Source organism: Prionailurus viverrinus, chromosome D2 (assembly GCF_022837055.1).
Source record: "Prionailurus viverrinus isolate Anna chromosome D2, UM_Priviv_1.0, whole genome shotgun sequence".
Taxonomy (NCBI): Eukaryota; Metazoa; Chordata; class Mammalia; order Carnivora; family Felidae; genus Prionailurus; species Prionailurus viverrinus.
The window spans coordinates 43,255,387-43,373,054 of NC_062571.1; the positions used below are offsets into that span (position 1 = coordinate 43,255,387).

Here is a 117,668-nt window from a genome sequence, read left to right on the forward strand (position 1 = left end):
ACATTAGTAATACCCTGGCATAGTTAATTCATTAAAATTATTCCCAGTCAAGTCACAGTATGGTTTGTCTAATTGGACCCAGAGTGTTATTTCAGTGACTTTCCTTTAATTCCTAGCTCAAAATGTTAGAAACACGCCCCCATGCATCCCGAACTTCTGAATAGCCACCCTCACCTGAGACACCTGAATAGGTTTCCAAAAGCTGGAAAACAAGAACTCTTTCCCTAACAATTCCACTTTTCAGAATCCAGGATCCTCTGAAGATTGAGCAAAACTTTAAGCAATGTTTGTTGCAGTATTTCTAGCTCAACCACCCTCCCTTTTACAAACTTATAATTTGTATTACTATGGTCTATTCTTTTGCCTTTTGAATTTCTAATCCCAAATGGGATATAAACTGAAGAACAGTACCATTTCAATCCTGTTCATCGCTGATCTCCCCACAACCCTCGCCACCATGAGACTGGATGAAATGACCTAGGGATCCAGGCTAGATCTAAATGGGAAGAGGAAAAAAAAAAAAAAAAAACCAGGAATGGAGAGAAAACACAAGGGAGGGTGAAAAGGAGCCTCTGCATCCACCTCCCATCCATTAGCAGAGACTGGCGTTGTGAGACTAGAAGGGGCTTCACTGAGCGACAACCCCCACAAGTGCATCTAGTACCAACAACGTAGAAGAGACAGAACAGCCAAGCCCAGACCCCCTGGGGTCCAACAGATTTCATTGGCTTAGAAGAGCTCCATAATGCTCTAAGGATCCTGGAAAAGCAAAGAACCTGTACTTATTCTGCATGTGAATACCCGTGGCACGGGGTGGGGGGCGTGGAGTACACGCAGGGGGAAGGGAAACCGTGCACACAGTCTATGCTGCCTAGTTGCACCTCCTACCTGCATCGCAGGCCAGACCGAGTGAAGTCACCCACTGGAGTGGTGTAGAGAAGGCCCTGGCAGGGAAATATTGGAGGTCCAGAAGAAACTTGCTCACTCATAGTCAAACACCAAAGGGGCCTCCTGGGAGTCGGGGGGGGGGGGGGGGCGGCAGATGGCTAGCAGGGGGAGAGCCACAGCTGAGTACCACAGGGGGATGAAGAATCTTGAATCTACCTGGGAAAAGCCCCTGGATCATGTTTACTGTTTGTGAAAGACCAAGGACCAAATTCTCCCCTATTCATGGAAATGAAAAACTCCTTCAGTTATGAACTGTGGGCTCTGCTGTTGTGCTCAGGTTTTGAGGACAGTTTTAATAGTTCAGTTTATACCCATTACATGTGGCCTTGATAAAGGGTGGGCCCCCGAACTGCACTTGTATAACGCTGGGGAATCACTGTTCCAGTTTTTGACAAATCTGGTTACTTACATTAACATTTCTCTTCAAATCACCTTGCTTTTATATTTAGGTCCATTAAGTAATGTTAGTTTTTTCATGCTCATGTTATTGCATATATTAAATACCTATTTATACCTATTAAAATAAAAAGGTCTGAGCTTTCTACTACTTAAAAATCATCTCCTATACCATTGACAAGTATAACACATCTGGGAAATCGTATTACTACAAAAGGTGTAAGGTCCTTCATTATTTCCAAATCACGGTGAAGGACTTGGAAGTTCTCTGGGAAACGTCAGAAAGGCTAAGAAGGATTCTGTGAGCTGTTGGCATTTTCCTAATGAAGAGAAAGATCCGCCCTGTTAAGCTTCTCTCTTAAAAAAAAAAAAAAAAAAAAAAAAAAAAAAAAAAACGATCACTGGAGACATTCAGAAATCTCAAGAACAGACTGCTAAAGGCTTCCACTTCCCTTGTAGGATATCCACATCCCAAGGGAGGTCAGCTTGTACAGAAGACCCATCATCTTTGGGGCTATCTAAAGAGAAAGGAAGAGATTAAGGCAACTACAGTATGTAAACAACTTATAGAATCTGAGCACATTGCTGTGTTTAGTGGAAAGGACACCAAAATAGAGAACCAGGAGCACCTGGGTCCCTGTCTCATCCCTGCCACTTACAGGTGGAGCTGAGGTCCTGCAGGTAAATGGCTCCCCACACTGGACAGTGTGGTCTCTAAGGCATATTCAGAAGCCGACATTCCTTCCATTGTTGGGAGTCCACCTTCCATATAGAGATGCCCCTCTGAAGCCATCTGAAGAGTTCCCAGGGAAGAGAGGAAGAACCAGGAGCAAAGCCTTGAGCTCACCCAAGACAGAAGTGATAAGGCCCTTCCCCCTGCCCTAGGAGGGGAAATCTGCCCTTTAGTGTAAGGGCACTAAAGGCTCCCCTCAGACACGGTCCCACACCCTTGCTCCCATTCTCACGTGTCCCCTGAATCCTGGGGCTGGCTTCCTCTAGGGACACACAGATTCAGCCCAGAGGCACGGTGGAGGTCAATGCCTCCAGTCAAGCATGGTCTGACCCAGTGAGCTGCAGCCCTTATGTTCCAGGGCACTGGTTTTCTCAGAAGTAATCTTCCTTTTAGGTTTTCTGCTCTGAAAAACTTGTTCAGAACAGCAATGTAAGGCTTTGTATGGACTAAGGCAATGCATTCAAAATGCAGAGAAATGGCTCAAAGATTTATAGTTGCCTGAATTTTCACTTCCTACTCCTTTAGCCACGGTCTTGGTCTTTTAAGCTTGACAACTGTATCTCCCTTTGCATGCGTTTGTACCCTGTAATCCTCTGTTGTGTGAACTGCCTTAGAATGGAAGCTTCCCAGCACAGGAAGGAATCCTTGGTCGCCTTTATATGTCCCACCTGCAATCTACAGGAGCTGCTCACTCCACCTGCAATCTACAGGAGCTGCTCACTGATGGTCACATGTCATTTCATTGTACAACAGGCTAGTGCAGCTACAGTCACATCGGGGCCACACCAAGACCTCTTCTAGGCTGGCCTTGAGGAACTACAGGAGGAGGACCCAGTTCCCCCAGCAGCAGCTAGAAGGGGAGTGAAGTTAGCCCCTGGCCCCTTGAAATAATTTCGAGCTCAGAAAGGAAGACTCTTATCCAGGGCAAGCCCAGGTGTGCCAGCATGCAGGGCTCTTGCTGTAGACTCCTGGCCTCACTCTCAAGGCTGCACATAAAGCATCCCAGCACCCCTCCCCAACTCAACCCCCCCCCCCACACACACACACCCTGGCACGGCAGTGGTAGTTAGCACTCCATAACACCACTACAAGCTCTTTATACCTAGTAACTTATTTCACACAACCCTGTAAGAACAGGGCAGCTACCACCATTTTACAGGTGGGGAAATGGTAACTTGCCAGAGATCAGATTTCTACACACTGAAGCCAATATCCAAACCCAGGGATATGGCCAGCTCCTTCACACAGCGTGGAAAGCATTCACACATGGAGTGCTGGACCCTGCTCCTGCAGATTTTAGCACAAATCCACAAGCAAGATCCAAATGCAAAGGACTGGAACTCTGTTCTGGTTTAAAGCCTTCCTTGGCTGGTGAGCAGCAGGCCAAAACACCACCAGAAAGGTATCTATGGAAGACCAGGAGAAGCGTGTCAGAGGCCTGCTCAGAGAGCCAGGGAGCAGTTGTCCCTAGGGGCACCTCCCCCTAGGCTGTGGGTCCATTGTGTCTGCCCAGTCCTTGGGACTGGGGCCAGCTAGGGCAGTGCCCTTGCACTAGATCTCGTGACAGTACTTATTTCCCCAGGTAGTTTTTGTCACTAAGTTTTGAAACTTCTGCTTCTAGCCTTTGCTAATAAACTCTGAAAGGCCTGGTTTTCAGTCAATCTAATTGCAGGACAATGTTTTTTTACACTTGCTTACATACACATACATACACACACAAACCGATTAAGCTGGGCAACTTCTAGTGCCTGCCTGTACTTTGAGTTTCCATGTGAAATGCCCTTGAACTAGTATTAAAACTCCGGCTCAGATACCACATACACCAGAAAGGCTTCCTAGATCTCTCCAAGCAAGATTCTTTCCCCTCTCTAAACACTGAGGGCTTTTTAGATTTCATCTCCTTTCTGATACCTTCATCTTATAAAAGTGTTGTTCTAATCTCCCCTGATCCCTTGGAGGGCCAAGTACCTTACTATGCACTCCACCTCTGTGATGAGTAGATCAATAGATACTTGTTGAGTTTTACAAACTCTGATCCCCAGTGATGGCAAAGGTTAGAAGTTAGATTGTAGAGAACACCTGGGTGGAGTTAGAGGCCCTCATCAGGCTCCACACTAACAATGCGGAGCCTACATGGGATCCTCACTCTCCCGAGCTCTTTCTCTGCCCCTCCCTTGCTTGCTCACATGCTCTCAAATTTAAAAAAAATATGATTGTGATCACTCGATCTCTGGTGAGGAGGATTAAGAACAGTGAGACCATAGGAGGCACAAATAAAGGTAAACATTTGGTTTATGACAAGTTATGCATCCTATTTCTCGAAGACTAAGATTTGCATTAAGGATCCTACCAGATCAAGCCAAGAGCCTACATCTTACTACCAGAAACAACCTTAATTCTCCTGGCATAAGAACATTCACTGACCAAGTTTATCAACAGGGAAATTTTAACATTCTTTCCAACCTTGCCACCCTCCAGTAATATTGGCCAATGCCTTAAAATATGTAAAGATGTTCAATGCTTCGATTATCCTCTGGGAATTTTAACTGTTGTTTTCATGTACATTAATAATTTCTTGGTGTAATTTTTCCCAAGAGAACGTATCAAAAGAAAGTTGCATAGATTTACATATGTTACTGCTAATAAACCTCCCAAGAAGAAAATAGCCTTCCATCCAGGTGGAAACCATATCGCTTTAAATCAAAGCTTAATGACAATCAAGGTGTTTTTATAGAGTTATAGAAGAATGCTAGGCTGGAAGTCAAAGGCAATTGGGAAATTTAGATTGCAATTTTGACAAGTGGCTACTCATCTGATGGCCGTGTGAGCATGTTCTGATCTCTAGTATGCTTTATCTACCATTTTGTCTGCCCAGAATGTATACACCCTTCTTGTTAAAAAGTAATTACAGGACAGTTGGGGCCTGGGGGAAGTGGGTGTGGGGAATGGCTTAATTTTCTATCATGGATACTAAGAAGATGAACATTCCCTCCCCAGCTAGGAGGCTGCAAGGGTGTAGGCATAGGATGATGAAACTTAAATAGAAAAGACTTACCAGGGAGCAGAATCCTACACAAGTTTATAGGAAAGACAGCATCTCAAGTTAGGGTAGTATCGTAAGTTTTTTTTTTTTTTTTTTTTTTTAAAGTCATCTGGTAGAAAAAAAGATAGGAAGTATTTGTGACTTATTGTGAGGTCTAAAATTGCTTCAAAGTACTCCAAAAAAAAGTTAAATGGAAGACAGATTAAATAAAGTTAGCAGAACTATATTAGGGAATGTGGGAATTGATTCATGGAGATTTGTCATGCTTTATTGTGTAGGCTTGAAATTTTTAACAAGTTAAACTTTCCACAAGTCTGAGAGTGTTGCAGAGAAAGTCCCGAAGCAGTTGGGGGGTCCGTACAACAACCAGTGACACCAGGGATCCCCTGCCTAGGGCCATGCCCAGCTTATCTTGGTTACTGCTCATTTTCTGAGCTGGGTTCTCCAGTCTTCCTAGAGACTCGGTCAACTACCTGATATCCTACAATATTTTCGTTTTCTGCTTAATTCCCTTGGTTTGCAACCAAGAACCTGAACAGTGAGATCTGATAAATTTAGAACTCCACAAGACTTTGTGGAGTCCTCTCAGCTGAGGAGTACGACTAGTTAACATGAAGTTGGCTCAAGGATGGCAAAGAGGTTTTACAGCCACAACTGTTCTCCCCTCCTAAACCCACGACTAGTTTGATAGGGTCACACTAATTACCTTCCCGTTACACCTGCTTATGACCTCAGACTCCTCATCACAGACCTCCCAGCAGCCCCTGCATAACATAGGTGAAGCGTTCGTTATTTGACATTACCAACCCAAGCAGAACAGTAAACTGTTCCTCTTCCCGAAAGAGATTTTAGATTACAAATGAGCATCAGATTATGGACTCTGCCTTCCCTTCTCCACCTTCCCTTTCGAGGCTGAAGTATAGATGACAGACATTTAGTATAAACATCAAATTCAAAAGGAAACCATAAGGCAAGATCCCTACACCTGAAGGGCTCCATAATCCTTTTTGTTCAATCTCCTCTCCGCACCTGTTGATTCATAGGTAACTCCGGGACTTCCTCAGGTGAAATTTGAAACTGGTTCCAAACACAGAAAGCAAAGAGGCCAAAGAAAGCAACTTTGCCACAAACTGCTCCAGACCTTAACCCAGAAGGCCTGCACCCTCCTAGTTCTGTAGGAACTTATGCTAAGCTTTCCAACTCACCCTGCTCTCCTACCTAGTCTGCCAGTCTTGATGCCAGCCACATAATGAACACCTACCCGTCCTTTTTTAAGCCTCTACTCTTCTTCCAACTTTCTAACTCAAGCTTCAACCCCTAGTTGGGCATCGGCGGCTAAGCTACCCACAGGAGACGCTAGCCCTCCGTGCACCACGTGCTTCCTTTCTCCACCAGGTACTTTACGCAGCTCAACAGAGCGTCCTTCTGTTCACACAACGGTCCGCAAGCACCGGGGGTACAGGCCACCCCTCCCCCCAGAGAGACGCGGCACCCACCTGGGATTCTCTCCATGGCTGCCTCTCTGCCAATGCCGGTTTTTTTTAGTCTCCAGGTAGCTCACCAATTGCCAGGTCACAGCTCTGGGAGCTCCCCTAGTGAAACCTGAAACTGGCGCGAGGACACAGAAAGCGAGGAGAGATCCGAAAAAAAAAAAAAAGCCACTCCACGTAGGTAAGTGACAGGTTTAACAGCAAGGATAACTTACCAACCAGACTCGCAGAAACCTGAAACTGGCCCAGGGACGCGGAAAACGAGGAAAGATCCAAGAGAGACCACTCCAGATGAGTAAGTGGCAGGTTTAACGGCAAGATAAACTTACCGACCAAGCTCTTCCCTGCGCCCATGAGCGAAACAGACCTCCACATCTACCGGCCCCAACCTTACGGTCTTTATGGGAGTCTCGCGAGGGTTCAGTCACGTGTCCCATCCAGGTGGTCTCAAGGCTGTGCACTTGAAACAGGTTGCAGCTGGGGAAGGCGAGGGGAAAGCACGTGCCAAGCACAGGGGAGGGGGTGGGAAGCCCCAGAGGGGGTCTGATTGCCCCAGGCAGCTGGCAGGTAAACCCAGGGTCATGTCCTCTCCGTGACCTCCTCCTGCAACAGTATTTTCTAGTTATTTGCCACAACCACAAACCCTTACACACACACACACACACACACACCTCATGCCCATTTCAAAGTAGGGCTTTTTAAGCCCTCTAAAGAACAGAAGGGCACAAGATCTGGCATTTCCCAGCACCAGGGGATATGCTAAATTGAATACTACTAATTCTGGCTTCTGGAATTTTCCTCCAGTAGAGACAGAAACGGGTAAACAGGATCAAGGCTAACCCACCCAGGCCATGAAATTCAAGGAAGCCCCCGTGAACAGAAAATTTCTCATTTCTTTTTCTATTTGAGCTAAAAGTCTAATTTGTTTAAATAAAAAAAAAAATCACTTTTCCTCAAAAGTTCAAGAAGGAACCCCAGCTTCCCGACCCCCTCATTCACCCCTAGAAGCTCCACACCCCGTGTTGGGTTGGGCGATCTATCCATCAACTAACTCCCGCCCCAGTGGTTATTGGTTATTGGGGGGACACTAACTCCCACTTCCAGGCCTGAGCCTGTGTACTGAGCAAGCTCCTTGCACTTTGGAGAAGCACCTAAAACAGAAAGCCGAAAATCTTGGGTGCTGGAGGTGGGAGGTGGTCACCCGAGAGCTCCCAACACACGGCAGCTGAACGCAGAGGTAAGCTGAGGGCATGGCGCATGAAACACCGACAGCATCTGCTTCAAGCCTCCTAAATAATCAAGTGTTAACAGGTGTTAACTATTTATGATGTTCCATGAATGCCTCAGGAGACAACCATGATATCTAATCACAGAACAATTTTATAATTTAAAAGGGATTTGAGTCTCTTCTCTGTCTAGACAGAAAATAAGCTGGGAGAATGACTCAGACCCTGTATATTTAAACAGAACACTTCATGTGCACCTTAAGTTAAGATATGTTAGTCTCTAGTGTGGAAAGTCAGATTAATACACATTACTTTGCAGGGAAACTAATTAAATTTTTCTATCTTCCTTCTTGGCCTCTATCAATTAACTGTAATTTAAACTTTACCTGGGTCTTTCCGTGGAGGAAATAAAGCACACAACCAAAGTCCTAGAAAGCAAATACAGTGTTCTTAGGGGGAAACTCGTAAAGTGTGAGATAAAAGCTGAGAAACGTGGGTAGTTTGCAGCTCAACCAATTTCAGACTCTATTATTCAAAGAGGATAAGGCCTAAATGGTACAAAGAATTTCACAAATATGCTGGCCCACATCATCCATTGCAAGGAGATATTAATGAAATTTATATTTCCCAAAATAAAGAAAATCCCGCACAGGGCAAAGGAACTATCGCACATAATATTGCTCCCTAGGCTTTTTCTTACAGGAGTTCTGGATGTTTCTGCAGGCAAGGAACCATCGTTTCTTGAAGGAACGATCTGAATGAGAGAAAACAGAAAACTGTTCTTGAGAGTTAGTGCGACTTTAGCCAGCCCTGCACAGCCTGTGGGAGCCAATGGGGTGACATCAGCAGAAATAACTCATTTTTCTGTGGGCCATGCCCCTACAGGGTGCTTTAAGTATTTCTTCGAGTTCCCAGGTATATCTCAGGTGTATTTATGGACATGTCCACCCCGTGTGAGTGCTGCTGCTGTCCCTCTGTCTCCTGCCAGATGTCCCCTTTCCCATTACAGCTGAACTCCTGGAACCCCAGGAATTCAATGCTGCACAGTGGTCCCTCTCCCTTTATTATATGCTCTGTTGCAGGAGTGTCAAAGCTGTGTAGCTCATGCCCTAAATCTTAGAGAAACAAGCCTTGTCACTCCTGAAATCAGCGTTGCACTATATGCTAACTAATGTGGATGTAAATTTTAAAAAATTAAAAATAAAAATTAAAAAAAAAGCAAGCCTTGTCAGGTTTTATGTAAGGCACAGCTGTTTTCCAAGGGGCTCCCCTCTTCTGTGAAACCTAAAGGAGTAAGGACAAGGACAAGAACTGAAATAGCAAATGCTTCTAAGTCCACATCCAACCACATCCCCATGGCTCTGGATGGTTCAGGACATCTTCGTGGTCGCTTCTTCCTTTAGGTATCTTTCTTTCCAGGAGGCACCATATTCCCACCAGATATAACCAGGTAGTCCTAAATCTCAGTCTAGGACCCCCTTGATAAAAATACAAAAATGGTGGTTTTTATTTTCTTTACTCAATTTGTAATACATGTTTTCCTTAATAAGAACTTTCTCTATGCAATTGCTCAATGAATTTTCACTTAACATTCTCAGGGGATGGTGTTAAATTTCAGATTCAGGGCACCTCAGGTCATGATCTCACGATTCAGGGTCCGAGCCCCATGTCGGGCTCTGTGCTGAAATCTCAGAGCCTAGAGCCTGCTTCGGGTTGTGTCTCCCTCTCTCTCTGCACCGCCCCCACCACCACTCTCTCTCAAAAAACAAGTAAACATTAAAAAAAATGTTTGTTTGTTTGTTTGTTTGCTTTTAAATACAGATTCAGTAGATCTAGGATAGGGCTCAAGAGTCTACCTTGTTAGCAAGCTTCCAGGTGATGCTTATGCATCTGGTCTTGGACCAACCCTTCAGGAGCAAGGCATAAAGTATTTACAGATAAATGTGACACACCCTGGCCTTCAGGAAGTTACAGCTTGGCTAGAAAAATAAATTTATCCCTATACAGTCATCAGTACAAGAAAGCATATGTCTGAGAATGAGTACCTGTTCTTGATGATGCCCAGATAGTGATCCATGACCAAACTCATATAAACAGGTGCCACAGCAGAGGTTCTCAAACTTGAATGGACATCAAAAAACCCTGGAGGGCTTGTTGAACACAGATTACTGGGCCCCACCCCCAGAGCTCTGTTTCAGCAGATCTGGGTTGGAGCTCAAGACTCTGCATCTCTAACAGGTTCCTAGGTGATGGTGATGCTGCTGGCTCAGGTCCCACACCTTGAGAGCATCTACCCTAGAAACCCCAGGACCAAAAAGCCTCCTGCTGAAGGGAAAAGATGCCTTTCAATCATCAGTGTGAGGATAAATTCGCCTGTATCCCTGCCCACCCCCAACCCTGAAAAAACTTTTAAATACAGTCCAGACCTCCCTACACATGCTTCCCTGCAAACATATTCACAAGAGCCTTTCAATATTAATCTCCATCCTTTTATCTTTTTTAAATTTTTTTAAATATTTATTCATTTTTGAGAGACAGACAGAGAGAGACAGAGCACGAACAGGGGAGGGGCAGAGAGAGAGGGAGACACAGAATCTGAAGCAGGCTCCAGGCTCTGAGCTGTCAGCACAAAGCCTGAACTGTGAAATCATGACATGAGCTGAAGTCGACGCTTAACCAACTGAGCCACCAAGGCACTCCTCCAATCTTTTAAGTGGAGCTTTGTGTTTACAGATTTTTGTGTGTGTGGATCACTTATAGACAACATACTGTTAGATCTTTTGTTTTCTAATACACTCCACTCCAACAACCTCTGTCTTTTGATTGGTGTACTGAGACCAACTAAATTTATTTTTTTATTATTATTATGAAATTTATTGTCAAGTTGGTTTCCATACAACACCCAGTGCTCATCCCAAAAGGTGCCCTCCTCAATACCCATCGCCCACCCTCCCCTCCCTCCCAGCCCCCATCAACCCTCAGCTTGTTCTCAGTTTTTAGAAGTCTCTAACGTTTTGGCTCCCTCCCTCTCTAACCATTTTTTTTTCCTTCCCTTCCCCCATGGTCTTCTGTTAAGTTTCTCAGGATCCACATAGGAGTGAAAACATATGGAATCTGTCCTTCTCTGTATGACTTATTTCACTTAGCATAACACTCTCCAGTTCCATCCACATTGCTACAAAGGGCCATATTTCATTCTTTCTCATTGCCAGGTAGTATTCCATTGTGTATATAAACCACAATTTCTTTATCCATTTGTCAGTTGATGGACATTTAGGCTCTTTCCATAATTTGGCTATTGTTGAGAGTGCTGCTATAAACATTGGGGTACAAGTGCCCCTACGCATCAGTACTCCTGTATCCCTTGGGTAAATTCCTAGCAGTGCTATTGCTGGGTTATACGGTAGGTCTATTTTTAATTTTTTGAGGAACCTCCACACTGTTTTCCAGAGTGGCTGCACCAGTTTGCATTCCCAACAGTGCAAGAGGGTTCTTGTTTCTCCACATCCTCTCCAGCATCTATAGTCTCCTGATTTGTTCATTTTAGCCACTCTGACTGGCGTGAGGTGATATCTGAGTGTGGTTTTGATTTGTATTTCCCTGATGAGGAGCGACAGTGAGCATCTTTTCATGTGCCTGTTGGCCATCTGAATGTCTTCTTTAGAGAAGTGTCTATTCATGTTTTCTGCCCATTTCTTCACTGGATTATTTGTTTTTCGGTTGTGGAGTTTGGTGAGCTCTTTATAGATTTTGGATACTAGCCCTTTATCTGATATGTCATTTGCAAATATCTTTTCATTCCATTGGCTGCCTTTTAGTTTTGTTGATTGTTTCCTTTGCTGTGCAGAAGCTTTTTATCTTCATGAGGTGAGACGAACTAATTTTCAAGTGACCATTGGTATATTTGGATTAATTTCCACCATGTTTGTAACTGTTATCTATTGTTGCATTTATTCTTTGTTTCTTTTTAGGTCCCTCTTTTCCTTCCTTCTCTGGTTCTAATTGGTGTTTCAGGTTACTCAATTTTATCTTCTCAGTGTATCAGTTATATGCTTTAAGAAAAGCATTTAGTGATTGCCCAAGAATACACAATACATATATTTAACTAATCTAAATCTATGCTGAAACAACACCATACCTCTTCATGCGTAGCACAGGCACCTGATAACACAGTGTTCCCAGTTTTTCTCTTCTGTCCCTTGAGACATTGCTGTCGTTCATTTCAATTATCCATATGCAAATAATCACTTGATCATTATTATTGCCTCAGATATCTTTTAGATCGATCAAGAATAAGAAAAAAAATTATTTTCTTTCATATTTTTTATTCTTTTGCCAATGCTCTTCCTTTCTTTATGTAGCTCCAAGATTTTGAACTATATCATTTTTCTTCTGCCTAATGAACACATTTTAACATTTCTTGAAGGACAGGCATGGTAGTGATGAGTTTCCTCAACTTTTGCTATCCTGAAAAAGGATTTCTTCTTCACTTATGAAGTAACATTTTACTGGATATAGAATTCTTAGTGGGAGGGTGTTTTGATCAACACTTTAAGTATTTCATTCCATCCTTTTCTTACTTGAATAGTTTCTGATTAGGAATGTAGCAAAATTCTTATCCTTATCTCTCTGGAGGTTTATGATTTCCCACAATCACTGCCCACTCACTAGTTTCTTTCAAGATTTTCTTATTGTCTTTTTTTTTTTTGTCTAGAACTTAAGATATGCCTAGATGAAAGTTGTTTTGTTTTTTGTTGTTGTTGTTGTTGTTGTTTGGGGAAGGTTTTTGTTTGTTTGTTTGAGGTCAGGAGGAAGTTGCTCATTTACCTGCTTGATGTTCTCTGTTCCTGGATCTGTGGTTTGGAGTCTTTTATTTTGGAACATTAAATGGAATGTTATCAGCCATTAGTACCTCAAATATTTATTCTGTTCCATTCTCTTTCTTTCCTTCTGATATTCCAATTTTGTCTGCATTCAACCTTTTGAAATTGTCCCTTAGTTCTTCAGTGTTCCGTTCTGTTTGGGTTTTTTGTTTTGTTGTGTTTTGTTTTCATATTTTTTCTCTGCATTTCAGTTGGGGAAGTTGCTATTGACCCATGTTTAAGCCCATTGATTCTTCCTTTGGCTATTTCTAGCCTGCCAATGAGCCTGTCAGAGGCATTCCTCCTCTCTATTACAGTGCTTTTGGTTTTCTAGCATTTCCTTTTTATTCTTTCTTAGAGTTTCCAACCCTCTGCTTACATTACTTCCCTGTTCTTGAATGTTGTCCACTTTTTATATTGGAGCGCTTAGCATAGTAATCATAACTACTTTAAATTCCATGTCTTGGGGCGCCTGGGTGGCTCAGTCAGTTAAGCATCCGACTTTGGCGCAGGTCATGATCTCGTGGTCTGTGAGTTCGAGCCCCGCATCGGGCTCTGTGCTGACAGCTCAGAGCCTGGAGCCTGTTTCAGATTCTGTGTCTCCCTCTCTCTGACCCTCCCCCGTTCATGCTCTGCTTCTCTCTGTCTCAAAAATAAATAAACGTTAAAAAAAAATTTTTTTTTTAAATTCCATGTCTGTAACTCCAAAATTTGTATCATATTTGAGTCTGGTTCTGAGAATGGCATTTTCTCTTCAGTGTATGTGTTTTGTTTTGACTTTCAGTAAGCCTTGTAATTTTCTGTTGAAAGCTAGACTTGCTGTATCAGATCCTAAGAACAGAGGTAAGTAGGCTGTTAGTGTGAAGATTTATGGTCACTGCGTAGGAGTCAGGTTATGTTTAATGGTTGCTGTAGCTATAGGTGCCAGAGGCCTCAAATTCCTCTCACATCCTTATTGTTGTCTCCCTTCTTGACTTTAGCCCAATGTGGCCAGCACACTGCAATAATAAGTCATCGCCGTGTTCCCTTTAATTTGTAAGGAAGGAATATCTACAATAAATAATAGCCACATCTAAAGAGATTTAGTGCTAGACAAACATTCTTAAATTTAAAAATTGAGGGGCACCTGGGTGGCTCAGTCAGTTAAGCATCTGACTTTGGCTCACATCATGATCTCACAGGTCATGAGTTCGAGCCCTGTGTCGGGCTCTGTGCTGACATCCAAGAGCCTGGAGCCTGCTTCAGATTCTGTGTCTCCTTCTCTGTCTGCCCACCCTACCCCACCCCCCGCCCCCAACTCACACTCTGTCTCTCTCTTTCTCATAAATAAATAAATAAATAAATAAATAGGTGAACATTAAAAACAATTTTAATTGGGGGCGCCTGGGTGGCTCAGTCGGTTGAGTGGCCGACTTTGGCTCAGGTCATGATCTCGCGGTCCGTGGGTTTGAGCCCCACGTCGGGCTCTGTGCTGACAGCTCAGAGCCTGGAGCCTGTTTCGGATTCTGTCTCTCCCTCTCTCTCTGACCCTCCCCTGTTCATGCTCTGTCTCTCTCTGTCTCAAAAATAAATAAATGTTAAAAAATTTTTTTTAATTGAATGCCTTCACTTAGTTTTGTGCTGACTCAGTACTAATATGGAATATGCTCACCTCCTTGTCTGTGGGCACATTTTTCAAATCTGTAAATGATCCTGTTGTCCACTTCCCTGTTCTTATATTGTCTTAATCAAATACTAAACATGATTAGAAACTAGAAGCGGAAATTAAATAAAGAGTATGGCATATTTGTGCTCACACTGTGTTCACAAAATTAGAAGCCAGTGGAGTGGAGAGCATGGCAAGGCAGAGCCCAGGCATCTGGTCACCTGACACAGCTGCCACTGTGTCATCTTAGGAAAGTCCCTCATCTTCTCTTCTCAAAGTTTTAGCATCCTTGCCTGAAATTGGGAGCAATAATATAGTACCTGTTAATGCAGATTCACCTGTTGTAATGGAGACTGAATCAAGGAGTCCGTGAAAAATGTAAGAGAGTATCCAACAGACAGTGAAAACTAAATCAGTTTTCATTATTGCCAAGTCCCGTGTCATTGTGCATGTCTGACACACTCCTAATGCGTCAGTTCTGCACACATACAGCCTCTAATACAGGCTCCAAACCTAAGTTCTCAAATTGCCTTGTACTTTATGCCCCTTTTGGCTTTTCCCACCCCACAACTTCTTCAGTCCTTGAACTGTCTACCAGATTTTGACCCTTTTTTTTTTTAATTCCTGTTTTGTTTCTCCTACTTAGAATTCCACCTCCTGGGGCACCTGGGTGGCTCAGTTGGTTGGGCCTCTGACTTTGGCGCAGGTCATGATCTCACAGTTCATGAATTCGAGCCCCACATCAGGCTCTGTGCTGACAGTGTGGAGCCTGAAGCCTACTTCCAGTTCTGTGTCTCCCTCTCTGCCCCTCCCCTACTCATGTGCCCTCTCTCTCTCTCTCTCTCTCTCTCTCTCTCTCTCTCTGTCTCTACCAAAAGCAGATATTAGAATTCCACCTCCAGTTGGAACTTGACAAAAGAATGTCATCTTCCCTAACGTTTATTATCAGCAGATCTCTAGACAGAATGTGTGTTGGCCTTCCACATCTTTCCCAATGGGAAACCCAGTCCACCTGACCTGGCTCTGGCCTTTGGATCTCCCACCCACGTGGCAAACCTCAGTTGGTGACATGTAATCTGTAAGTTCTTTTAAAAAACAATATGAAAGTACATATGGAGAGCTTAAATATTCATCCCTCAGGCTTAGTAATCTTGGTTTAGAAAATCTATCCCAAGAAAATAATACAAAACATAGGGATAAAACCATGGCGCACAACATTTTTCAATACAGCCTTATGTATTAAAGTGATAAATTAGAAACAAAATATCCTGCAGAAGAGGAATGCTTAATTAACTTATGGCACAAACACTCCGTGGAATATTATATGGTCATTAAAAAAGAATAATTAGAAAGAGTAAAAAGCGACTCAGAGTAACGCTATGAGTCAAGTGAAAAAGCCAGGCATAAAACTATATATTCTGTGTGATTGCAATTATGTAAAAACTTTGGGTGCATATAGAAAGAAATGAGGAAATACTCAAAAAGCAGGGTAACTATGTTAATGAGATTAGTAATGGTTCTCTTTTCTGTTTTTTCCCCTTCTGTAATATTATTACATTGTTTTTAGAATGAAAAGAAGTTCCTTATAAAATATAAATAAATAGTTACAAGGCCAAACTCAGCTTCCAGAATATCTTGTACTTTTAGCTCAAATGACTCATATTCCAGGCTTAATTTCTCATGCTCAAAGGATATTCTAGGGGCAAATATTATTCTTTCCAGACAGAATAAAGGAAGTAATTTGGTTTACTGAGGAAAATTTGACCTCTATGTTGAATTAATGTTACACAAAGATAACGCTGTTGCTCCTCTGTGAGTAGGGCATGTGTTTTCAATTGTTTTTCCCTCATGGGGATAGATTTGAGCTGAACCATTCTGTCTCCTTTCACCTTGCTTTCCATTCAGCTGGTGATGAAGCATTTGTAAGGCTGGGGACTGGGGACACTCGGGAACCTGGCCAAGCAAAGCAAATTGACATGTCCACTGAGCACACTGAGACCTTGGCCAGATACTCAATCCAAATGAGCTGAACTGAGATATAATAATGAAATGTTTTTAGGTGATTCTGTTCTAGCCAGGTGAAGCACATTCTTTGACAATGGATTGATGCATTGTCTTGGATACCACCAGATAACATTTTCTGTGTGTGTGTGTATGTGTGTGTGTGTGTGTGTATGTGTGTGTGTGTGTGTTTTAATATAAAGCACTAGAGAAATAAGGGGAATTGCTCATGATAATGTACAAAGAATAAATATTACACTTAAAACCATAGTCTATGATTATGAGAAGGGGAGCATATCTAATAATAATCTAAATTAGTTCTCCCTCTCCTCCTACCATCCTGTCTCTTTCCCAGCTCCTTCAAACCCACGGATAGGATAGTCTATACACACAGTCTCTCCTTCTCCACTTCCCATAGGAATCTGGAGGGCCTGCTCTCATCACTATGGGGAAATTGCTCTGATTAAGGTTACAAATTAACTTGTAGCTGTCATACTGTTTCAGCCTTTTCCTTACTTAACTTTTCTATAACCTGCAAGCCAGTGAACATTCCCTCCTCCATGAGACCTTTACTCACTTTACCTAAGTTTTCCCACTGTGTGGATTTTCCTCCTACTGTTCCAGGTACACATTTTCATTCTCTATGTACGAGTTCCTTTTCCCCTTCCTGCCTTTATGTTGGTGTTCCTTAGCTCACCATGACTTCTGTGTCTTCACTTACTTCTCCTAGGCAGCTTCAGGCTGCAACGTCCAGGAATGCAACTTTGACCTACTTACTGAGGACTTAGAGATCTATGCTTCTATGGCAGACCTCTCTTCTAAGCTCCTGGCTTTTGTATGACTAACTTTTTAGACAATGCTCCATGGATGTTCCCTGGGGATACCTCAACTCTGCATGTCCATCCCTGAATTTGTCTTGGCTCTCTTCTTCCAAAACCATTTATCCCTCCAATATTCCTGATCTCCAAGACAGACGCCTGGTACAATGCTTGATGCCTTCCTTGCTGGTTCACATCTAAGAACTCACCATGCTCTCTCCATTCTGCCTCTTAAATATCCCTCATATCAATTGCTTATCTGCTTTGTCCTTGCCTAAGTTCAGGCCCTGGTCATTGCTCCTAAATTATTTCAACAGTCACCTAGTTTCTAGTCTCCCTTCCTCGAGTCTTGCTTTCCTCCCATCTCTTATCCATATATTAATACCATGGTAATCCTGTCATTCCTGAAAATAATTCAGTGACTCTTCCTTACAAAAGAACTCAAATTAATAAGAGTAGAAGAAGTGATGGAAATAAAAAAAATCACCATTTGAACACCACAGTAGTAATGGATCCAGGCAAATCCATGGGTATATGCTAAAATTAGTGGGCAGAAAATTAAGGAGAAGAAGACATTTGTATAGTGTCAAAGAATGTCCCTCCAAAATACTTAATAATCACAAAGGGAAAATAATAACTTCCCAGTGGATAAGCCTGGCATATCCCCCCTTAGCCACATGAAAGAGGTTAACATCACCAATAATAAGCATGTCAGCACCAAGTACCACCTGATATAATACACTGAGAAGGTCAAATCACTTCTGTAGTGTTCTTGCCAAAACACCATAACCTCAATCTGATCGTGAGGAAACTTCAGACAAACCCAAATCGAGAGATATTCTACAAAATAACTGACCCGTACTTTTGAAACATGTGAAGGTCAGGAAAGACAAAGGCTGAAACTATCACAGATTATAAAATACTGGAGACATGACAGTTAGGTGCATGCAGTGTAGATAGAATCTTTGGGATCTTGGAAGAGATTTTTTTTTTCATTTAGTGGGAAAACTGGTAAAAATCTGAATGAAGTCTATAATTATTGGGATTGTACCGATGTAAATTTCTTAGTTTTGATAAATATACAAATTGTTGACATTAGAGGAAGCTTGGTAAATAGCATGTTGGACTTTACACTATTTTTGCAGCTCTTATATAAGTCTTAAATGAATTATAATTAGAAAGTTAGAAGAGTGTTTCCCAAGTACTCTTATAATAAACTTTAATTTCTTTAGCATGACATTTAATGTCCCTCATGGTCTGACCTACTTGTCACCTCTATTTCCCACCACTGTTCATAACACACCCAAGGTTTCAGCTCTACTACACTTCTTACCTTGTACCATTTTTAATAAGCACACACACATACACACATACTCATATATACTCTCTCAGCACACATGAAGCCCACAGGCAATTGTCCAATTTTGTCATTAATGGACATAGGGCTAAAATTCAGGTTCCCTGATTCCTAAACTGCTAGTCTTTATTAAATCAATATAATTCTAGTCCGCTCACTGGGACACCCAAGTTATGACATAGGACATGTCATAGCTCAGTCAAGATAGTCAACTTAATTTTTCTATCAGTTTAATTGAACCCTTTGATGGGGAGTAATTCCATGTATGTCATGCATGGAATTAAGGACTTTGAACTCATTCATCTCAAATGCAAACACTGCAATCAATTCCATGCAGACAAAAATGGGCACAATTACACACATTTACAAAGTGCGTAGTTCTGCTTTTATCAATCCCATCACAGTCCTGTCTAAACCCTAAAGTAAAAATGAACGTCGCAGTGAAAAAATTACCGGTGCATATAAAACAGTCTGATCTAACTTTTTAATATATTCATAAACAGGGATTTCGTTCTTTTATTAGTAGTTAGGAAAGGTTGCATTAATATTCAGTAGTTAAAATGTGCCATTCTAAATTTTTCATAATTTCCCATGGGGGAATGAATTTTTTTGAAAATATTCCCCGTAGGTGAATGACTTTAATAACACAGTGTCTATAAAGATGGCAAATAAAATGGCTCGTAGATCTATGCTTAGGCAAACAGTTGAAATAGCTCTTCCTTTATAGACAATTGTTAGCCCTGCTCATCTAAGGTTGATTGAGATTGGTTAGGTTGGTACATAAGTGTGTATTAACTTTTTGGGTCCCCAAATCCTTTCCTGAAATCTTTCAAAGCTGATGCTTTAATAGAAAGAGCAGAAAGTACAGGCAGATGGGCTTGAGGAAACTGAAGGATTCTGAAATTAAAAAAATGAAGACGCTAAATAAAACTCTGGGTTGCCAATCTCTCTCTTTTTTTCCTTTCTCTCTTGGTTATGGAGATAAAGACTGACCAACATCTTTTTTTTTTTTTTTAAGAATAGCAACTTGATGTAGCAGAAGTGGAAATTTCTTACTCAAGTGAGGAAAAAAGCTACTAGAAGCCACAGGAATAGACAGGCAATCATAGCAGGACAAAAAAGGACCACAGTCATGTCAAAAGCTTTTCTTCATGGGGTGCTGGAGAGAGGCATGGAGCGCTCTGCAATTCACAGGCAAAACCAGATGCAGCATTGCCTGGCCAGAAAGAATCACAGCAACTACACACAAGGCTTGTGATGGACTCTTTTCTAGAATTTGCTCACAATCAGGTAAAGAGCCTTTTCCTTGAGAGTCCCACGTCTGAGGATTCCAGCCTTTTGAAGTAGAGCTACTTTTCTGTCTCCCCAAGGTCTGAAGTCGATGTGTAGATCTGGATGCAAGGGGCTGGCAGTTCCCAGGTAGGCTCACATTCATGGACAAAAACATCAGAGATAGTGGAGTTGGTGTGAGGGGAAGATTTAAGGAAGTCCCACCCCCAACAAATCCCCTCTCTGATGGAGAGGACAGCAAGAGTACATGAAAACAGCAACTGTCCTAAAAGTAGTAAAGTGAGATTATGGACACACACATATTGGGGGAACATGAAGATAAATCAATGAAAGAGATAGATGTGGGCAGCTGGTGGCTCAGTTGATTAAGTGTCCAACTCTTGATTTGGGGCTCAAGTCATGATCTCACAATTTGTGAGATCGAGCCCCTCATCTGGGCTCTGCACTGACAGAGAGGAGCCTGCTTAGGATTCTCTCTTTCTCTCCCTCTCTCTCTGGCCCCTCCCCTGCTCTCTATGTGTGCTCTCTTTCTCTCTCTCTCTTTCTCAAAAATAAATAAATAAAACCTAAGGGGAAAAAAGGCGACAGATGGAAAGACCAACTAATCTCATTCATAGGAAGGTTCTAGACTTCTATGACTATTGTATTAACAGTGCTCATCTCTGACCACTGGAATTACGGATTGCTTTGTTTTAATTATTTTTTATTCTGTCAAGCATTTTTTACATGTCTCTCAGATAACATTGGCCAGTCATTGGAAACTCTTGGAAGCATCTTTTCTAGGAAAAAGATGATACCACATGATGAAATGTTTCTCCTGCATCTAGGACTTTGTTACAGAGAACTAAAGAGGGAACAAAGAAAATCAAACAGGGATCTGGGTACCTTGCGAAGTACTTTTATTGAAAAGAAGAATAAGCTTTGAGCATGTATTTCTATAGAAATACTAATTTTATTTGACAATTACCTTCCAAATATTTACATATGGACTTCCTTTATTATTTTAATCCCTCTTTTAAATGAGACTATAAAAATTACAAATGAATTGCTTTATTGTAAGAAGAGTGTTATACCTTATATTAACGGAACTCTAAATAAGGAATAAGATATTAACCCTAGTTTTATTTTAGAGATATTTGTGAACTTACATCTGAAATAAAGTGAAACCAACTGTTGTTACAAAAAACGTATAATTAAATACCATGATCTCTTGTAGAAAAGGTAAGATAAAGAATTGCTTTATGGTCAATTTATTCAGAGATCCGATTCCTCACAAACAGTGTGTGTCATTCCTCACAAATAGTACGTGTCACTTGAGATTCTGAACAAAAAGCCCATTTCTACCACCCACAGGCAAAGGCTCATGAGTACCCATAACCTGGCAATGGGAAATGAAGGCTACATTCCCACGATCTTAAGAATTCAAATTTTGTGGCAAATGTGCTAACGGTTTGGCTGCCATCTGCTAGAAGGAACTTATATATAAGGAACTGATATATGTGATGACTTATTTCCTTGAAATTAGCCTCAAAGGAGGTTACATATTTCAAGTGGATGCTAACAAACTGATAGCTTTGAAGAAATCCCTTCCTGTTTCTGGAACGGTCACATAACAGAATATTAAAGGTCTCTTGAGCTCGGGGACCCCAACATTAGAGTCTTTGCCCAGTGTAAACCTGCAAGTGACAAATTCCTATTCACTTCTAAAGCAAAAAACAAAAATAAAATAGTAAATAGCGATAAATGTATGAATGAATGACAAACATAAGTGCTTCTATGTAAGAAGGGTTTGTATCTAAATATCCTCTGGTTTCTCCTGAGAACAAGGCTCAGGAACCCCAGCATGCTAAATATCCAAGAGTATTCCCAGGAACTGTGCTCCCAAGTCCATGGTGATATGGATTCTGTCTCCATATGTCCCTGTTAAGAATTTATTGTAAAGACTGAAACAGAGAACTTTCTCTTCTTAAATAGATACAATAATGTAAACACAAATAGGTGTACTAGGTAAGCCCCCAAACCCTATAAACTGTACCAGGACAGTTATCTGGAATACACAGCAGGAGGCAAAGCCATGGCATGCTCAGGTTTTTATCCCAGATCTAAGTTTTAAAACTTCCAGTGCAAATTCACTCCAGGGAGAAATTGTATTAAGCACAGACTCTTATTTTCTGCTGATGAGCCAGCCATGTGAACAGCTGATAAAGCCATCTCTCCCTGCAAAAGGGTGCCCGCAATATAGTTATGAGTTTCAGCTCCAAAGTTGAAAACCACCCTGTTTGCTAATCCAATTGTAGGTCTGTTGCCATTGCACTAGGCTAAATATATAAGTGTCTTAGTTCTATCTTTTTTTGTCTTACTTAGCACGAATGGCAAGAAAACGTGCTCCGCCTACCAGAAAAAAAATGTTTCATAGGTCCATTCGGGAACCAAATGCAATGTGAGGTGATATGAGAATTTCTGGAGAAGTATCAAAAATCCTTAACAAACTCAACAAAAATCGTTAACAGTTCTCACCATGAGGATGCTGAGTGTGTGTTTTGAAATCTGGGTGAGTGAACACTGGCAGGCACCTACTGAGGCTCTACACAGAAGGCTCTTCCGTGGCCTGTTGGCAATGACCCTGGGCTGGGACCATTTTCAGGGATTTCTTATTGATTCTCCATTTCATTCAATCTCAAAGCTTTCAAGATAGTCATATAGGGTATGGCATTTATTAGCAAATTTCTGTATGTTAGCCCTGCAATGGGTTTTAAACATATTAAGCCTACAGGCAGGACGGCATACATGATTGGCCAGGTCCAATGCAAAATGAAATTCTAAATAACTTTTGAACATTTTTTATTTTTAAACTTTTTTTAAATGTTTATTTATTTTTGAGAGAGAGAGAGACAGAGAGACAGAAACAGAGCATGAGCAGGGGAGGGGCAGAGAGAGAGGGAGACACAGAATCCTTAGCCAGCTCCAGGATCTGAGCTGTCAGCACAGAGCCTGAGGCCAGGCTCGAACCCACAAGCTGCAAGATCATGACCTGAGCTGAAGTCAGAGGCTTAACTGACTGAGCCACCCAGGGGCCCCTCTTTTGAACATTTTTTTTACAGCAAAAGCAGAGCATTAAACCAAGCACTGGATTCTTCTAAGCAGAGGGCCTTATGTGACAGCTTACATCACACGCTCATGAAAATATCTCTGCCTTCTCCTGCAATCAGTGCCAGTTACTGGCTATACTTCTGTCCAAGAATCCATTGTGATTTCTCTGATTTTACTCCCCTCTCAACTTCTCCTACATACAGACAAATGTGTTCACACATGTGTGTATATGTTTGTGTGTGTGTCAAGAACCCCAGGAAAAGCGTTTTGAAAAAAGAAGCAGAAAACACTGACTCTCACTTACTCAGTCTCGTTGAGCTCACTGCTAGATTTCTTTAGGCCTTGGACTCCTAAGCCAAAGTACAAGATGCTCACCTTTAAGTCCTTGTGGTAAATTATTTTTCAAACGTAAAATATGGCCTTAAGCATAATAATATCAAATATTCACACTGATAATACAAAAACAATATTGAAAGGAGAAATGTCAGCATTTTTACTGAGAGGTATAATAAAAATACAGGGAGGTTAGGCATGAAATATTATAAAATATGAAATGCTACGAATACTTTAATATTAATAATTAGCATTCTGCATTTAACCAGGTGTTATTAGTAATAGCATTTTTTAATTAATGCTTCAGCATAATAGATTCATAATCACTATAAATAATGTAAGTTTTTTTATTATTGATATTTTCTTTAAAACCTAAATTATTCAAAGATGTTGACAATGATCCCATGTTTACTGGACCTGGTTTTAATGAGGAGTATCTCCATAATATTGCTTAGGGAAATTCTCTAAGAGTAAATAAAATACAAAGAAGCAAAATGCCTGAGAGAAAGAATGAAAAGCAAATGGACATTCAATTATGTTTGAGCAAGGTTAATTTGTAGCCCAATTTGTGGCTTTAACACGCACAGCTAGCGCCACCTATAGAAACAACAATGAAAATCCGTGCCAACAGCAACTAGCCTGTTTCTGCAACAATTGAACTGGATCAAACATCAGCAAGGAATGAGTCAGCATTTTAGTGAAAAACTGTGGTCTTTGTTCCGTAAACAAAGAGCACTTCTCTAATGAGCCTCAGCACTGAGCTACTAAAGATTTATTGGAGATGTAAAACGTGGTGTATTACCAAGACTGCCTCTAAGTCTTACTGCCTCTAAGCCTGTTATAGGAGAAAAACAAAAGTGAAAAGAGCATAACAATTCTACTGGAGAGGGAAAGCATATTGAGCCTTTTATTGCAATTAAGATACCACATGGCTTGTCCTTTTCTTTTCGGACTCATTAATGTACACTAAAAAGTACTGGGGAACATCTACTTTCTGCCAAGCTCTTGAAAATAAAATACTCTGTCCTCAAGGTGCTTCCAACACCTAAATAGAAAAATATATGCATATGTACATCGATAATGGAATACAGGATAGGAAGTTTTAAGTGTCATAAGATAGCTCATATAAAAGTTGTAGTGCATGGCAGAACTACTTTCAACTGGAAGATCAGAGAAAGCAGCCTGGGAAGTGGTGCCTGAGCTGGACTTCGAAGGAGTTTGATTGGGACAGAAGGGAAAGGTGGGAAGACACAATTTGTGTATGAAAGAAAGCGGGAGAGACACATTTTGAAGGGTACCATGGAGCCAGATCATAAAGAATCTTGAGTAGCAAAGTAATAAAATCGTAAGCACTTGCATAGTATCTACAATGTGCTGGGTACCAGTCCAGAAGCTCTCTACAGATTAACTCATGTCATCCTCAGAACAGTCATAAACAGATCAGTACCATATTTCATATCTCAGTTTTACAGATAAGAAACTGAAATACAGCGACGCTACCTAACTTGACAGAGATCACATAGCTAGCGAGTAAGGTTTGACCCACGTTCGTAACCCACTACTATCTCTTGCTAATAAGGACTTTGGACTCAATTCTGTGCAAGATGAAGAAAAAGGAAACAGTGTTCTTGTTCTTGTTTTTTTTTTAAGTAAATAAATGCTTTCATGAAAAAAGGAAATAAATGTCCACTATAGAGAACTCAAAAGGCAAAGAAAAAAGAAGGGGGGGCGGGGATACAGTTTTACTTCCCAGAGACAAGCACTGTTAACATTTTATTCTATTTTATTCCCATGTGTTTTAAAACCTCCTGATAACAAATTTAAAAAATAAGAGAGTTTAGGCTGAAAAGAAACAGACTACCCCACCATCCCTCTCCCCAGCCCCCACGCCCTTAGACAGCCTTTTTCTAGATATAACAATTGAAAGCAATATCTATGGAATTCAGATATGCTACTCCTCTTCTCCTAATGTTTGAAAATTACAATATTGCTTTTACATCTACTATTAGTTATCTTAATCATTTCATTTTTAATAATATAGTAGTCCTCTGCTTATTCTATCAGCTTGAGTTGGTTCATTCTTTGCAAAATGAGAATATTAATGCCTCATTCATCCCTTCAACTTGCCTCCCTTGACCTTCGGCAACTGCACTTTCCAGTACAAGGCTGTTAACATTTATATTCTCTGCAGCAACCACAGTCAAGTCTTTTATTCTTTGTATTTAAGTTGGCTTTAAGAGCTAAAAAAAAAAAAAAAAACAATAAACAGCATTTACATTAATATGACTCTAAATATTTTTTACTGCAAGGCCAAGTGTAATGCTAGGATTGTGTTTTCTTTTTTACAAGCCCAATGTCACAACACCTGGGGCCATGGAGAGGAGAAAGATCCTTGCATCAAGGTGAAATGGGTTCTCTTACACTCTATCAATTGTGTTTAAAATCAATCCTTGCATATTGTATTTAAATTAGGACCACCACAGCTTGTGACCTTATTGTGATTTGGGTTTTTTTGGGGGGAGGCGGGAGGAGGGTCTTAAACTGCCTTTTTTTGGAGCATTTCATAGCCTGTTTTCAGCTGAAATGTTTATCTCCAGGCCTGAGGCATAGCTCTTATCCTGGATTTGCCTTCACTCCCTTCTTGGATTGGAACCACTGCTCCCTCTTGCCCTATCGAGGTAGATCCAGCCTTTCTCTTGAGTTCCTCCCTTGTTTTTCTAAACTGTATTATGGTGAAACTTCCTAAGAAATGAGATAGGAAAACTGAAGGATACCATAAAAATATGCTTTTTTGCTTCTTTTACTGATTCTATTTTTGCTAGAACAAGCACCTCCACTTTATATATACAAATAATGTATGTCCTCCTTGTAAGGGACAGAGACTTAATGATTTCTTTGGAGTCTTCTAGCACAATAGATAACAACTAAGAAATGCCCAGGCAAAAATGACAGGTGAAGCAATCCCATGAGTATTCCAAACTGCCAACACTAGACATCTCAACGCCAAGACCCCCTGGCTTTAAGGAATAAGTGACTTATGGATGACACCTAGACCCTTGCCCTTGTTCTGACCAATTCCTGGATGCCTGAGAGCATACATACACATACATCAGACCATAATTCTCATTAAAAACCCAAACCCCAAGCAAAGACAAGACTCATTCTACTTTCCTTTCCAAGCCTCCCAGATGATCTATCTGTACCTGCACTCTTTTTATACTTTCAATAAACTCTGCTCTCACTTCCTCCCAGCTCAAGTTTGATTTCTATCCTATGGAAGCCAAGGACCCTCTTGACTAGTCCTTCAGGATCCTCCTCTGGGTCCTGGGACCCGGCCTGCCTACATCAGAAGGAAGGTGATAAGCTTTCTGATTCCATGAACTCCAAAAATGTCTTTATCTTATTATATATATTACTCAGATTCCTAACAGGAAAAATGAAACTACTATAAGCACTTAAATAGAGGGAAGTTAATGGAGAAAATTGGTTACATAAATAAGGGAAGAACTGAGAAACCAAACAAGGGAAAAGGCAACCCAGATATTACAGATAGTAGACATTCACAACCATCCTTAGGCTGGAGGGACAAAGCAAGAAGTGGTGTTAGCAGATCTCAGACCTCAGCCTGGTCACCCAGAAGAAACAGAAGCCACAGAGAAGACACAGCAAAGGTCAGATTTCACTAGAGGCATAAGGGCAGTAGGAATTATACACTGGTTTCTTGATTCTTTCTGTGCTCTCACTACTTGAACCCACCAGCAGCCAATGAAATAGGAGCTTGAGAAATCCAGCCCACAGAGCCAGTGCCTTGCAGTATAGAGCAGAGCAGAGCAAAGGCCAGGAATCCATCCCAAAACAAACTCCCTCACTCACACTTGATTTGTTTTCTTCCTTGGTATAAAATTCTAGGTCCTCAGTCCTATTCCTTCAGAGTTTTGAAAACATTACTCCACTGCCATCCAGCATCTGGTGTTGTGCATAAGAAGTCTGATTCTTCCATTCTGTGTGGTTTGTCTTCTCTCCTTCCCATCAAGCCACCAGAGAAAGAAGTCTCAAGCTTCCTATTCAAAGTAAGATACTCCCATCAACATTTTTTCCTTCTCATCTCCCCTCAACCTTCCAGCATGCCATACTACTTTGCCTCCAGAACAAAGAAAGAGAGCTTTGGGAACAACTCAAATTCCTGGCATTAGTCCCTGGGATTCCCCAGGAGGATGCATTCACTTGCCCCTACTCCACTAAACCACTTGTGACCATGTCAGAGCTTCCTTATAGGTGTTCAATAAATAAATTAAACTCTCTGGAAATAAGAGACCCTCAGGAATCTCACTTCTCTTCCTTGTTTATCCAAGTGCCACCAGAAACTGAAACTCCCCAGGTTCTCCATCAACATATCCCTGTAATCACCTGGGCCCACCCAAAAATGATCCTATTTCCTACCATTCCCAAACCTTCTACTATGACCACTGGAATTCATGACGCATAGCCTGTAGAATTCCTTCCTCCTTCTGAAACCCCAGCAACATTTGAATGTGGGCATCAGGCATTGCCTCCTTGGTTCTCTCATTTACCACCCTACCTCTTACCCACTACCACCACTCTCCTTAATTTGTTAATGACTCTAATATTTAGAGTTTTTTTAGTGTTTTAGTGTCTTATTGCTATTATAACAAGTTACCACAAATCCATTGGCTTAAAACATCAGAAATTTCTTATCTTACAGTTCTGGAGTCTAAAATAATTTCAGCAGGACTATGCTCCTTCTAGAGGTACTGCCTTCTAGAGGGGAAAATTTGTTTCCATGCCTTTTTCTAGCTTCTAGAAGCTACCCACATCCTTGGCCCATGACCTCACATCACTTGAAACCCTGCCTCCATCATCACATCTCCTGATCCTATTGCCTGACTCTTATAAGGACGCTTGTGATTAAATTGTCCCTCACTCTGTAATCCAAGATCCCCATCTGAAGATCTTTCACTTACTCATATATGCAAAGTCTCTTTTGGCACATATTGTGGCCCATGTGCTCACAATTCCAGAGATTAGAGCATCGGTGTTTCAGGGAGCCATTATTGTGCTTACCACACCACCTTCCCTTCCACCCCTAGTCCTATCACCATTCTTGGGGCATCTTCATCCATTGGAAGATCCATCCAACATCTGGACCTCTCAGCTCCTTATCACTTTAATCATCTTTTTTTCTACCACACCTCAGTTACCTGTCCCATGTTCATACTCATGAACTTGCCATTACCAATAACCCACTTTCCTCCAGAATCTGAGTTTCTAATCTTTTTTACTACAATCTCATTTCAGTGAAATTGCCAACTCTAACCATTATTCAAATTCAAAAACTTCCAAGCCATTAACCATACCAGTTTCTTAGTGTCTCTCATTTTTCTCTCATATCTGTTCTGACCCAGCCTAGATCCCGTGGTCCATGATTACAATCTCTCACTTGAAAACTCTTAATTTGTTTGCCATTTTCACCCTCCTACACACTCATCTGAAAAACTTCATCCCCTGGTTAAATCGAATCAAATGATTTAAATTCTTCTAGAGGTAGGATAACAGGGGAAAGGGCAGGGGCAAGCCTCTGATAGCATCTTACAAGAGTACACAATAAAATAAATATATAAAAGGACCAGCAACTAGTAATGTCTGCCCACAGGCATTCAATAAGAACAGAATTCAATAAGCCATAGCTGTTATTAAACTATTCTTGGGGCGCCTGGGTGCCTCATCAGTTAATCATCCGACTTCAGCTCAGGTCATGATCTCAGAGTCTGTGAGTTCAAGCCCCACGTTGGGTTCTGTGCTGACAGCTCAGAGGCTGGAGCCTGCTTCAGATTCTGTGTCTCCTTCTCTCTCTGCCCCTCCCCTGCTCATGCTCTGTCTCAAAAATAAATAAAAACATTAAAAAATTTTTTAAACTATTCTTTTGGCCTACTTTCTGTATTATTGTTAAAGGAGTATAATCTTGGGGCACCTGGGTGACTCAGTCAGTTAAGGGTCCAACTCTTGATTTTGGCTCAGGTCATGATCTCACAAATGTGAGATTGAGCCCCGTGTAGGGTGGGATTCTCTCTCTCCCTGTCTCTCTGCCCCTCCCTCACTCCTCCACGCACTTGCTGTCTCTCAAAATAAATACATAAGCATTTAAAAAACTTTAATATATATATATGTATTATACATATATAATACATATATAATACATATATAATACATATATATGTATTATACATATATAATACATATATACATACATATATACATATACACATATATGTATACATATATGTATACATATACATATATATATATATATATATATATATATATATATATATATATATAAAATCTTAAGCTAACAAACTATCTCACCATAGTTATCCCTTTGTAAAAGATCTATGTGGGCATCACACATGTGGGTTTCTGATCATATAGCCCAGTACTGAAATATTTGGATTATAGTGCTTTATAACAAGTATTCCACCATTTCAGTAAACCTAAATAAGTCCTAAAATAGGATTTTTTTTTACCTGAAAGTCTTTTCATTGTTTTTTCAAAACTATCAGTGTGTTTGATGCTTGAAACTGACATATAAAATGAGTGCTTTCTGCCCACAAGCATTTATGCACTAAAAAGACAAGCAAGGCAAAATGTAAAATACAGAAGGTAAAAATTAAAATATTGTTGGGTCTGCTATTTGACAAGAACAGTTTCAGACATGGCAGGTGAGCTTCATCAGGGACTAATACAAAGTAATTCACACAGAAAAAAATATATATATAATCTATATTTATAATGAGCTCAGAACCATCTGTTATAAACCAGTAAAAAAGACATTATAAACTACTAAAATGAGACACTAATCCAACATGCTACAGAGGTGGGAGGAAGAGAGCAATACATTTCAAAAAGCAGATTGTAATTACAATGTAAAAAGGTATCCTAAACCACATAGTAATGTATGAAGACCTATTTGGTTCACCTCAAGAAAGATAACTTAAGCTCAATAAAAACCATAAAGAGTGGTATCTAAAAATCGTAAAGTGAGACTCTCAGTGTTTAACTCTTAATACTGATAATAAAAATAATAAAGAGCCATTATGCATCCATTCAGCTCAGAAACTTCATGTTACATCACTCAGTCCTCACAGGAACCGCATGAGACACATGTTACAATCTGCATCTTGTAGGTGATGTGTTTGGCTGATCGGGCTACAATTACAAACTACCACAGAGTGGAGGACATAAACAACAGACATTGACTTTCTTACAGTTCTGGAGGCTGGAAGTCCAAGATAAGGAGCCAGTAGGGCTGGTGTTAGGTGAGACCTCTCTTCCTGGCTTATAGACAGCTGCCTTCCCACCTTGTCTTCAGATGAGAATGAATAAAAGTGTCTATTCCTCTTCTTTGAAGGACATTAGTGCTATCAGGTTAAGGCCACACACTTATGACCTCATTTAACTTAACCTCCATAAAGGCTCTATCTCTAAATACAGTCACATTCAGGGGTTAGAGCTTCAACATATGATTTTGGGGAGACACAAGTCAGCCTATAACAAATGAGAAAGTCAAGACCCATTCTCCACACTTTTCCACCCCACCATGAGACCTGGAAGGCTAACATCTGGGACTGCATTGTCCCAGCTCCCTCTGGCTTAGAGCTGGGTTCAGCCATTGGGAGGCACCAGCAGGTGATCAGAGGGTGGGAGGTTGGAGAATTTATCCCCCTGGCTCCTGCCCCACCACGCTATGGGTTTAATGGTAGTCACACCTCCTGTTTGGTGATCCCTCTCCTATACCAGCAATTCTTGCCCCATCCACTATGGCCATTTCCTCCCCCTTATCCCTCCAGACCCAAGGTGATAACAGCTTCCCATGCTGCTAATTCCAGCGTGCTTTACTATCCCCATGTGTATGTTATCCCAGTACACACATTTGCAAATAGTGACTTTATTAGACTCTCTTCAATTGTCTCTTTAATGTGCCATCTGTTTCCTACTGGATGCTAACACAATAAGTGGTACCCAGGAGACAGACTCTCAAAACATGATTCTGAAATGCCTCACATATTTGATGAAAGCACAGATAACCTCCTTTTCAGTCATAAGGTGACATCACAATTGTTCAAATTATCACTGGTAGTGGCAAGGGATGGAGTATGAGTCCAGGGACAGGAGTTGAGAGATAGTTATGGCATTTAGTTGTTAAGACAAAAATTTGGCATTTATTTGTTAAGTGAGGTCATTATAAATATTGTGGGGGCAGCTGGTTATTTCTGACCATCCTACACAGAAAAGGGGACACTGAAACTTTGAAATCCAAACTCAAGTAATAGATGTAAAATCAAAATACCCCTATGAAAGGAATCTCCAATCTCCTATAACCACAGAGCAGATGTAGTTGAGGATCAAACCCAGGGACTGATTGGAAGGATTATGAAGTAGCAGCATGTATTAGTTGAAAAAATCTTCCAAGTAAGGGCATTGGTGCAGAGAGAATGGTGTGGCAACATTGGGCCAGATACTGATGAGACTGAGAATTTTGAACCCCACGCGCCCCTTAATCTTTTTCACTGGTAGCAGTAGCCACCCCCCCCCACACACACACACACACAAATACCTGGATCTCATCTAAAACCAGCCTTTGCACCAGTTAAAAAAAAATGAGATTCAACAACTATACCGAAAGCACTTGACTCACTAGAGATACAGAACCTCATCAACCATGCCATCCCTCGTTGGCTCTGGTCCTAAGAGTTAGAGTTAGTCCAGACAGAGCAGTATAAATCCTGCTCCTAGAGAGACATATTACATACCAAAGGAATGATGGGATCTCACCAATAGTATCATCAGGAGTCCAGTTAGCATGCATGGAAGTAGTTATCACAGGTATTACACTATCGAAAATAAAATACATTATTTGATTTTCAATATGGATGCACTTACCTGGAATTTGGGGTTTAAATGTGTTAGTGTAAGCTTATGAAAGTGGCTGTATAGGCTTCTAGTTGGTTGACTGAAGCTTAGACTCAACAACATAGTCTATAAGTATGAGATGCCAAAATTTCTCTGGCGTACTGTAGAACAGTGATTTTTAAATTTTAACATACATCAATATCCCATGGATATCTGGTTAAACAGTTTCCTAAACCTGAGACCTGAAAATTCTGATACAGTAGGTTGAGAGTGGCCTTGAATTTGCATTTTTAATGAACTCATGGTTGATGCCACTGCTACCAGCCCTGGGACCTGAGACTACACTTTAAGAAACACTACTATAAAGACTACTATAAACACTACTCTGAAGACTCAGGGGAAAAAGAACACTGGAGTATATCCATTATGTGCAACTGCTGGACCACCCTTTAGCTATACTCACTGAGCATGTATTGGTAACAGGATAACCAACATCCTTACAGTTTCCATGGTGGCTGACCTCTGCAGGTTGAAGATGACAATTTCAAGATGCCAACATGGAATTGCGCTCCCTGGTCTCAATGGGAATAATGAGATCCCAGTGCACTAGAGGGCAGATTTTGATCCTTAACAATAAATGAATAGGTAAAGATGGGAATGATTACTATAATAAATCCCGAAGACAGAGTAGTACTCAGAGTATTTTGCCCCATGGGCAAATATGACTAACTAAATGGACCACCCAGTCCTTGGAAATGAGATAAATAAGTAGCCTAATGAAGTGCTTTTCCATAATATATAAATAGAAAATTTCTTGGTCTGATAAGCAGACACCAGATTTAAGTTGCCATAGTGAAAATTCATGGCTTCTTATGTAGTTTCCAAACTAAAACCAGTAAACAGATTCAAAATCTTTGTTTGAGATGGAGGCTGGGTCCCTCTAAAGAAGCATCTTGGGCATGACTGCTGAGGAGTTGCGGCAAGATGGCGGCTTAGGAGGACGCTGGGCTCACCGCACGTCCTGCTGATCACTTAGATTCCATCTACACCTGCCTAAATAACCCAGAAAACCGCCAGAGGATTAGCAGAACAGAGTCGCCGGAGCCAAACGCAGACGAGAGGCCCACGGAAGAGGGTAGGAAGGGCGGCGAGGCGGTGCGCGCTCCACGGACTGGCGGGAGGGAGCTGGGGCGGAGGGGCGGCTCGCCGGCCAAGCAGAGTCCCCGAGTCTGGCTTGCAAAAGCGGAGGGGCCGGGCGGACTGTGTTCCGACAGCAAGCGCGACTTAGCGTCTGGGAGGTCATAAGTTAACAGCTCTGCTCGGAAAGCGGGAAGGCTGGAGGACAAAGGGAGGGAGAGCTGCTGAGCCCCCTGACAACAGAGCTCAGTTTGGTGGGGAACAAAAGCGCTCGCCAGCGCCATCTCCCCCGCCCATCCCCCAGCCGAAATCCCAAAGGGAACCGGTTCCTGCCAGGGAACTTGCTCGCTCCGCGCAAACACCCAACTCTGCGCTTCGGCGGAGCCAAACCTCCGGCAGCGGATCTGACTCCCTCCCGCTGCCACAGGGCCCCTCCTGAAGTGGATCACCTAAGGAGAAGCGAGCTAAGCCTGCCCCTCCTGCCCCCGAGCACCTTGCCTACCCACCCCAGCTAATATGCCAGATCCCCAGCATCACAAGCCTGGCAGGGTGCAAGTAGCCCAGACGAGCCACACCACCCCACAGTGAATCCCGCCCCTAGGAGAGGGGAAGAGAAGGCACACACCAGTCTGACTGTGGCCCCAGCGGTGGGCTGGGGGCAGACATCAGGTCTGACTGCGGCCCCGCCCACCAACTCCAGTTATACAGCACAGCACAGGGGAAGCGCCCTGCAGGTCCTCACCACGCCAGGGACTATCCAAAATGACCAAGCGGAAGAATTCCCCTCAGAAGAATCTCCAGGAAATAACAACAGCTAATGAGCTGATCAAAAAGGATTTAAATAATATAACAGAAAGTGAATTTAGAATAATAGTCATAAAATTAATCGCTGGGCTTGAAAACAGTATACAGGACAGCAGAGAATCTCTTGCTACAGAGATCAAGGGACTAAGGAACAGTCACGAGGAGCTGAAAAACGCTTTAAACGAAATGCATAACAAAATGGAAACCACCACAGCTCGGCTTGAAGAGGCAGAGGAGAGAATAGGTGAACTAGAAGATAAAGTTATGGAAAAAGAGGAAGCTGAGAAAAAGAGAGATAAAAAAATCCAGGAGTATGAGGGGAAAATTAGAGAACTAAGTGATACACTAAAAAGAAATAATATACGCATAATTGGTATCCCAGAGGAGGAAGAGAGAGGGAAAGGTGCTGAAGGGGTACTTGAAGAAATAATAGCTGAGAACTTCCCTGAACTGGGGAAGGAAAAAGGCATTGAAATCCAAGAGGCACAGAGAACTCCCTTCAGACGTAACTTGAATTGATCTTCTGCACGACATATCATAGTGAAACTGGCAAAATACAAGGATAAAGAGAAAATTCTGAAAGCAGCAAGGGGTAAACGTGCCCTCACATATAAAGGGAGACCTATAAGACTCGTGACTGATCTCTCTTTTGAAACTTGGCAGGCCAGAAAGAATTGGCACGAGATTTTCAGGGTGCTAGACAGAAAAAATATGCAGCCGAGAATCCTTTATCCAGCAAGTCTGTCATTTAGAATAGAAGGAGAGATAAAGGTCTTCCCAAACAAACAAAAACTGAAGGAATTTGTCACCACTAAACCAGCCCTACAAGAGATCCTAAGGGGGACCCTGTGAGACAAAGTCCCAGAGACATCACTATAAGCATAAAACATACAGACATCACAATGACTCTAAACCCGTATCTTTCTATAATCACACTGAATGTAAATGGATTAAATGCGCCAACCAAAAGACATAGGGTATCAGAATGGATAAAAAAACAAGACCCATCTATTTGCTGTCTACAAGAGACTCATTTTAGACCTGAGGACACCTTTATATTGAGAGTGAGGGGATGGAGAACTATTTATCATGTGACTGGAAGCCAAAAGAAAGCTGGAGTAGCCATACTTATATCAGACAAACTAGACTTTAAATTAAAGGCTGTAACAAGAGATGAAGAAGGACATTATATAATAGTTACAGGGTCTATCCATCAGGAAGAGCTAACAATTATAAATGTCTATGCGCCGAATACCGGATCCCCCAAATATATAAAACAATTACTCATAAACATAAGCAACCTTATTGATAAGAATGTGGTAATTGCAGGGGACTTTAATACACCACTTACAGAAATGGATAGATCATCTAGACACACGGTCAATAAAGAAACAAGGGCCCTGAATGAGACATTGGATCAGATGGACTTGACAGATATATTTAGAACTCTGCATCCCAAAGCAACAGAATATACTTTCTTCTCGAGTGCACATGGAACATTCTCCAAGATAGATCATATACTGGGTCACAAAACAGCCCTTCATAAGTTTACAAGAATTGAAATTATACCATGCTTACTTTCAGACCACAATGCTATGAAGCTTGAAATCAACCACAGGAAAAAGTCTGGAAAACCTCCAAAAGCATGGAGGTTAAAGAACACCCTACTAACGAATGAGTGGGTCAACCAAGCAATTAGAGAAGAAATTAAAAAATATATGGAAACAAACGAAAATGAAAATACAACAATCCAAACGCTTTGGGACGCAGCAAAGGCAGTCCTGAGAGGAAAATACATTGCAATCCAGGCCTATCTCAAGAAACAAGAAAAATCCCAAATACAAAATCTAACAGCACACCTAAAGGAACTAGAAGCAGAACAGCAAAGGCAGCCTAAGCCCAGCAGAAGAAGAGAAATAATAAAGATCAGAGCAGAAATAAACAATATAGAAACTAAAAAAACTGTAGAGCAGATCAACGAAACCAAGAGTTGGTTTTTTGAAAAAATAAACAAAATTGACAAACCTCTAGCCAGGCTTCTCAAAAATAAAAGGGAGAGGACCCAAATAGATAAAATCATGAATGAAAATGGAATGATTACAACCAATCCCTCAGAGATACAAACAATTATCAGGGAATACTATGAAAACTTATATGCCAACAAATTGGACAACCTGGAAGAAATGGGCAAATTCCTGAACACCCACACTCTTCCAAAACTCAATCAGGAGGAAATAGAAAGCTTGAACAGACCCATAACCAGCGAAGAAATTGAATCGGTTATCAAAAATCTCCCAACAAATAAGAGTCCAGGACCAGATGGCTTCCCAGGGGAGTTCTACCAGACGTTTAAAGCAGAGATAATACCTATCCTTCTCAAGCTATTCCAAGAAATAGAAAGGGAAGGAAAACTCCCAGACTCATTCTATGAAGCCAGTATTACTTTGATTCCTAAACCAGACAGAGACCCAGTAAAAAAAGAGAACTACAGGCCAATATCCCTGATGAATATGGATGCAAAAATTCTCAATAAGATACTAGCAAATCGAATTCAACGGCATATAAAAAGAATTATTCACCATGATCAAGTGGGATTCATTCCTGGGATGCAGGGCTGGTTCAACATTCGCAAATGAATCAACGTGATACATCACATTAACAAAAAAAGAGAGAAGAACCATATGATCCTGTCAATCGATGCGGAAAAGGCCTTCGACAAAATCCAGCACCCTTTCTTAATAAAAACCCTTGAGAAAGTCGGGATAGAAGGAACATACTTAAAGATCATAAAAGCCATTTATGAAAAGCCCACAGCTAACATCATCCTCAACGGGGAAAAACTGAAAGCTTTTTCCCTGAGATCAGGAACACGACAAGGATGCCCACTCTCACCGCTGCTGTTTAACATAGTGCTGGAAGTTCTAGCATCAGCAATCAGACAACAAAAGGAAATCAAAGGCATCCAAATTGGCAAAGATGAAGTCAAGCTTTCGCTTTTTGCAGATGACATGATATTATACATGGAAAATCCGATAGACTCCACCAAAAGTCTGCTAGAACTGATACAGGAATTCAGCAAAGTTGCAGGATACAAAGTCAATGTACAGAAATCAGTTGCATTCTTATACACTAACAATGAAGCAACAGAAAGACAAATAAAGAAACTGATCCCATTCACAATTGCACCAAGAAGCATAAAATACCTAGGAATAAATCTAACCAAAGATGTAAAGGATCTGTATGCTGAAAACTATAGAAAGCTTATGAAGGAAATTGAAGAAGATTTAAAGAAATGGAAAGACATTCCCTGCTCATGGATTGGAAAAATAAATATTGTCAAAATGTCAATACTACCCAAAGCTATCTACACATTCAATGCAATCCCAATCAAAATTGCACCAGCATTCTTCTCGAAACTAGAACAAGCCATCCTAAAATTCATAGGGAACCACAAAAGGCCCCGAATAGCCAAAGGAATTTTGAAGAAGAAGACCAAAGCAGGAGGCATCACAATCCCAGACTTTAGCCTCTACTACAAAGCTGTCATCATCAAGACAGCATGGTATTGGCACCAAAACAGACACATAGACCAATGGAATAGAATAGAAACCCCAGAACTAGACCCACAAACGTATGGCCAACTCATCTTTGACAAAGCAGGAAAGAACATCCAATGGAAAAAAGACAGCCTCTTTAACAAATAGTGCTGGGAGAACTGGACAGCAACATGCAGAAGGTTGAAACTAGACCACTTTCTCACACCATTCACAAAAATAAACTCAAAATGGATAAAGGACCTAAATGTGAGACAGGAAACCATCAAAACCTTAGAGGATAAAGCAGGAAAAGACCTCTCTGACCTCAGCCGTAGCAATCTCTTACTCGACACATCCCCAAAGGCAAGGGAATTAAAAGCAAAAGTGAATTACTGGGACCTTATGAAGATAAAAAGCTTCTGCACAGCAAAGGAAACAACCAACAAAACTCAAAGGCAACCAACGGAATGGGAAAAGATATTCGCAAATGACATATCGGACAAAGGGCTAGTATCCAAAATCTATAAAGAGCTCACCAAACTCCACACCCAAAAAACAAATAACCCAGTGAAGAAATGGGCAGAAAACATGAATAGACACTTCTCTAAAGAAGACATCCGGATGGCCAAAAGGCACATGAAAAGATGTTCAGCGTCGCTCCTTATCAGGGAAATACAAATCAAAACCACACTCAGGTATCACCTCACGCCAGTCAGAGTGGCCAAAATGAACCAATCAGGAGACTATAGATGCTGGAGAGGATGTGGAGAAACGGGAACCCTCTTGCACTGTTGGTGGGAATGCAAATTGGTGCAGCCGCTCTGGAAAGCAGTGTGGAGGTTCCTCAGAAAATTAAAAATAGACCTACCCTATGACCCAGCAATAGCACTGCTAGGAATTTATCCAAGGGATACAGGAGCACTGATGCATAGGGCCACTTGTACCCCAATGTTCATAGCAGCACTCTCAACAATAGCCAAATTATGCAAAGAGCCTAAATGTCCATCAACTGATGAATGGATAAAGAAATTGTGGTTTATATACACAATGGAATATTACATGGCAATGAGAAAAAATGAAATATGGCCTTTTGTAGAAACGTGGATGGAACTGGAGAGTGTGATGCTAAGTGAAATAAGCCATACAGAGAAAGACAGATACCATATGGTTTCACTCTTATGTGGATCCTGAGAAACTTAACAGGAACCCATGGGGGAGGGGAAGGAAAAAAAAAAAAAAGAGGTTAGAATGGGAGAGAGCCAAAGCATAAGAGACTGTTAAAAACTGAGAACAAACTGAGGGTTGATGGGGGGTGGGAGGGAGGAGAGGGTGGGTGATGGGTATTGAGGAGGGCACCTTTTGGGATGAGCACTGGGTGTTGTATGGAAACCAATTTGTCAATAAATTTCAGAAAAAAAAAAAAATAAAGAAGCATCTTGAAATATAGCCATAAGCATGGACTATGACTCTCCTTCCAAGTCTTCTTTGGAAATATCTATGACCATTTAGTATAGAAACAAAAATGCCCAGCCCTTCTGAGGGTTATTATAATGCCCCGAAGTGTCACTAATCCTTGAAGAATCACAACATTGTTGTCATCCACTGTTAAGCATGAAGACTTATGGAGGTCAGGAGTCTGTCTCTCTGTGAGTCCAATGCATCTATAGATACATTCTATGGTTATTTTCCAAGAGCCAGAACATACAGTGAAGAGATTACTTATAACTAGAAGAATCTCCACATTGCTTTTCTGATCATGCAAATTATGGAAGGAAGGGTCAAGTGGAAACCTCTAGAATACTCCTTGCCAAAATAGTAAACACAAAGCAATATGCATTCCCACAGAACTGCAAAGCTTAATGTCACTTTCAAAGACTTGAAACATGGAAGTGTGGTTGGGGAGCCTGGGTGGCTCAGTTGGTTAAGTGTCCAACTCTTGACTTCAGCTCAGGTCATGATCCCAGAGTTCATGAGTTTGAGCCCCACATCGGGCTCTGTGCTGACAGTGTGGAGCCTGCTTGGGATTCTGTCTCCCTCTCTCTCTGCCCTCCCCTGGTTGCTCTCTATCTCTCTCTCTCAAAATAAATTAAAAAATAAAGCTTAAAAAGTAAATAAAATAGAAATATGGAAATGTGGTAATTTCTTCACATTTCTATTTAACCTGCCAAGATGGCTGGTGTAACAGTATTCTGGGTCTTGGAAATGACTGTTAATTATCATAAATTTAATCAGGTGGTGATATCAAGTGCAACTGAAGTTCCAAATATAGTATCTTTTCAAAAAATTTTAATCCCTATAAAGCCAACATACAATGTTATATTAGTTTCATGAGTACAATATAGTGATTCAACAATTCTATATATCACCCAGGGTTCATCATGACAAGTGCACTCTTTAATCCCCATCACCTGTTTCCCTTAACCCCCCCATCCATCTCCCCTCTGGTAACCATTAGTTTGTTTTCTGTAGTTAAGAGTCTGTTTCTTGGTTTGCATCTCCCTTTTTTTCCCCTTTGCTTATTTGTTGTTTCTTAAATTCCACACACGAGTGAAATCATATGGTATTTGTCTTTCTCTGATTTATTTCTTTTTATTATATTTATTTATTTATTTATAATTTATAATTTAATTTATAAATATATATATATATTATATATAATAATATATATTATTATATTTATTTATATATAATTTATTATTATATTATATTATATTATATATTTTATTATTATATTTATTTATTTATTTATAATAAATATTCTATTTATTATACTGTCTAGCTCCACCAAATATGATATCTTTACTAGAGCAAACACCAAACACGCTGGTATCTGGTATGTTACAGTTACTGTAGGAAATGTTTCCTTTTCTATTCCCATCAATAAAGATCATCAAACAAAATTTGCCTTTCATGGTAGAGTGATTAGTCCATCTCTGACTTAACTCAGTACTATGACAACTTGACTGCTTGGGTGTAATATACTCCAGAGCTGCACTGTCCAATGTGGTAACTATTAGCCACTTGTGGTTGAGCACTTGAAATGTGCTATTCTGAATGGAGATGTGCTATAAGTATAAAATACACACTAGATTTCAAAGACTTAGTACAAAAAAATGTAAAATATCTCATTAATAATTTTGCATTCTGTATGTTGAAATGATATTTTGGATATGTTTGGTTAAATAAGGTTATAAAAATTGATTTTACCTGTCTCTTTTTACTTTTTTAATGTGGCTACTAGAAAAATTACAATAACATATGTGGTTCATAGTATATTTCTAGGGGTGCCTGGGTGGCTTAGTTGGTTGAACATCTGACTCTTGATTTGGGCTCAGGTCATGATACCGGGGTCATGGGATCAAGCCCCATGTCAGGCTCCATGCTGAGTGTGAAGCTTGCTTGGGATTCTCTCTCTCCTCCTGCCCCTTTCCCTGGCTCACTGTCTCTCTCTCTCCCTCTCTGTCTCAAATTAAAAAAGAATTTAAAAAAACACAGTATATTTCTATTGGGCAGCACTAGGTCATTGAACCTGGTGAACAGAGAGGAGCAAGTACCCAAGATGCCTTAGTAAGATATGTGGATGTCAGAGAATAAGAAATAAAACCTGCCAAAGTACAGTGGCTGCCATATTGGTCATTTCTACAAGTCTCAGAGGTTGACTAGGACTTGTCAGATATCCACTCTAGAATGAAAGACAAGTTACTGCACCTTCTACTACTCATCACAAAGAAGCACAACACTTGGTGGGCCTCTGAAATTTGGAGGCAACATATCATATTTGGGTATGTTGCTCCTGAAAATGTTTAGGCATATGTTGTCTGTAGTTTTCCCTTATTATCTCTTTAACATCTTCAAAATCCCCATTTTTATTTATGATATTGATAATTTGAGACTACTCTTTTTTCTTATTTCTTGGACAGTCTGGATAATGCTTTATCAATTTTATTGATATATTTTTTTAATTTTTTTTTCAACGTTTATTTATTTTGGGGACAGAGAGAGACAGAGCATGAACAGGGGAGGGGCAGAGAGAGAGGGAGACACAGAATCGGAAACAGGCTCCAGGGTCCGAGCCATCAGCCCAGAGCCTGACGCGGGGCTCGAACCCACGGACGGCGAGATCGTGACCTGGCTGAAGTCGGACGTCCAACCGACTGCGCCACCCAGGCGCCCCAATTTTATTGATATTTTTTAAAAATCAACTTCTTATTTTATCAATTTTCTCTATTCCTTTCTGGTTTCAATGTCACTGATTTCTGCTCTTTACAGTTGCCTTCTCTCTGTTTTGGGGGAAGTTTAATTAATCATCTCTTACTAATTTCTTAAAGTGGGAGCTTTGATTATGAATTTGAGACATTTATTCTCTTCTAATATAAGTACTCAGTGCTATAAAACTCTCTGAAGTATTGCTTTAGCTGCATCACACAAATTTTCTTTTTTTAAAGATTTTATTTATATATTTATTTATCTATTTATCTATCTATTTATTTATTTTAAAGTAATCTCCACACCCAACTTGGGGCTCAAACTGAGAACCCCAACATCAAGAGTCACATGTTCTTCTGACTGAGCCAGCCGGGCACGCCTGCATCACACAAATTTTCTATGTTGTATTTTTATTTTAATTCAGTTAAAAATATTTTTTATAGTTCTTTGAGAACTATTCTTTGATTCCTGAGTTATTTAGAGATGTATTATTTAATTTTCAAATACTTGAATATTTTCCATATACACTTCTGTTCCTGGTTCCTCACTGAAGTCCATTATGGTCACAGAATATACTTTATATGATTTTAACTCATCTAACTTTGTTAGGGTTTGTTTTATGGCTTAGAACATGGTTCATATCTTGGTGAATCTTCCTTGTACGCTTGAGAAGAATGTGTATTCTGCTATTCTTGGGTGGAGTGTTCTACCAGTATCAATTAGATTAAATTGATTTTAGAGTTGTGCGGGTCTCCTATAACTTCTCTTGATTCTCTGTGTCTTCTATCATTTACTGAAGGGGAAGACTTGATGTTTCTACGTATAACAGGATTTGTCTTTTCATATCACTTTTTGCTGCATGTGTTTTTGAATCTCTGTTTTGTAATAGGGGCACACACATTGAGAACGCTTATGCCTTTTTGATGAATTTATCCTTTCATCATTATGTAATCTCTTTCTTTATCCCTGGTAATTTTCTTTATTCTGAAGTCTACTTTGTCTAAAATTAAAAGTTACTTCAGCTTTCTTTTGCTTAACGTTTGCAAGGTATTTCTTTTCCCATCATTTTATGTCTAATCTACATTATTTTATTTAAAATAGGTTCCTTCTACATGGCATGTAGTTATTTCTTTAAAATCCAATATAAAAATCTGTATATTCAATTACTGTATTTAGACCATTTATATCCAGGTTAATAATTGATATGGTTGTATTTAGATCTATCATTTTTTTTTATTCGCTGTTTGTCCCTCTGTTTTTTTTTTCCTGTTACCCCTTCCTTGACTTCATTTGAAATATTTGACTCTATTTTGGCATTCCATATTAATTTATTTCTTGTTTCTTCAGTTATATATCCTTGTATGATTTGTTGGTATTGTTTTGGTTTTATTTTTATTTTTGTTTTGGTGTGGTTGCTCTAGGGTTTACAATATATACATACCGAACTTTCACAGTTGACTCAAACTTAATATTTACCACCTCAAGCAAAATTAAGAAGACTTGCCACATTATAGATTTCTTGATACAACCCCTTTACGTTAGGATTGTTGTGAATTGTGATTTGTAACAAGAAATATATATTTGGTGGCACACAGTTCCTAAAACCCTTGGAATTTCCTAAGTGATAAAAACAATAAAGGTGAAGGGGTGACTTTTGTTGTTCATAACAAGCCCCTTCCAACTACACCTGAGTTCATGTTAATGAGGTGGTTTTTGGAAAGCCCCTAGATAACTAAGCATGTGGACTGGTTGCCAGGAGAATCATGTTGGTTTTAAGAAAGGGTTAAAATTTTCAGCCTAACCCTCCCACCCCTGTCCTCCAGGGGAGGGTACAGGGGCTGGAGGTTGAACCCACCAGCTATGGCCAATGATTTAATCAATTGTGCTATGTAATGAAGCTTGCATAAAAACCAAAAGGACAGAGTTTAGGAAGCTTTCCAGCTGGTGAACACGTGGATGTGCTGAAAGGGAAGTACATCCAGAGAAAGCATGGAAGTTCCATGCTCCTGCTCTCATTCCTTGCCCTATGCATCTCTTCAGTCTAGCTGTCCCTGATTACATCCTTTTACAATAAGTCAGTAATACAGTAAGTAAACTGTTTTCCTGAGTTCCATAAGCCACTCTAGCAAATTAATCAAACCTGAGGAGGAGGTTATGGGAACCACCAGTTTACATGTTTTGTGACTTTCCAGTGTTTGACTTGAGTCACTGTGACACAGCTATACTTCTACCCTTGGATTCTGTGACATGTCCCCATTGAGTATGCTTGTTACCTTCCTATGTTTTCTTAAGCCACTCTCATTCGAGTCTTAGTGTCTTCTTTGCAATCTGACCAGAAAGTGTGAGATTATTCTCAAGAGTCCTCCAATGTTCCACCCCTTAACAGATACTATCCATTAACGAACTTGCTCTTTTGACATCCACATACAGCATTTGGTTGCATCTCTGTTAGGGGTATACATTGAAAAATTCCCAGTAAAATAAGTACAAAAATGAACTACACTTTTTCCTTATTCTAGTATCAATGTTGCCTGTGAGCCCCCAGTCAGCCTAAAGTGCATAGCTTTGTTTATCCCATTCTGGCAAGCTCAGGACAGTCTGACAATTCATCAGTCAGATTTAGGACTTCTCACAATCAGTTGCCTTGTAGTTTAAAGCCCTTTCTCCTCTTCCGGGCCCCACCTGGCTTAGAAACATTATGTAAAACAAGAGGAAACAGGTGTGGCCTGCTTTCTATTCTTCCACTTTACTCTGGTCAATGTACCAGCTCCCAGGTAGTGCCTTCAGCAAGACCCAGAGGAGGGAGCAGTTTCTTCTTGGCTATAACTTCATTTTTCTTCAGTTGAGGTTGGCACTGTTTGGTCTCTCACTCAGACAGAGTCAGATGCTGTCTCTGTTGTGTAGCACACACCATGGTCTGTTGGTGCCCATCTGAGTATCTTGCTCATGCATATTTCTGGTGACTCCTTCACTACCTGGAAATGTCTTGAAGGGTGCAAACGAGCTAACTGACACTCACAGCTATATTCTTGGGTTTATCCAGGTCTCAGAGATTCCAGGAATCTCTGACACGGCAAATTTTAAATGCAAGGAAAAACAAGGAGGGGAGGAGCACCTTCCATTTGTTGGGAGAAACAGTGAGGACATAAGACCCCATTGGGGAGGACAGAAGGAAAGCCCTCACAAACTCCCCTTTCAACTCTCTTTCATCAATTCCATATCTCCTGATGGAAAAGCTTAGTGGGGCAAGGTAAGGAAATTTATTTTAACTAAACAGAAATAAAATAATTTTCTTTAGTCCTTGGTGCTGATTTTGCTCATCTATAACCCAGCACTTTCCACTTAGCCAGCAGGTGGAGGATAAGGAACGAGTCAGCAGCCTTTAATAAACATTGTGGTGGACATTCAGCATTAGGAGTCATGATTCATGTCTTTTTCTGTTTCCTGTCCTATGCTCCGAGGCCTTAGAAGCAGAGAACTTACAATTTAACACCTCATACTGATGCCAGAAGGCCATGTGCAGGGACCTAGAGTGAGAGGGGGTCCTGCAGAACCAGCCAAGAAGATCCTTGGCTTTTCATAGGATGGAAATCAAATGTGAACCAGCAGGAAGTGAGAGCAGTGTTTATGGAAGATATAGAGAACAGATATAGACAGAGTGTCTAAGAGACTCCGAAAGGAAAGGAATATGAGTCTCATCTTTGTTCCAGGTCTTGGGGATGATGGTCTGGTATACATGTCCCCTCAGGCATCCAGAAACCGGTTAGAACAAAGAAAAGGGCCCAGGCGTTATTACTTGGAGCCAGGGAGCCTTGGTGTCTGGATGTCTAGTGCCAACGGTCTGGAATATGCATACGATAGCTTTCTCCAGTCTTTCTCACCTGGTCCTTCCTTAGATATTATCTAAAGAAACCATTAACTCCTTGCCCCTCACAAGAAGGACATTATGAGGCATGTGTAAAGTGGGGTGAGGGTGCAGGTCCTAGCAAGAATAAAAGCAGAAAAAGGAGCAAAAACAGATTTTCATGGAGTCTTTCAGTGTCCCTGTCTCAATACTGACTTTTATTTACCTACTTCCTCCACATCTGTATCTCTTTCTGTATCCTATCTCTAAATTAATGGTGTAATTATCCACCCAATTTCACTCAATTCAGAACACTGGGATTAACCTGGGTGCCTCCCTCATCCTTATCAGCTATATTCAATCAGTCATTAAATCCTCTAAATTCCTCCTTAGTCATATATCTCTGTCATAAACCCCTTCTCTGTCCCTCTACTACCTTAATTCCAGCCTTCAACACCTTTTGCTTAAACAATTGCAATAAATTCCTAATTAATTTCCAGTCAAAGAAATCTCTCCCCACCCTACACTGAGCATATCTTCCCAATGATGTGACAAAGTAACTCTCCTTTTTGAAAACATTTGACATCTGTGGAAACAATCCAAGTCCCATACTGGAGAGAAGAAAATATGCAATCAGAAATTTATTTTCCTTTATGAAGATCATAAGCTTTAATTAATAAGAATCTTATCAATCATTTAAAAAAAGGCATGTTGTTTATTTAGGTACTATGCTGTGAATCCCTTCTCTTTGCTGATAACAGAAGCTGTAGGGAGAAAAAAATACATACTAAGGGAGCTAAACAAAGAATCCATTTGCTAGCTAATCGAATTGGGTGAAGATCTAAAGATTAAATTGATCTTGCCTGACCTGTTCACTGTCATAAGTGACACATTTCTCTACAGTTATTTTCCTGCCATTTCCAGAGTAAAGACAAATTGTGTGCTGCCAAACCGTTTTATTACCCACATAAAATGTAAACCTTTATGTTTGTCAAGATTTACATGCTTAGCGGATTATCATAAATCACAATTAACAACAGCGTAGGAGATAAGGCTCACGACTTTTACATGTTGTTAATCATTTTATCTAAAACAGCACCCATCCAGGGCTTCAGTCAGCTTTATTTTTCTCCATAGTACTTACCACCAAACATTTTCTCTATTTTTTTGTCTCCACCAGAAAGTAAATGCTGTAAAGGCATTTTGTTTGTTTTGCCCAAACAACGGTATTAGTTGTGTTTCATTCATTTGTAAATATCCCTAGTTTAGTGCTTGGTACAAAGTGAGCCTCAGCAAATATTTGTGTAATGGATAAAAGGAAGTAAACGAAAAACAAAACAAAACCTCTGTCGTGTAGCTGAGAAATGGTTTTGCACTTCGCAAATTACGAGTAATGAAAACATCTTCACAGTTCTCAGGACAAGGTAAGAGGTGGAGGCTGTCTTTATTCACCCTACTCTACATGTACATGTATGTATACAGTGAAGCTTGAAAATGTGCCGTGTGGAGGTCACAGAGCAGTGGTGGTACAAAACCTGCTAAAATCTGGCCCGGTGACCTTGGGTGATTTAGACCCTTTCCTCGATTTCATTAGCCAATTTTAGGTGTCAGACCCAAGAAACCAATTTGCTCCCCTTCGAAACTACCACGTTTGGCACACTATTTATCTCGAAATACATTCTTGAGAAAGCGAAAGGGCGACATGAGGAAAGAACGGGCAAAGGAATAATTTTTAATTCTCACACTATTTTTCTTTTTTTTCAATATATGAAGTTAATTGCCAAATTGGTTTCCATACAACACCCAGTGCTCATTCCAAAAGGTGCCCTCCTCAATACCCATCACCCACACTCCCCTCACACTATTCTTTTTCAATTTTTACGTAATTCTTGTGACTGCCGCTACTGAAAGTGTTGAGACAAAAACGTAGACTAGCTCCGCTACCCATAGCTGACACGACCAAAATGCTTTCGCTGCCCACACCCAAAATGGACGCTGACTATGACGCTCCTGGCAATTCTCTACTGGCCCCGCCCCTCTAGCCCGGAACCCCTCCTCCCTACCGTGCCCGCCCTTCCGTCAGAGATCTGCTCATGATTGGGTGTCCCTAGTGTTTGGCGATCCTCCGGATGTTGCGTCACTCAGGGAGTAGGGGAGACTGCGCGCGCACAGACAGTAAAGAGCGGGCGGAGGGCCAGGGAGGTGTGCGCGGTTGCGTATCGCCGGCCCGGAAGGGTAACTGCGCGGTTGAGGTGACCGGGGACTGAGGTATGGCCACTCCGGGCCGATTGTGGCACCGCAGATCTACTGTCATGATGGCTAGCTTCGCGGGGCCGCTGGGTGCATCCGAGGAGAGCTGAAGGCGGCGGCACTGCTGGCTGCGTCACAGCCTGGCGGCGCGTTAGAGTCACCGTCCTGTGGGTGACCGGGTGAATGGGGGCGACGGCTGCAGGGCCTGAGATAGGCTGGCAGGGGCTCGCCCCCCGCTGCCCTCTTCTGCAGGGGCAGCGAGGTGCTGAATCACCCTGCGGCCGGGCCGCACAGCCACCGCTCTCTCAGATAAGGGGGTGCTTGATAAGGATTGTGCATTGACTCTGGGAGACTGGAGGCTTGCTGCCGAGTCTAGTCTAGAGAGCTGGTTGAACTTTCTCAGGGGACCAGGCGCTTGATTGCATCAGTGCTTACGGGAGCGTTTGGGGTTTGGAGTCGGTGATACCTTACCCATTTTATAGCTAACTCACAGGCGTCTCAGAGGGCAAACAGTGTTTCGAGGCCATTTCTAGCATGTGGCAGAAGCAAGATTTCTCCGTTTTTCTGTTACGCGACGTGGTGGCCACTCGGTTGGGCCTCTTTCCCAGTCCATGTGTCGATGACTGAGGAGATAAACAGCAACAACGTACTGAGATGATGTAACGACGTGAAAGTATTAGAAGGACTCGGTATTTTCCCAGTGTTGTACACCCTCTTATAGATTCAGTGGTAGAGCTGGAAGTACACTCGGTTAAGTAAGTTTTAGCAAAGATTCTTAACTATTGGTGTGCTAGGTAAAACTATTCCTGGGTCCCATTCCTAGAGATTGAATTATTAGGACCGGAGTTAAGACCCAGGATCTACGTTTTAAGACACATCCTAGGTGGTTTCAGTACCTTGGGTATTTTTATCACATTTTGAAAGAAAGTACTATTTGGCGTGTTTAGCAAAAAATTCATAATGCGTCATTACTGTTGAGGTCTTGAAGCCTTACAGTGCAGTCTGACCTTGAAGAGTTATTCAGCTCTTCCTTGGATGACGTTTTTGTTCTGCTCAAAAGTTGTACAGAGTCTTGTTTTAAATTTTCCCATCGAATTCTGGTGTAAATCTTAAAACCATATCTGTAAAAGCCATCACACACCCTGTAATTTTCTTAAGAAATTAGCATTCACTTTGTATTACATACATAACTTCTACAGAGTTATACACCTTATTGTTCAACCTGGAATTTAATTCTGTTTTGGTGAACCATCCCATACTGGATTCTGGGATAGATTTCTTGAAATAACGGGGAATAAACAGAATTCATCTTTATCATTTAAAAAGGTCACTTCCATTTTTCTCCTAAAATAGGATTGGTCCTTTCGTATCTCTGTATCTTCTGTGTTAATTCCCTCAATTAGTTAGTGGGTTATTTTTTGTCTGTGTCTAACTAGCATTTCAGATCTGCCTGGTAAACCTGGTGCACCACCATGCTGGCCGCAAGACTTGTGTGTCTCCGGACATTACCTTCCAGGGTTTTCCAACCAGCTTTCACCAAGGCCTCGCCTGTTGTGAAGAGTTCCATCACGAAGCATCAATGGCTCTTAACACCCAGCAGGGTAAAGATAATCTGAATGTTTTCATATTGTGTCTCTGTGCACTAGGACCTTTTATTTCTTTTTTTTGGACAGAGTATGAAGTTCCCTATTTTACCATTAGTGATGCGCTGAAACAGCCCTGATAATGCCCCAAATCAGTTCTTTCTCCCCATTAGTTTTGTATCATTTTGTTCCTCCTTACCATGTATGAAAGAGCTCTTATAACTTTCTCTTACAGCTTTTGGAATTTCATTCAGAGAATTTACAGTGATTTGTGAGAGATTGAGAGCTGTTACGGCTCAGGAGATTGTGGAGCCTGTAGTAAAAAGCTGAAGAACCCAGGAATATTACCAGTTGGCCAGTAGCTAGAAATGTTACTAAAAATGTCATTTCAGCTTTTGATTAGAGAGTGGTAAAATCCATTAGGTTAGGGATGCCTGGGTGGCTCCATGGGTTAAGTGTCCAACTTTGGCTCAGGTCATAATCTCCTGGTTTGTGAGTTTGAGCCCTGCATCCAGCTCTGTGCTGACAGCTCAGAACCTGGAACCTCTTCAGATTCTGTGTCCCTCTCTCTCTCTCTCTCTGCCCCTCCCCTGCTCGTGCTCTGTCTCTGTTTATCAATAATAAATAAACATTTTAAAAAATCCGTTAGGTTAGAGAGAAATAGATTTATCATTCATCGTTTACATTGGAAGTATAAGTTTTGAAATATGAGGTAAATAAGGAAATATATACAGGCTAAAAGAGACAGCTGTTTTCCTCTTGAGTTAACTGTTCCCTGTTGAAAACAGCTAAAATAGAGGTAGTAGTCATCCCGCCCTTTCTTTGGCTTTGTGTTCAGCAAAGATAACTTTCGTGAGCCCCATTCCCCAGATTTAAAAAAAATGCAGCTAATACATATTGAATGCAGATTTTTTAGCAGTTAGTCCTTGAAATATAATTCTAGAGATATAAATCTGTGGTTTTTTAAATAAACAATTATTTCGAAACTTTAAGAAATAAAGTTGTGAACTAAGGAGTTAAGTGAATCACTTCAAAGATAGACCATAGGTAGGGTCTACATTGAATTTTTTAGATTGGCTAACATACCTTTGTAGTGAAAGTACATACATAGAAACGACCAAATTAGTATAGAGTTTTCTAATGCAATGAGATTTAATTTTATTTTACTGATAACATTCTGTTATGGTGTGTGTGCTGTGTGTCTTTGTTTTCGTGTATATCAGGAATATGCCACCAAGACGAGAGTTGGGATCCGGCGTGGGAAAACTGTCCAAGAACTTAAGGAGGCAGCAGTGGAACCATCAATGGAAAAAATATTCAAAAGTAGGCAGTAGTCTTTAGTTTTTGAGCTGGAATATGTGAATACATTTTACATGCATGAACAGCTTCCTAAACATACGTACAAACTTACGTATACGAGCATTTCCTTGGAAGAAAGGCAATCCATCATTCTTCAGGATCTTGTGGCCCAGAATAATATTTCACACTGGGTCCATTGGTTTCCATTCATATTTCTTCCAGAGAAAATGTTATTTTTACCATTTTTTAAAAAGGATTAGTAGTATGACATGATATAAAAACATATAATCTGTTAAGGAAGTTCATTTGAAGTTGCATAGAATCTTCAAGCATATCATGTTTGTGTATGTTTCAAGTCAAGAGAAAATCACTAAAACAGATACTAATAAAAACCTAAATGTTCAAGAAGAGTCCTCTTAACTGGTTGTTCATATAAGGCCTCCCTGGAAACCAGACGTAACAAAGTCAGTTTGGATTTCAGCTTTGCAAGTTTAACCAGATTGTTCATCTAGCCACGTATACTCAACACTATTGCTTGTTAACAACTTTACAGAATGTCAATATATTATAATGAGAAAGAGTTGTAATCAGTGTCCTTCAGGGCATTTCTTTCTGATAAGTAAGTTGCCCTGAAAACCAAATCGTATGAATCCTACAGCTACAGCACAGTAATAATCTTAGCAAATTTATACTAAAGGGGGTAAGACGCTGTTGATGAATACTTCCAGCCAGTTAGAGTTGATAAGCTGTTTGTTTCTCTTGCTCTTGTTTTAGAGCATCCTCTCCCTTGATTCCGCTCCATAAATATTGATTACACTTTTGATTCCTTTTTCTTTCTCTTTGTAAAGCATCATCTTTGTTAATAGCACTTTAGACACAGCGTGATATGATTATTAACATTTCTTTTTCATCTTTCTAAGAATATCTTGAGAACGTACCCCCGATTCTTAGGAATAAAACACTATTACAGAAGTATTCCCATGTCCACAGATATACTGCCTCCTTAAAGTTCATTGGAGTGAAATTGAAGGCCAGTCAAGTCTGATCCTTTCTGTATTATTACACTTAGTTTAACATTGTCCTTTTTTACTGGTGCCCTAATTTTAAGACCATTGCTATACCCCTATATATTCTAACTATGGTTTTACAAAGGAGTATGGTATATAGTTTGATTTTCCTCGTATAAATATTAGAGAGCTTACCATCCCTTTTCAATTTAGTGAAGATATGACTGTATTAATGCGCATTTCCTTCTGTGCTCTGCAGTTGATCAGATGGGAAGATGGTTTATTGCTGGAGGGGCTGCTGTTGGTCTTGGAGCATTGTGCTACTATGGCTTGGGAATGTCTAATGAGATTGGAGCTATTGAAAAGGCTGTGTAAGTAAATTGTTCCCAAACATTTCTAATCTTAAAGATTCCAGTTTGGTTTTCATCCTTGCCTTTTGCCACTTTTGGAATGTTTTATATCTAGTCTTCCAACTGTATAGAAATACACATGAATAAAAATGAAATCTTTTGGCATCTGTTCAAACTTAAGTAAAAATCTTTTACCAAGGTTATATGTGTTTAGGCAAGGAGAAAATGTGTTTTTTTTGTAGATGTGCCAAGTGCTTATGTTTTATGTTTTTATTTTTTAAACTTTATTTTGAGAGAGGGAGAGAGTACAAGCTGGAAAAGGGCAGAAAGAGAGGGACAGAGAATTCCAGCCAGGCTCTACGCTGTCATCACAGAGCCCAGTACTGGGCTCTATCTCACAAACCGTGAGATCATGACCTGAGCCGAAATCAAAAGTCAGATGCTTTTAACTGACTGAGCCACCCCAGTGCCCCAAAGTTCTTATGTTTTATATCATTTAATTTTTATGATAGCTCCAATGCATGCATCATTATTTCCATGATAAATGAAGTGAATACGATAGCAGTAAATTGATATTTCCTAAAGTTTCCCAGCAAATAAATAATTGAACCAAAATTTATATCCATGCTTTCATAAATGAACCATGTTGTGTTTCTTACAGAATTTGGCCTCAGTATGTGAAGGATAGAATTCATTCTACCTATATGTACTTAGCAGGAAGTATTGGTTTAACAGCTTTGTCCGCCCTGGCAGTGAGCAGAACTCCTGTGCTTATGAACTTCATGATGAGAGGCTCTTGGGTGGTAAGTCAGCTTGTTTTTGTTTTCCTTTTCCACTAAATACCAAAAGTTTAGGCAAAAAATATTGGCCGGGGGTGGGGGGGAGTGGATTAAATGGAAAGAATCCCTTACTATATTGACAGGTTGTTCAAATCTGAATTAATAGTGCAGCTGAGACAAAGTAGGAAGTACATTCTGAGATAAATCAGCTATCATTCTTAGTTGAGTGTATATTTAAATACTGGTAAAGGGGTTGAAAACCAAACATACAGGAATATCCTACTTACCTAGAAGCAGCTATCAAATAGCTTGTATTTTATAGCAATTTTATTAAAAAAAAAAAAAGGCAGGGCAAATGCAAAGCCATCTTAGAAATCAGTGGAAAATATGTATTGCTAACATTCTGAACTTTCCTGACCCTGTGTAGGGTTTTACATTCAGTGAGTGTTTCTTGAGCATTTGTTAATTTTTCTGGATTAAAAAAATAGTGATTTCAAAAGTGGTAGCTATTTTTCTACTGTCTGGTTGAAGAGATGAACTTGAGTAAGTGGTAAAGGATGTGCAAGGAGAAGTAGAAAGTGTAAAATCAGTTGAAAGACTGTTTTCATCTTGGACTAGTAGGGAAGTTCCATGAAAGAGACGTTTATTTCACCAGAACTGTTGGAGGCTATCATTTTTTATTTTAGGAGAGAACAAAGGTAGTCTAGGTTTGCAGAACAGCTTGAGCAAAGGAGAAGAGGTAGTCATTAAAACCCGCGGAGTGCTCACTCACTCACTCTCTCAAATAAACAAACATTGGGGAGGGCAACGCCTGGATGGCTCAGTCAAGTGTCTGACTCTTGGTATTGGCTGAGCTCGTGATCTCCTGATCTTGGGATTGAGCCCCCGTGTCAGAATCCCTTCTTGGAATTCTTTCTCTGCCCCTCACCCTCGTGCACGCGCACGCTCGTGCGCGTGCTCGCTCGCTCGCTCGCTCTCTCTCCTCCAAATAACATTAGAAGAAAACATCAGAGTGGAGTTCGAGTATCTGAGGTCTAGAGTGTAAAGAAGACACAATCAGACAGTGTCTGGTTGCCACACTGAGGAGCGGGTCTAATCAGTGAGAAGCGGTTGCAGATACTGGAACAGCAGAAAATACGATTTGTCTTTGAGTTCTAAGAAGTCAAATGGAAGAGACAAGAAGCAAGTATACCAGCTGGGGCTTTTCAAGATCTGAAGTGGAGGATTATAAGAATGTGAGCTATGAGTTTGAGACTGGAAGGGAATGGGGATGGGACCATTTATATCATACAGATTTCCAAATCTGTACTTTCCAAAGAAGAACCATTTAGGGTAGTGTGGCCGTTTGGACACTTCAGTATTCTTAGAATCTTACTTCTCAGATGGGTGTCCTGAATCTCCTAGCCTAGAACTTCATGAAGGCACAGAATAAGCACGGTGCATTCTCACCAGGAATGTACATTTTAATCAGGCAAATAATTTAAAACAATGATTTTTAACAAAGCAATGTGGTTATAAGAGAAAAATTTAAGTATACAAAGAGTTTAGCCCCTAAAATAAGACTTCAAAGAAGTGTTTGTGCTTGGGCCATATTCTCAACTTACTTTCGGCATAAGATTACTCTTACCTGCTGTTAGAACTACTTAAATTAAAAAATTTGGAAAGCCAGGCAGGTGCTACAGAGAGGAAGATGAAGATTTGGGGGGGGGGGGGGGGGGGAGGGGACAGACATACACACAAATAATGTCAAAGTTGACACCAAGTGATTTTGGAACAGAGGAGAGGCTTCTGACACTGCTCATGGCAGTCAGGGTACCTCCCAGAATAACTTTCCAGGGGACGAGATAATCCTTGAATAACTCAAATGAATTAGGCAAAATAAACAGAATTAAAGAGGCATGAAATGGGGTCATATTCGCATCCCTACTATTTCATTGTAGCTGGAGTGTAGAGTATGGAACGGTGAAAGGCAAAGAATGGAACTGGGTCATGAACATGAAGGACCTTAAAAGAAAAAAATACAGTTGTGATAAATACCCTGAAAGTGCCTTGCATTTGTATGAAGAAATGCATAAAGTGGGTTTTAGTAATTATTTCTTCATTGGAAAGTGATCTAGTAGAACTCTGCTTTTTTCTGTTGATGAGTAAAGGCTTTCCCATTCTCAGCAAAAATAGCTGTTTTGTTTTTATCTGTACCTTACATCTGAGGTTGAACATTCACATACCTGTGTTCAGATGGATAATGCAGAGGAGGGAGGCAGGCCTTAGGTCACACAAGGGATTAGTGACATCTAACCAAAAGCATTCACAATCTGTTGTTTTTTGAATAGTTGGGCTACCAGATATCTGCTGTTTTCTGTCCAAGAGTAGCAAATTTGCAGTTTCTGTTTCAGGTTTCCTAAAGGTTCATTACAGACTTTCTCTATTATGTACATTTCTTTCTATATGCACAAGAAGTGTTTAAGTGTCATAACAATGGAAATGTAAGATAAAAGGGACGGAGGACCAAGTCAGCTAGAAAACTAAGAGGATAGAGAAGTAGAATCTTATTCTCTTTTCCATGTGCTTCTGTTTGTTTTTTAGGTTTTTGTTAAGCAAATGATGGAGTTCAAGGCAGTGTGCTATGTATATATTCTAATTGGTGTATCATGACAAGTTTTTTTCAATGTAGTTTGCTATGCAAAAATAAATACAATTAATAATTATTTTGGGATTCTTAAAGAGGTCTTGTTAGGTCTCTGTCTAGGAAGAATACAATTTTTAAAAGGTCATGTTATCAATCAGAGCTCAACATACTCACTTGAAGAGTCTGCAAAACTTTGTGTGACAGTAGGGGACACTCTTGTCCCCTCCTAGATCAGTTTTCATTATCCTTAATTTTTTTTTTTTAATTTTTTAATGTTCATTTATTTTTGAGAGAGAGTGAGAGAGAGCACAAGTGGGGGAGGGGCAGAGAGCAAGGGAGACACAGAATCTGAAGCAGGCTCTAGGCTCTAAGCTGTCAGCACAGAGCCTGACATGGGGCTCGAACACACGAACTGCAAGATCATGACCTGAGCTGCAAGATCATGACCAAGTTGGATGATTAGCCGACTGAGCCACTCAGGCGCCCTTATCCTTAATCTTCTTAAACAAAATTTATTGGAGGGACTAGCTTAACTTGGAACTTGCGGGTTTTTCTTTTGTTGTTGTATATAAGGATTGATTTTTCTCAGTAACGTGTGTTTCAGACAATTGGTGCAACCTTTGCAGCCATGATTGGAGCTGGAATGCTGGTACAGTCAATACCATATGACCAGAACCCAGGCCCAAAGCATCTTGCTTGGTTACTACATTCTGGTATGTTCTAACTTTAAATTTTTATTAAATAACCTTCATTACTGTCTTCTTTGGTTCTTTACAATTGTGAATGACTTGTGCATAATTTAATAAAGACTCATGTTTAGAAAACACTTATAGTTTTTTGTACGTAATAGTGGTTGTATTATAGCCAGATCTCTACTCTGAAAAAATAATTATTCAGATACTAAGACCATGGACATCCCAGTATTATACTTGGCCTCCTGTGACAGTCTAATACACGTAGAGATTTCCTTTATGTATTTTGCCTAATACTAGAAGCATTTCAAACCTGATACACATTACTTGAGAATTATTCTTGTGTATCTTTAGAAAAATTTTAAAATGAGGGTGGAGAAGGAAAGGAGGAGGTAAGTCACAAGAAAGAATAGGAGTACAGGATCTTGCAATGGAGCATTGGAAGAAGGAAAACAATGAGAAAGACCTTTGGAAGTGTACTTTGTCTCTGATACAGTTAACTGGGTCATTATTTAGATGGGTCTTAGCTCAAAGTTACCATGGACAGGGCAAAGGCTGTCCACTCCCTGGTATTGCAGGACAGTTTTAATATCCTTTTAGGTATATGTTGTGATATCTCCCTTAATTATGGAGACACAAATATTTTAAAGTTTAGATAAAGTGTTGCCATTATCTGTGGGTTGAATAAAGAGCCAACTAGACCTAGAAGCAAAAGTGTGTCTTAGATACGTGTTCTCTACCTCAAAACAAGACAGATTTTTTTCTATATATTTTTTTGAGTATAGGTGATAAACAATGTTACAGCGGCAAGTGTACAACATAGTGTTTCCAGTTCTGTATACGTTATGCTATACGCCTCACAGTGCAGCTACCATCTGTCACTTTATAGCACTATTACAGTGTCACTGACTATATTCCCTATGCTGTGCCTTTTACTCCTGTGATTTACTCTGTAACAGGAAGCCTGTATCTCCCACTCCTTTCACCCATCTTGCCCATCCTCCCACCTCCCCTCTGGCAACAATCCGTTCTCTGTTTTTATGGATCTGTTTCTCCTTTTTATTTTTTTATTCACTTAAGACAAGTTTTATGAGCATTTCCTTGAAACTTTCTTGGAAGCAGGCTCTGAAATGTTTCTTACGTGGGTTAGTAAATGGAAATTAGGTTTTTGGCACCCAGTGAGCCAGATTTCCAGTGCAAACTATGTCATTCATATTATGTGCTGTTTTTGTTTTGGTAAACAGACTTCACATGACTTCACAATCTCAGTTTTCAACTCTCTTCCATTAGGCCTGAGGTTATTCAACCATAGATTTTGTCTATGGAGTTTTACAGGACAAAGTCCTTGTGATGGAGGGAGGTGGTCCAGTATTTTCTAGTACCAATAACCTGCTTTAAAAAAATTTTTATCCAAAATATAATATGTGTACTTCTAAAAATGTAGTATCTCTTGAGTGCTATCTGTAAATATTTAAGGATTACTCAGCTTCGGGACAACTGCATATCACAGTAGTATACAGAGCTTTTTGTTTTTAAGTATTAAGTGTATATCCTTTCATTAAAACACCAAAATCCTCACCATCTGAGTTTAGCATTTATGTTACAGTTACAATTCTCTGGATTATAGTATCTTGTCCAGTGAATGGACTTTTGCACCTGTTTCCATTTTAGACACTTGAGTTCCTTGAGAAAACTGGTTCAGTGTTTTTACCTCTGATAAGTAGTAAATATTTAGTGACTTATTGAATTAAAATAGTCATGTTGTTTCAATTTGAGCTTAGAATTAAGGGCTTTCTATCTGGGTTGCTTAGAAAACTCCTTTTAATCTGATACTGTAGTGTATAAATTACTTGAGGTATTTAATGTATTGGAGGGGACCCCCAACACTACCCATTTGTTCAGTATTTTTTTAGAAGGAGTCATAGGACTCAGCATATAGTTGTACTCAGAGCTAAGGACATCAAAAGGACACATGACAGAATCTGGAGAAATCCATCCACAGGCTTTCAGTGTGCTCCCTCCTTCCTTTGAGGGGACCTAGTAAGGATGTGTAAAGTGCAGTAACATACAGTGTTTCTGCCCAGGGAAGCCCGTTAGAGACTTGGTACCCACAGGCTTTAATAAGGGCTAATCATGTAGGCACCCTCCTAACAACTACCAAAATACAGATTCCAGAAGGAAAACAGACTTTCAGCATAACTCTTAACTGTTTGCACAAGTAGTCTAACCCTGCCAGAGAATGATTTAAGTGCCAAGTTCTTAAATTCCAGCCAAGGACCAGCCCTGCAAGCAAGTCTTTGTAGAGATAACCTTAGGCCTGCTATGCTAAACCTTCCCTGCACAGCATGAATGCCAATTTTTGCTTTATGCTTCATATATACCTACCTATTTTAAGCTATGCAGGCAGGCATTAGTATTCCTGTTTTGTGGATGAGGAAGCTAAGTTATGTGAGGTCAGTATGCCAGGAAGTGCTGTATTATTTCTTCAAGTCTAGCCCTGTATCCACTTTTTTTTTTTTTAAGAGAGAGCATGAGCTGAGGAAGGCTAGAGAGAGGGGGAGAGAGAAAGGATCTGAAGCGGGCTCAGTGCTGATAGCAGAGAGCCCAATGTGGGGCTTGAACTCATGAACCATGAGATGTTGACCTGAGCTGAAGTCAGATGCTTAACCAACTGAGCCACTCAGGCACCCATGTCCACTCTTTCATTCACTGGAATGATTGAGCTGAGAACTGAAGGAAGCTTAGGTGACCCAAGGGCACCCCCTCACAGTATTAAAGGGACATCAGAGTTGGCTTTTGACCAATATTAACATCCCAGTGCATTCCATTTTCATTTTTCATCCAGACGTTTAGCACTATGCAGATACAGCTGTGGTCTTCATCAGGACTAAGTGATACTATGCAGGAATTACTGAAATGATCATTGGAAAACTATTCTAATTGTGTTTTTCCCCCAGCTTTATCAGGATGTAATTACCACGTGATACTGTAAGTTTTCAGATGTACAACTGGTTGATTTATACATTTATATATTACGTAATGACTACCACCATAGCATTAGCTAACACCTCCATTCCGTATTTACCGTTTCTTTTTTGTGGTGAGAGTACATTTAAGATCTGGTCTCTTAGCAACATTCAAGTAGATGATACAGTGATAGCTGTAATCACCATGTGTATATTAGGTCCTCAGATTTGTTAATCTTACAATTGGAAGTTTGTACCCTTTTACCAGTATCACCCCATTTCCCCTACCCCATTACCCCTGGTAACCACCACTCTATGCTCTGTTTCTCTGAGTTTGACTTTTTTAGATTGCACATAGAAGTGACATCATATGGTATTTGTTCTTCTCTTAGTTCACTTAGTATCATGCCCTCAGGGTCCATTCATGTTGTCAAAAATGGCAAGATCTCATTTTTTTTTATGGCTGAATACTACTCCATTGTGTATATACACCACGTCATCTTTATCCATTCACCCATCAAAGGACAATTTGGTTTTTGTATCTTGGAGATTATAAGTAATGCTGCAGTGAACATGGGAGTACAGACATCTTTATAAGATCCTGGTTTCCTATCTTTTGGTTATAAACCCCGAAGTGGGATTGCTAAATCATATGGTAATTATCGTTTTAATTTTTTAAGGAACCTGCATACAACTGGCTGTACCAGTTTGGTGAATGTTAGTTTTTGTTCACAATAATAATGGTGAGCTATCTTTATTAGTTTTGTAATTAATAATGTCCTTAAGCAGCAGACATCTATTACCATTTAAGATTTTTATGAGAAAGTATCATTGAAAAATCTCTGAATAAACTTTTTTGTTTTGCTAAAGCTACAGGGAGGCTGGGCCACAGCTCCCCACACCATCAGATAACCAGCCCTTAGAGAACAGGCTCACCAAAGAGCCAGACCGTGGGGAACAGACCTTTGGAGGGACCTCCCTAAAGCTGACAAAAAGTCCTGGAGGACCAGACCCCCAAAGGCCTCAAACTTAGGGGCTACTGTTCTGAAAAGGCCAAGAATCAGGTGCCCACACTCTTTGAGGACCCAGATACTGAGGATAAGTCTCCCAGAGGGCTAGAACACAAAGAGCCTGATTGCCAAAGAGCTAGGCCACGAGAGTTGTATCTCTCAGAGGACCGTGGCATCTGGGATGAGACCTTGGCACGGCATGGTGGCCAGGATCTCTGGAAGACCAAGCCGCCAAGGGCCAGACCCCCCAGTGGTGCAGCTGCTCTAGAAAACTGTGGAGGTTCCTCAAAAAATTAAAAATAGATCTACCCTATGACCCACCAATAGCACTGCTAGGAATTTACCCAAGGGATACAGGAGTGCTGATGCATAGGGGCACTTGTACCCCAATGTTTATAGCAGCACTTTCAACAATAGCCAAATTATGGAAAGAGCCTAAATGTCCATCAGCTGACAAATGGGTAAAAAGAAATTGTGGTTTATATACACAATGGAATACTACGTGGCAATGAGAAAGAATGAAATATGGCCCTTGGTAGCAACGTGGATGGAACTGGAGAGTGTGATGCTAAGTGAAATAAGCCATACAGAGAAAGACAGATACCGTATGTTTTCACTCTTAGGTGGATCCTGAGAAACTTAACAGAAGTCTATGGGGGAGGGGAAGAAAAAAAAAGAAAAGAGGTAGGAGAGGGAGAGAGCCAAAGCATAAGAGACTCTTAAAAACTGAGAACAAACTGAGGGTTGAGGGGGGGGTGGGAGGGAGGGGAGGGTGGGTGATGGGTATTGAGGAGGGCACCTTTTGGGATGAGCACTGGGTGTTGTATGGAAACCAATTTGACAGTAAATTTCATATTAAAAAAAAAAAGAAAAGAAAAGAACCTCCAATGAACCTAACCATGCAGAATGACAAAACCAAAGAAGTGTATCATTGCCGTTGAGGCCACTCGAGAAACTGTCTTTGACAGGGTCAGCCCACACAGGAGAGGACCATTTGAGGGGCAGGCCATGGAAAACAGGACCACCAGGCTAGACCCTGGGGAGCCAGGGGAGGATTGGGCTCCACAAGGGGGTGCTGTGAAAGCGTGATGAGGGAGGCAGGGCCTCATTCTTGCTCCCTGGTACCAGCTCTACCTCCTGCTCCTGGCCCCCTCCTATTCCTGGCCATTGGTGGCTAATGGGGTCAAGAGAACCTGGAGCAGAGAGCTGGCACCAGTATAGGGAGGGGGGCGGGGGGAAGGACACTTTTTCATCCTCTGCCTGTGGCTTAATGCAAATTTTGGGACAGGGAGTTAGTTACCTGGGGCAAGTAATGTGGGGAGCATGATGGAGAATAAAGGTTTTTTTGTGGATTCTGCACAAAATTTGCTAAAAATGTTGCTGTCAGTTGCAAAACTGATGGGAATCCTAATAGAAATGTCATAGAGGAATTTTTATTCAGTATTTTTCTTACAGCAAAAGCTATTTTTAGTTGTTCATTATCATGTGATAATATCTTATTACTTGATCTAGAAATGTTACTTTCACAAAAGAGACACACTGTTAAAATTATAGGATGAAGATAGCTCCTATTCTGAGTTAAACTCTGCACATTTAATGTGTAAGAAGAGGGCAGCTTGTTCTACTGAGCACTGAAATAATGCCTTATCTGAGATTTATTTTTTTTAATTAAGGTGTTCTTTTCACCTTTGCTGATTAAATTATTGGTGCCTTTCACTAATTTTCCTGAACTTGTTGATAAATATCTGACAACTAAAATTACTGTTTACAAACTGAGCTGACATTCCCTTCTACCCAAGGAAACAATGGTGTCTGTCCTTGAAGTTCCTGCATCTTAAGATTAGCATCATATATGCGTTCTCTAATTTTACTTTGTTCCCATTTGGCAGCAGCAGGTTTGACCTTGAGTTAGTCATTTTAAGCCTTTTTGTCTCAATTCTTACATATATATGAATTTTATGAAGAATACCAGTAGGCTCACACACAGATAATGAACCATGTAGAATTTGATAAAGTTATTAAAACGCCAAATTAATGTTTGTGTTTTTGAGTTGAGACTGTTTAACCAGGTATAGTGTTGTGATTTTGAATTTGGATAGCCACAAGTTTGGGGTGTGGAATTTGGGGGTAGTATCACCTAAATAAGGGAGAGATGTTGTAGTCCTGTTGTTTAACCATAAGGTACATGATGTTCAGATGGTGTGTTAGTTACAAGTGGTGTTTTCTTTCTGGTTCTTACTTAGTCAATACTTAACTACTTGCTCTTTCTCCAGGTGTAATGGGTGCAGTGGTGGCTCCACTGACAATGTTAGGGGGGCCTCTTCTCATCAGAGCTGCATGGTACACGGCAGGCATTGTGGGAGGCCTCTCCACTGTGGCCATGTGCGCACCTAGTGAGAAGTTTCTGAACATGGGAGCGCCCCTGGGAGTGGGCCTGGGTGTCGTCTTTGTGTCATCACTGGGTGAGCTACTGCGCTTTGACATTCACTTCTTGGTATCCGAAAACCATTGATGTACTCAGCTATCCTAATGGAGGGAACTTATTAAGAGTTATTAAAATTTTTTTAATGTTTATTTATTTTTGAGAGAGAGAGCATGAACAGGGGAGGGGCAGAGAGAGAGAGGGAAACACAGCATCTGAAGCAGGCTCCAGGCTCTGAGCTATCATCACAGAACCTGACATGGGGCTCGAACTTGTCAACTGTGAGATCATGACCTGAGCCAAAGTCAGATGCTCAACTGACTGAGCCACACAGGTGCCCCAAGAGTTATTTTAAAAAGTTTAAAAGACAAACACTAATTAGACTGCATTTTCTTATTTGGCATCATGGTAAACTATTTTGGGTTTCACATAATACATCTAAAATGGGAAAGTTCCTCTGGAGAACATGCAAGAGCCTTTCTGTAATGTGGGTAAGTGACCCATTACAGGCATAAGTATCATGGGTTTGGACTGAATATGCATATAATTACACGGTGCATATAGTCAGTCTTTTTCCTATCTGTGCAGTACACTAAAAGGTTTTTTTTAAAGAAATGTTAATCATAAATCCAGTTAGAGAAGAGTCCTTTTTTCTTTTTTTCCTCCCAGGATCTATGTTTCTTCCACCCACCACTGTGGCTGGTGCCACTCTGTACTCAGTGGCAATTTATGGTGGATTAGTTCTTTTCAGCATGTTTCTTCTGTATGATACACAAAAAGTAATCAAGCGTGCAGAAATAGTGCCACCATATGGAGTCCAAAAATATGATCCCATCAATTCGTAAGTAGTCTTCATGTCTTGTCTCTGTTACACAGGACGTTTGTGTTACTATGGTCTGTTTTGTTTTATGGTTGTATTAGTTTCCTAGGGCTACCATAACAAATATTACAAACCGAATGGTTCAAACCATGGAAATTTACACTCTTGCAGTTCTAGAGGCTAGAAATCTGAAATCAAGGTGTCATCAGGCTTGATACTTTCTGAGGGCTCTAAGAGAATCCTCCCTGCCTCTCTTCTAGCTTCTTGTTTTGGCCAGCAATCCTTGACATTCCTTGTCTTATAGGTACATCACTCCAATCTCTCCCTCTGTCTTCACATGGCATTCTTCCCGTATGTCTCTCTCTGTCACCTCTTATAAGGACACCAGTCATTTTGGGTGGAGGCCCACCCCATTCCAGTATTAACCTCATCTTCCCTCCTATCTTGATTATATTTGCAAAGACCCTCTTCCCAAATAAGGCCACATTTACAGGTACAGGGATTAGGATGTCAACATATCTTGAATTCAACCCACAGTAATGGGTTTGTCAAATTTTACGATCTCTGTTGTTGTTTGATCTATTGTATCTTTTTAGTAAGCTATGTATCCACAGAACATTTGATTATATTGTAACTAAGTTTAATTTAGATATTCAGTTAAGTCCAAATATTTACCTACTTTTGTTAATTAGCTTTGTGGTGCGGTTGTTATATAACAACACTTTTTTTCTCTTTTCTTGGCCTCTCCACCAAAGTAGGTTATTTTATTTAAACAATTTTGTTGGGTTTCATGTTTTCTATCACATTTTTACAAGTAATTTGTTTTTTGTTTCTTTGAAGGTAAAATTTAATGTTTTTTTTAAAAAATGCTGCTGTAACAGATATATAACAGGTTTTGGTTGGTGGTGGGGGGTTTCCTTGAGGGGATGTTTAAAAATGCCAGACTTGTGTCTAACACATTTTTATGAAGGTGCTACTTTAGTTTTGTTTTAATTATTTCTTGGCCTATCTTACAGGGTGTTTCTGCAAGATACTACACTCATAAGAGAGGGTCAGAGGGTAGAATAATGATTTTTAAAACTGCCCTTTAACATTTCAAAGATTAATCTGCCAAGGAAAATCTTGACTGTTTTCAGAGCCTTCCTTAGTTGGCATCTTTTCTTTTTCTGATTTCCATTTCATATGCTGTACCTATGACAAATAGTATTGCTTTTCTTTTCTAGATTAAGAAATAGTTCTTTTAGAGTTATTAGAATTACATCATCTATAACAGGCCGTAATTTTCTTTTCCAGGATGCTGGGAATCTACATGGATACGTTAAATATATTTATGCGAGTTGCCAGTATTCTAGCAACTGGAAGCAACAGAAAGAAGTGAAGCAACTCAGCTTCTGACCTCTCCAGTACCTCGGATATCTTGTTTGTTTAATAGGGGCAGGTGTTCACGGAATAGTTTGTATAAGCAGCTTTCACTGATATGTAGAAGATAAGACTTGTCAGCAGGTTTCAGATGTTTGGTGATTTGATGCTTCAGGTCTAGCTTTCTCTTCTAAAGAATAAATTCAGTTGTTCTCTTCCAAATAAGCACACACATTTCCAGTTTCTCAAGTGTGAGTAATTCTAAAACGTTTTAATGAATGTGAAAACTAAGGTTTGTGTTGTGAGGATTTAACTGTTCTGTTTTTAAATTTATTTAAGTGAAAATTAGCAGATTTTGTTTTGCTGCATATTTTTTGAAATGCAGAAATATTAAGTAATGTCATAAGTGACGTAGAAGTTTGGTAAAGGGACCAGAGAGAAGCAAAGGATCACCTTCAGTCTTTGAATACTTAGCACTTGTGTCGGTGGTGAGCCAGTGAGAGGGGTCTGGCTCTTTGGAGACAAATTAATCATTGCTGTTTTCACATTCATCTGTTGAACTTAATCAAAAGCATTGAGCATAAACAAAGATCTAGGTGATTCATTCTCCCAATGTTCCTTTCTTTCTCAGTGCTATCTTTACAATGTAGAAGTGATCGTGTTTGGCTTTCCATTGTTTGACATTGTTAGGACAGTTGAGAATGTTAATCATCTGGAGAATTCCTGACATGTAGTTAAGTATGTTTAAGTTTTACTTTTAAACCTTATGGAGCAAAATATCCTTAAAACTCTTCTCAGGATGAAACATTCAAAGCATGAAATCTGTTGCATTTTCAAATATACAAACACAGTATTCCTAATTGCTGAATTTTTTTTGCATATTTATTGAAATGTTTAAGAGAATATATGCTTGCCTTTCTTCATCTCTTCAGGCTTTGAAGCTTTTATTAGAAAAGCCTGTTTGTGGCTTACACTTAAGATTATGAAAGCAGTTTTTCTCTCAGGACTTGGTTTCTTGCATTCCTCTCAGACTAAGCACTAAAAACACAGGAGAGCATAGCTAGTCTTTCTTCATGAACTATATCAATCAAAACTATAGTGGGCAAAGTGTTTTGTTAGAGTTTCCCCCAGCAGACTTTTCCTTCTCTTCTGCATGGGCGATTACTTGACTGTTGTGATATTGATAAGTTTTTTTGATATAGAAGAGTTATTTTTGGAAGTTCTTAATGAATGAAATAAGTGTGTATGATTATTGAGATGATTGGTGTTTTTGACAAATATTTATTACAGTAATCCAGAAGTAACTATTCTAACCACCTCAAATTACATAGAATGCTTATTTCTGAATTAATAAATGTTCCAGCCAGGTGGTGATTGGTCTGTAATTTTTCCAGCTGAACCATACGCATACTATTTGGATAGAGGATTTGTTTCATGTGCTGTCTTACCCTAGTATGTAGAGTACAGGGTGATTATGACCACAACACTTATAGCCAGACTGCCTTTAATTGAACCCCACTTCTTCCACTTATTTCTTAAGTGACCTTGGGCAAATTACTTAATCTCTCTGTGCCCATTTTTGAAGATGGTAACAGAGCCTCCCTCCTAGGATTGAGGTTCTGAAATGTGTGGGCATTTAGCTCTATAAATGCTTCAGCTGCGGGTTAGGGGGTCAGGGTGGGTGTTGTCTTGAGAAAAATCTTAAGTGCCGAATTCTGTTTTTTCCCTTCTCTACTTTAGTTCCTATACACTGTCAGTGTGGTCTTAAAGGTCTTGTCTTCAGTCACATTTTAGAGTCCAAAGTTTATATCCCTATGTTACGATGGTATCACATAAAACAAAATGCTATAATTTCAACAATGGGTATCAGGCAGAAGTTTATTTAGAAAAATAAGGTATGTCTTTTTTTTTGTTTTTAGTTTATTTTTCAGTTTAGTTTATCACAGCACTTTTTCTGACTTTGCTAAGACAAGGAAGACTGCAGTATAAAACGTGAGTTATATAAAATGTGAATACTTACAAAATAAAATATTATAATAGATCTAAAGTGATTTAAAAAAAAAAAAAATCACTAGTTCCTAGACTCCATTAACATGCCATCAAGGTCTTTACTTCACATTCCTAACAGGGAAGAGTGAAGACCTGCACATGGATAGGCTTTAGGCAAAAAAGAAAAATATCTGTTCTTTATGTTCTAAAACATCCCCTGAAGCGTTACAGGATAACCGAGATATATAGTTAAAAAATAATCACACAGGTGGCACCTGGGTGTCTCAGTTAAGCATCTGACTCTTGATTTTGACTTAGATGATGATTTCACAGTGCGGGAGATAGCATGGAGCCTGCCTGGGATTCTCTCTGCCCCTCCCTGCTCCAAATAAATAAATATTAAAAATAATAATCACAAGGCACTTGGGTGACTCAAGTATGTTAGGCATCTGACTTCAGCTCTGGTCATGATCTCACAGTTTGTGAGTTCGAGTCCTGCATCAGGTGGACTTGAGCCCTGCTTTGGATGAGCCCCGCTTCTGTGTCTCTCTGTCTCTCTCTGTCCGTTGTCACTTGCGCCCTCTCTCAAAAATCAAAAAATAAAGGCCCTTTTGGTTTTTTAGAATGGTATCCTAAACATTCAGTCAGAAAACAGGAGTGTGGTGGGGTACCTGGTTAACTCAGTTGGTTGAGCATCCGACTCTTGATTTCAGCTCAGGTCACGATCTCATGGTTCATGGGCTTTCTACTGACAGCATGGAGCCTGCTTGGAATTCTCTGTCTGCCTCTCTCCCACTTGCGCGTACACTCACTCTCTTTCAAAATAAATTTTAAAGAAAAACTTAAAAAAAAAAAAAAAGAAAAATCGTGTGTCAGGTACCATGGTGCCTGAACCCAGGGGAAACATGGTCCATTAGTGAACAAAGCTTTTTGTTTCTAAGGTGTGCCAGGAGGAAGTCTTCCAAGAGAAAACAATTGTTTCAGCACATAGTAAAGGGAGGGTGTTTGACACAGCCTGAGTATGTTGGAGGAAGAGTAGGAAAGCAGGGAAGGATGGCAAGAAATGGCAGTTCCCTGGAAGCCTGATTTCCTGCTCACAACAGGTGTGTGTTCTGCGCCAGGACCTCGAACCCTTGAATGTTTTCTACGTACTTGAAAATATTAGAACGTGGGAAGAAAGGCAGGCATGTTTCCTTTAAAATTGTTCATCTGGACAGAGGGTGTGTGCCCATGTTAAAGTTCTTGAAACTGAGTGATACCCAAGATTTGTATCATTCCAGTATGGCAGGAGGGTACAGATAACGCTGTTAATTGCCAATGATTCAATTGTATTATTATTGTATGCTAAGTCCTTTGCATAAATCATAAGATTGCTTTGGGCTAGGTACTTGATATCCCCATTTTCCAAGGAGTAAGCTGAAGCCCACAAAAGTTTGATATTTGCACAAGGTCATATGGCTGGCAAGAAGGGGTAGAGTCAAACATCTTAGTCAATCAAGCTGGAAAGTTCGATGGATGCCACAGGGCTGAAATCCTGTTTGAGAATCAAAAGCACTGTACAAATTAAATAGGTTGAGATTTTGCTAAAAATGCTTAGAGTGTTAGAATGTTAGTGTTTATAAAAAAAAAGGGGGGGGGGGCACCTGGGTGGCTCAGTCGGTTAAGCGTCCGACTTCGGCTCAGGTCATGATCTCACAGTTCGTGGGCTCTGTGCTGACAGCTTAGAGCCTGGAGCCTGTTTCAGATTCTGTGTCTCCCTCTCTCTCTGACCCTCCCCCGTTCATGCTCTATCTCTGTCTCAAAAATAAACATTTTAAAAAAATGAAAAAAAAAGTTAGCGTTTATCAAAAGGGATTGGTTCCAGTATCTGAAGAATAAATGGTAATCATGTTTTACTTCCCCAGATCCTATTTGTTATATCTAGTACCATAAACTCCTTTACTCAATTGCTTGGTCAAACGATTTTTTTAAGGTCAATGTAATCAGTAAGATGGAGTTCTCCCTAAATACACTCAATTTAGCTAGCAGTCAGAATGGAAGCCATTTTTCAGGAAAAGATGAAAGCTATCACCTTGGAAGACTTGGCCTTTTGTAAAGAAGTTCAGGAAACTGGAGAAAGTTTCCCCAGTATAACACTTGAAAATTGCAAAAGGAGCATATTGTGGCAGAAGCAAAGATGAAATCAATTAGGGAAGAGGGATTATATGGGCCATTCTAGCCAGTTAGCCTGAGGGCAGGTGTGCAGTCTGTCCCCCTCTGCCTCAGCATTTCATTCTGCCTCACTCATGGCTTGTATTTGTATTGCTTCCTCACTGGTGGGGTGTTCTCCTAAGGGGCCACCGAGTCTCATAGGTGGTGGGGGTACTGCAGCCTCACTGGATCTAGAAATAGAGAACTGATATTTTCTAGCAGGACCAAATTGCCATTCATGCTCACACATGAGCACACAAGTTTAGGAACAATTTTTGAAAATTTAAGACAAATGCTTTCCACTGAGTACTTTGTAAAAGTTGCCTAATCACCTGGATATGTCAGCTAGCCACCATCATACGTCTTTCCTTGTGTGTGAACCACCTGGGCTGCTCACCTGTATGCCCCAGAGTGGTTTTACATAGCGTCACCGAGCTTCGTGAAACAAGATTTACGTGATGACTTCATAGGAAGGGTGTTTGTTCTAGGTCTTAATTTTTATTTACTCATTAGTCATGTTGCCTCAATACCAAGAGCTTTGTTTTTTATACTTCATTTCTGAATTAATATGAATTTTTTGCAAAACTAAACGATCTTAAAATCAGTGGCATTTTAGAATTAAAAAACATTCCAGTAGTTGATCTTCCCATTTCTAATAATTCATTGTCCTATGAGAACGGGGAACTGAAGGATTATCTTTCCATAATTGTAGCGACTTTTACTGATGATTTAGAGGAAATCTTCCACAAGAGGATACAAATTAGCTCCACACCCAGTTACGTAAGTCATGCAGGTTGAATGGACTGATTTCCCAGCAATGCAAAAATGCTTCCAAAGCAGGACTAGTGGGAGTTGAGAAAGCGTTAGTGGTTTGATGTGATCTAACTTCATAAAGGAGAGTGAGGGATTTGATAGGTGCAGTTTGCTATTCTGAAGGAATTAACTCTACCAACTGTGGGGGGGGAACAAAGATGAATGAGAAACTTTCTGCCCTGGCGTCCTAGCTGGGCTTGAAAAATCTGTAAAACAGCATCTGATGGGCAGAAGCAGTGGGTAGTAGCCAGGAGAAATCTGCGAGTGAAAGAAGGCCGGCGGCCCTGCTGACCTTTGAGCAGTGAATGTTGGAGACAGAAGGTCTCCAGTGGGAAATTTAGGGCCCAAACACAAGTCACTCTTCTAGGAGCTTAAGTCAACAGAGCCCTCTATTAGGTACCATGTAGGTCAAAAGTGAGAAATAGCGACAAATAACCCAAGGTAATTGTAAAGTCATCTAGAAACTACAAAAACATTATCCAGACTAATTGCTACAGGAGTTCGGAGAAAGGGGGCAGTTGGGTGCGTGCCCACAGGAATGTAGGTGTCCACACACACCAGCACAGAGCTTGGTGCCTGGAGGAGGCTCCTTGCTTGAGGGAAGGGGGATGTTTGGGCAGCCCCGACATGCAGCATTATGGGAGGTATCCTGCCCTACTTGATGGGAGCCCAGCCTTCTCTGCTTGCAAACCAAACGTGCTTGTGACTCTGCTGGTGTGCTCACAAATTGTCACCCTTACCATACTGGGTGCCTCAGGAAAGATGGGAGTATTGTCACCTACTTCATTGAAGTAGAAGAGTCATGTACAAAGAAGATGGGGAAATCATGACAAGACTTTCACAGGTGTTAATTCTGAGTAGGAAAAAAATGGCATTTGGTAGGAAAATGGGGTGTTGTGTATCTTTGCCAATATATTATGGCTATCCCTAAGCAATTTTTTTTCAAAAGGAAAGTACTTCTGGAAAGAAAGTACATTGGAAAACCCTAAAAGAAGCTTCTCAGGTTTTAGGAACTTAGTGGAAAGACCCAGAAAGCAGAACATGTCTCCACACTGCGGCCTTTGGCACGTCTCCTTTCAGACGAGCTGGACCCAGAGCCTTCGAGGTCCCTGTAGCCCTGACACGCTGCGTCCACAACAACAGGCTTGAAGCTGACGCCAGGATGACAGCTCCGGCTGCACCTCGAACACCCGCCCTGTCCCGGTGATGCTAGATGGGGGGGTGAGAATACAGAAAGGTGACACCTCTCTTCTGGGAAGCCTGCTGCCAAACCTGCAAGGCGCAGAACAGACGCTGACAAACAGGATTCATCCCAACTCTGCGGTTCTCTCGGCTTTAAGCACTGGCAAAAGTGGACAACCTTGACATTGCCCTTCCTCCCGCCGCCCAATTCTCTCACAATTGTTTTCCCGGTCCTCACCCTCTTGGTCAAACTTCACGTTTGTAATGGGCCTGCTCTCAGTCATTTAGACCTGAATTTCAGTGTCTTTTTCTTTTTTCTTTTTTTTTTTAATTTTACCTGAATCGAGGCAAGAAAAGACAACCATTGTTCCGCGTTAAAAAAGCGTCCTACATCCTTGAACACAAGTGGAAGGCTGGTATTGTTTTGGAGACCGGATGCTGTTGACAAAGGGAAGGAAAGCTATGTACCTGTCTTCTGGTAATGGTCCACCTAATCTAACAATTGTTTTCATGTAGCACGACACTTTAGCATTACCCTCTCATCCAAAGAATCTGTTTCTCTCCAGCTTCAGCTACTCTTTTACTGAGAAACAGAGAAGTTGAGCAATTTGTCCAGGTTCGCACAGGCTAAGACATGGCAGAGCTCTGGTTAGAGCTTGGACCCCAAGGCTCTAGAGTATAGGGGAGGTAGGAAGACAGAAATTGTGGACAGGGGTTCTGAGTCCCTGGCTCCAGGCTGAAACCACAGGGCAGGTGTGAGGTGATGGGGGCAAAGGGCCCAGACCTCCAGACACACAGAGACAGAGACAGGAAAGCAGCCAAGGGATTATTCCTATCAGGTAGTGGCCTCACAGTTATTCCTGTACCCACATGAGTGGCCACAGGATAAAAAAGACCTTGCCTTCTAGTCTCCCCAAGGTGCCTTTGTGGTGTGGAAAAGGTGACATTCCAGCATGACTCCCACGGAAGAGCCCGAGGCCTGCTGACAGCCACTGTGGTGAGGTAGGGTAGCCCACAGTCCTGGCTACAGGGAGATAGCCCACCCCCAGAGAAAGGACGGTGGGAGGATGCACAGCATTGGTGAGAACCCAGGGGACCAGTGAGGGCAGGGGTAGAAGGAACACTGCCTGCATATACCAGTCTTATTCCAGTAGCAAGAGGCAGTGAGCTGGAGGCTTATGAGGAAGTTCGGGTTAATTGTAAAAAATAGAGGGAGCTATTGGTTTCTTGTACAATTTGGGGGTGGCAGGTAAGCTAAATAGTAACGTGGGTTATTTTTGACTACTTTTGAGCTCTCACGGAACCAACATTAGGAAAAAAACCTCAGCTTTGGAGTCAGGCCGAGCTGGTTCCAGGTGAGAAGTTGCCCTGAGTGTTTTTGTGAGGGGAAAGGAAACCTCACTTTCCCTTGTTGCAAGATGAAAATTCAGTGCCTGCCTCCCTGGGGTTGGTGGGTGGGAGGATTAAATAAGACAGCTGAGGATCACAACGGTGTCTGGCTCCTTCCTCTATTGTAAACTGATCTGCAATTTGCTAAGCAAATAAAGGAGGGAGAGTCATTTCTGATCAATTACAGGATTCATAAAACACGTTTGGAAAAAAAGTGTGGCAACCAAGAATAAAGTGTGGGACACAGGCCAAAAATGTTCTACCTGTAAAGGGCGGGGACACTTCAGGCATTTTCCTAATTGACCTTAGAAATCACAAATTTGACTTGAAAATTTTTTTCTTCCTTGTAAATTTCCCTGAGTGTCGGATGTGTCTCCGGAGACTTCTCAGGAAGGCTTCCAAGTGTTTCAAAATCATCTTTAGATAATTTATTCAAAGCCTCAAATATTATTTTTTGTACCCAAACTGCATATGCTTAAAACTAACAGGTGTTCCTGTTAAAATGCTTCTCATTTTCACTTCTCACAACCCAACATGAGATTTCAAATATTCTAAAGAGCCAGAGGTGTTTCTTCCTTTTTTAAAGTAAGAAGTTGACAACTATCCTTGAAATGTTAAAAAAAAAAAAAAAAGCAGCTGAAAATTTGCGTACAGTGATGGTCTCTGGGGAGTGGGGTTTTGGGGGAAACTGATACTTTATACCCAGTGTTATCTAAATTAGTGCGGGCATAGATAGATTGCTTCGGCAATTTTTCATAAGCATTCAAAAATCAGGGTGGAATTCTGACATCTGAATCTATTCTTCCCGTTTAAACATATGTTCCCAGGAATAGCTGCAAATCTCTGAATCCTATGTGTGAGTGGCTAAGGAACAGAGCCCTGGAGACAGCCAGTTTTGCTGGCCCTTAGCTGTGTGGTAGGTACCCTTACAGCTCTGATCTGTGGTGAGAAAAAAGCTGTGTTGAGAACCTAACGTCTTTCTCTGACTCCGCGGCCGAGTGGTAGAGGGTCCTGAGAAATCCAAACAAACCTCCCTCTTCACTAGCCTGAGAGTCTAATTTCTGCACCACTGCTAAGCAGTTAGAGTTCAGATTTGGCCTAATCCCTGTCCCCTTTGGCAGATAGGTTGCTCTTTTCTCCTCTGATGACACTTTGCCAAAAGCAAACAGGAACCATGCCAATGCAAAGACTACCTATTACAACAGGTAATAGGTGAGTGGTAGCCAAACGTAAGCTGTTGACCAACTTGGTGGTGACCCCCCAAATGACCTCACATAAAAATAAAAGTGGCATTAGTCCTTGATGTAGACCATGGATACAATCCTAATTACAGGAAGCATCGTTGGGAAACCGATGACTTTATGGACCTGTACCATGCCCTTTGAGAACAGTGTGCTGGCTGTCAAATGCAGGCTGAGGACAAGTCCCGCCCTCTTCCTGGCCCTTTCCAAAAGTGGCTGTTCCAAAGGCTCTCCTAAGGCACCTGGAGTTGTCCCTGGTAGGCCCCCCGGGGTCACCCTGACCATACCCTCTGCTATGGCCACTGCATGCTCAGCACAGCCTTCAGGATTCAGAGCACAGCTTGGAAAGGGAATCAGACAGGGGCTGGGCAGGTGCCTAACATGATATGACATGTGGTTCTTAAGCCCAGCAGCCCAACCAGTTTCTTTGTGTGGATGTGAATGCATGAAAGCTGACTTTAAAAAGATATCCCCAACTACTGATTTGCTTACCAAACTGTCCCAACACATGGTCTAAATTGTATCTCTAATCTCTAGCAAGAGAGGAGGGCCAGTGGAGCGCAACTGTTAGCCAGTCTTGGGCAGCAGGGAATGTCTCGATTGGCTGCCAGGAACCAGCAAGGTCCTGGGGGAGCTGAACCAGACACTGGCATCTTCCCATGTGCCCTTCAAAGCTGGAAACCAGATAGCCAGTTGGCTAGAAGGGCACACTCATTAAGGCAAAGGACAGATGGCCATGATACCACAAGGGCAAACACAAATTCTGAGTATCTGCATGGCTTGCCTCCACCAACGGAAGCTCCCTGAGGTCAGGCCCAGCGTCTTCCATGTCTCCCGGGCCAAGTGCATGGCCTAGCCCACAGAATACGTTCAGTGAATAGGTGACAAGCAGCCTTCTGCACCCACTGGCAGACTCTTCCCTATGGCCACCCTTGTAAGATGTTTGCTTCTCCACACATTTGCTCAGGCTGATCTTCTACCTGAAGTGCCCTTTCACTTCATCATAAACATCCATCAAGGTCCAGCTGCAGCCCCACCCCCTTAACAGCTATATGGATATCCACCAGGTTGCACATGGCCTCTCACACATGCCCTCACTCATGCTTGTGCCCATTTCACAGATGGGAAGCAGACTCAGAAGCATTCAGTGGCAAGTTCCAGGGTCACACTGCTGATAAATCCTGTGCAAAGCAAGAGCTCAAACCCACATCATCTGATTCCAGGCTCTCTGCTCCCTACATTTCACCAATTGCTTAGAAGTCCTCCCTGAGGTTCGCAAAGAGTTTTATGGTCCTCCTGCCCCATCTTAGGAATGAACAGGAAGATCTGTGTGTGATCGAATTATTACTGACACTAAAAGTTAACGTTCAACACTGGGAAGTGGCCCTTCCCTGGCAGGGGTTTGCCACTCTGACCACTGAAGCCAGCTCTGGGAGCTCCCGTGGCGGGGCATTTATAGCTCTGTGTGTTACAGTTCACTAAATACTCTCAACTTCTCGAAAAGCTGGTTTTTTCCTCTTGGGAGCGGCTGACTCTACCCTTTATGAGAATTGCAAGCCTGCTGGTGCCCTGCCCATTGGGAAACACCTCACTCTGTCACTCTATAAATGTCTGAGGTGGCCCCAAGGGAGGACTTGTGCGGCACCACTGTCTCCCCAGGACGTGAAGTTCCCACCACCCCACCATGAGGTTTCTAGCCCTCTCCAGATGGCTCTGCATCTTGCTCCTCTGCTTCTCCATCTTCTCCGTGGAAGGTAGGGCTGTCCCCCCAAAGTGCTGGTTCCCAAGCAGGGAATGCAGGGCCTGGGAAGGTTGGAATCAGAAAATGTTGGAGGGCAGGCCCCCAGCAGGCAGTCCTGGGCCTGGGAAGACAGGCTCTCACTCCTGAATCTGTAGCACCTCTGTATACAGTGGCGGCACCAAGGGGTGGCCTGGGAACTTTAGACCCCATGATCTCCATCTGTAGCTCCAGTTCCCCCAAACCCACACACCAGCTATGTGAAGGTGATGTTTACCATGCAAACATGCAACCTCCTGGCAAGATTCTTGCACCTAAATCCTACCTAGCTAGAAATTCTAGAGCCACTCTCTTGTACTCGTATCATGCCTGTAGTATGGTGAATTTTGTGGAGACTGTGTGCATCTGAGCATCCCAGCAAACAGCTGCAACAGATGAGATGAGTACGGTGTGGTGGTGGTTGGGAGGGTGGGGTGGGGGAGGCATGTTTGTATGTGTTTAGAAGTGAGAGATGTTCCCTGTACCTCGGTGGATATGAATATTTAGCACTCCTGCCTTTGTTTCATTCAGGTTAGCTATTTTGAGCTTTTTCTCTTGCCTAACTCTCTAGACACTGCCTACTTTTATTATTTTTTTAAGGCAATTATGGTTAAGAGACTCTTAAATACTGAGAACAAACTGAGGGTTGATGGGGGGTGGGGGGGAGGGGAAAGTAGGTGATGGGAATTGAGGAGGGCACCCCTTGGGATGAGCACGGGGTGCTGTATGGAAACCAATTTGACAATAAATTATATGTTAAAAAAATAAAAAAGTACCATCCCTATAAAAAAAAAAAGCAATTATGGTTATTTTAACATTTATTGGAGTTGGGAGCATAGACAAATAAATAGATAGGGTTGAAAAACACCCATATCTTCATGACTCAGGAATATAGCCATGTTTAACATTTTATTTCTTTTCAATATTGCAGACAAGCATTTTTGGTAATTGATATATCTCTATATGTTAAACATTATATCTTTTTAAAATCACTATATTATTATATAATCACCAAAAATACTTACTGTTAAAATTATTCTGGAAGCATTTACACCAAAATGTCAACAGTCGTCATGTCTGAGCACTAGGATGATAGGAAGTATTTGTTTTCTGAACTTTCTGCAGTGAACATTGCTGCATATGTAATACAGAAAACAGTGATTAGAATTCCTCATAAACACAGTCCAAAGCAATGCAGTTTATCAGACCTTTATTTGGGGGCATGCTAGACGTTGCCACTGTTACCTTAATGAGAATTCAATGAATATGAATACCTTTCCCCATAAAGTTTCTAAAACATTTAGGAGTATTTCTGGCATATTCTCCAAATAGTATTATTTAAGTAATATTTTTAGGTATAACTTGCCATCAAGTGTGCTATGATGAATTTCATGCTTAGACATGTAGATGTTCATAATTTTGCACTATTTTAAGTATGTGGTAAGAGCATATGTGTATGTAAAACATTCCTTGTATTTAAGATTATTTTCTTAGGCTAGATTGCCAAAGGGAGAATATCAGGTCAAAGGGCATAGATACTTTGAGTGAGGATGCTGTGTTTTGGACAGGGACATGAGGAAGAGAGTATCTGCCCACAATGACTTTGTTATTTCTGAAAAATAAATCACCTCCAGGCCCACACTTTCCCCAGGCCCTCCCACAGCCTGGCTCTTCCTGAGTTTCCTTCAATAAATATCTCTGACCTCTGTACCTTGGGAGCGGAGGCTGACTCAAGTCATTTGTACACAGATCCAACCTCATGGTGTCCCCAACACACTAAGGAAGGGCCTCTGCCCCTCTGTGTCTACCCTCAGGGAGAAGGCATTCTAGGCATCTTGCCAAGCCCCGGAAAGGCAAGCTTTGCTGTTCCCGAGTTCCTAGTCCTGTCCCGACGGCCCAGAAAGGTAAGCACCCTGTCCAGATGGTAAGAGGCTCTGGGGAGGCCATGGGACAGGCCATATATGTGGATCAGCCCTCACCTGTGCCTGGCACAGAGGGGCCACACCAGATGTGATCTTGGCCTCATGAAGCTTCCGCTCTAATGTGGAAAAATGCAAAATTAATCATTTTGAACTGAATACGTTCTGTCAAGAGAAGAACAACATGCAATTAGGAAACGGTACTGGGAACACCCCTGGCCTGGGTGGGAGGCATCAGAGGAGGCCGCATTTGAGACCTGAAGAAAGGCAGGGAGACAGAGGGGAGGGTTCAGGCAGGGGAAGCAGCAGGCATGGAGGCCTGAGATGGGCAGGAGGGAGCCACGGAAGACAGAGAGGCTGGTGAGTTGCAAGGTGTTCATGGAAGCTACTACCCAAGGTAGGGCTGGCCTCGTGAGCTGCCACATGAGGAAAGGTGACCAGTGGGTGGATGGGACTCCCAGGCTCAGAACATCCCAGAGATGAGGGCAGGCAGCATGCGTCTCAGGAACCAGGCTGGAGGTGCAGAGCCAGGGTGAGGCCTGGAGGAGCAAGACTGCCCTCTCCCACGAGGCCCCCGGGGGCCCCGGCTGGTGAGAGAGACAGCCCCGAAGGAGGCTGCAGGTACCCAGCTCCCAGCACCAGCCCAGGCTGAGGGCCAGCTGGTGCATGGGAGTGGCCTGGGTGTGAAGTTAGCACTAGGAGACTTCTGCTGGCCTTGGGTAGGAGGGCCCCACAGCCTGGTGCATGCAGCCCCCCAGGGAAAGCTGCAGAGCCTAGAGCCAGCCAGGCCTGACACTAATCCAAGGCTCCTGCCCCCGATTCTCCACAGCTAAGGTCTGAGAAGGCCCCAGTCCTGCTGGCACCTCTGAGACCATGGCCTAGGGAGCCCATGACCAGAGCCAGGTCCTCCCACCCATCCCCCAATCCCACCAACTACCAAGAGTCCTGTGCACAAAGCAGGAGCTTGGGTATGAAGGACAGGGAGAGAGAGAGAGACAGCACTCCTTAGCCTCTGGCCACCTTTCCAGAGAGGCTGACAGCCCCTCCCTCCAGACTGGCATCACATCCAGCTGCGGTAAAAATAACCCGTTCTCACACCCTGCACCCAAGTGTGAAGCACCCGCCCAGGAAAGGTGAGAGGAAGTGCACTGACAGGCTGACTGCAGCTCTGCTCTCCTCTGAGGCCCCAGCCTGGTGAAGGAGGAGGAGTGTTTCCATGAAAGAAATAAGGCAAAGCCGAGGGAAGGGAGAGGTAAGAGTCCCTCCCTACTGAGTGAGTCCATCCCCAAACCCTTCCCCAGGATGGATGCACTCACAGGAAGCAAAACGACGTTAGGGATGTGCGTGCACATACACACACATGCACACACGCACACACAGATCCTAGGAAACACAGCCAGTTAACTCCTTGTGCCCAGTACAGGGCAGCTGTTTTGTTACTCACTCAACACTTTAGAATAATCGAGGTGCACGGATTCCATGTTGACTCTGGATTTCTTTCAGTGTACGTACATATTTTTAATTCCACTGCAGAAATTTGCAAACAACTTAGAACAAAAAGAGAAAAATAAAGCTTTTTATCGGGTCCTTATTGTACAATCTCATTTAAATCTTTGGAACCACATCAGGGAAGCATTGTCACCATTTTACAGTGTGGGAAACTGAGGCTCAGAAAGAATCTGAGGCAAAGCCAGGAGCCCGGATGTGTCTACCTCTTTCCACTACAACAAACTGCCTCCTCCATAGACAGCAGGTCCCGCAGCATGCTTGTGAAGACATGCGCATTCCCAAGACCTCAGATTTCCCCAAAGCAAAGCGCCATCTGGGTTGGAATCCCAGCTCCACCACCTGCTAGCTGTGTGCCCTTGAGCAGGTCGCCCAGCTCTGCTAAGCCTCAATCTCCTCACCTTGTGAAAGGGTATGATCCCAGACTCTACCTTGCCAGGCTATGGTAAGAAGACAGTGAAGTCATGACTATAGCCAGGCATTACCCCCATAAACATGCCTGCTGGGGAAATCAGAACCCTGCCAGGGCGCCTGAAGCGGGAGGTCAGAAATTTCAACACTGAAAACCAAGGCCCGTGCCTTCTTGCCCGGGTTTGGTGGTTCCACCCACCATTTTCTGGGCCTGATCCTGGGGCCAGGTCATCAACAACAGAGCTGCTGAGCATGTCAAACTCTGGGAATGTGGCCTCTGTCCTCTGGCCCCCCGGTGTATAAGAGTGTCTGCCTACCTGTCCAAAGAGAAAATAACCAAGGGTGCCTGGAGGATGTCCCTGGGCTGACAATACCAGTTAGACATACACATGCCAGCGTGGGACTCTTCAATGTAAAGTGTCTTTCCTGAGCCTTGGTTCACACATAAGTGCAGTGCCAGGCCCGTGGGGATGACAGGACGTGGCAGGCACAGGATCTTGGGTCGGTTCGACAAAACCATCTCCAAAAGTCAGTGGGCTGAATTTACCACGTTTACCGATTTGCTAAACAAAGCTTTCTCCAAAGTATTTGAAAAGTTTGTGTCAATCTGTGTAGCAGCGTGTCATAGCAACATTTTTTTCGTGGAGTGTTCAGTTTGTTAACTCTTAGTGCTGGACAGGCATCAAGCTTAGGCGGGGGGCAGAATGACAGACCCCACCTAGGACCTCTGTCAGGCCATCCTCCTTCCAGGTGTCCTGAGGTTGTTGGTGAGGAAGCTCCTGGGCAAGACTGGGGAGGTCTTGTTTGAAGACCCCTGGAGCCTGAGAGTGTGCCTGCCCCTCCCACAGACTGCCTGGGACCTGAGAGCTCTGTTCCACCCTCCCTGTTTTGAAGACAAGCAAAATTACTTGACCCACAGTGGGAGATGGGGGAGAAGAGGCCCAGAGAGATTCCTCCCCCACCAGGGGGTTATCCTTGTCTTCAGAAAGGGGACCAGACTACCCATTGAGGACCACCAGCGTGATTACTTGAGGGTTTTGGCAACTTTGCATGACACCTGGGTTGACACAAGAGCCAGTACAATGGACCCTGGAAGGGAAGAGGTGAAGAGGGTGCCCCACCCATCCTATCCAGTGGACCAATCAGAGGGTCTCATATCTGTAGCCTTTCTCCTCCGGGGGTTATATCCATTAGCCGTAGCTGCGTAACTAAACACTCCCAACTTCAGTGGCCCAAACTACATGTATTCTCATTTTCCATGAATCTGCAGGTCAGCTGAATAGGCTCATTTATTCTTCCAAGGGTTGGATACACCATTCTGCTGACCTTGGCTGGGCTCTCTCACATGTTTGGGGGCCAGTGGTCTGTAAGTCTTGGAGGGTCTCAGTTAGGCAACTGGACCTTCTTCCACATGGTCTCTCATCCTCCAACAGGCCAGCCCAAACTTCTCCACAGAAGCTGCAGGGTTCCACCTATGTGAGTGAAAGCACCTAAGCACCTCAGAACTGGCCCACCTTTACCTCCACTGCATTCAGCTGGCCAAAGGAAGTCACTGGGGCAGCTCAGATTGAAGGAAAGGAGAAGCAGACCCCATATTTTGGTGGGAGGAGCTACAAAGTCACATTGCAAAAACAGGGTGGAGAATTGTGACTATGTGTGCAATAAGTCAACCACAGTATTTATTGTAGGAGCCAGAGAAGAGAGTCCTGGGGATCTGAGGAGGGTGGACAGAAGTTGCAAGCAGTGTTCAGGAAACCATGGTCCCCCATCAGAAATTCTAGTGGAAAATTCTCATGACATTATATTAATAGAAAAAGTACTTTACACTGTACCATGATAGTACCATGACTATCACTGTTGGAAGATGAAAGCACTTTCAAATAGGAAGAAAAAATACAAAGACAACTATACCAATGTTAGCACTTATTTATGATTGAGACATGAGGCTATGGATAAATTATAATTAAATTTATTTTTATAGCTGGTGGTTATATAGCAATTATTGTCTAACACTTACATCTGCTAACTCATTTAATCCTCACAATCTTAAGAGTTAGATAACATTACTACCCCCATTTTTACAGATGAGGAGCCAAAGCACAGAGAGGTTAAGTAACTTGTTGAAAGGCACACAGCTAGTAAGTAAGTGGTAGAGCTGGGGCTTTGAATCCGAATACTCTGGCTCCAGATTCTATGTTCTTTTTTTATTTTATTTTATTTTTTTAATGCTTATTTATTTCTGAGAGAGAAAGACAGAGTACGAGTGGGAGAGGGGCAGAGAGAGAGAGAGAGAGAGAGAGGGATACACAGAATCGGAAGCAGGATCCAGGCGATCCAGTGCTGACAGCACAGAACAGGACTCGAACCCACGAACCGTGAGATCGTGACCTGAGCCAGTTGGACACTTATCCAACTGAGCCAGCCAGGCGCCCCCAGATTCTATGTTCTTAACTATCATACCACATTGCATATAGTAATAATCTGGAAACAGAAGGGGGGAAAAAAAAGAATAGTCTCATCACAACAATTTAGTAATCTTCACATTCATTTGTGTTTCTTTTATTTTTTTTTCAAGCAACCATGTTCATCCAGTTTTATTTTTATTGTACCTCATTTTCTTACTTTTAAAATTAATGTTACATTGTGAGTATTTTTTTTCCTCTTGCTACAGTCTTCATAATCACAGAATTTTCTCACGTTAAACATTTCCATCATGATGAGATACCATAAGATAACATACCTAACTTACCATTTCTCTACCATAGAATATTCAGATTGTTTCCAGAAGTTGTTTTTCTGGTATTCAAAACAAAACTATGAAGAACAGTTTAATGCATGCCGGTTCTTTTTTCTTGTGGATTATTCCTCCCACAAGTGGGACTGGTTTGTCAAGATGCAAACATAGCTTTGAGACACATATTGCCTGCAACTCGCAGTCCAGAAGGAAATAGCCCGAGGAGTCTGAGGGCCTGCAAGTGACGTGGACAGACCCTCCTACTGTGGCCATCAGAAACCAGACCCTTCAACTTTAGTGGACTCTTGTTGACAAAGCCAGTTTGGCACATAAGCCTCCTTCTCTCCATCTGATGCCAGTAAATCAGATTTCTCCCTGACAGGACTGAAATAACCTGAGCTGGTCATGTTTGCCATGAAAGCCCTTCCTTCTGGGTCTCCGGGAAGGAGATAAGATCTGATTCTTGCCTTGATTTTTAAAAACACTTTGAGCCTGGAAATGAACGTTAATTGTGTTCTCCCCTTTCTCCTCCCCCACTCTGCCTGGCTCTTGTCTTGTCTTACCTGTCCATTGCTCCTTCCCAGGGCGCCACGTGAGGATCTGCAGACAGTGCAAAGTCAAGCCAGGGTCCCGCACTTGGGTAGTACCTGGGGCTCTCCCGCAAGTGTAATGCTGCCCAAATAAGTCGGCACACAGGTTGAGACCCTCATGCCCAGTGCCTGAGGCACCCAGAAGTCTCAGGTTCTCTCAGGATGCTCCTCTTGAAACTGGGGCTGAGGGCAGAGATGCCAAGAGCTTTGGCCCATGGAAGCTTCTGCCCATGAACCATAAGCCTCTTCTCTTAAAGACACAACATTTCTTCCCTGCTATGTTGGAATGTGCTCACGCTGCCTTTTAGAAAAGCCTGAACCAGAATTTTCTGAAAACCACAACCTGGATACAAAGGTCAAAACGCTGGAATGCCTGTCTTGCTGTGTGGCCTTGGACAAGTAACTTAGCCTCTCTAGGTGCATGTTGGCTTCAGAGATGTAAAGTTCAGAGACCGAAAAACCCTCTAAGGAAGACCATCAGTCACTGGCACCAATGGGTTTCACTATGCTTTTCAACCTTCCCGGCAGTGAGCTGGGATGTTGTGGGGCTTCACCTTGGTCAGCAAGGGCCCTGAGAAAGTTCCGGAATTCTAGATGCTAGTCCCACTCATGCCCCCCACTTTCCGAGTTATTCAGGCTCAGCCCACCTGGTCTCAGTCCCCTCCTGGCCTCTACAGTGTTGACAGTCAAGATTCCACTGTGACTTTTGACAGCTACAAACTCAGACAATTCTGATCCTGCTAGGGAGCAGGTAACAGGTCCCCAAGAGCAGTGACCAAGACTGCATCCTGAGGTACACACAGCCCTTAACCGTCCCACATCCGATGGCCTCTGAAGGAACCCCTTCCTAACTTCCTAATGTGAATCTGCTGGAAAGAACACTGAAACAAAACAAACAAAAAACCCCAAATAATAAATAAATAAATAAATAAATAAATAAATAAATAAATACACAAAATGCACATGCAACATCCATGTTTAAGAAAGTCACTGATTAGGAGGCACCTGGGTGGCTCAATCGGTTAAGCGTCCGACTTGGGCTCAGGTCAGGATCTCAATGTTTGTGAGTTGGAGCCCCGCATTGAGCTCTCTGCTATCAGCACCGGGGCCTGCTTCGGATCTTCTGTCTCCCTCTCTTCTGCCCCTCTCCCTCTCTCTCTTTCTCTCTCTCAAAAGTAAATAAACATTTAAAGCAACAACAATGACAAAAAGGAAAGTCAGTGATTGGTGTCCCCGGGTGGCTCAGTTGGTTAAGCATCCAACTCTTGGTTTCAGCTCGTATCATGATCTCACGGTTCATGAGATCGAGCCCAGAATCGGGCTCTGCTCTGTCAGTGTGCAGCCTGCTTGGGATTCTCTCTCTCTCTGCCCCTCCCCTGCTCACATGCACTCTCTTTCTCAAAATAAATAAATAAAAGTTAAAAAAAAAAAAAAAGAAGTCAGTGATTGGGCCTGAGCCACAGCTTTCTGCTAGAGGAAACCCGTGCCCCAATGCCTCTCCTGAAGGCCACTCCTTCATCATGAGAAAATCTAACTAGGAGAAAGGGGGTGAGGACTACTGACAATAACAACGCTCTTGGTCTGAAACACCAGGACTCAAATCCCAGGCCTACCCAGAATTGTCTGTGTGACCTGGGCAAGTTGGTTCCCTTTTCTGTAAAATGGAGACCCCAGCACCCATCCAGAGGACTGAAAGGGCACGGTGAGTGATGGAAAGTACCCACAGAGGGCATGGCACACAGAGGAAAATGGTTCAGGGAAGTCCCTGCCTTCCCTGCCCTCACTGGGGACTATGCTTCTACCCACAATGAGCCGGGGTTGTGACTCAGAAGGAACAGATGGCCAGGTCTAAGAGGCTCATCTCTCCGGTAAAGCTCCCTTCTAATCTGATTCTCCCAGGAAGGTGAGAAGCCCTCCCCATGCCACCCCACAGTCTGTGTCTGAAAGTGCCAGGCCCACAGCTTCGAGGATCGATGGGTGGAAGTTCTCTGGCACAGGGCTCTGGGGACAGTGGTCCCAGGGCAAGCCAGAGTCCTTACCTTGTCCTAGGCCAGACCTTTCAATTCCATACAGAGGCTGCATTCATGGGCTGGTCCCTTCACTCACTCACCTGTTCCCAGGGTAGGCAGTTGTCCCATCATGCCAGCTTCTGAGGCTCAGACATGAACAAATGCAGTCCTCGAGGGCTGAGAAGCACCAGGGTGTGAGCCCCGGGGCATAAACAGAGGTCCGGGCACAGGAGGAAAACGATGAGCTGATGCTTGGGCTGAATTATGGGAGCATTCCAGCTGAAGAAGGGATATGTGTGTGAGCGTGCAAGCATATGTGTGCATGCGTGCGTGCGTGCGTGTGTGTCTGGGATGAAGAAGAGGAGCAGCAAAGGCCAGGCAGAAGACTTGAGGGTTTGAGGAGAATTCACAGCAACTGCAGGGAATGCAGGGAAGAAGGGCTATTAGGAGGAGGTGGAATGAGCCGGAACTAAGGCAGGGCTGAGGAAGGCACAGAAGAGGAATTTGAGGGGTTTCCGAGCTGCAGTGGTGTGGCCTTATAGACTCAGTAGCTGGGGCCATGGAGACAAGTCCACGGTGAACATTCCTGTGCTGTGTCAGACCCTCACCGGGAACGCCCTTGGTGAGGTGAACCACTCAGCTACTAGCACTGTGACAGCTGACCGTTCAACATCCTTGTTCCCAATCCTACCCCTCTCCATCACCACCAAACTCCTGCCCCCTAACACACACACACACACACACACACACACACACACACACACACACACACAAAAGGTAAAGAAAACTGACATATAACTAAACACATGTACTTGAAAGTCAACAGGAAAACAATTCAGAGGCCATGTGTCCGGCCACTGAACCAAGTCTAGCCTTCTGCTCAGGAAAGCACAAACCCCAGGAGCCTCAGCTTCTTTCTCAGGTAGGAAAGACCAGTCACTTAATGTACACAATTAAAAGAACACAGCAGACTGTTGGGGGAAAGAGGAGGCTGTCTCTGTGGGGCAGGAATGCAGTGCTCATGGCTCTGAGCCACTGGTGTGCAGGAGACCAGCCTTGGGTAGGAAGGGCAGTGACCCCATGGGACCTTCCAGGGATGCCAGCCCCTCAGAGCAGCCCAGACTAAAGGTGGGAGGCACAAAAGGGAGCTGAGGGCTCTGTTCCCACCCTCCCTGACTCTGGAAAGTAAGGGGAAGTAAGGGAAAGCCTGAGACTGGTTCCCAGAGATTCCTGTGCAGAGCTAGAGACTGGCCAAAGGCCAAACTCTTTCCTTCCCACTCACCTGTGGGATGTCACCTCCAGAAGTTGCAACATCAGATTTTAAATTTGGTGGAAGAACTTCACTCTCAAAGGGTAGACTGAGCCTTCAGGGAAAGTCTGACAAATAAGGTGATTCAAGGCTACTGGTGATCCCATGAGGATTCCAAACATCCACAAGGGACTTCAATTTATAAAACTTTAATTCTTATTTTGCCCTTACTTGACTCCTTAAGAACCTAGACTGATTGACAGTTTACACTAGTGTCATTAGAGAAAGTGTGCGGTCCCCATGGCAACTAAAGGGGCTCACACTCTGATTAGGTGGGACATGTGGTATCGTTGACAGTGCACAAGCTTCCCAGATTTGGGTTCAAATGAGGGTTCTGTCATATGCCTGTTGTGTGACATTAGGGAGGTCAGGTGACCTCTCAGAGCCCCAGATTCCCCACCCGTAAAATGAGGCTGTCACAAAGGGCTGTTAGGGAGACTAAATGAGACAATGAGAAGCGCCTGGCTCTGAAATAGAAGCCAAGTGGTGGTCACAGGTCTGTTTCCAGCACATTAGACGGATCCAGGTGTCTCCCCGCTCCCTAACCCCACTCAAGATTAGGTCCCCCTGGACCCATTTCATCTCCAGCTATAATCGAACCTCCGGTTGGGCACCACAAGCACTTTACAGCCTCGTGGACTCACCCCTTCTGCTGATTCGTCTCTGAGCTTATTTTTGGGTAAACTGTCCAGAGTAGACCACTTTCTGGAGCCTTCCAGGGCCATGCCCTAACTGGTTAGTTCACACAGGATCCCACACATGACTCCCCTGACTGGCTCCGCAGCCATTTTCCCTGCCTTGGACGCATCGTAAAACTTCTAGGGTGTGAATGTGTCCAGGGCTCTGACCTGGTCTCCCAAGCAGTGGCTGCACCTTGTCTGTTTACTAGCAGCCTTGTAACAGGCGGACAGGTCCAGAGGCAACCGGCAGACTTGTTATCAACAGCCCAATCTCTGGAAATAGTCTTTGACTCATCTGCTGTTTAATCTGTCAAACTGCACTGCCCCTCAGGATTTGCAAAGTGTGAACCAAAAGGTGGGAAGTGTCAAATTACAAGATATCGAAACAGAAAAAAAAGTTCTGTTTCACATCAAAATGCAGCCATTTTGTTTGCTCAAATCAAGGTTTAAATATATTGTGGATGTGAACATGTATACATGTGCAGGGGTCTCCACCGCTGCCTGTTGTCTTTCACTCAGCCACTTCACACATTTCAGCCTTCTGCCTGGCTCAGCGGGCATTTCAGCTTATGCTGTACTGGGGCTACTCCAGTCTATCAACTTAAGGATGGATGGAGTGGGGAAGCACATGTCAAGGCATGAAGAGGATTAGTTGTTGACCATGACCAGGAACCAAGACTTATGTCATTGTCAGGTACCTCTTCATTCATTCATTCATTCAGCTGGTCAACAACTACCCATTGAGGACCTTCTACGTGACTGGTCCTGTGTAAATACTGAAGAAACCTATGCATGAAATGGTCTCTTCCTTAAGTGGTTCACAGCACTCTGGGGGAGACACCAAAGCAGACAGATTATAGTACTAAAGTCTTTTAAGGATCCTGTCAAGGTCTCAAGTAGGGACCAATTCTGCCTGGGGGCAGAAGATGCCAGAAAAAAAAAGGAAAACATTCCGGGGGAGAAGATATTATTGCTGTGTCACCTACCTAGACTCAACCATGAGGCAGACTGGATAGCAAGTGAGAGCACTGCAGGGTGAAAAACAGGCAACATCAGGGTTAGAGCTTCTGCCCACCTGTGTGGGTGTCGCAGTGACCAAGAGCCAGCATTGCAACCCAGGAGGTTGATTCAGTGGGTACTAGTACCAACTAGATGGGTACTGGGGAACAGGTGACAGCCCCAGACTCCTGCATAGTACCTCAGTTAGGGGGACAGGCAGGGCCTTAGACAGACAGGGGAGGAATCCCAGCTCCATGTCAGAGGAGACAGAGACAGCCACCTTACACATGGCCTGGACACAGCAAGGGGACAAGTGAAGGGGACACATTTCAGAGTAGGTGGTGTCCCGGGCTCCCCAAGCCTGCTAACCCCAGAGCCCGCTGCTGTGGGAACGGACTCCCGACTTCCAGCCAGGTGGGTCCACCCTGGCCCACAACCACAGAGGACAGTCATCAGGACCTCCCCTGGGCTGGGATAAATAGGGCCTCACAGTCATGTCCAGAGAGAGTATATCCAGGCCTACTAGGATCCCTGGGCCCTATGCCTTCATGCTCAGTACCAAATTCCACCCTGGACAAGGGCTTCCCTGTCATGAACAGTCATTGTTCTGGAATTCAGCAATAGGACCGAACAGCTCAGGATGCCCAGTAGGTGGACAGAGGTCAGTCTGCAAGATGGTCTTATCACAGACAGCTAGGGTGGAAGCAGGGTGCTAGGACCAGTCCTTTGCCCCTCCTACTTCAGGGTCCTTAGGAAGGTGAGCCCGAATAGCAGACAACTGCTCTTCACCACACCCTCAGCCCTGGGAGGAGCCTGGAGAGCTGCTTGCCCAACCTCTCTCGGTGTAGGTGTGCATGTGCTGGGCATGTGTGTTTATACAAGGAGATGGGAAAGGATTCACACATACAGGGTATACATGCATGTATATGCAAATGGGAACAGAACTTGGTGGGTGGGGCATCCGTGTAAACACGTGTGCATGGAAACAAGGCACCATGGGTTAGCCCATTCAGGTAGATCAGATGGGGGCAAAGAGGTTACAAAAGCCTGGGTTGGTGTGCTGGCAGAGAGCTAGAACATACTTGCATGCCCAGGCAGGCAGCTAACACCTGAATCCGCATTTACTGACAGCTGGACCAGCTGCTGTACATCTACCTGAGGAAATGCTGTCAGGACTTGACCTTGAGATGAAACGGATTTGGTATTTCACGGCAGGTGCCATGGTGAGGAGGCTGTAGAAGAGAGGGAGCTCGTCACCCTGCAGGGGTGATAGACATGTGGAAGACAAGGTGACGTGTGTCCGGGGCTGCCCAGGGTCTGCAGGTGAGGGTCAACCCCTCTGTCTCACAGCAGGTGAGCCCTTCCCAGCTCTGATAAACTGAGCCTTTCACATAGCCTCCAAATCCTCCGTACTAAAGGTCAAGATCAGGGTCCATGGTGAGAACCTCCATGAGGAACTGTTCTTTTCCCAAGTTCTCAAATGCTTTGAGGACAAGGGCAGATCTAATGTGACCAGCTTGTCCCAGTTCATCCCAGACCTTCTTAGTTTTACCACTGAATGTCCCACATCCCTGGAAACCCCCTCAGTCCCAGGCAAACCAGGACAGCTAGTCATTCTAGCAGATCTGAGCCTGTATAACTGAAGAGGGGGGTGGCCTCTTTAAGGAAAAAAATATATATGTAAACTACAAACACAAAATTAAGGCTATGGAAGGGACATGTGAGCAAGGGGCCCAGAGCTGAAGCATCAGTAGCTTCAAGGTCATCTTCCTCTGTTACAGAATGTTTCAACTTTTTTTGGAGCCAGCCGAAACTGGATGTGACCCTAGGCCCTGTCCTTTCCTGGCTGTGTGAGGTTGGGCAAGTGACTTGTCCTCTCTGTGCTTTACTTCTTCCTTTCTAAAGCAGGGTCAATCACACCAGAAGTTGTGTTGGTTACACAAGATAATATGGGTGAACACACACACACACACACACACACACACACACACACACACAGCATAGGAGGGGATTCCTTCACTATCCCTCTCCGGTGCAAGTCTGTTGACTGAGTGAACTGAGGAGAAAGAAGTCAAGGCACCAGAACCACGTGATGAGGAGACAGGCAGACAGGACACGGAAAGCTGGTTTTTCTCAGCACACTGGCAAGATGTTTGCCCCAGGAAACCCTGGCTCTGCCTCCAGCACACTGGGTGATCTACAAAAAGCCCCAGTCCCCTCATCTGTATGTAGGACTTGTGGAATGGCCCACCTTGGCCTTGTCCCAGCATTTTGAGACAGAAAGATGCAGAAATACCTGTGCAATTTAAAGTGCATTTTCCAGCCAAGGGCCAAGCCTGAGGGGATCCAACAAGAGGAGTTCTGGTTAACTGGGCCTGAAAATAGCCCAGTACTCTGGGACTACTGATTTATCTTCTTGTCCTGAATCCCTAACTCTTGCTACCTGTGGATCAAGGAGGTCTGGCCTTGGGGGTGGGGGATGTTCTGCTCCTGTGAAGGCCCCTGGGGAGAAATATTGAGACCCCAGCCATGGAGGCCTCTCCAGGAAGCACACAAAGGGGTCTCCTATTTCTGTAGATATACCCCTCCAAGGCCATCCTGGGGAGTGACAAAGCTTGGGCCTAACGTGACCTCCCTGTACCCCCCATGAATAGAAGGGGGACAGGCGGCTTCTCTAACTGAAGTCCAATGTCAGAGCAAGAGAATGAGGGTCCAGCCTAGGGAAATCTCTCAACAACAAGAAGGCTCCTGAGTTTCCCTGCTTTTCCTACTTATCAGCATCCAGGGCCCTCATAGCAGTGCCCTGCTTTGCCTAAATGTCCTTCAGGGATACGGGGCTCGCTACTCCTGGGGCCGTCCATACCTGTGTTGGCCAGCTGTGTTAGCAAGTTTGTCCAGGATGCGGCTTGATTCTGTCTTCACGCTGTTCACCCTTCCTTACAAGGCTTGAATGGGTCTGCTGTTTCTCCATGGTCACCCATGGGGACAGGGAGTGAGGCCAGCCTGCTGTCTGGTAACTTCTGCCTCCCACCTTAGTGGAGACTTGTATGCCCTCCGTGCTGCTTACCACATATATGGACCCCCACTAGTGTTCACACTAGTGACCCCACCCGCTGGGACAGCTGGCCTGGCCTGGCCTGGGGGAGAGGGCAGGAAAGATTTGAGATCCCAGAGAGGTGGGGGCTGATAACCCCTCCGCATCTGCCTCCCCTCCCTACCACAACCCTCCTCTTTGTTTTTCATCTCACCCCCACCCCAAGTCTTCAGGGGCACCATCCTAGGAATCCGTTTGCCTCTGGAGGGCAAACCCGCCCCCTAGTCGAGACACCACCTTTTCTTCCCTGCTCCTTCCTCCTCTTGGGAGGGAACCCTCTGGTCTCAGGCTGGGCTGTTCCTTGCCCGCCGCTGTTCTACAGCCTGGAACGCTCAGGTTCAGAGAGTGGCAAACCCCCTCAAAGTCACAGTGCAAGTTCAGGAAAAGGGATAACTCCAACAGAGCCCAGGCCCTCCAGAACTTGGGGACCGCGAGAAGCCCCAGCTTCCAGTGCCGTGCTCAGGGCAAAGACCTGGCCCCTTCCCCAGCTACAGAGCCGGGGACCCCTTGGCGCCTGCGCTCCAGACCTGGGCGAGGGGGGCGTGGTAGGAAGAGGAGTTGGCAGTGACCCCTCCCGGTCCGCCGGCGGCTGGAAACCGGTACCCAGAGCTTAGCGCGCACTAATTGGTCTCTTCTGGCGGCGGCGGGAGCGCTCCAGCTGCGCGGGGCCGAGCGGTGTCATCCGCTTAGCGCCCTCGCGCCACCCAGCGCGCCCGCCCCGCGCCCCTCCCGCCGCCGCCCCCACCGTCGTCTCTGCACTCCGCGCGGCCCGGGGAATGCTCCGCGCTCCCGCGCCCGGCCCGGCTGCGGCTCGCGACACTCTCTGCCCGCGGAGACATGAGGCGCGGCCCGCGGGCCGCCCTGGCCCTGGGGCTGCTGCGCCTCTGGCTGGGTGAGTGGGTGCGGGGCCCCGCGCCCGGGGTGGGGGGCGAGGCGTGGGTACTGGCACTACCCGGGTGGGCGCCGAGACCGAGCTCCGGGCAGCTCACTTCCACAGTGGGACTCGGGCTGGGGGACCCGGCGGGGTGGGGTGATCCTTCCAGCTGCCCGGGCTCGGCAGGTCCTCTGGAGAACGCAGACTTGGGGCCAGGACCCCCGCTGCCCTCGGCTTTTTCAGAGCAGGGTGGGAGGTTTGGCGGCTTCTCTGAAGGCTGCTGGGGCAGGGGAAGGTGTCCCAGCTCCCAGTGTGACCTTGGCCAGGGCACCGTTCCTCTCTGGGCGCGGGTTCCCCGTCTGTCCCTTGATGGGTTGAGATTGGCCGCTGCCTGCGTTCTAAGTGCCCGCGATGGTGCGCGTCCCTGACAAGCCAGAGCAAACCCTGGGCGTGAGGGAGGTGGCGGTGGCGCTCTCCGGAGCTCCCCAGCCCCAGTCTGTAGGCGTGCTGCCATTGGGGAAGAGACTACCAGCCTGCCCAGACTGGGACCAGACGTGTGACCACACTGGTGCGAACCGGCCCTTCCGTGTGTCTGTTCTCCTGTCTGTTGTCTTCCTAGCCCAGGCCAATTTTGCCCCGCACTTCTTCGACAACGGGGTGGGCAGCACCAACGGAAACATGGCCCTGTTCAGCCTCCCGGAGGACACCCCTGTAGGTGAGGAGCCCTGGCACCAGCCCCCTGTTGGTCCCCCGGAGGGTGGCCCGCGTTCCCCTGGACACAAGGACTGAACCCGTGATTCCTCTGTGCCTATGGAGACACCCCGTGCCAGGCTGTGGGCCCTCCTGGGGCACCCTGTTTGTGCTCCGAACTCCCTAGGGCAGTTGCAGGAAAGGAGGTCACGGCTGTCATGGAGACCTAAGCCAGTCCAGTCCTAGAGGCCCAGCTGCAGGTCCAGAGACAGGGCTGCCCCAGACAGCAGGCAGTAGTTGGTAGCGTGATGATAACCCCTGGGGTTGGCCACAGCACTGCCCCTGACTCACTGCGTGACCTTGAGCAAATATACTTACCTCCCCGAGCCTCAGATCTTTAGGCTTTAAAGAGGCCTAAGAACATCCAACTTGCTGGGATACTCATGGGAAAGGGGGAAAAGCGGAAAGAGGAGATTCTCCCTTCTCTCTCTCTCTCTCTGTCAGGGCCGAGAACTCTGAGCAAAAGGATAGCAGTGTGAAAGAGGCACCTATTCAGAAATCCCCGAGGAGCTAATCCAGGCGTGGGGGCACAGTGCTGCACAGTCCTGCCTTAATGGCTTCTCCCTTTTCTCCCATTCGCCATACCCAGGGAACCCCAATCTTGGCTGCTGGCCCAGTCATCACTACCAGGCAGAGGCCCTGCAGTTAGGCACAGCAGACCTGAAGCTCCTGTGTCATCTGTATTATAGATTACAACCTGCACAGTGGCTGATACTCACCAACAGTTATGAAGAATTATCATAAAGAGTGGGGAGCAGCCAGCAGGGGTGAGGCCTGCAGCAAATGCTCACTTCAGGGCAGTGCCTTTGGCACTGAATTGAATATCCACTTTATAAACAGTTGAATCCTTGGTCCTGAATAGATGCCGCTTTTAGGAAGAGTTGGGTCCCAGATTCTAGTCTCCTCTTCTGTGTCTCTCTCCAGGTTCTCATGTATACACCCTAAACGGGACAGACCCTGAGGGAGACCCCATCTCCTACCACATCAGCTTTGACCCCAGCGCTAGAAGCATCTTTTCTGTTGACCCCAATTTTGGAAATATCACCTTGGTTGAAGAGCTGGACAGAGAGGTATGGGGAGGCATGAGAAGTGATGCCTGCCAGGTGTGCAGACAAACCTCGGTGGGCTAGAACGTTCCCTTGAGCTCATTCCTGGAGTGGTCTTGTAAGCCGCAGAAAACTGACAGCAGATCAGGACTGGAAAGAGTGTTTTGGTTTGGTTTTTAGTGTAAACTTTATGCCCAACATGGGCATGACCCTGAAACCAAGAGTCGCGTGCACTACTGACTGAGCCAGCCTGGAAAGAGTGGTTTAGAGAATGGGTCTGAGTTGGGTAAAACTCTACCCCTCCACCCCTCTGCATCGTTCTGAACCTACAGGTGCCAGGGCATGGGCTCCCTTTCTCTTTTGAGACCCCTCACCTGGCTGGTGGGCCTAGCTGACCGCATAACTGGACCTCCACCGTGGGGTTACTGCCAGCTGCGGTCCAATGGCAGACTCCACCAGCCACAGGCCAGGGTAGAGAACAGAAAGGTTGGCCTCAGAGACTTCTGCAGGGACACAGAGGTGGAGGTATGACAGTGCACCCCTCCCTTGCATCCCTGGGGACTTAGTGACCTCAACATTCTTCCTCACTCAGGTCCCACCATGGACTCAGGAGTGCTTGAGACACTGCAGACCTGGGCTGTAGAATATGGAGAGGCGTAGGAAGATAAGGGGAAGAAAGAAAAGAAAAGGGAAACATCAGCTCCCTGGAACTTCCACCACACTAGGTTAGCATCTGTCCTCAGTCTAGCAGGGGAGCATTCTCTCTTGGTGCCTCAATAATACTGAGGGTTTAGGAGAACCCCTGATGTGCCAAGACCTGAAACAAGGTCTCAAGCATGGCCAGAGGCAGCTTTTGGCCACCCTGCCTTGCACCAGGACTCCCTTGAAATGCCCAGGTCTGCTCTGGTTGGCTCAGTGGGGGCAGGGAGAGCTCCCCCCAGCCTCAGGGTCCCCAGATACCTCAGATTCCCATACACTCACTTAATCTTTATGCTTTACAGAGAGAGGATGAGATTGAAGCCATCATCAGCATTTCTGACGGCCTGAATCTGGTAGGTGCCCCCGAGTTGCCCCCCCCCCACCCCCATCAGCACTAGCACCCTGGGCTTGGCCACAGTTCCCCCTCCAGTCTCCTAGGGGCTCTCTGGCAATCCCAAGCCCACAAGACAGGGCTTCACCGAGTGAGGCCAGTGGGGAGGCTTTCCCATCTGCCTCTTCCAACCAGCTCCTGCCCATTCACCCAGGATTAACACCTGGGTACCCAGACTCTAGCTTCTCACTCACCTCCTTCCCCTCAGCCGTCACTTTCGCCCAGCCCTCACCAGTGCCTGCCAAGATGATCACAGGGGTTTCTCAGCTTCCAGGCTACCTGACCCCAGTCCATGTCTGAATTTCAGCCAGAGCTATCACTGTGAAATGTTAGACCTGGCCACAGCCCCACTCGGGAAGCACTAACAGTAGGCCACTACCCTCAGGATGAAATCCAAGCCCCAGTCTCGCATGCAGGGTCTCTCCATCAGGCACTGTCTGCCTCGCCCACCTTCTCTACCACATTCACCCTCCCAACCATCTAGCCATAAATCTGCTTATATTCTCTGAACTCTTTGCCTTTGGATGTGTTGTTCCTTCTTCCTGACATACTTTTCCACCTCTTTCCCTCTCACCTGACAAACTGTTGCAGAGTTTAAATCTCACTCCTGCTGAAGTGAAGTGAAGCCTCCCTGCTGTCCCCTACCACAGGCTGAGCTAGATGCCCTCTTTTCAGGGCCTCTGGGGACACCCTCCTATACCATGCACCCACAACCCCACAAAAAGGGGGGGGGCATTTACCTAGGCCGTGGTGTACATGTTGCCTCGAGTCATGTAATGCATGGGCCCTGCCTACAGTACCTGGCATGCCACTGTTATCACCCTGAACAAGATCACCACCTTTCTTTTAAATATGAATTTTGCCCTGCCATCACATCCTGCAAAACACACACCATCAGACTGTGCCTTCTACCTCTGGGATGGAACACAGTGCTTGGGACCACGTGGTTGCTTAATAATATTTGTTACACGAATGAATAAAAGCAGGAAGGAAGGAGGGGAGGAAGAAGGGGAGGAAGGGAGAGAGGGGGAGGTGAAGAAGGAGAGACAATGGGCAGAGACATACACCTGGGGCATTAGAGACCACTGTCCCTTTATTGCCCAGAAAGTCTCAACTGCCCCAGTTCCTGTCCCTTTTGTCTCTTCTCAGGTGGCAGAAAAAGTCACCATCCTGGTGACTGATGCCAATGACGAGGCCCCCAGTTTCATTCAGGAGCCCTACGTTGTCCAGGTTCCTGAGGTAAGCAAGGGGCCCCGAGGCAAGGCCAACGCACTCCCACCCCAGATCCGTGGCCTGCCCTTTGGGCTGCCCTGTGACCTGACCAGGGGGACCCGGCCCCCGAGTGAAGAGCACCCATTGCTCCCTACCTTCTGGAGAACCCTTCCTCTACATGTCCCCCCACCTCTGTTGCCATCCCTCCCACATTTATTTTTATCCCAAGGAATGTCCATTAACCATTTTCCATTATAATCATAACGTACATTTATTGTCGGAATGTGAAATATGTAGAAAAGTAGAAAACAAAGTCTCAGAAATCACCCTCAATCCCTCTAGATTGAGACAACATTGTTAAATTTTGGTGTAGTTCTTCCCAGTCATTTTGTGCTTATTGGATTTATTTTGTTTGCTTTATTTACATCGCTGTGACTCTATTAAACATACACTTTCTGTATACTGTTTCTCACTTAATTTACAACATAAGCCTTTCCTCAGTAATTGTAAAGTGTAGGTAACTATCATTTTAATAGTTTCCATTTAGTGCACATTCCATCGTGTACCAAAGTATTCCTTTATGTTTGGATATTTAAGATGCTTTAAAGTTTTGTTGTCATAAGAAACATCAAATTCTGAACATAAAACATCCATATAGATAATTAGAATGATTTCCTTAAGACATGGCCCAAGATTTGAAATGCCTAGGTTGAAAGCAGGAGAACCTGGGAAGTTCTGGCTGCCAGATTGCCTTTCCAGAATGGCATGTATTTGCTCTCTCTCCCCTAGGCTGTGGGAGAGGGTTTGTCTCCCCATCCCTCACCAACACTGGGGATTCTCCAATTTTTTTAATGTTTGCTAATTCAGTAGGAGGAAGATATTTCATTTTGGCTCTAAATGATATATATGTGATCCCTGGTAATGCTGAATGTCTCTATTTATTAACCATTTCCCCATTTCGTATTTAAGCCCTTTGTCTGTTTGGAGTCTTAGTTTTGGACGATGTTTGTTTGCTTCTCTTCTCCCCTTCCTTCTTTCCTGCGCTCACTTGGACTTTGGCCTGTCTTCTCCATGGGTGCTCCCTGGTTAATCATCACCTTTTCACCTCTTTTTAGCCCTTCATGCCCTAATTGCACCTTTCCATGGCTCCTTTACCCTCAGTCCCCTGAGCATTCTGTCACTGCCTCGGAACTGATCCTCACCCCCCCCCCCCCCCGTCACTGTGACCCCTCAGGACATACCTACTGGGAGCAGTATCATTAAGGTCCATGCGGTAGACAAGGACACGGGTTCTGGAGGGAGTGTCACCTACTTCTTGCAGGTAAGGAGGGGCATACTGGTCATAACCAGAGGCCTGGACTAGAGAGGGACACCTGGATGGCCACCGCCTCCCTCACCAAAGCACTTAGGTCCGGGTTTCCACTATTCCCCAAAGATTGTCAGAGAAGTCACATCAGACTCACAGGGACATGAGAGGGGCCTGAGTGGGAGCCATCTTCCCCTGACTGGCCCACGCTGGCTCCCTCTGAGTTCCCCTGCCACCCTGTCCCTGGACCTCCGGGACCCTCAGCTCTCCACCCTCAACCTCTTCCCCAGGAGAGGCACTGGGCACACTGCACCCACACGGGGTGGAAGAAACCTGCCTGGGCCTAGAACTGTGGAGATCTGTCTAAGGAGGAGCAGAGATGTGACCCCCTCCCCCATCCCACCTCTATCCATCACCCCTTCACCCCACCAAAGGCAGAGACCCCTTCCTGAACCTCCTCCTTCTCCCTGGGTTCCACAGGAACCAGCTGCCCTCCACACAGCTGCCTCTTCTGTAACTGTTCCTCTTCTTTCCACATTTAGTCACTTGCTCTCACAATTGTCAAGGCAGTACACCTTGGTGGCTAACAACACTGGTACTTGAGAAATCCCCTGGGCTCCACATGTACTGGAGAGATCCCACTGCCTCCTCATGGGCCCTTCAGCCTGTTATCTAACCCTCCGAGCTCACTTTCCTCACGTGTAGAATTTGAAAGATGAAAGCACATCTTCATGGATTCTTGTGAGGACTAAATACGTGCACAGCTCTGATAAATAGCCTGTGACATACAGTAACCCTTCTTCCAGATTGAGGATCATCTCCTGTCCCCACCCACCTTCAACCCCCACCCCCACCCCAAGCTTCCTGGAACTGGCTCATTGTCACTTATTTGCTGGGGTTGAAAGATCCTGAAGGCCCTCTCCATCACAGTGGCTTCTGAGCCCCACTTCCTCTAGGTTACAGCGCTCTGCTGGCCATTTCTACCTGCTGGAACCTCCAGGCCAGAGCCTAGCTGGAAGCTGAGCAGCAAGAAGTGCTAAGGCGCTGCTGGAAGCATGCTGAGGGGCAGGAGGGGGACCCTAGGGGCCAGAAAGGCTGAGTACCCTGGAGGTTAACCTCAGCCCCAAGGCCAGAGTTCCTGTGACGAAGGCCAGTGAAGACACCCTTTCAGTAAAGCAAAACAGGCACTTCTGGGGTGGCCTGGGTCCCTCTCCGAGGACCAGCCTTCCCTTCACTCTTACAGAATATGCACGCCACCAAATTTGCCATGGACCGCCACAGCGGTGTGCTGCGCCTCCGGGCTGGGGCCACCCTGGACTACGAGAAGGCCCAGGCCCATTTTGTCACTGTGGTTGCCAAGGTAACAGGGAGGACTAGGGAGCATCTGGTTTTTCTTCAACCTTTGTCAGAGGAAGCTGCCCTTGGATTGGAAGAGTTGGGTCCTATGAGGGAGTGGGGGAGGTTTGGAGGGCTGAAGGTAGGATGGGGATGGGGTAGGGGTGCGGCTGCTCAAAACCTCTGTTGAGTGGACTCTGCCCAGACAGGGACATAGTCTCCAGGGAGGCTGGAGTCTTTGGGTTGCAGAGGGCATATTCCCTCCTGGAAGAGGGTGTATGCCCCATCAGGACTGACGAGCCAGGGTCCCCTCTGGAGGACTAGGTGGCCATGGCCTGGACACCCATGCTCCCTCACATCTCCCATGAACTGGCCTCTAGGCACCTCCCTCTCTCTGCCTGGGCTTGCTCACCTCACCTGTTCCTCTTTGTGTGATCAGTGACCCTTCATGAGCCTCGGTTTCCTCATCTGCCCACCCATGAGGCTTAACTGAGTTTCTCATACTTCTAAAGTGCATGGTGTGGGACCTGCAAGTCGGCAGGTGCTCAGCCAAAGTGGCTGCTCTGTCCCCTGAGGGCAGGAAACCCTAGCTGTCCCTCTAGACCCAGCATTTTCTTTTCCAGGAAAGGAAAGGCCCCTGCTGGTCACATATTGGCCACAGGCCATCCCACTGCAGCCTGCACCACCTGCCCAATACTCCACCAAGGGCTGGGCTCGCTGGGCACACACCTTCATCATGTAGACTCAGGCACGGGCCCAAATCATGTCTTAGTAGGTCCTTAGGTGTTGGAGGCTTGGTTCCTGGTGGGAGGGGGAATTTGACTCTGACCCCCCTCCTCTTCTGCCATTTGTCGGACATGATTTCCCTGGAGAAAGAACTCTCTTTTCCAAAGGAACACTTTTGAGTGCCTAGTGCATACCAGGCACTGACTAAAGACCTCCATGCATCATCTGATTTAAATGATCCCCTTATGAGGGGGAATTATCTCCAGGTGATACAGGAGCAAACAGAAATCAGAGAGGGCAGCTGGTCCGGAGGCCAATAAGAGACAGAAACCAGATTGTACCAGGAGTCCAGAGCCCAACCTCTCTTCACTCTCTGCTTCTTCCCCAGGATGGTGGAGGGAGGCTTCGAGGGGCTGATGTGGTGTTCTCAGCCACCACCACGGTCACAGTCAATGTGGAGGATGTGCAGGACATGGCCCCTGTCTTCGTGGGCACACCCTACTACGGCTATGTGTATGAGGACACCCTTCCGGTGGGTGGCTGTCCCCTCATCCCAGTGTCCCCTCCAGATGCCACTACCCCTGGATCCCTGTGGCTTGGCCCTGGGTCACCCTCTTCACATGGATGGCTCTGGACTGACTCAAGCTCAGCCCATGAACATGTCCTTTTGCCTGTGGGAGTGTAGGGGGGAAGAAGCAGGGGCAATGTGTAGAGCACCTGCCAGGAGCCAAGACTGTGCCATGCCATTTCTTCACTCATTCAAACTTACTCAAACCCGGCTGCAAAGGTTCAGCCCCTCAAAAAGGCTGAGAAGAGAGGCTGACAGGTGGCCCATGGCTGTGGTTTGGGTGGAGCCTTTTCTACACCTTGTGGGGGCAGTGGGGGGGGGTGAGATTCCTTTGTGCCTCCCCAACTCAAAGCCCATAGCTTCAGGTCCCTCAGACCAGTAGTTCTCCCACAGTTTGATGCCGAGCTCCCACAACCCTTGTCAAATGTCATCCACAGGTGTGGCTTGTCCTGCAAGCCAGGCTCCAAGGCCGGCGTCAGCTTCCTCCCCCTCAGAGCAGTCTTTGTCCCTGGTGTTTGGGCTACTATGCTTATCTTTGGGTCTCTTAGGAATGGCACTCCCCCTGGGCCTGGCACCTGATGCCCAGCATCCCCTCCACCCCTGAGCCCTCACCAGCTCCCCAGCACCCAGCCCATCTCCCCACTGTGCCCTTAGCCCTCTGCCTGAAATGTGCCTGCACACCTAATACACCCCGCCTTTCTCAGGTCAGCCCAGACGCTGCTTTCCCTGACATCTTTGGTCGAGATGGGAGCTCCCCTTCTCTGGGGGATGCACACCCCTCCTTGGGGTACCTGCATGTATTTACATGCCCCCTCAGCTCAGCCAGACTATGAGCTACCTGTAGGCGGAGACCAGGTTGGGGCCAAACCCCATACAACCGCAGCTCAAGGACTCTGGAACTGAATTGCAGTCTGAATTTTTCCTCCCCAGGCTCTGAGTATTCTAGGATCTATGAGACAATGCAGATGCTCACTGAGGACCCCTCACGTGCTGGGCCCAAGCTAAGATACCGCTTCTCCCAAAGCTGGCAGCCGAGTAGTAGAGATAAGCACAGAGTAGAGGGAGAAATGCCGGGCGCCGAAGACAGGCCAGGGGGAGGCCAGCTGTCCTGCTGAAATCTAAGGGCGGACAGCGTTGCTCAGGGAGAGCAGGCGGCATGTGGCAGTCAGGAAGCAGCCATGAGTGTGGACAGGCCGAGGAGAAGTGCCTGAGGAGGAGGCTTAGAAGGGGGCGACTGGCTGAGATGGAACAGGCTTGCTGGCTGTGGCATCGCTGCCCAAATCTGTCAAATGGCACCCCAGCCGGGGCCACAGGAGAGCATCCTGGTTTCTGGGCTTTGCATTGGACCCCTCTGTGCCCAGCTCCTCTCTCACCTGTCTCTGACCTCTCCCCACCATGTACCTCTGCAGGCAAAAGGTGAAGGAGGCAGGGAGGGTGAGGCTCGAGGGTAGGACAGTAGAAGCCAGACTTGAGTGTGGCATGTAGGAAAGAAAGGATAAGAGGAGGAGGCCCACTCAGGAGGCCTGAGTGTCCCTGGGCAGCCGTGTGCTAACCTATGTGGAGGGGAGAAACAGAGCTTGGGCTGTCTCTCCCTCCAGCCTGGGGAGGTCAGTGGGTGCTATGATCTCTCTGCAGAGCAGGTGTGGGGCCACACAGAGGCCTGGCCCTTTTCTTGGATGGCAGTGGGGCCTCCTCTCTTATGGGGGCAAGTATCTGGGGAGGGGGGAACCCTATCATCACCCAGCGACCTCAGGCAGCTGCTTCTGTTCCCTCAAGGGCTCGGAGGTACTGATGGTGGTTGCCATGGATGGAGATCGGGGCAAACCCAACCAAATTCTTTACAGCCTCTTGAATGGTGAGTCTGGGGAAGCTTTGGGGACAGGCCCATCACTGGGCTGTGGCTTCTACTCCCTGGGCGACCAGAGTGAGCTTTCCAGACCTCTCTGGTCCCTGTTTCCTCATCTTTAGAACCAGAAGTACAAGATGCATGAGACGGGCTGGGTCCATCTAGGAGGTGATGAGTCTCCTTGGGCATGTGCTCCAGACCCTGCTTTATCACTCTGTCCAGCAACAAGGAGAAACATGGGGTTGGATTGGGGGACTGAGAGCAACACTGTGAGGCACCAACTCATGTCCCTTCACCCTAAGCACATGCTGATTAACAAGAGGGAGTGGCAACATTTCTTACACTTTTAAGTTACTGTGTTTTTTATTGTCATACTTTAAAACTTCTGGCCTAGAGCATATTGCTGAATTAAAAGAACTAAATGCAACGATGATATGGTATTTCCTACTACTAGCTCTGTATATGGATGAGCAGACTCCATAGCTCAGAGAAGCTAAAGGGCCATGCCACATTCCCACTGGACTTGAACCTAAGTCTTCTGGCTCCAAGTCTGTGCTCTTTGCACAACTGAGCAGCAACGGAGCAGGTCAAGCCGGCCCAGGTGGGCTCTATAGCCCCTGGTAGCTGGTCCCTGCAGCACCAGGCCCCTTGGTGGGATCATCATGCCTGGTACCTGATTGCAGACATGCATATGTCTCTCTGTTCTCACTCAGACACCATTGCCTTCCCAACCCTTTCCCTTAGGATATGCCTGGTGCACACACTCCTTCCAGCATGCCTGAACATGCCACCATCACACACAGGCTCCTTTCCCCAGGCACGTGGACCCTTGACTGCCTCTCGTCCCCTCCCCTCCACTTCTGCAGCCTTTACACAATTACCAAGCACCCCACCCCCACCCCCATCTCTTCTCTTCTCTCCGTCTTCTGATCTACCTCCTATAGCCTCTGGCCTCTTTCTTCCATCCCTCCCTTTCTCTCCTCTTTCTCCCCTTCCTTACTTCCCTTACTCTGTATCCGTTTCTTCCTTTCTCTTTCTATCACATACACACACGTGCATACACACAGCACAGAAGAGAAGGAAAGTTCTATGGAACCTGAAACCAGACTCAGAAGTGAGTTTAAGTCCCAGCTCTACACTCGCTGTGTAATCTTAGACAAGTTACTTAGCCCTTCTGAGATTCAGTTTCCTCATTGGCAAAATACAGATGATAGAATTACGTCCTATAGAGACTTCAGTGAGGTAACGCCCGAGGATCACAGGGCCGGCTGCCTGGCATGGCTCCCCTGCGCCTTCCCTGGCCATGTGTGGAACTGCAGGACACATCTTTCCTCCTTGACAGGGAGTGACGGAGCCTTTGAAATTAATGAGACGTCTGGAGTCATCTCCGTCATGCAGAGTCCTGCCCAGCTCAGGAGGGATGTGTATGAGCTGCATGTACAGGTACCCTCCCTCTAGCTTGGCCTTTCCTCCTGCCCTCCGGCTGTGGTGATGCAAACCAGTATCCCCACCACCAGCCCACCCTCCACCCAGGGAGGGAGCTAGATGTTGCTCCAAAGAGCACTCACATCACATAGCCTGCGTGAAGGCTGCAGCAGACACACACAAAGTCTCTGGAAAGGGGAGACATGAATTCACAAGGAAGTAGGACTGAAGCAGCAATGCCTTGAGTATGGGTAAGACCCAGCAGGTGGACACTGGTGGAGGGCATCGCTGGTGGGAATGGGGGCGGAGTGCAGGCACTGTGGACTAGGAAGCCCCATGAGATGAGGCTGGAGGTGATGTGCACATGATGTACTGGGGAAGCAGCAAGGAGTCATGAGACAGCAGCAAAGTGTTTAGACTACATGTAGACAGAGAAAAAGGTTGGATCCCAGGCTGGAACTAGAGGAGCAAAGGCCCCAGATACGAAATATAGGTTTTTTCCCCAGAACAGAGCCAGCTTTGTGGGCATGTGGCCTGTGCACTTACACAGGGACCACTGTTAGAAGAGTCCCATGCTGGGTGTAAGGCTCTGCTCTTGCTGTCTTGAAATTCTTAATAATTTTTTAACAAGGGGCCCCATATTTTCATTTTTCACTGCACATTATGTAGCTGGTCCTGCCCAAGAGCAGTAAAGAGCCATTGAAGGGTTTTGAGCAGGATCAGGGAAAAGCTCACTCTGGCTTCTTTAGACCAGGATGATTCTCAGATTTAGAGAGTCTGGCAAACAAAGATTTCCAGGACCTAGTCCTGGCAACGGGAAATTGGTGTGTCCTTGAGAAATGCAAGACTCTGCATGTTGTGAGCCCCCAGGTGATTCTGGTCCAGTCCCAGGAGAGGGTTTGAGAACACTGGTCCCAACTTGAGTTTGGAGGGAACTGGGTGAGAGGCAGGGAGGCAGAGCCATTCGTCAAGGTGATAAATGGGGGGGGGGGGGGGAACCTGTGCAGATGAGGGGAGGTGGAGTGGCATAAGGAGACAAACTGTAACATATGGAGGAGGCAGACTCCACAGAATGTGACTGTAAGGAAAAGGAGCGACTGAAGTGACTGTCGGGAAAGGAGAAGGATGAGGGATCTGGGTGGTACCGTGCTATCAGGGGTGCAGGAAAGGAGGCAAGTTGGGTAGGACAGACATGGGGCATTCTGCTGTCTCTGGGATGCTCAGATTGAAACACACAAACTTGTGTATACAGGTGTGGAACCTGGGGAGACAATGTCTGCATACAGGTGGCTGTGGAAGAATGGGTTTGGGGAATGGAATCACCTAGAGGATGGCTGTGGGGACAGAGGAATCACTGGCCAGGAACATAGCTCTGGGAGCATCAGAGGCTGAGTGAGGCAGGAGCAGGTGAAAGAAACCTAGGAGAGATCAGAGAGGTGGACGGGAGCCTGCAGAAAGCAGAGTCCCATTAGCAGAGGGCTAGAACCCTCAGGAAGGCAAAAGAAAGTGGCAGTGCTACACGCAGCATGGAAATTAGTGTGAAGTGTCTCAGTTGGGGATGGGCTGAGAGCTGAGTGGGAATTAGGAAATGGAGACAGCAGGTGTAGGCTTCTGAGAAGGGAGTCATGGTAGCAGCTGGGGTGTGATGAGTGGTTTCCGGGGAGCATAGTGAGACCAGAGCATGCTTCTAGAACAAGGGAAGGGAGGTTCTTGATTGTCTCTGTCACATGGAGTGGTTCACACAGAGCCTGTGGATTCTCAGCCCTGGCTTTGCAGCCTGTATTAGTTATTTGTTGCTACATCTCCAAACCTCCCCTCTCTGCAGCCTCCACCCCTGGCCAAATGGACACCAGGACAGAATGTGGCAGAACTGGGGTTTGAACCCAGATCTGTCTGGCTATAAAGAAGGGCCACTATGGTGAGATGGAGAGACTGCTGATTAAGAAATCAGACACACCTGAGTTCTTCCTAGTCCAGTTCTGCCACTCACTAGTGTGTGGCCCCAGGTGACTGCTTCACCCCTCTGTGCCTCATCTGCGAAATAGGATTAGTAACAGCACTATATTGTTGCCTATGGCTGTTGTAACATTACCACAAGCTTAGTGTCTTAAAACAACACACATTCATATCTCACAATTGCTGTGGGTCAGGATTCCAGGCTCGGCGTAGTTGGGTCCTCAGATTCAAGGTCTCTTGTTGTAGCTGCCATCAAACTGTCAGCTGGGACTGGATTCTCATCTGAAGGCTTGACTGGGGTAGGATTGTCTTCCAGGCTTACATGGTTATTGGCAGGATGGAGTTCCTAGTGGGCTGTTGGCTAGAGGTGACGATTAGCTCCTTGAAACATGAGCCTCTACAACATAGCTGCTTGTTTAATCAGAGCCAGCAAGGGAGAGAGTCTGCTAGAAAACAGAAGTTACAGTCTTTGTGGTCTAATCACCAAGTATATCTCATCACCTTTGCCATGTGATATCAGAAGCAAGTTGCTAGGGCAGGCCATACTTAATGAGAGGGAATTACACAAAGGCATGAATACCTCAAGCTGCGAATCCATGGGGCCATTTGGAGTTGCCTGCCACACAGCAATAGCCACCTGTCCCTATCCCAGGTGACTGAGGTCAGCTCTGCAGGGATCCCAGCTGCCCAGGCCATGGTCCCAGTCACCATCAGGATCGTGGACCTCAACAACCATCCGCCTACGTTCTATGGAGAGAGTGGACCCCAGAACAGATTTGAGCTGTCTATGTATGAACACCCACCTCAGGGAGAGATCCTGCGGGGCCTTAAGATCACTGTCAACGACTCAGACCAGGTGTGTGGTCCTGCCCTCCACCCTGTCTTCCAAGAAGCCAAAGCTGAGAGAGTGCACCAGTCTTCACCGCTTATGTCCCAGGGGCCTTGCGGGTGTTAAAATGAATGAAATGATGGTGTAACCAAGAGACAGACGTGGGAGAGTAGCTAACCAAAGACCTTTAGGTTAGCCTAAAGACATTTACAATCAATTAAAAAGTAAAACCAGTCAAATAAAAGCCCCTCTATATCTGATCTTGTAGAAAGGCATTTGTGAATGCATCCTGTCACCTCCTATGCCCAGCAGAGGGCCAGGCTGTCAATGTTTGGGACCTTGCTTAGTTATCATAGTCTGCTAAATCCTTCTGATCCTTAATGGCCTGACCTATAGAAAGAAATAATAATACTCACCTCCCAGGGCTAAGGGCATATGAAGGTTTCTTGCTTAGCATGACTATCTAATGAGTTTCTATTCTCATTCATCTTCCCTGTTTCCTCTCTCCAAACACTATTGCCCAGGGAGCCAATGCCAAATTCAACCTGCGGCTGGTGGGACCTGGGGGCATCTTCCGAGTGGTCCCACTGACAGTCCTGAATGAAGCCCAAGTCACTATCATTGTGGAGAACTCAGCTGCCATTGACTATGAAAAGTTCAAAGTGCTAACCTTCAAGGTAGGTGATACTTTGTACTGTCCTAGGAGGTGGGGTGGTCCTAGGAGCTCATAGCAGCTCCTGGATTCATTCCTGAGGGGTCCTTGTCACCCTCTGCCCTTCCTGGCCCTCCAGTTTCCCTCAGCCCCTCTGCCCTTCTTGCTGACTGGGGGAGCAGGAGTGTGGGAGAAGAAGAAGGTGCAAGAGACCTCTCCACTGCTCACACAGACTCACCGCATTCCTGGTTCTAAATTAGGACTGTCCCCAGGAATGCAAAGGTGTTCAATGTGCCCTGTTCATAGATTGAGAGAGAAAAACTATTTGATTATCAAGATAAACATATTCCTCATATGCATTTAACATCTGTCACCAACTCTGATAAAAATTTTAGCAGAAGATGAAAAAAAGACTCCTTTGTATCTGTGATTATTTAAAATTACACACATATATAACTAATGCATATTATATATAACTATGTAAATAATATATATTAATAAAAATGAAAAACAGATACCTCTTTGATATCTAAACTGTTATAATTATTTATAATTATACACACATAACTCTATAGCCAACATCATGCTTTGTGTTCTAAAACCAGTGTGTGAAGTCAGAAACAAAACATGGATGCCTGCTACCACCACCATTATTTAGTACTATTCCTGGAGTAACATTATTCCTGAATAAAGAAAGGAAATAAAAGGTATGAGTATTATAAAGGAAGGGACAAAATTATCATTATTTGTAGGTAGTGTTGTTGTTTGCTTAAACAAATCTAAGAAATGTTTGAAAAACAGAAACACATCAAAGCTGCTAATGTGATTGATTACAAACTTAATACACAAAATTGAAGAGTGTTCCTACATATGAATAATAGCAAAGAGAATAATGGAATAAAAGTTTCTCCTTTATAATAACAACTAAAAGATAAAATTCCTAGGAATTAGGCAAACAGGAAATACACAGCACCTAAATGATAATGAACACAAGAATTAAACAAAGGGATATAAAGAAGGCAAGATATGTAAAGGTGCACCCTGTTTAAAAAATGCAAATTCTCATCAAGTGAATAAAGAATCCAATGTCGTTCCAACTAAGTCTTACCTGGAATTTCCTTTCAGATGGCGAGAAGGTTTGATATAATTACATGGGTTTTTATCTGGAGGAATAAATTTCTAAGAATAGTCAGGAAAACAGAAGGAAAGAATATGAGGCAGGAACTTCCCTAACAAATATTAAATTATATTATAAAACAAAGTAATTTTTGAACTTGAAACTAAAATGGAATATGCAAATCAATGGGACAAAAGAAATTGGCCCAAATACAACTATAAGAACTTCAAGAAAGCAGGCTTTCAAGACAGTGGTCCTTAGAGGCGCCCCTACAGGTGCTGTCAGGCATCGCAGGCTGGCGGCTGAGAGTAAGGCAGGGCCAGGCAGGTGGGTGCAGGACCAGTGCTGAGACAGGAAGGGGGGAAGGCTTTCTGCCCACTGACTGCCACCCAGACAGGTCCTTGTTTTCCTTCCTTTCCCAGCTCCTGGCCATTGAAGTGAACACTCCGGAGAAATTCAGCTCTACAGCAGATGTTGTGATCCAGCTCCTGGACACCAACGACAATGTCCCCAAGTTTACCTCCCACTACTACATTGCCAGGATCCCTGAGAATGCCCCAGGGGGCTCCAACGTGGTGGCTGTCACAGTGGGTTGGGGACTGGCCCAGGGATTGGGTCTGGGGTGGGGAGTCCCTACTGAAGGGGGCCTGATGAAATCAGACAAACCGGGGTTCCAGTTTGAATTGCAAAGCCCAAACTCATTAACTGTGTCCTTGGACAAGCTCCCTGAACTCTCTGAGGCTCAGTTTCCACTCCTGTACAATGGGGACAACAATACCCAGGATTATAAGGAGGACATAGGCATAAACCCTCAGCTCAGGGCACAGGATTCATCTCCTTCTCTATCCTCATTTACAAAGAAGGGATACATGTCTTCCAGATCTAAACCTTTTGTTTCCTTCAATAGTTGGTTTCCTGGGCAGATAACTAGGGCTCCAGAGAAGACCTCCAGATCAGTTTCTCCCCAGTTGGATAAACCCCAGTTCCCTTGTGTTGCCATTGAAAGCAACCCTCAGGTATATTAGCTGCCAATACGCCCTGACAAAGAGCAGGTGCCACTTGGAGCTCTCTCTCTTCCAGGCTGTAGATCCAGACACAGGTCCGTGGGGTGAAGTCAAATACTCCATCTATGGGTCTGGGGCAGACCCGTAAGTACATCCAGAATGCTGAACAGGGCCTCGGGCAAGGGATTTGGGAGGCAGGGGGGCAGAGGGGATCTGTGCGGAAGGCAGGAAAGGACAGGACCTGGGTTGGAGAAATGAGCAGGAGGGCCATGGGTGAAGGGAAGCAGTGGAGAGCCTGGGGCAGAAGTTCTGGGATCTGAGAGAAAAAGGGTCATCATGATGGCCTGGAGCTAGGGAGGGCAGGCCCTGGGAAGAGAGGGAAGGGCTGTGAGTCGGGTTAAGTTCAGGGTTAATAGGTGGATGAGTAGATGGGTGGGTCAGCACCCTCAGTCAGACGGCAAGGTGGAGGAGAGGAGCAAGTGGGAGAAGCTGCATAGTGCATCGAAGGCAGCTCATTCCTGCAGTCCACTGTGTGTGTGTGTGTGTGTGTGTGTGTGTGTGTGTGTACGCGCTTATGCACACTCACGCCGAATTCCCTATGCCCGGCAGCTTCCTGATCCACCCATCCACCGGGATCATCTACACCCAGCCCTGGGCCAGCCTGGATGCTGAGGCCACTGCCAGGTACAACTTTTATGTGAAGGCAGAGGACATGGAGGGCAAATACAGTCTGGCCGAGGTGTTCGTCACTCTGCTGGATGTCAATGACCACTACCCTCAGTTTGGAAAGAGTTTCCAGGAGAAGACCATGGTGCTGGGGACCCCAGTGAAAATTGAGGTGAGCTTTGAAGGCAACTAAGCTTCTCTAAAAGCCTTGTTTTAGCTGTTGCAAGAGACACTGTGGTGTAAGAATTTATTTTAATTTATTTAATTTAAATAAACTTCAGGGGCACCTGGGTAGCTCAGTTGGTTAAGTGTCCAACTTTGGCTCATGTCATGATCTCATGGTTCATGAGTTCAAGCTCTGCATTGGGCTCTGCACTGACAGCTGAGAGTCTGGAACCTGCTTCGGATTCTGTGTCTCCCTCTGTCTCTGCCCCTCCCTTGCTCTCTCTCTCTCTCTCTCTCTCTGTCTCAAGAGTAAAGTTTAAAAAGTAAAATAAACTTTATTGGCTTCCCCCTGTGAGCAGGGGATATTAAGGTACCTTATATATCCCCATCCCCACCTCAATCCAGAAATAACCTCTAAGAAAAAAGATATTATTGCCACTTTACAAAAGAATTGAGGCTCAGGCAGGTTTTTTTTTAAGTTTATTTATTTATTTTGAAAGAGAGAGAGCATGTGAGCATGATCAGGGGAGAGGCAGAGAGAGAGAGAGAGAGAGAGAGAGAGAGAGAGAGAAAATCCCAAGCAGGCTCCATACTGTCAGCTCAGAGCCAGACACGGGGCTTGCATTCATATACAGTGAGATCATGACCTGAGCCAAAATCCAGAGTCAGGCACTTAACTAACTGAGCCACCCAGGTGCCCCAAGGCTCAGGCAGCTTAACTGTTTGGCTTGCCTTTGTTCACACAGCTGGTCAGCCTGCTTTCAAAGCAGTGCTATGCTGTACTGTCTTCCCAGTATGGAAAAAACTTGAACTCTGAAACCCAACATACTTGACTTTGAGCTTCCCCTTTTTTGATGTATCCATCCTTAGACAGGTCACCTATCATTCAAGCTTTTGTTTTTTAACAATACCTACTGCCCAGGCTTGATCTGAGAGTGGAATGTACTAATGCATGTAGAGGGCCCGGCACAGACCCTGGGTCACTCAGTACTTCCCCCAACTCCAGTCCACTCACAGTAGGGTTAGGACCATTTCCCGTCAACCCAGTAAGCCAAATAAGACACACTGGGTTAACCATGGCGCACAAGTATCATTCTCGAGTCCCAACTCTGTCTGTCCCTCCTCACATGCAGGCCACGGACCAGGATGCAGACGAGCCCAACAACCTGGTGGACTATTCCATCACCCACGCGGAGCCAACCAACGTGTTCGACATTGACACGCACACAGGGGAGATCCGTCTCAAGAACTCCATCCGCTCCCTTGATGCCCTGCACAACATTACACCTGGTGGGGACTTCACGTGGTCCCTAGAGGTGCAGGCCAAGGACCGTGGCTCCCCATCCTTCAGCACCACGGCCTTACTCAAGATTGACATCACAGACACAGAGGTGAGTACCAAGTCTGGGTCAGAAGAGGCTCAGAAGACCAGCTCAGGCCTTGCTGAAACACGGTTAGAGTAAGAAGGGACCATCTGCAGCCTTCCTCCAAAAGGCACTCAACGCTAGCAAAGGCTGCCTGTGCCATCAGACACATAAGCTTTGGAATCAAGTTGAAAGCCTAGTTTCAACACTTATTAACAGTGTGACTTTGGGCTTTGCCAAGCCTCCACTTCCTTTCCTCCAAATGGGAAGAGTGATGGTTCCTTCACATAGGGGTTAAAAGGCATAAGTAAAATCATTATGTGTAGTTCTCAGCTCAGTATCTGGCAGAAAGTCATCATTAAGGGGTTCCTGATATATTTGGGCAGATGAAGCCCTCCATAACTAAAGGTAAGCCATACCCTAATCTCTCAAGTAGAGAGTCCAGCTAATATAGGAGTTTTAAATCTGAAAGAGGTTGTTTGCGTCATGCTCTCTCTCTGTGCATTTTTCTGGAGAGCTGTATGCATCGCATTTTCTCTGGGTGCATTTTTTCTGGAATGAAACCCCTGGTGTTCATCAGATTCTCAAGGGATGCTTGACCCCAGAAAGTTTACACACCATCAGGCTTAAGGGAGCTCATGACCCTTGCTCTGTCCTCCAGGGACCAGGAAGGAACAGCAGAATGCAGTTAGGGGGGCTTCTCTCTTCCAGATGCTCTCTCGGAGCCCCATGGCCGCCTTCCTGATGCAGACCAAAGACAACCCCATGAAGGCTGTGGGTGTCCTGGCTGGCATCATGGCCATCATTGTGGCCATAACCGTTCTCATCTCCACCGCCACCTTCTGGCGCAATAAGAAGTCTAACAAGGTCCTGCCAGTGCGGCGCGTGCTCCGTAAGCGGCCCAGCCCAGCACCCCGTGCCGTCCGCATCGAATGGCTCAAGTTCAGAAGGACCAAGGCTGCTGCCAAGTTTGTGCTCAAAGAGGATCCTCCCAATGAGAACTGCAACAACAACAGCCTAGGAAACACACTGCCCCCCAAAGCCCCAGCTCCCCCTCCACCACCCACAATGGCGCCCAACATGGGCACAGCCCACTGGACTGTGCCTACAGTCTCCGGCTCACTCACCCCTCAGCAACCCCAACGGTCACCAAAACCCAAGGTGGGAAGCCCCATCCAATCAGCTCTGGTCTCTGAGCTCAGGCAAAAGTTTGAGAAGAAGAGTGTGGGTAATAAGGCTTACTTCTAGCATGTGTCTTGTGGGCCCTAATTTCCCAACCCCAACTATCCCACTACTTGGGCCATGCTCCCCACTATCTGCTCCCTAGGGTCACCTGTGTTTTGTACAATGATGTAAGCCCCATATCCACGGCTCTGGACATGCTTTGGACAAGGGATTTCTCCGTTTATGGGATGCAACTGGCAAATACTTCCTCATCACCCAGATTGTTGGCACAGCTGTGATGCTCCCTGTTCCACAGAGACTGGGAATAGACAAAGAGCCAACTCTAAGGTGTCTACTACTCACCAACCTCAGACCTCACAGTCCCTCAGGTCCTCCTGGGGCATTAGCATCCTCAGTTGAGGAAGAGGGCCCTGGCCACATGTGACAAGGCCAACCAGAATCTGGATCCTGAAGCCTCCAGCTAAGAACAGGAGCAGGAAAAGGAGGTTCAGTTCTGGCTAAGGTTGTGATCAGTTGACCCTTGCAGGCTGTAGGAGAGCAAATGCATCAGGGCAGGGTGGTGATGCACTGAAAACTGATGCTGACTGTGGGGCTATTCCTCAAAGTCATTGGAAAGATGTAGGATGGTGTCTGAGTGAAGACCGTGGGCCCCTGCTGTACATGTGTGGGACCAGAGACACAAAGGTATGGGATGGCCCCAGCCAGAGCTGTCCCAGGCAGGCCCAGAAATGTCCAAGCTAGCACCACAGTGGTAGTCCTAGAGGCATCTGGAAGAGCCTCAAGACCCCTCCCCAGGGTGCTGGCCCTGCCCCCCACCACCCAGGAGCCCTTGAAAAGACAGTGCAGAGCTGAGATCTGGAGAGACTTTTGTTTTTATCCAGCTCTTTTGCTCATGTGGTATAACCTTGGAAAAAGCTGTTTAAATTCCCTGATCACTTCCTTCCTCATTTGTAAAATGAAGAAATTAAGTCCTGGCTGACTCACTCACAGGTCCAAGGTGAGGACTGAAATAAATATGTGGTGACAAGGGCTTTAACCAAGTGCAAAGCAGCACAAATGCAGAGTATTTTTCTGCAGGCCAGTTCTCTGGGCTGCAGCTCCTCCAGAAAGTATTAGGAGCCCTTCACGCCATTCTGCCAAGCACCCCCAGGAGGTCCTGTGCAGGGTTTGAGTACAGCCCCTGACCTGTGGCAGCCAGACCTGGATGATGTCATTGCCCTTGACTCAGGCTCCTCCCATCCAGTTATGCCCCACCACACCCCATGCAGCCCTGGCCAGCCAGTCAGAAAGGACCAAAGCCGGGCGGTACATCCATTTTGCCAAAATGACAAAAACGAGCTTCCACAACAGGAGCAGTGCTGGAGGCCACACAGCTGGTTGGTAGCAGAGACCTGGTCTGAGGGCTCCCGACTCCTTGACATTTTCCTTTGGCCGGGCACACCTTGTCAACTTGTGACAACATCCCCCAGGAGAGAAGACATGCAAGCCTCTATGTTTAATGCAGAGAAGTTCCGCCCAACTTTAAGGAAAGCTGCTCTATGGGGAATCTAGACGTGTGCAGGGAGAGGGAAGTAGAGCGATTCTTTGCATCTTGCTCCCCTCACTAACAACCGCTCTACAGTATTGTCAGTGATTTTATTTAAACAGACTATATGCACATGTGGTTTTCCTGATTTCTGAGTCTGTGTTTTGAGGTGTTACTCAATTACGCTGGTGTGTAAGCTCCTTGCTGGGCTTTCTGCAGTCCCCAACCCAGAGTGTATTAAGAGGTGATTTCTAACAAGCTGGGAGCTCAGACTGAACCAATAGGCATTTTGCAGCCTGTATTTCAGGAGAGGGCTGTGCTGGCTTATGTTTTCTCTCCACAGGGAATACACCATCTTTACATTTTGCATGCAATCAACCTCTTTTGTAAATGGTGAATAAAGTCTGTTAAGCAAGGGCCCAGCTGACCTCCTGTTCCCTGCTTACATGGACATTAGCTGACTCATAGAGATCAGTCTCCCTGGCAGCCAAGCTCGGCCTGCCTCCTGGCTCCTTCAGTGGGTGAATCCATCCAGCCTCTAACCCCCAGATCTGACTCTCTGGGGGGCTGCAAAAGTTTGTCCAAATGGCCATGCATATACCTCTAGTGGTAATACATTTACAGGGTTTGTCTATCTAATCATGCCCCATCGTGGGCCTGGAATGGGCTTTTGTCCTGAGCAGCAAAAGCTCCAGCAGGGCTGCTTGGAAAGGAATGGGCTCTGGAGCTAGAACTAATTTATCCCTCATTCCAGCCCAGAGAAGGCAGGGATTGGGCCTGGTGTGGACGTGAAGGCCTGGGAAGAAGTGTAGTCTCTGGGACAGCAGTCAGGAAAGCCTCTGGGCTAGAAGGTCAGGCCAGCATTCAGGCTCTGGGAGGCCATGGGCTCCTGGACAAATCCAAAGCTTGAACCAAGGTAGAGACAGTCTTGGAAACTGCACCTGTGGGCAACCTCCTGCACTGGGAAGTATGGGGAAAGTACCTAGTTGCTGGCAAGAGCCATACTGAGAATGAACAGGAAGGTGTGGCTAAACCTAAGGTTCCAGCAAATGTGGAGATACTGGAAGTGACCCCCAGCCAGTGGGAGTGAGCTGGGCCAAGTTCTACTGCATTAGGGAGTGATGGGGGCCGAGGGATTACCTGCCCAGCCACAGGGGACAGACCTGGACTACAAGCCGGCACAATTTTAAGCCTCCAGCTAACGAACTGGGAGGCAAGGGGTGACAGATTAGGCAGGCCTTCCCACTTCTGGGTCCTAAAAAACTAAGTGGACGTTCAGCAGATGTGTCTCCAAGGAATCTTCAGAACAGCGTGTGTTTTTCCTATGGTTGAGGTCAGACTTTTTAATTGTATGAAATAACATGGCGCTTTACAATCTGACAGCCCTGAGTCTGAATCCTGGCTCTGCCGCTTAAGTGTGACTTTGGGCAAGAGACGCAATATTGCAGACGCAATAGCTCTGTGACCTGTGCAGCTGAGCATCTGCGTTCTGAAGGAGTTAGGAACTGATAAGACTGTCCCTAAGAGAACCCGGGGGACTCTGTACTGAACAGCTGTCCCTCAGAACCCAGCTGGTAAAATGTGGCAAGAGCTGGGGCACAGCCAGAGTCTCCTGCTTCTATAAGGATTTCTGCAATTCTGCTACTCTGAAGCCTGGAAGCTTTGAAAGAAGCCGGGGTCAGCCCACCTAGCACGGATGTTGGCATCTGTTGGCAATGGTAATGCTTCTCTGATAGTCTTCAAGGGCCCTGGCCATGGGAGGATGGATGGGGAGCATGGGGAAGATGCCATCGAGGAGTAAAGCTGCCAGGCTGCCATGTGGACACAGGGAGGGTCCCTTAGGAGAGTCACAGAAATAACTGGGTGGGGTGGGAGGTGGTGCCTTGAAGGGCCTAGTTTCCAGAATAAAGTGGTTATGACTTCACCAACCATAAATTGATTAATAAAGTAAGCGACTTTATTTTGTAGCAACAGGCTGGTGATGTTGGGGCCATCTGTGTGACATTATGAAATTGTGCTAATGCATGTTTTTAGCTGAACGAGGTCCAGCCATTTATTTATTTACCAATAATTTACTCAATCATTCTTTTAATAACACATGTTCTGAGCATACTGCCGGTGCCAGGCCGGGTATTAGGTGTACAGGCTCCAACATACCAGAAGAAAGGAAGAAAAAAGAAAAAGGACAAAATCCCTTCCTCAGGTTGACAATAGCAGATGCCTGGGGCCAGCAAAGGCTTCATTCTAAAAGTAAGTCACCCTGCTTACAAATGACTTCTGATCCAAAGGCACTCACCTTAAAATTACTTGGCCTAAGCTCAAAATAGGTAATATTCCCAAGAGCATAACAAATGAATCTGAAACGATAGCATCTTTTAAACATTAAACAGAAAAGAACACTAGTTAAACATTAATTGAGCAGAATGTGAAGGGTATTACCATAGATATCATATTATTACATATATATTTATACATATACACGCACACATAATCCTAGTAAGATCTGATGTTCCAAATGGCCCAGTCTGTATATTGAGTCACGTTGAAAGAGAACACAGACGGACACGGATGCTTTCAATGGTGTTAATGTTTATTGTGATGACATTTATTGTGTGCCAGACATTGTTCTGAGAGCTTTCCATGTGAAAAGTCATTAATCATTGGGAAATACTACCCCTATGAGGTAGGTAGTATTATTATTCCCATTTTACAAATGGGGACAGTAACGCACAGAAAAAGAGAGTAACTTGCGTAACATCACAAAGCCGGTAAGAATTTAAGCCCAGGAAACTGAGTTCCATGGTCTGTGCCTTAACATGTCCCCCTTCCGCTGTCACATCGCCTGATCGATCTGAATAATACGCATCTTTACCCTCGGAATTTTTAAAAGGCCTCTCTAAGGGTGTTAAACTAATCAGATTCCCAGAAATACTCTCTAGACCTTGTTCCCTCTGCCTAAATTTCCATGTTCATAGGAGTGGCTGAATGAACACTGGCCCTGCTCACTGAGGTACTCCTGACTCTCACTGTTGTATTATACTTGTCCTCCATGGCTCCTTCCCCCTTCCTGTCCCTTCTGTCCCGTGCCTGCCATGAAGATTTCTTTGCTAGGAGTGGAGGCCAGAACACCTACTGCTGCCTTCATGGTAGCCTCAGGCTCCTTCATAATTGCTGTACCCTCCAAGACCTGTGGACAGTTTCTGATGCTGTTGGAAGAAAACACACAGAGGCCAACAGGAGTACAAGCTCTTGCCTTTTGCTCTGACCACTTTTCTTCAAAATTTATCACGGGAAATTTCTCATGAACAAATTCTCTTCTGCATTACATGTATGAATGTGTTGTCTATATACATATGTATATATAACTATATATGCACATATATAATTTTAAAATATATGTTCTTAGGTGTGATAATGTCTTTGTAGTTATGTTTTTTGAAGGCTTGGAGGAAGTGATACTCGAAATGGACTTGGAAGAAAGAGTAAGAATTGGTGGGGAAGGTGGGAAGGAGGGAGGAAATATTTCTAGGGATGTCACAGGGAGGCCAGTTTATACTCAACAGTCTCCAGGGGATTTTCCTGTGGCTAGTGGAAAAGCTGCAAAAGACAGACGTGGGTTCAAACCCTGGGAAAGATTAGCAACAGCAGGCTGCCTGGAGGGACAATGAGCTATCTCTGGGGTTCATGGGGAACCCTCTACCCCACGTACACCCAGATAAGAGGAGACAATCAGCTCTCAGGGGTTTAACAGGAGAGCTTGAAACAATAGGGGAAGGGAGTAGGGGTTATGTCATCACTCATGTAGCAAACATTTGTTGTGCTCAGCGCTGAGATGCTAGGGACACGGGGCTAAAAAAACAAGCCTGAAACTCAGGATGTCACAGACTAGGTACAAATCGGGATTCTGTAGCCTCCCTTTGTAAATGATGACAATAATAATAATTATATAGTCATATGATTTTTATATAGGTTCTATTCCTTCTGGGAATACAACTCTACTTTCTAACAATCACTGGAGCATGAGCCCTGGGCTACAGCCAGTTTCCTGTTCCTCAGTGCTGATGGCCCCAGGCTCTCACGAACACCAAAGGACTGGTCACAGGAGCACAGGCACCCGCAAATAGAGAGTCACATCACCCACCGGGCTCTCACTGCCCCAAAGGGCAGATCTTTGGAATATCAAACCTATGTGATCTCATTGGGAGTTATCCAGTAAGAGGAAGAATAATACTTTCTGAACAATGGGAGACACAAGAATATTGCAAAACAGACATTTAGAGGAAACAATGGCATTTGAGCTCCCGTCAGGGGGTGCCTCCACCAGCAGCTAGATGGGTACACAAGT

General features: G+C 44.4%; 3 protein-coding genes across 7 annotated transcripts; all 3 read left to right on the forward strand.

The window, feature by feature from the left end:
- Positions 1-47,798: 47,798 nt before the first annotated feature.
- GHITM (growth hormone inducible transmembrane protein) lies at positions 47,799-66,224 on the forward strand. Of its 2 annotated transcripts, none has more exons than XM_047824634.1 (9): positions 47,799-47,955; positions 49,374-49,538; positions 50,744-50,843; positions 52,086-52,197; positions 52,838-52,979; positions 56,186-56,294; positions 62,523-62,711; positions 63,341-63,512; positions 64,785-66,224. In XM_047824634.1, exons 2-9 carry the CDS (start codon positions 49,410-49,412, stop codon positions 64,867-64,869), a joined length of 1,038 nt encoding a protein of 345 aa, XP_047680590.1. In that variant the 5' UTR covers positions 47,799-47,955; positions 49,374-49,409; the 3' UTR covers positions 64,870-66,224. The 2 variants fall into 2 exon arrangements, with proteins under 2 accessions (XP_047680590.1, XP_047680591.1); XM_047824635.1 differs by lacking the exon at positions 47,799-47,955 and adding an exon at positions 48,669-48,692.
- A 9,005-nt stretch (positions 66,225-75,229) lies between these two features.
- On the forward strand, positions 75,230-83,562 carry GPR15LG (G protein-coupled receptor 15 ligand). The gene is made up of 3 exons (XM_047824636.1): positions 75,230-75,408; positions 77,246-77,335; positions 82,586-83,562. Exons 1-3 carry the CDS (start codon positions 75,339-75,341, stop codon positions 82,669-82,671), a joined length of 246 nt encoding a protein of 81 aa, XP_047680592.1. The 5' UTR covers positions 75,230-75,338; the 3' UTR covers positions 82,672-83,562.
- CDHR1 (cadherin related family member 1) lies at positions 75,362-116,738 on the forward strand. Of its 4 annotated transcripts, none has more exons than XM_047824632.1 (20): positions 75,362-75,408; positions 77,246-77,335; positions 88,804-88,941; positions 89,370-91,574; positions 92,176-92,271; positions 93,231-93,376; positions 94,354-94,404; positions 95,592-95,681; positions 96,889-96,975; positions 98,204-98,320; positions 99,410-99,553; positions 101,366-101,444; positions 102,778-102,878; positions 105,469-105,672; positions 106,170-106,322; positions 107,837-108,001; positions 108,495-108,562; positions 109,028-109,256; positions 110,383-110,640; positions 111,325-116,738. In XM_047824632.1, the coding sequence occupies exons 4-20, from the start codon at positions 91,520-91,522 to the stop codon at positions 111,859-111,861; spliced, it is 2,580 nt and encodes an 859-aa protein (XP_047680588.1). In that variant the 5' UTR covers positions 75,362-75,408; positions 77,246-77,335; positions 88,804-88,941; positions 89,370-91,519; the 3' UTR covers positions 111,862-116,738. The 4 variants fall into 4 exon arrangements, with proteins under 4 accessions (XP_047680588.1, XP_047680589.1, XP_047680587.1 ...); XM_047824633.1 differs by having other exon boundaries at positions 88,804-88,911; XM_047824631.1 differs by having other exon boundaries at positions 88,804-91,574.
- Positions 116,739-117,668: the final 930 nt, after the last annotated feature.

Coding starts and splice junctions, on each gene's coding strand:
- GPR15LG (XM_047824636.1), top strand. CDS start 75,339: ATGAGGTTTCTAGCCCTCTCCAGATGGCTCTGCATCTTGCTCCTCTGC. Junction 75,409..77,245: donor CTCCATCTTCTCCGTGGAAG/GTAGGGCTGTCC, acceptor GTCTACCCTCAG/GGAGAAGGCATTCTAGGCAT. Junction 77,336..82,585: donor TGTCCCGACGGCCCAGAAAG/GTAAGCACCCTG, acceptor GCTCCTTCCCAG/GGCGCCACGTGAGGATCTGC.
- CDHR1 (XM_047824630.1), top strand. CDS start 95,223: ATGGGCCCTGCCTACAGTACCTGGCATGCCACTGTTATCACCCTGAAC. Junction 106,323..107,836: donor TCAAAGTGCTAACCTTCAAG/GTAGGTGATACT, acceptor TTCCTTTCCCAG/CTCCTGGCCATTGAAGTGAA. Junction 108,002..108,494: donor CCAACGTGGTGGCTGTCACA/GTGGGTTGGGGA, acceptor TCTCTCTTCCAG/GCTGTAGATCCAGACACAGG.
- GHITM (XM_047824634.1), top strand. CDS start 49,410: ATGCTGGCCGCAAGACTTGTGTGTCTCCGGACATTACCTTCCAGGGTT. Junction 50,844..52,085: donor AATGGAAAAAATATTCAAAA/GTAGGCAGTAGT, acceptor TGTGCTCTGCAG/TTGATCAGATGGGAAGATGG. Junction 56,295..62,522: donor TGCTTGGTTACTACATTCTG/GTATGTTCTAAC, acceptor CTCTTTCTCCAG/GTGTAATGGGTGCAGTGGTG.